General features: G+C 42.8%; 2 protein-coding genes, 2 long non-coding RNA genes and 5 other non-coding genes across 13 annotated transcripts; all 9 read right to left on the reverse strand.

Moving 5' to 3' along the window:
- Positions 1 to 4,835: 4,835 nt before the first annotated feature.
- LOC134612042 (cell cycle control protein 50B-like) lies at positions 4,836 to 45,417 on the reverse strand. Of its 2 annotated transcripts, none has more exons than XM_063456425.1 (8): positions 45,350 to 45,417; positions 33,346 to 33,580; positions 27,572 to 27,688; positions 26,383 to 26,490; positions 23,167 to 23,257; positions 19,539 to 19,682; positions 8,078 to 8,266; positions 4,836 to 5,536 (listed from the first exon to the last, which is right to left on the reverse strand). In XM_063456425.1, the coding sequence occupies exons 2-8, from the start codon at positions 33,550 to 33,552 to the stop codon at positions 5,352 to 5,354; spliced, it is 1,041 nt and encodes a 346-aa protein (XP_063312495.1). In that variant the 5' UTR covers positions 33,553 to 33,580; positions 45,350 to 45,417; the 3' UTR covers positions 4,836 to 5,351. The 2 variants fall into 2 exon arrangements, with proteins under 2 accessions (XP_063312495.1, XP_063312496.1); XM_063456426.1 differs by lacking the exon at positions 45,350 to 45,417 and adding an exon at positions 43,644 to 43,659.
- Positions 45,418 to 66,492: 21,075 nt separating this feature from the next.
- LOC134592963 (uncharacterized) lies at positions 66,493 to 69,258 on the reverse strand. Its single transcript, XR_010089519.1, has 5 exons — positions 69,154 to 69,258; positions 67,900 to 67,931; positions 67,327 to 67,433; positions 67,030 to 67,067; positions 66,493 to 66,605 (listed from the first exon to the last, which is right to left on the reverse strand). It is a non-coding gene; the product is annotated as an uncharacterized LOC134592963 (long non-coding RNA).
- LOC134576823 (small nucleolar RNA SNORD49) lies at positions 66,910 to 66,980 on the reverse strand. Its single transcript, XR_010085878.1, has one exon. It is a non-coding gene; the product is annotated as a small nucleolar RNA SNORD49 (small nucleolar RNA).
- LOC134577056 (small nucleolar RNA SNORD65) lies at positions 67,143 to 67,214 on the reverse strand. The gene has a single exon (XR_010085915.1). It is a non-coding gene; the product is annotated as a small nucleolar RNA SNORD65 (small nucleolar RNA).
- LOC134577063 (small nucleolar RNA SNORD99) lies at positions 67,772 to 67,845 on the reverse strand. The gene has a single exon (XR_010085918.1). It is a non-coding gene; the product is annotated as a small nucleolar RNA SNORD99 (small nucleolar RNA).
- A 40-nt stretch (positions 69,259 to 69,298) lies between the features above and the next one.
- LOC134592952 (uncharacterized) lies at positions 69,299 to 70,527 on the reverse strand. The gene is made up of 3 exons (XR_010089509.1): positions 70,403 to 70,527; positions 70,042 to 70,096; positions 69,299 to 69,402 (listed from the first exon to the last, which is right to left on the reverse strand). It is a non-coding gene; the product is annotated as an uncharacterized LOC134592952 (long non-coding RNA).
- On the reverse strand, positions 69,488 to 69,618 carry LOC134576783 (small nucleolar RNA SNORA16B/SNORA16A family). The gene has a single exon (XR_010085872.1). It is a non-coding gene; the product is annotated as a small nucleolar RNA SNORA16B/SNORA16A family (small nucleolar RNA).
- LOC134576790 (small nucleolar RNA SNORA16B/SNORA16A family) lies at positions 70,213 to 70,350 on the reverse strand. The gene has a single exon (XR_010085873.1). It is a non-coding gene; the product is annotated as a small nucleolar RNA SNORA16B/SNORA16A family (small nucleolar RNA).
- A 21,782-nt stretch (positions 70,528 to 92,309) lies between the features above and the next one.
- Positions 92,310 to 117,290, reverse strand: KDM1A (lysine demethylase 1A). 4 transcript variants are annotated; one of them, XM_063456449.1, is made up of 19 exons: positions 116,682 to 117,290; positions 107,878 to 108,043; positions 107,606 to 107,739; positions 106,436 to 106,514; positions 105,681 to 105,773; positions 105,469 to 105,575; positions 105,252 to 105,333; positions 103,689 to 103,783; positions 102,715 to 102,857; positions 100,078 to 100,168; positions 99,189 to 99,323; positions 99,024 to 99,097; positions 98,593 to 98,704; positions 98,064 to 98,196; positions 96,849 to 97,036; positions 96,646 to 96,760; positions 95,443 to 95,570; positions 94,068 to 94,214; positions 92,310 to 93,671 (listed from the first exon to the last, which is right to left on the reverse strand). In XM_063456449.1, exons 1-19 carry the CDS (start codon positions 117,276 to 117,278, stop codon positions 93,492 to 93,494), a joined length of 2,799 nt encoding a protein of 932 aa, XP_063312519.1. In that variant the 5' UTR covers positions 117,279 to 117,290; the 3' UTR covers positions 92,310 to 93,491. The 4 variants fall into 4 exon arrangements, with proteins under 4 accessions (XP_063312519.1, XP_063312517.1, XP_063312511.1 ...); XM_063456447.1 differs by having other exon boundaries at positions 102,715 to 102,863; XM_063456441.1 differs by having other exon boundaries at positions 107,878 to 108,058.
- Positions 117,291 to 144,179: the final 26,889 nt, after the last annotated feature.

The raw sequence follows: 144,179 nt of genomic DNA on the forward strand, positions 1-144,179 counted from the left end.
TGATTAGAAGATTCATGAGTGGCGTTGTTCCTGGCGAACTCAGCCATGGGTAAGAGTTCATACCAGTTAGATTGATTGGCATTTATAAAGCAACATAAATAGGCTTCTAAAGACTGATTCGCCCTCTCTGCTGCTCCATTTGTTTGAGGGTGATACGCTGATGAAAAGGAGAGTTCGATGCCCAATTGTTTACAGAAGGAACGCCAGAACCTAGAAACAAACTGGGTGCCTCTGTCAGATACTATGCTTTTGGGTACACCGTGCAACCGAAAGATTTCTCTCAAGAATATTTGAACTAGATCCTGAGCAGATGGTAATTTTTTAAGTGGGACAAAATGTGCCGTTTGAACTGGGTAGATCCACAATAAAATCCATGGCTAAGTGGGTCCATGGAGCACTAGGTATGGGCAGTGGTTGTAGCAGTCCAGGAGGCGATCTAGGAGGTACTTTAGAAACGGCACATATTAGACATGCCCCAACGTAATCTTTGATATCGTTCCTAAGAGCAGGCCACCAAAACCTCCTGGAGATGGCAGAGAGAGTTTTATGGACTCCAGGATGGCCCGCTGTGAGGTTGTCATGGAACATATCTAGTACCTTCTTTCGGAACTGAGGTGACACATACAGTTTGTCCGGAGGCTTTCCCACAGGTGCCTGAGTTTGATCTGCTATTATGGCACCGAGGAGTGGAGAAGACACTTCGGAAACTGTAGTGGCAATGAGGCATTCAGGAGGTATAATAGGATATACCTCTTGTTCCGGAACTTCCTCTGTCTCAAACTGCCTAGAAAGTGCATCTGCCTTGGTGTTTTTAGTACCAGGCCTATACGTAATTACGAAATTGAATCGGGAGAGGAACAATGACCATCTAGCCTGACGAGAGGATAGTCTCTTAGCGTCCCCAATATAAGCCAAATTCTTATGATCAGTAAAGATCAGAAGTGGCTCTTTGGAACCTTCCAAGAGATGCCTCCATTCTTTAAGGGCAAGTACAATGGCCAAAAGTTCCCTATTCCCTATGTCATAATTCTTCTCGGCAGGTGTGAGTTTGCGAGAGTAAAATCCACAGGGATGTAAAGGCGTATCAGGACTTTCTCTCCGAGACAGAATGGCTCCAACTCCTGTCTCTGACGCATCTACCTCTAGGATAAATGGTTTGGTTGGATCAGGATGGGTCAGGACAGGTGCTGAGGAAAATAAAGATTTTAACCGTTCAAATGCCTCTCTTGCTTCTTTGGGCCAAGATATACAATTTGCTCCTTTTTTGGTTAAATTGGTTATAGGGGAAATCACGGAGGAAAATCCCTTTATGAATTTGCGGTAGTAATTCGCAAAACCTATAAAGCGTTGAGTAGCTTTAAGGCCCTTGGGCAATGGCCACTGTAAGACTGCCTCCAGTTTGCGGGGATCCATCTGGAAACCAGACGGAGATATAACGTATCCAAGGAATTGTATCTCCGTTTGGTCAAACTGGCATTTCTCCAGTTTACAGTAAAGACCGTTCTGTAACAGGGTTTTCAGTACAATTCTCACATGTTCGTGATGTGTCTCTAGGTCTGGGGAATAGATGAGTATGTCGTCCAGATACACTAGAACGAACATGTGAAGGTACTCTCTTAGGACATCGTTAATAAAATCCTGGAATACCGCTGGAGCGTTACATAATCCAAACGGCATAACCAGGTATTCGTAATGTCCCATTCTGGTGTTAAATGCGGTCATCCATTCGGGACCGTCCTTAATTCTGACTAGATTGTATGCACTTCGGAGATCGAGCTTGGTAAAGACTCGAGCTCCTTTCAATCTGTCAAACAGCTCTGATATAAGGGGAATAGGGTAGGCATTTTTTATGGTAATCCTATTCAAACCCCTATAAATCGATACAGGGGCGTAGGTCTCCTTTTTTAGAGACAAAGAAGAACCCAGCCCCGGCTGGTGAGGAGGATCTACGGATATGACCCTTTCTGAGAGCATCCTTTATGTATTCTTCCAAACAAAGATTTTCCTGGGGGGACAAGGCATAAACTCCTCCCTTGGGAGGCATAGTCCCTGGTAATAAATTTATAGTACAGTCATAGGGTCTATGAGGAGGTAACCCTTCTGACTGGACCTTGTTAAATACCTCTTTTAAATCCATATACTGCGGCGGTATTTGTGTGGTCAAGGGAGGTGTAATAGGAACATTAATGGTGCCAATAGGTTGTGGGATTTGCTTCAAGCACACACCTTTGCATCTCATCTCTCCTTCAATCCAATCCAAACGAGGATTGTGTTTCAGGAGCCAAGGGAAACCGAGTATTATCGGACATGTAGGGGAAGATATGATTTGAAAGGTCATTTCTTCAGAGTGGAGAATACCCACTGAGACAGTGATTGGCAGAGTTTCGTGTGTGATGAAAGGCTGGGAAAGAGGCCTTCCATCAATGGCCTCGACTGCTATAGGTTTCTCTTTTTGTCTTAAGGGCAGGAGATGTTTAGCAGAGAACTCTTTGTCTAGGAAATTCTCCGCTGCCATCATAGCCTCACACTGGATAGTAGTCTTCTTAAAAGACAAGGTAACTTTGACAAGGAAACGGTTCTTAGTCAATTTAGGGGACATATACATCACACCTAAGGTCGGTCCCCGTACGTGCCTTAGGTGTGCAAGTTTTCCGGCCGAACCGGGCATGACGATCTTAGATGTCCCTTCTTGCCACAATACATACATAACCCCTCGTTACGTCTGTGTTGTCTCTCTGCCTCAGTGAGTTTAGCGCTACCCAATTGCATGGGTTCAGGTTCTGGAAGAGGCGCTTGGCTACTCACCACTGGGTTAGAGAAACGAGGGGCTATGGACAAATTAGAACGTCTGTTACGTTGTTTGTTTTTCTCTCTCTCTCTGAGCCGGTTATCAATATCTATCATGTAGGCAATAAACTCATTAAGATTAACCGGAAGGTCTCTAGCTGCGGTCTCATCTTGCATACTCTCAGCTAGACCTTCAGAGAAAGCAGCCACCAGACCACTATTAGTCCAATCAACCTCAGACGCCAATGTCCTGAACTCTATGGCATAATCGGCTACAGAACGACTGCCTTGCTTTATTCTCATAAGGGCTTTGGCAGCGTTCTTCTCCCTGCCTTTAGGTTCAAACGTAGCCTTAAAAGCTGTGAGAAAGGCACTGTAATCACGGGCTACTGCGTCACCACTTTCCCATAAGGGGTTAGCCCAGGTTAAGGCTTTTCCAGTTAATTGGTTCATCAGATAGCCTCTTTGATCTATCTGTTGGGAATGAACCTGGGGAGGCCTCAAAGTGGTATTCAATTTGGTTTAAAAAACCTCTGAATTCTTTAGAGTCACCTCCATAGCGAGGGGGAGGTGACAGGGTTATGGACGGTGGTTTATGTGGTACGGGAACCACTACAGGTGGCGGAATCACAGGTGGTACAGGAGGGACCTCTAAATAGGCAGTCCTCTGGAGCAAGGTCTGAAATGCCTGGGCAAATTGGTCTAACCTGTGGTCCATATCCTCCACCCTATTTTCACAGGCGATCATATGTTTGCATAGTTCTGCAGGATCCATGGCCCTGTCGTAATGTCACGGCTAACTATGTGGTCCAGCACGCAGAAACTATGTAAACATATACATAAGTCAGAAAAGGAAAAATAACAGGACAGAGCGTAAACCGGACCTTAGAATGGCCGGACTAATACGCTAGAGACAGAGAATGGTCGAAGGGAAAGCCGAGGTCAAGGAAGCCAGAAAATACTCAATACCGATAAAACAAGCCAAGTCAGGGAAACCAGAGATCAGAATAACCAGGGAAACGCCAAGGATCAGGATACCAGGAAATCAGAAACACGAAAATAGCACTTTCAGGAAACCAGGAAACTGAAGCCACGACAGGGCAAAGTTCTGGGAAAAGCTAGGGGTTTAAATACCCCTCTCTAGGCTATGATTGGTCAGAGGGCGACCTCTGACCCCAAAACGTGCGTGTGCGTTGACGTCGTGACGTCACGCACACGTTGGTATAACTCTTGGGGGCTATCCATAGACGCGACCACGTGATCGGCGCCATATTGGATTCGGGCGTCATGCCCGGAAGTAGTGAGTGCGCGGTTCCCGGCTCGCCGACGAGCAGGTAAGCTCGTGTAGTCGGTGCGGTCGTGCCGGTCGGGCACGGCCGTGAGGCTCGGCGGGCCGGTGACCGCAACAGACAGATGTTAGTTTTAAATTGTCGAATAGGTGGTATCTTACACCTAGGTACTCTCAAAGATCTCTCCAGATATTTCTATGAATTGCAGGAGATGTAATGGGGCTACTGGAAGCTTAAACATATGGTGGCAGTATGGAAGGATTGCCAATTGCAGGAAATAAATAATTAGATTAATCTACCAGGTTACAAAAATTAAACTCAAATGTGAACCAGAATCAATTCTTTAGAACTTGAATTGGCCAACATTAGAAAAGAAAGCCTTAAAGGACCACTATAGGCACCCACACCACTTCAGCTCAATGAAGTGGTCTTGGTGCCAGTTCCCTCTAGTTTTAACTATGCAGCTGAAAACTGCCCCCCTCCCCCCTCCCCTTCTTTTGGATCAACAGCAAAAAACAAATGTGAGGAAGGCTGAACTTGATGGACACATGTCTCTTTTCAGCCTATGTCACTATATGTAAAGACTTAGGGTACATGTCCTTGTTAAAATGTTTTTATCAAAATTCACTGCATTGTTGTTAAATGGCAAAAAGCTACTCTTAACATACAGACAAACTAATTATAGGCACATTACATGCAAAAATGTTAATGAATAATAAAGGTTAAATAAATGCCCCCACCCAATTGAAAATTAACACATTTTTTTCCTTTATTAAAGCATTCACAAAATACATAACAGAAAACATTTTTCATGAAACATTCAAAATGGTTAAAAAAACAAAAACACAAAACCGTACAATCTTGGTTTTAAAGTAAATGCCCGTCTACAAATTTCTTTCACTTGAAATGACATTTTATCCATTTACCCGTGGTCCTGTAAAGCTATTCTTAAAGAGAGTTCTAAATTTTTAGAAAACAGTAACAGGGCATGCATTGTGTTCAATTATTCATTTACAATCATATCTGCTGTATTTCATTATTGTTTTCAGCTAAGAATACACCAGTGGGAAAACTCCAAAATTCACCCTTCCCGGAGCAAGAAATGTAAAATTAGCCATGTCCATTACATATATTTTTCAGATTCTTAAAATGTGCCCTCGAATAATAAATTGAGATTGAAGCCCCAGAAATATAGTTTCCTCAAAATGCAAGTTTAAAAAAAACAAAACAAAAAAAACCACTCGTATTGTAAGTCACGTATTTGTCCCTTTCACGCTAAATATCATCATTAGTCTTATCCTGATACTTTATGCATACTATTAACATTAAAATTCCACAGAAGAAAGACAGTGAACCAAACACAATATAAGCAATTCCAAGAAAGGGGTTTTTCCCTCCCATCCAGGATACACTGCTAAACACAATTTTTTTTCGTCCTCCAAAACTTAAAACAGGATATTCTGTTGAGAACAAGTTAAGGGTTAAAATAGAAATACATTAATCTGTAACACATAATTACAGTATGTCACTAAAGCCTTTGTGTTGGCCTCTGATTTCCATGCACAGGGCTGTATGGATTACATGACATACATTCAACACTGATAACTGAATAGCAGTTTTGCATATGTTGGGAAATGGTTATTCTGTTACCAGATATATTCTTATAATGTAATATAGACAGTTGTTGGAGACACTAAAATATTACGTAAAAAGTAGAGATTATGCTTACAAGACATTTGTAAGGTATTTCAATTAAATAACAAATGTTTTTAGAAAATGTATTTGATAAAATTAAAAATTACCACAGGCACACCGACCATTTTATCTCAATCAAGTGGTCAAGGTGCAGTGTCCTTTAAATTTATAGGGACACTATAGTCACCAGAACAACTACAACGTATTGAATTTGTTCTGGTGAGTACAATCATTACCTTCAGGACTTTTGCTGTAAACACGGTCTTTTCAGAGAAAATACAGTGTTTACATTACAGCCTAGTGATAACTTCACTGGCCACTCCTCAGCTGTTGGAGATCCTTCCTGGGTCATGGCTGCATAAAATGCATCCAAACATCGTCTCCTCCCTCTGCATGCAGACACTGAATTTTCCTCAGAGATTCATTGATTCAATTCATCTCTATGAGGAGATGCTGATTGGCCAGGGCTGTGTTTGAATTGTGCTGGCTCTGCCCCCTGGTCTGCCTCTGTCATTCTCAGCCAATCCTATGGGGAAGCATTGTGATTGGATCAGGCTACAACTTCTGCTGATGTCAGCAGGCAGGTCTAAAGGAAACAGGGACAAAGTAAGCAGCTGCAGACTTGAATACAACTAAGATTTTACTATATTTAGGGAGGCATGAGGGGGCCAGGGTGGCTAGATGGTGGTTTTAACCCTATTGGGTCAGGAATACAGGTTTGTGTTCCTGACCCTATAGTGCTCCTTTAACCCAGCAATGTACAGTATCGCCATTTAGTAGATACAGTAATGCTTACATTGCAGGGTTAAATCTACCGACTGTCAGTAGAGTCAAACTTGGTTCTCACACCTAACCTCCAATATGAGCTCACTGCTGTGCATGTGCTTTTAGCCCTATGACAATCCTCTATAAGGAGCATTGACTTGGTCTTTTAGAAGAGTCAGCATGACTTCCCAAAAGGCAGATAGAACAACTGCAAAGAGTCAAACTCTGGCTGGCAAAAAATAAATAAGTAAAAACAAAGTAGTGAAACCTTTTTTTTGTACATTTTACTTTGATTTAGGGGCAGGGGGCTAAATCTAAATAAATGCATGCATGTTTGAACAGCTAATCTTATTTCTGCAGTACTGCAACAGCCAGATTGGCCCACGTGAGATCCTTCCCTTGGAAGCATATGTCCCAGATCATACCAACCAATCTATCAGACATTCCTCCCACTAGTGTAGATATATATTTTTTGGCTCATGATGGGCATGTTAGTTTAATCACCATCTTAAAATAGGCTATTTCCCTATGCCCTAAGATTAGTACCCAGATACCAAGCTCCAGAATTAACCATAGTTTAGCATGTTATATAAATCTCTTCTTTGACAACGTTAAGGTCAGCTACACAAGATGTCTCAATTATGCTTACTGCCTTACCATTATCGAACAGAACTTGTATTAGACTTTGTATTACTTGAAAAATGTGCAGTATTATGCCTCTTAAAGTGCCTATATTTGCGGTCGTGACAAAATAAGCCTGTCTGTCAAGCTTTTGCACAACAAAAATAAAGAATTTAAATAAATTTAAAAATAAATGCATTTTTGTCTTTCTAAAGGCTAAAGAGTTCCTTTAGAAGCAAGCGTATTAGATGGAAAAATAACCGACTATGGGGGAGATTTATTTAATAAAGCACTTATGTAATTTTTTCCAAGAGTGCCAATTTCATCTTAATGAAGTTGTGTTCGTGCAATAGCACTGTCGTTTTTTTTAATACGGATTCAATGTAAAATTTCTGATGCTGATTTTAATGTAAAAGAATTCTGATATAGAGATATGGCAATGTTTGCATTGTGAGGGTAAACACACCTCTAGTGGCCATCTTCTTGACAGCCACAACAGGGTGCTTTTGGGCTCACAGAGTCAGACTATTTTTTGATGTGTAACATCCTCACTTATTGAATGAAGAAATAGACTATCCTTTGAGGTTTCTCAGAGAAGCACTCGATTCAATGCTTCTCTATGAGCAGCATTGGAGTGGACAAAATTACATCAATCTGGATGACATCACAAAGTCAGATCAAGCTGCTCAGAAGAAGCTGTCTGGTTGCTGATTTTGAGATGAATAAAAGTTATGATGCTCAATTTAATAAATGCAATCTAAAAAATAAAATTAAAAAAAAAAAGCTTACCATGCTCCTGTTATTTCTGAATAAAATTATTATTATTTTTAACCAAGGGAACTATAGTGCTTTTTAATATACTAAAAGTGTGTCCTATAGGTTTTATAGAATTCAGTGCAATGCAATTTTATTAAGGATACTGTAATCAATCTGGAACATATAATGCCCAGGAGGAAGACCAGTTGTGTAATTCCCCTCCTCAATTCTGCTATACAACTTCCTGAAATTTGGCAAAGCAGCCGATCGCATCCAAACTATGAAATCTTCATTGGTAAAGCCATCACTTAAGCGGTAAACAGGCACGGCCCAGTTTGGAAGTTTTGCTGTACCTGTTCATGGAAGAACAATATAGAATATCTTGACAAAGTGAATAACACACTTGGAGAGGGAGAGAGCGAGAGCGAGAGCGGTTGGGAAAGCGCAGTGGGGGTAATCCTTTACTAAAATACTAAATTATATTTAAACACACAGATTACCCAACCCCAAAAATTATATGAACATAATAAACCTAACATTTATTGTATCAATTAAAACATATATATGAAATTCCATAATTACAGATCGTAACGCTTTCAAAGGAGCCGAGTGCACATGAAAGTAATAAGGATGTGCTAGAAGATATTAAATAAGGATATGTCTATAGTCTCTAAAGCCCAGTTTCATCTGGTTGACGCCTACTAAATGGGTGCCCATATACGATATTGTACCAACATACAGCTGAATTGCATTTTAACACCAGCTGTCATTTTTAAATAACATACTGCACTTTGACTAAAGCTAAAGGCAGGCGGGTGTACTGGTATGGAAGAGGTTTAGCAGCATGTAAACCAGGGTTCAAAACCCAGCAGAGTCATTTCCTCACAGTGATACTATTCTGCTTGCTGGATCAACTATAATCCTGACATTACCACATGGCCATAGATCCTGCAGATTTGTGTCAGCACATAGTAACTTACGAGAGAAAGTTAGAGGAAAATGATCACCATATGGATCAATTTGCCAAGGCTTTCAATATGCTCTTATTACGTACGGTTCATTTGCAGCCTGAAGTTACGGCCGGTGGGCGGGATCAGTCTCGCCCACCGGCTGACCCCAAACCACCGCCGAAGGACATCGGCGGGGTCTCAGGTAAGCGACTTGAAGGGGTTTTCACCCCTTCAGCTACCTGGGATGGGAGGGAGAGGGTACCTGCAGTGCCAGGAAAGTGGATTGTTTTCCTGGCACTGGAGGTTCCCTTTAATGATGTTCTCAGAGACTACATTTATACTTTCGTATTGGTATATCTGAATGATATACCAATTTATTCCCTCGATCTCCAGATTCATCATGGGCATGTTAAACAAGTTTTACAAACTTTGCTCAAAAACGAGCTATATTGTAAACTTGACAAATGCTTATTTGACCAGACAGAAGTACAGTTCTTGGGCTATAATATTTCGGCCTCTGGTTTTCAGATGGACCCTTGTAAACTAGATGCTTTTCTACACTGGCCATTACCCAATGGGTTAAAAGCCATTCAAAGGTTTCTCTACTGTAATAGCACCCATCACCACTATGACGCGAAAAGGGGTAGACTATGGTCTAAAGAAGCTTTTGAGCTACTTAAGAAATTATTTGCTTCTGCTGAGATATTGGTACACCCTGACTCTAGCAAGCCTTTCATACTAGAGGTTGATGCCTCTGAGTCATGAGTCGGGGCTGTCCTTTCTCAGAGGGAGAGTCAGGATACCCCTTTGCATCCTTGTGGGTTCTTTTCTAGAAAGTTGTCGCCAGCGGAATGCAGCTATGATATTGCTAACAGCCATTATCCTAGCTCTGAAAGAATGGCAAAATCTGTTAGAAGGTTCCAAGGACCCTTTCCTGATCAGAACTGATCACAAAAACTTTGCATACATTGGAGATGCTAAAAGGCTGTCTTCTAGACAAGCTAGATGGTCATTGTTCTTGTCACGCATTAACGTTATCATCACATACAGGCCTGGTCCTAAGACCCTTAAGGCGGACGCCCTATCTAGGCAATTTGACCTAGAGGTGGAACAAGAACAAGAAACCTCTCCCATCATATCACCTGAATGTATCATTGCCTCTACAGTTCTTTCCTTGTCTTCTCCTCTTGTTTGTGCTATAATGGCAATAATGCCATTTATGTTACCCCTATAACTTTTATGTTTAGGTCCGTGTCTTCATGGTAGCTAATACGTATTTTGGATCAGCCATGATTGGATTTTAACTTCTATACACTTATTAAAAGTTAAGTTTGAACTAATTTTGCTTTATTTTTTGGGTTGCTCCTCCTCTCCCTTCAGAGGGTAGACTAGTGTGGGCTTGATTGACTTATCCTCGGAGTCTCCCTCTGGTTCTTTAGATTTAATTTTCCAATTTTATAGGGGTTACCCCCCACAGTTATGAGCAACCAGCCATACTCTCCCTGCTCTCATTGTTTAAATTGGTAATGGGCCTGCCAATTGTTCTTGGGTTTCTGCCTCAGACATACATGCGGAATGCAAAATCCGTTCCTTCAATGCCCTCGAGCCTGGTTCTGCCCACCCGGTGGATGGTCTTCAAGTGGGGGGTTCTGTCATGGCTCCCCGCGATTCTGTCGGCGTAGCCGCACGGAAACAGTGGTTACGCAGACAGAAAAAAATCAAATACTTACCTTGGTTGCAGAAAATCACTGCCCAACCTATCCTGGTCCCCAGCGAGTACAGTGTTCCTAGAGATGCCGGCCGCTGCGGTTCCAGTTTTAATAGGAGACTTGCCTCCGACCACAAAGATGGCGCCAAGGTGCATGGTCACATCATAGCCGCACATACACGTTTTGGGATCAGGTCAGAAACAGCCAATTACAGCCTATGTAGGGTTATTTAAAACCAAATTACCTTTGTCAGGGCCCTGTCATGGTTTCCACTAGCTTATCTGAGAGTGTGTTTGTAATTGCGTTTTTCTGGTATTTGACTTCCCTGATTTCTGCTATCCTTCACTTCTGGCTTTCCTCATCGTTGTGTTTCTTTCTGTGTCCCTGACCTCAGCAAGTATTTTGACTATTCTCAGGTACATTAAGGCCAGCCATTCTAAGTTCCTGTTAGACATTATCCAAAGTCCTAGGTGTGATACTATTCTATTCTGCGTGCTGGATCAACTATAATCCTCCCCTTACATTGGTGGTGTAGTCAGAGCAGCCATGATTATGGCTTCTCTGACTCCTCCCTAGTGTGTTCTACCATCCTTGGAGATCAGTGTAGAAATATGGAAGATTGACATGGTGGTTTTTCCTGCCATTTTGACATGTCGTGATATGATTGAGATGCCTACTATAGGCAAACCACACGTTGGGATCCTCTCTCCGTGTGCCAGTTGCAAGATAGCTCTATTCAGAACTCTGTTCAAGATTGTGACAACATTTTCAACATTACGATAGTGGGTTTTCCTTTTTTAGCGGTTTAGTTACTTGATAACATTATACAGAGCACAGCTCTAAATGATATACGATTATATGCAAGTAGATGGTTTTGCACACTTTTTTTACATTTGTGTATCAGCTTTCATTTAGGTCCGTTTGAAGAGTGATTACATAGGCTACCTATTAGATATTATTGTTCTATATACACCGTATATACACTTGAGTATAAGCCGACCAGAATATAAGCCGAGGCCCCTAATTTTACCCCAAAAAACTGGGAAAACGTATTGACTCGAGTATACGACTAGGGTGAGAAATGCAGCAGCTACTGGTAAATCACTAAATAAAATTAGATCCTAAAAAAATTATATTAATTGAATATTTATTTACTGTGTATGTGCAAGAGTGCAGTGCGTGCGTGCGTATGTGCAAGAGTGCAGTGCGTGCGTGCGTATGTGCAAGAGTGCAGTGCGTGCGTGCGTATGTGCAAGAGTGCAGTGCGTGCGTGCGTATGTGCAAGAGTGCAGTGCGTGCGTGCGTATGTGCAAGAGTGCAGTGCGTGCGTGCGTATGTGCAAGAGTGCAGTGCGTGCGTGCGTATGTGCAAGAGTGCAGTGCGTGCGTGCGTATGTGCAAGAGTGCAGTGCGTGCGTGCGTATGTGCAAGAGTGCAGTGCGTGCGTGCGTATGTGCAAGAGTGCAGTGCGTGCGTGCGTGCGTATGTGCAAGAGTGCAGTGCGTGCGTGCGTGCGTATGTGCAAGAGTGCAGTGCGTGCGTATGTGCAAGAGTGCAGTGCGTGCGTATGTGCAAGAGTGCAGTGCGTGCGTGCGTGCGTATGTGCAAGAGTGCAGTGCGTGCGTGCGTGCGTATGTGCAAGAGTGCAGTGCGTGCGTGCGTATGTGCAAGAGTGCAGTGCGTGCGTGCGTATGTGCAAGAGTGCAGTGCGTGCGTGCGTATGTGCAAGAGTGCAGTGCGTGCGTGCGTATGTGCAAGAGTGCAGTGCGTGCGTGCGTATGTGCAAGAGTGCAGTGCGTGCGTGCGTATGTGCAAGAGTGCAGTGCGTGCGTGCGTATGTGCAAGAGTGCAGTGCGTGCGTGCGTATGTGCAAGAGTGCAGTGCGTGCGTGCGTATGTGCAAGAGTGCAGTGCGTGCGTGCGTATGTGCAAGAGTGCAGTGCGTGCGTGCGTATGTGCAAGAGTGCAGTGCGTGCGTGCGTATGTGCAAGAGTGCAGTGCGTGCGTGCGTATGTGCAAGAGTGCAGTGCGTGCGTATGTGCAAGAGTGCAGTGCGTGCGTATGTGCAAGAGTGCAGTGCGTGCGTATGTGCAAGAGTGCAGTGCGTGCGTATGTGCAAGAGTGCAGTGCGTGCGTATGTGCAAGAGTGCAGTGCGTGCGTATGTGCAAGAGTGCAGTGCGTGCGTATGTGCAAGAGTGCAGTGCGTGCGTATGTGCAAGAGTGCAGTGCGTGCGTATGTGCAAGAGTGCAGTGCGTGCGTATGTGCAAGAGTGCAGTGCGTGCGTATGTGCAAGAGTGCAGTGCGTGCGTATGTGCAAGAGTGCAGTGCGTGCGTATGTGCAAGAGTGCAGTGCGTGCGTATGTGCAAGAGTGCAGTGCGTGCGTATGTGCAAGAGTGCAGTGCGTGCGTATGTGCAAGAGTGCAGTGCGTGCGTGCGTATGTGCAAGAGTGCAGTGCAGTGCGTGCGTATGTGCAAGAGTGCAGTGCAGTGCGTGCGTATGTGCAAGAGTGCAGTGCAGTGCGTGCGTATGTGCAAGAGTGCAGTGCGTGCAAGAGTGCAGTGCAGTGCGTGCGTGCGTGCGTATGTGCAAGAGTGCAGTGCAGTGCGTATGTGCAAGAGTGCAGTGCGTGCGTGCGTATGTGCAAGAGTGCAGTGCAGTGCGTATGTGCAAGAGTGCAGTGCAGTGCGTGCGTGCGTATGTGCAAGAGTGCAGTGCAGTGCGTGCGTGCGTATGTGCAAGAGTGCAGTGCGTGCGTATGTGCAAGAGTGCAGTGCAGTGCGTGCGTATGTGCAAGAGTGCAGTGCAGTGCGTGCGTATGTGCAAGAGTGCAGTGCGTGCGTGCGTATGTGCAAGAGTGCAGTGCGTGCGTGCGTATGTGCAAGAGTGCAGTGCGTGCGTGCAAGAGTGCAGTGCGTGCGTGCGTATGTGCAAGAGTGCAGTGCGTGCGTGCAAGAGTGCAGTGCGTGCGTGCGTATGTGCAAGAGTGCAGTGCGTGCGTGCAAGAGTGCAGTGCGTGCGTGCGTATGTGCAAGAGTGCAGTGCGTGCGTGCGTGCAAGAGTGCAGTGCGTGCGTGCGTATGTGCAAGAGTGCAGTGCGTGCGTGCGTATGTGCAAGAGTGCAGTGCGTGCGTGCGTATGTGCAAGAGTGCAGTGCGTATGTGCAAGAGTGCAGTGCGTGCGTATGTGCAAGAGTGCAGTGCGTGCGTGCGTATGTGCAAGAGTGCAGTGCGTGCGTGCGTATGTGCAAGAGTGCAGTGCGTGCGTATGTGCAAGAGTGCAGTGCGTGCGTATGTGCAAGAGTGCAGTGCATGCGTATGTGCAAGAGTGCAGTGCATGCGTATGTGCAAGAGTGCAGTGCATGCGTATGTGCAAGAGTGCAGTGCGTGCGTATGTGCAAGAGTGCAGTGCAGTGCGTGCGTATGTGCAAGAGTGCAGTGCAGTGCGTGCGTGCGTATGTGCAAGAGTGCAGTGCAGTGCGTGCGTGCGTATGTGCAAGAGTGCAGTGCAGTGCGTGCGTGCGTATGTGCAAGAGTGCAGTGCAGTGCGTGCGTGCAAGAGTGCAGTGCAGTGCGTGCGTGCGTATGTGCAAGAGTGCAGTGCAGTGCGTGCGTATGTGCAAGAGTGCAGTGCAGTGCGTGCGTATGTGCAAGAGTGCAGTGCAGTGCGTGCGTGCGTATGTGCAAGAGTGCAGTGCAGTGCGTGCGTGCGTATGTGCAAGAGTGCAGTGCAGTGCGTGCGTGCGTATGTGCAAGAGTGCAGTGCAGTGCGTGCGTGCGTGCAAGAGTGCAGTGCAGTGCGTGCGTGCGTGCAAGAGTGCAGTGCAGTGCGTGCGTGCGTGCAAGAGTGCAGTGCAGTGCGTGCAAGAGTGCAGTGCGTGCATGCGTATGTGCAAGAGTGCCGTGCAGTGCGTGCGTGCAAGAGTGCAGTGCAGTGCGTGCGTATGTGCAAGAGTGCAGTGCAGTGCGTGCGTGCAAGAGTGCAGTGCAGTGCGTGCGTATGTGCAAGAGTGCAGTGCAGTGCGTGCGTGCGTATGTGCAAGAGTGCAGTGCGTGCGTATGTGCAAGAGTGCAGTGCGTGCGTATGTGCAAGAGTGCAGTGCGTGCGTATGTGCAAGAGTGCAGTGCGTGCGTATGTGCAAGAGTGCAGTGCAGTGCGTGCGTATGTGCAAGAGTGCAGTGCAGTGCGTGCGTATGTGCAAGAGTGCAGTGCAGTGCGTGCGTGCGTATGTGCAAGAGTGCGTATGTGCAAGAGTGCAGTGCAGTGCGTATGTGCAAGAGTGCAGTGCAGTGCGTGCGTATGTGCAAGAGTGCAGTGCAGTGCGTGCGTATGTGCAAGAGTGCAGTGCAGTGCGTGCGTGCGTATGTGCAAGAGTGCAGTGCAGTGCGTGCGTGCGTATGTGCAAGAGTGCAGTGCAGTGCGTGCGTGCGTATGTGCAAGAGTGCAGTGCAGTGCGTGCGTGCGTATGTGCAAGAGTGCAGTGCGTGCGTATGTGCAAGAGTGCAGTGCGTGCGTATGTGCAAGAGTGCAGTGCGTGCGTATGTGCAAGAGTGCAGTGCGTGCGTATGTATGTGCAAGAGTGCAGTGCAAGAGTGCAGTGCAGTGCGTATGTGCAAGAGTGCAGTGCAGTGCGTGCGTATGTGCAAGAGTGCAGTGCAGTGCGTGCGTGCGTATGTGCAAGAGTGCAGTGCGTGCGTATGTGCAAGAGTGCAGTGCGTGCGTATGTGCAAGAGTGCAGTGCGTGCGTATGTGCAAGAGTGCAGTGCGTGCGTATGTGCAAGAGTGCAGTGCGTGCGTATGTGCAAGAGTGCAGTGCGTGCGTATGTGCAAGAGTGCAGTGCAAGAGTGCAGTGCAGTGCGTATGTGCAAGAGTGCAGTGCGTGCGTATGTGCAAGAGTGCAGTGCAGTGCGTGCGTGCGTATGTGCAAGAGTGCAGTGCAGTGCGTGCGTGCAAGAGTGCAGTGCAGTGCGTGCGTATGTGCAAGAGTGCAGTGCAGTGCGTGCGTGCAAGAGTGCAGTGCAGTGCGTGCGTGCAAGAGTGCAGTGCGTGCGTATGTGCAAGAGTGCAGTGCAGTGCGTGCGTATGTGCAAGAGTGCAGTGCAGTGCGTGCGTGCATATGTGCAAGAGTGCAGTGCAGTGCGTGCGTATGTGCAAGAGTGCAGTGCAGTGCGTATGTGCAAGAGTGCAGTGCGTGCGTATGTGCAAGAGTGCAGTGCGTGCGTATGTGCAAGAGTGCAGTGCGTGCGTATGTGCAAGAGTGCAGTGCGTGCGTGCGTATGTGCAAGAGTGCAGTGCGTGCGTGCGTATGTGCAAGAGTGCAGTGCGTGCGTGCGTATGTGCAAGAGTGCAGTGCGTGCGTGCGTATGTGCAAGAGTGCAGTGCGTGCGTGCGTATGTGCAAGAGTGCAGTGCGTGCGTGCGTATGTGCAAGAGTGCAGTGCGTGCGTGCGTATGTGCAAGAGTGCAGTGCGTGCGTGCGTATGTGCAAGAGTGCAGTGCGTGCGTGCGTATGTGCAAGAGTGCAGTGCGTGCGTGCGTATGTGCAAGAGTGCAGTGCGTGCGTGCGTATGTGCAAGAGTGCAGTGCGTGCGTGCGTATGTGCAAGAGTGCAGTGCGTGCGTGCGTATGTGCAAGAGTGCAGTGCGTGCGTGCGTATGTGCAAGAGTGCAGTGCGTGCGTGCGTATGTGCAAGAGTGCAGTGCGTGCGTGCGTATGTGCAAGAGTGCAGTGCGTGCGTGCAAGAGTGCAGTGCGTGCGTGCGTATGTGCAAGAGTGCAGTGCGTGCGTGCGTATGTGCAAGAGTGCAGTGCGTGCGTGCGTATGTGCAAGAGTGCAGTGCGTGCGTGCGTATGTGCAAGAGTGCAGTGCGTGCGTGCGTATGTGCAAGAGTGCAGTGCGTGCGTGCGTATGTGCAAGAGTGCAGTGCGTGCGTGCGTATGTGCAAGAGTGCAGTGCGTGCGTGCGTATGTGCAAGAGTGCAGTGCGTGCGTGCGTATGTGCAAGAGTGCAGTGCGTATGTGCGTATGTGCAAGAGTGCAGTGCGTGCGTGCGTGCGTATGTGCAAGAGTGCAGTGCGTGCGTGCGTATGTGCAAGAGTGCAGTGCAGTGCGTGCGTGCGTATGTGCAAGAGTGCAGTGCAGTGCGTGCGTGCGTATGTGCAAGAGTGCAGTGCGTGCGTGCGTATGTGCAAGAGTGCAGTGCGTGCGTATGTGCAAGAGTGCAGTGCAGTGCGTGCGTATGTGCAAGAGTGCAGTGCAGTGCGTGCGTGCGTATGTGCAAGAGTGCAGTGCAGTGCGTGCGTGCGTATGTGCAAGAGTGCAGTGCAGTGCGTGCGTGCGTATGTGCAAGAGTGCAGTGCAGTGCGTGCGTGCGTATGTGCAAGAGTGCAGTGCAGTGCGTGCGTGCGTATGTGCAAGAGTGCAGTGCAAGAGTGCAGTGCAGTGCGTATGTGCAAGAGTGCAGTGCGTGCGTATGTGCAAGAGTGCAGTGCGTGCGTATGTGCAAGAGTGCAGTGCGTGCGTATGTGCAAGAGTGCAGTGCGTGCGTATGTGCAAGAGTGCAGTGCGTGCGTATGTGCAAGAGTGCAGTGCGTGTGTGTGCAAGAGTGCAGTGCGTGTGTGTGCAAGAGTGCAGTGCGTGTGTGTGCAAGAGTGCAGTGCGTGTGTGTGTAAGAGTGCAGTGTGTGTGTGTGTGTAAGAGTGCAGTGCGTGTGTGTGTATGTGTAAGAGTGCAGTGCGTGTGTGTGTATGTGTAAGAGTGCAGTGCGTGTGTGTATGAATGCAGTGCCTTGGTGGGGGTGGGCATTTTTATTTTAATAGTTTTTTTGTTATACAATTTTTTAAAATTATTATTATATTTGTATTTTTTATTATTATTATTGTTATTAATATTTATTTTTCGTCCCCCCTCCCTGATTGAAACATGGCAGGGAGGGGGGCTCTCACTCCCTGGTGGTCCAGTGGCATTGGCAGTTCAGTGGGAGGGAGGGGGGCTGGCAGAGAGCACTTACCTCTTCTGCAGCTCTCTTCTCCAACGCGCCGGTCCCTGCAGCTCCTCTGTCAGCTCACAGTGTAAGTCGCGCGAGAGCCGCACTATGACCCCACGGCTCTCGCGAGATTTACACTGGGAGCTGACAGAGGTGCTGAAAGGACCAGCGCAGAGGAGAAGGGAGCTGACAGGAGCTGCAGGATAGGTAAGCGCTTGCTGCCAGCCCCATTGTCTGCAATAATAAAAATTGCCATAATACAGACACTGACTCAAGTATAAGCCAAGTTGGGGTTTTCCCAGCACAAAAAATGTGCTGAAAAACTCTGCTTATACTCGAGTATATACGGTAGATGCCCTTGAAGGCACAGAGTCTGGGCTGTAGCTCTGATGCATCAGTAGGGATATTTATAATTGCCTTTTGTAACAGGTTTTTAGTACCCAGGGTAGCTTTATATACGGTGTTATAAACTATGTGGTGTTTACATTTTTTTGTTTTGCCTCCGGTTTTCTTTTTGACTTTGTTACATTCATTCAAATCTCTACATTAAATGTTATATAACATGCACTTCCAGCTGCTTAGAACCACAGCCAATCACCTCCTCATTCCCTTCACATGCTATCAGCTGCTGCAGTTATACTATTAACTCCCTCTGCCATCATAATACAAATCCCTCTGCTCTCATATCCACAGTTTAACCTTTAGATTGTAAGCTCACGGGAAGGGCTCTCTACCTGTTGTATCGGTCTGTTCCTATTGTGTGGTCTTTGCCAATTGTACAGCGCTGCGGAATATGTGGGCGCTCTATAAAGGCCAGTAATGAATAAATGTTACATTGGGCTATCAGTAGTTTCTCATTTAGACAGGAGTTGTGAATTCATGTGCTGAGTGCCCTATGCCTTACATATTGCAATGTCATATCTTGTCAATGCAGACAGTTGCCAACTTTCTAAGCAACGTTATCTATCCTTAGGACTAGAATAAATTGTATCTTAAATACATTTACTTAGTTCACAGCAGAGTCTCTTAAAATTATATTCATTGCTTTACATTCAATTTCTACCTTAAAGGGGTACCTACCTGTCTATTTAACATCTCTTGCCTGTGCGATTACTACTGCCTTGGCTTATAAGAATAATAATCTTTAACACATCAATATACTCACAGATTGTTTAGGGCAATATGGAGACTACAGCCATATCCCTATTTAAATTTCTTATAGCATCTCCTTATTACTTTGATGTGACTTGACTCCTTTGAAAGTTTTACAATTTTTTTTAGCAGTTTGTAATCCAGGAATTGCATGTATATATATTTTTAATTGACATAATAATAAAAAAGTTAAGTTTTTTCTTTGTTCTAATTTGGCATCTTAGTAAGTGGGGTGCAATAAATACATTATGCATGAATTAAATTCCATGCATTTTTATTGTTCCATTTTAATGGCATATTTAGATCCTCCATGTCCATTAATTGCTGTACGCATTGTAAGATAGATTGGGTTCATCATACAGTAAGTTATTTGAATAATACTTAAACAGTCTTCACCTAGTAATGCATTAATCATGACAAGAATTGTTGGCATATTTTCTGGTAAACTTGAGGTGAAGGAAAATAACTAGTGACACCTACTGGTTAGAGCAAAGTATGGCATCATGACACCTCTGAATTGCAGGATAACGTGATTAAACTAGATTACTTTGGTAATGGATTATGTAAAAGTAGGCAAAATAATGATATATAAAATACAGAAGTCAGCCTAAGTATATCTTTTTAGATTTGAGATTGAACACATTTATAACCTCCTGTTAATCTATAATTTTACAAGGTCTCTCATCCACATCCTGATTCAAAAAACAGTGTCAGAAGGGTGAGCCGTTATAGGGGTTTATAGTGCCTCTAAACTTTGTGTACTCACATGCATGTCAGTGTGTTCCGTTGATATCAGTGTACATGCAAATCATAATACCTATGTACATTACCATTGAAAATAGCACTTAAGCTTTCGTTCCCTTGTATTGGATTGCGAAACTTTATATTGTAATCTGTCCACCAGGCGATACCGGTTTTAGTTAATGGGACTTCACTGTAGCTTCCATTGTCATTGTAATACAGTTTGAAAACATCTGTGATTAAAGCAAAGAAAGAGAAGTTGGAGTAAAACAAGAATTACTTAAAATGATGTTCTTTAATATACACAATATATTTATACATACACTTGCAAGAAAAGGTATGTGAAACCTTTGGAATGATATGGATTTCTGCACCAATTGGTCATAAAATGTGATCTGATCCTCACCTAAGTCACAACAATAGACAATCACAGTCTGCTTGAACTAATAACACACAAAGAATGAAAGGTCGCCATGTTTTTATTGAACACACCATGTAAACATGTGATTGTCTATTGTTGTGACTTCGATGATGATCAGATCACATTTTATGACCAATTGGTGCAGAAATCCATATCATTCCAAAGGGTTCACATACTTTTTCTTGCAACTGTACATACATACATACATACACACACACACACACACACGCGTGGGTAATTTTTGTACTTACACAGTAAACCTGCAATGCTTCTTTAGGAGAAGCATTTGGTTGGACAGAGATCATTACAACTGATGATCTAACAGTAAGTGGATCAGGGTGCAGAGGGGAGTTTGTTTTGTCACTGGATTATAGTCAAAATATATATTTTTTTCCAAACTTTTGTACATTAGAGTATTTTTGAAGCACAAAAAAAAAAAAATATTCAGTCACCCCGTAAGTTATTCACTAAAGTGATAATTATCAGAAATTCTAAGTGAATTCAAATTTCAAAGCCCCTAACCCCCTAGTGATGTAAAAGATTAAATAAAACTCTTTAAAGCAGTTTTTCGGAAACTAGTCCTCAATACCCATCAACAGTCCAGGTTTTGTCACTATCCCCATTGGAATAAAAACAAGTAAATACATAAATTCTGGATTGTTGGTAGACCATGAGGACTGGTTTGGGAACCACTGCTTTAAACACTTGGCTCTGGGTCTGGCTCTCTTCTGCCAGCATCAGTAAATGGAGGAAACCTAATGCACATTAGGCGTTCCCCCATAGGTGTCAGGGTACCTTGTGTGTTGGCACAGGCTCTGCCACAAGCGGACACCATCCAGCAGGTGATTGGGGACATTCCCAGTAGCTCTCCTCTTGTTTCTAGCAGCTTTCGCACCAGACGTGAAAATCCCTCCACTTTTTATGACACGCCAACATCATGACATTAATGACATCATGTCCCGCCAAAACGTTAAAATTCGTACATTTGGGGGCATTGTTTGACTATTCTACCTTCTGTATTCCTTTGACTCGGCTCTTGTACTCTCGTTGTTCCTGATTTCTGGCATCCCTGACCTCGGCTTGATTCTGATTACTCTGACTTCGTGAAGTTAGCCCGGCCATTCTAAAATCCGGTATACGTTACTATTCCATTACACTCCGCGTGTTGGATCCCCATATATTCCTGACAATAGGAAGAATTGTCTAAATGTTTTTTTATCAACACGCTGGATGTCCTAATGCAAAGTGTGAGGACGTCCAGCATAGTTTAACGGAGTCAAACTCTGTAGAACTGTAGGAAGTGCCTCTAGTGGCTCTCTAGTAGTCAGCCACTAGAGGCAGTCTTAACGCTGCAATTTATCGTAAACTGCAATGTTTTACATTGCAGGGTTAAGGTAACACTGCACCCAGACCACTTTCATTGAGAATTGCTCTGGGTGCCTATAGTGTCCCATTAACTTTGAATCCCCATCAATTCTCACTCAAATGAATAACCCTGTATATGTCCAGAGACTAGCTGCGGAGATCCACTGTAGAAGTTGCTCTGTAAGAGTGGACCCATTCCAGGCAATAGGATGTCCTATAGTGGAAACTACACTGCTCAAAAAAATAAAGGGAACACGTACACAACACAATGTAGCTCCAAGTCAATCACACTTCTGTGAAATCAAACTGTCCACTTAGGAAACACTGAGTGACAAATCAATTTCACATGCTGTTGTGCAAATGGGATAGACAACAGGTGGAAATTATAGGCAATTAGCAAGACACCCCCAATAAAGGAGTGGTTCTGCAGGTGGTGACCACAGACCACTTCTCAGTTCCTATGCTTCCTGGCTGATGTTTTGTTCACTTTTGAATGCTGGCGGTGTTTTCACTCTAGTGGTAGCATGAGACGGAGTCTACAACCCACACAAGTGGCTCAGGTAGTGCAGCTCATCCAGGATGGCACATCAATGCGAGCTGTGGCAAGATGGTTTGCTGTGTCTGTCAGCGTAGTGTCCAGAGCATGGAGGCACTACCAGGAGACAGGCCAGTACATCAGGAGACGTGGAGGTGGCCGTAGGAGGGCAACAACACAGCAGCAGGACCGCTACCTCCACCTTTGTGCAAGGAGGAACAGGAGGAGCACTGCCAGAGCCCTGCAAAATGACCTCCAGCAGGCCACAAATGTCATCGTGTCTGCTCAAACGGAAACAAACTCCATGAGGGTGGTATGAGGGCCCGACGTCCACAGGTGGGGGTTGTGCTTACAGCCCAACACCATGCAGGATGTTTGGCAAATTCGCCACTGGCGCCCTGTACTCTTCACAGATGAAAGCAGGTTCACACTGAGCACATGTGACAGAGTCTGGAGACGCCGTGGAGAATGTTCTGCTGCCTGCAACATCCTCCAGCATGACCGGTTTGGCAGTGGGCGAATTTGCCAATCTTGGTGTTCTCTGGCAAATGCCAAAGGTCCTGCACGGTGTTGGGCTGTAAGCATAACCCCCACCTGTGGACGTCAGGCCCTCATAGAGTCTGTTTCTGACAGTTTGAGCAGACACATGCACATTTGTGGCCTGCTGGAGGTCATTTTGCAGGGCTCTGGCAGTGCTCCTCCTGTTCCTCCTTGCACAAAGGTGGAGGTAGCGGTCCTGCTGCTGGGTTGTTGCCCTCCTACGGCCTCCTCCACGTCTCCTGATGTACTGGCCTGTATCCTGGTAGTGCATCCATGCTCTGGACACTACGCTGACAGACACAGCAAACCATCTTGCCACAGCTTGCATTGATGTGCCATCCTGGATGAGCTGCACTACCTGAGCCACTTGTGTGGGTTGTAGACTCCGACTCATGCTACCACTAGAGTGAAAGCACTGCCAGCATTCAAAAGTGACCAAAACATCAGCCAGGAAGCATAGGAACTGAGAAGTGGTCTGTGGTCACCACCTGCAGAACCACTCCTTTATTGGGGGTGTCTTGCTAATTGCCTATAATTTCCACCTGTTGTCTATCCCATTTGCACAACAGCATGTGAAATTGATTGTCACTCAGTGTTGTTTCCTAAGTGGACAGTTTGATTTCACAGAAGTGTGATTGACTTGGAGTTACATTGTGTTGTTTAAGTGTTACCTTTACTTTTTGAGCATCTAACTCAGGTACAGTTTCTGCTTGATATTAAGCCTATTTTATAGAATTTGTGTGTCTTGATCTTGGGAGGAGAGTAGAGTAGAGGTGATGAAAGGGGAGACATTTTAAAAGGTCATTGGACTGATTAATTCTACCTTCGTTCAAAGTAAATACAGAAAGTTACTTACCATTAAACATGCTGTTAGCAATAGCACCGCATGGAGCATATGGTACATTACTTTTGTCATACTGATATGGATAACAGTCATTAGCAGGGCTCTAAAAAAAAAAAAATTATATTAGATTTTTACCATTTATTAAGGAAACTAATAAATAGAGCTTGGAAGCACATGTCTGCAGCTCTGCAAGCTAAATGGTCCTTTTGCCTACTGGCAGCTCCTGTTCTGGACTATGTGAGTGAAGTCTGCCTGGTTCTTGTCTGGGAGTTTCTAATGCATGACATTTGCCCACCAAGATCATATTATGGTCTGCTGTGAACATAATTAGTGATTAGGTCGTTTTACTGAATAAGACAACGGACAGAGGATAATGAACTGTGTGCACTTTCTTGACCATAGTTAGCAAAGAATGTTATGACTACGCAAGTAGATTGCTTATTGATGTCCTATATGACAACTTCAAGAGTCCTCTCCCAATGTGCAGACCTGCCTTGAGTTGCCCTTTGCTCACAACCAAACACAAGAAGATAGACTTGCGAGTGGAAAAAAAAAAAGTGTAAAACGGTGTGCAGACAATTGGGAATCACAAGTACCATAAGATCTTTCTCACCCGTCGTTCCTCCCATACCTCGCACCTCTGTCGATCCTTACACTGGCTTCCTGTGTCATATAGGTGTCAATTAAAAATACTAACCCTTACCTATAAAGCTCTAACCAACTCTAGCCCCCCTTACATTTCTTTCCAGATTCATAGATATGCCCCATCTTGGTCTCACCGCTCTGCCGGTGACCTTCTCCTATCCGCTGCTTGCACCCTTACTGCTAACTCGCCCTTGCAGGACTTCTCGCGGGTGGCTCCCTTCTTTTGGAACTGCCTGCCTACCCCCGTCAGACTCTCCCTTAGTCTTCAATTGTTTAAGAAGTCCCTCAAAACACATCTGTTCAGAAATGCTTATGGACTCCCAGAGTAACTTATCTATACTTACCCAAGTCTGTCTCTTGCTCTCCTAAAGAGTCATACTCCACTCTCTCTAATGCTACTTTTCCACTTTGTTTGGGCAGGGTCCTTATCTACCTATTGTTCCTGTGTCACTGTGTAATGCTCTCATGTATTGTCAATCCCCACCCCCTTTTATAATAATATTGTAAAATCCCATCCGCGCTGCGGAATTAGTTTGCGCTATATAAATACTAATAATAATAAATTATTTTTACTAGATCCTGCCTAGGATCTCAATCAGTTGTGGAGGACTTTGGATCTTTGCATTCTATTTATATCCTGCTTGATGTTGCTATTCAGCTGCCACCACCAGTCCCTGTAGACCTCTAGGTCATGTATAAGATTACCTACGCAATGAGGCAAGTGGTTTCTTGCTATAGAGATAGGATGTCCTGTGATGTCTTTTATTATTCCAAATAGATGTTTAGAAAAGCTAAAGATTGTTCTATAAAACCTTCCTAACCCTTTGATTGCCAACTCTGTAGAAATTGTTACCTTACACAATACGTGCTCTCCTAGGTGATCCAAGATAGTGGTGACAAACATGCATCTGATGTATCTAAACAGTGGTCTTTAAAGGAACACTTCAAGAGCAAAACACAAGAGGCTCTCTACCAGAGCTACAGCTCTGTCTGAGGCTGAAACACTGGATTAGAATGTAAGGTGAGGGATAACACCCAGCACAATAAGGGTAGTTTGGGGTACACTCATAATTAGGGGTCTGATATTTTGTATTCATGTCTGTGCTTTGCATTAAAGAAAGAGAAGAATCCTATGATTCAATAAATCTTCGGAAGAAAATTGGTTATTAGTTAAAGGAACACTATAGTCACCAAAACAACTTTGGCTTAATAAAGCAGTCTTGGTGTATAGATCCTGCTCCTGTAGTCCTACTGCTCAATTCTTTGCTATTTAGGAGTTAAAGCACTTTGTTTATGCAGCCCTAGCCACACCTCTTGCATGTGACTTACACAGCCTAACAAAACACTTCATGTAAAGAGTCATCTAATGTTTACACTTTTTTTTTATTGTAAATTCTGTTCAATTTAGAATTTCTTATCTCTTGCTCGGTTAATAGCTTGCTAGACCCTGCAGAAGCCTCGTGTGTGATTAAAGTTCAAAATACGGAGCATAAAAACTTTTGTAGTATATTACTATCTAACTGAAAATGAAACAATTTTAGTTTTCATGCAGGCTGGGTCAGTCACAGCCAGGGGAGGTGTTACAGAGGCTGCATAAGCAGAAATAGGTGATTAAACTCATAAATGGGAAATAATTGAGCAGTGTGACTCCAGAGTCATGATCTATACACCGAAACTGCTCCATTAAGCTAAACTTGTTTTAGTGACTATAGTGTTCCTTTAATCCAGAGTCAAAGTGTATCCTGGCAAAAGTGAGGAAGTGACTGTTTTAGTCCCTTCAAAGGTGGTGGCCTTATTGTGCAGTCATCCTCAGAGTGCTGCATGGATGAATTCTCACTTCCAAAAAAGTAGAAGCAGAATCTTTAAGGCCTGTGATAACTCCTACTGCCCTGGAGTGATTAAAACATGGCACTAGTCTAATACATAGTTGGACACAATTCTTCAAGGGGAGAGTACTGCCATATCGTTCTAGGGCTATTGCCTTCTAGCTAAGCACTCAAAAATGAAGACTTCGAAACAGCACTCAACCTGCAACTATACTACAGTTGTTCCTATTTGAATTGCATTGCATGAATAGGCTGTGTTTAAGTGGATTGATATGCAGCCTAGGCCAAAAGAGCTTCAGGTTCATACCTCGGCTCACCATGTGGGTCAGACCCTGCTGTCAACACATTTTTATTCCATCAACCTTTACCCACCGCATTCATGTTTTAGGTGCACATAATTGTGAAAATAACTCCTATTCCGAAGCTATCCACTCATTTTATAAATAAATATTAATATAAGAACTTTTCACCAAGATCAATGCCATGTTCCTCTTGGTGCTGCTCCATCTCTATTTATAATCCTTATTTATCCTACACATGAATATATGGTGTAACATTAGGTATATGGAATGGTATAATAAGGTAATGTAATGATGAAATAATAATGTAGTAGTATTGAGGGTCTGAGTAACAAATTGGAGAAAGAATTTCCAATGGTAAAAATAATAGAGTAGAAAAAAGTAGAGTAGCTGGTAGTTAAAATACATTAAAGAGAGAGTCGGTTAACTTAAAACAGTATTACCATAGAGTAGCATACCTGAATACTGTTAATGTATCCACTTAATTGCTTGTCATCCCTAGAGATCATATAACGGTAGTGATTTTGAAAGAAATTAGATAGCTCATAATACATGAAAACAGGCCCCTAAAAAAAAAAAAAAATTACAAAAAAATTAAAAACACAACCAAAGTATTCAAAATGTTGAGAACATTGCATGCTTACCAGAACATTTTGCATAGATGAAAGAGCATTAAAGTGTTTTTTTCATATCACACTAACTTCTTAACAAGAAAAACCTAGATGTCAGGGTTCACCCTTACCACATGGGCTAGTATCCCTAGTGAAATGACCACTAGCCAGCTAATTTTACACAACCAATTGTAATAAAGAACAATTGAACATCAGAGCTATGTGGGCAGAATCCCTGAATTATGCATGCAGGAATATCTGGAAGGTGCACAACTGTGATGGGGCTGTATTCATGCGAGGGAAGCTCTATATGTTTAATTACAGTGGTAGAAGTGTGATGGAGTAGTATATAGGTTTGGGGCTATAGTGTTTGATCGAAGAACATGGAAATGATGGGGATTCTGGAGTTAGGAGGGAAGAAAATGGGTCTGAAGTGATTCAGGTGACACTAGGGTGATTTATTGACGCAAATTGTAAGGTAATGGAACTAGAACTGCAAATGAACAATAAGTTTAAAGGGACACTATAGTCACCAGAACCACTGCAGCTCAATATACTGGTTCTGGTGCCTATAGCTTGTATAGAGAAAATTCAGTATTTACGTTGCTGTCTAGCAACACCTCTAGTGGCAATTACTCAGTCACTAGAGGTGCTTCCTAGTTCAGTGCATCTCTTTAAGGAGATACGGTTTAGCACAGCCAAGCATTTGATTCACAGAGATCATCAAGATTGCGATGGGGCTGGCTGCTGCGAGACTGGCACAGCAATGGAAAAATTGTAAGTTTAAAACCTTATTGCTATAGACCTTAATAGGTTGTTCGAAACTATGCTATAATAATCCTTTAACTATCCAGTTTGGATGAATTCCAAGGGGTTATCTAGTTTTGTTGAAGTCCATGGTATTTGTTCAGACTTGCAACCCCTATGTATATTAACTTAAATTGGTAATATACATCAAAAGTAACTAAAATCTTACCCCTTAAAAGGAGGTAATAGGACAGACATTTATGAAGTTAGATTAGTATCTGATAATTACCTGAAATGTGTCTGTTAGGTTAAAGGTGAAATTGCATGGGCACGGAACTGTTGCATTATACGTAACATTAAAACAGTCAGAACATCTGTCTCCAGGTTGCACTCCAGTGTAATCAAACTATAAAGAACATAAAGAAACTAATGAATATCTAAAACAGATACATCAGGTAGGTATTGTGCATCACCTGCATATCTCTAGTTGGACTTTGGAAACACATACTAACTAAGTCATTATTTCCACAACCATCCCAGAGTTCCCAGCTTAACACATAAATGAGCAGACAGACCATGTGTTTCAGACTCAATCTTACATTTCTGCATATCCCCATAGCAATGGATGTGGTTTGTGTTTTTTTTTTTTTTAAACCATATCATGGGTTATGATCAAAATGTGCCAGTGACCATCTGAAAGTATGACTATCATTTAGGGTGGCAAGCCAGATGATAAAACAGTGTTTTCACCACACCACCTAATAGTAAATTGTAAGCGAAACTGCAAAATCTGAGCAAAAATTGTTGAATCAGAAAGTAAAAGTAAAATATTTTTATTGTTTACGTGTTATAACAGAAACCAAAATAAATAGTATATTATGTAAAAATGAATGCCATCATGAGGTTCTGGAGAGGTCACCATAGCTCAAAATTGCAAAAATATCAAACTGCAAAATTGAGGCCAAAATAGTAGAGATAAAAAAATAGCTACATTTGAGAATTTTTTTAATGCAGATATTGTTGCCTAAAATTCTAATTTTCTTGGCACTACATGGAAATAAAATACAATTTCTCCAATTCAGCTATTTTGACCATACATTTGAAATTCAATTTTAATTCTTACGTTGATGAATAACCCTGTTGGACTGAAAATTTGGACATTGTTCATGCTATTTATCAATGTCCAGTTTTGCAACTCAGGCCTGGGTTTCAACCCGGACCATATGATGCCAGACAGCTGAAATCTGTATAGACTGCTTCAAATCCAGGTACCAATAATGGATCCAGGCCTGGTTGCATCACTATCAGCCAGCAGACGCATAGGTTAAAATCCTGGGTGGTACGAGGGTTGTGTGGCGGCTTTCCAGAGCTTTCTAGCCAGTTGCTACGTTAAAAAGTAAAAATAAATAGCATATAACTGTAATGGAGATTTTAAACCCTGTGGAAGGTGGAGGCATGTCTACGAATGTGTTAAAGGGACACTATAGTCACCTGAACAACTACAGCTTAATGTAGTTGTTCAGGTGAGATTTATAGCTCCCTGCAGGCAATCTAATGTAAACACTGTATTTTCATAGAAAATACAGTGTTTACATTGATTGATAGGAACACCTCCAGTGACCGTCACTTACATGGCCACCAGAGGGACTTTCTATCATGTATGGCCCTAAAAAGGCCATTTACACATCAGACGTATTAATAGAGGAGAGGGGGCGGCCAAAGACAGCAAGTTGAGCTGTCAGTCAGCTCAGCTCGCGGCCGCTTTATGAATTATGTGCACATGTGCGGCAAAGCCACGCATGCACACAAGGGAGCAATGACGCTTCCGAATGGAAGCGTCTGATTGCTCCCTACTCGCGCCCGCCTATTTTGTCATTTTGACAAAATAGGGGGCGCGGCTTCACGAGGCTCCCGGTGCTGGAACCAGGTGAGTAAAAAGGGCTGCCTGGAGTGACCCTTTTACGTTTACTGCCTGTCTATGCAGGCTTTTTAATGTAGACACAAGAAAAACTACATTAAGCTGTAGTTGTTCTGGTGACTATAGTGTCCTTTTAAATCTAGTAACTGGGCAGCCATTTCTGTCCAGTTGCTAGAAAAGGCCCCATCCTATGGAGGGTGACCTAACAAGCCACCCTACATTTGCAGCAGGTGGGGGCCCTAATAATTTTCAGGAGGTATAACCCAATGTCCTTTCCCCTGGCCCCACACATTGGCAGCAGGTGGGGGCTCCAAAAATAAATTTCTGTGGGGAGGGACCTAGTAGGTGGCAGCCCCAACTAGAATATCGAAGGGAGAGTACCTAGTGTCCAGCCCTTACCAGTTGGTGGTACGTGGAGGCTTTAAATAATTGATGGGAAGAGACATACCATTCTGTCTGGTTATTTTTCAATTAGTACAGATAATGGCAAAAATAAGATGGAAGGCAATTGTGGAGCAGTAAAGTAATAAAAAAAAAAAAAAACACCATTGTGAGTTTATCTAAATATAAGAGACTGCAAAAAAAAATCTTAACAGTAACTTTTCTGTTTTTGTGCAGCTGTACCCAGATTCTAATTTTGACACAATTACACTTTTCTAACAAATACACTGTAACGGACTACCCGGTCACTATGAACTGGTTCAGGATTCCCTGCCACCACCTTCCCCTAAAAGGGTACTATTTTCCATGGTACCAACCCCTTCCCTACTGTGCTTCCCAGCTAGAGAGCCAAATTAGTATCAGGGTGGCGGTCCGATGCCCGGGACCCAGACACTGTCCGGGCGGCAGTGCAGGACCGGGACCCAGTATGCCTGATGTTCAGAGTAGGAGTCACAGCATGGAGGTGGATTAGCAGGGTCTGCTGCAGGGTAACCGCACGCCCCCTGGTGTTGTGCACCAGCATTTGTGCAGCCACATACAAAGACCCTGAATCAGCTTCAGCGGATACCAGGAACATGGAAATTAAGCAGACCTCCCAGGAGCTTAATAGGGAGGCTCTGCAGCAAGATTGTATCCAGTACTAGAAACAAGGCAAGACTAGAGATAGACACCAAACATGAAAACAAGACAAAACTAGGAGAACCCAGAACCAGAGAAGGATAGTAAGCTAAACCCAGAACATATACACAAGACATGAGGAAAACATGAACATAACATGGGCATGACTGGACAGAACTGTACTTGGGCTGGGTATACAAACTAAAACAAAACAAGATAACATAGGTAAAACAAGAGGATTAACTAAGTACTACATATGGAAATCATGGGGATTTAGTCACACTATATGATCATACATTGCATAAGCCTGCCAACAACGCCAATGTACCCCATATCTGGCAGGTCCTACACTCCCTAATGTATACTAAAACAACCAAAAGACATATATAGCACTTACCTGCAAGAAAGGGCAGAAGCCTTGAGGAGCTGCCTGCAGGAACACTGAAACAGAGGGAATGATGGAAAACAAACGGGTGTGGCAACATAAAACAAACATTTAAATGAAACCTGGAGACTGGGAAATCCAGGGATGGATTACAGGAATGAACCCAGAAATCCCAGCATAAAGAAAACCAGACATAGAATAGAAAACCAAAAACCAAGAAAAACTAAACAAGAATTACTGGTAACAAGAGTACTGGATACTAGAAGCCAAGGCCAGGCATCTCCACAGAACAGAGCAGGACGTGACAATTAGTCTCTCTAGAACGCTCAGGGACTAACGAGAGGCTTTCTAAGGTACAGCGCGTCTGACCTTAAGCTACCTAGGAATGTCAAGGAACTGCGACCAAGGATCAAACTTGATTGAGGTCGCTCTCTGTCCCAGGATCACCAAACACCACATTATTTGGAAGGGGAATAGGGGAGGTGACAAGGCATCCAGAGATACCAAAGGGAGCTCAACACACTGAAGTCAGCAGAAGCCATCTTTTGTACATAATATAGATTAACCCCTTAACCCCTTAAGGACACATGACGTGTGTGACATGTCATGATTCCCTTTTATTCCAGAAGTTTGGTCCTTAAGGGGTTAAGGACACATGACATGTGTGACATGTCATGATTCCCTTTTATTCCAGAAGTTTGGTCCTTAAGGGGTTAAGGAACAGCGCGCCCATAAAAATAAATTTTTACATTTTATAAGGCTGCTTAAAATCACCTATCACAGCAAACAAGTATGGGGATTGAGTTCCACCATATGGCGGTATTGTGTTAAGACAACCATTACTTCACAGTACCCCCAATATCAATGGGTCCTACACTGATATTGGGGTGACAAATTAAATAGTGCTAAATAAGCTAAAATGTATTTTAATAGTCTGTTGTAAGAACATTGTGAATATCACTTTAATTTTACATATATACACACACACAATATATATATATATATATATATATACACACACAATACACAAGATCCAGCGCACTCTCCTGTCTACTAAACAGCAACTTCAATGTTGACAGATTTTATTAGTTTTTAAAAGGTTTTGTTTAAAAACACCTTATCTAGGCAAAAAATAATGGGGATTTAGTTACATTATATGATCATACATTGCATAAGCCTGCCACAACGTCAATGTACCCCATCTTTGGCAGGTCCTACTCTCAGTCTAATGTCTGCTCTTATGAGATTAACCCACTTACTTGGGGAACAAATTCCATCTGAGGCTCTCTGCAGTACAAGACTAAATAGGGACCTGAGATGAGGCACCTGTGACAGGGAGGGGTGCAAAACCAAGGAGTTGGCTAGACTCCCAAATATATATATAGGGAACATGGGGGGGTGGTTGCACTAACCTGAACATGCTTAAATGGGGTGCTGCTGGGGGACATATTATACAATACACAAGATCCAGCGCACTCTCCTGTCTACTAAACAGCAACTTCAATGTTGACAGATTTTATTAGTTTTTAAAAGGTTTTGTTTAAAAACACCTTATCTAGGCAAAAAATAATGGGGATTTAGTTACATTATATGATCATACATTGCATAAGCCTGCCACAACGTCAATGCTTATGCAATGTATGATCATATAATGTAACTAAATCCCCATTATTTTTTGCCTAGATAAGGTGTTTTTAAACAAAACCTTTTAAAAACTAATAAAATCTGTCAACATTGAAGTTGCTGTTTAGTAGACAGGAGAGTGCGCTGGATCTTGTGTATTGTATAATATGGCCCCCAGCAGCACCCCATTTAAGCATGTTCAGGTGAGTGCAACCACCCCCCCATGTTATATATATATATATATATATACACACACACAAACAATTGTAAAAATGCAGTGTCAAAACTAAATAATTAGTGGTGAGCTTAACACAATGTGGCTGTATGGTGGAACTAAATCCCCATATGTGTTTGCGGAGATAGGTGATTTTAAGTAGCCTTATAAAATGTAAAAAATGATTTTTAGGTGTGCTCTGTTCCTTAATCTGTATTAAGTCACTATTTGGTCACTATAGCAGCACCATTCCTGCAAAATGCATGTTCCAGGTGTGCCTCCAGTTCTTTTTTGTCTTTACGAAGCCATCTTTTGTGACCAGGACATTCCACCAAGCTGCCCGGAAGTGAACTCCGAATTGGAGGGTAGTCACATCCCGGCTAAAATGTTTGCTCCAAATAACTAGAGCTAGATACCTCCGAGCGCTTTTGAACTGGTTCCCCCATGGAGGAGAGCTACACGGATGTGGAAAGTTTGGTGATTCTTTTGTGGGAAAACTGTATATTGGGGTAATATTCTATTAAACGCCATGGTTGTGAGTAAAGATATCCCAGACAACAGGATTGTACAATACCTATTGTTCTGTAATGACCCCCTGTTGGGGACATTGTAGAAAAACCCCACTTGTCACCAATAAAGTGGGTCTGTTTTACCCTACATCAAGCCTTGGTTGATCATTGAGGGAAAGTTATATACACTCGTAGGATCTCAAAGGAGGGGGGAAAGGAATCCCCGATGGTGATACTCTGGCAAGCTAGGAGTGGGGAGACACACACACACACACACACACACTTACTTTTAGGCATAACCCTGTATTCCCCTGAAAATCCCTGTATAACAGCATGTGACCATTTATAGGCTTACCTCACGTTCTGTAATACTTTTGGAGGAATATAACAATCCACTGCCAATTGCTATGAAAGAAAGCCCTGCAAGTAAAAAGAAAGGAAGAACAATGCTTGCAGAGAGTAGTGGTTGCCAGGCTGGGAGTCTCTGCTGAGTGAATGCAGTGTTGTCAGGTCTCTGGGATGTGACAGGCTCCTTAATACTTCTGAAGTCCCCAGTAGCCATGGTTTAAAAATAAATAAATAAAAAAACACTAGAAAAAAAAAGTAAAGAAAATTATTAATACTTTTCAGAGGTAGGATCTGCCGCATCCCAGTCGAGGAATGTCATCATTATCTATCCAAAATTCGACTTGTCAATAATGGATGCAAATAAAAACCTAAACCTTCACATAATGCAGCAGTGGTTTTGGTGCTTGGAGTGTTCTTTTAGTAAAAACATATTTTAAAGGTTGTACAGAAAAAGGAAGAAAAGTAAGCACAGAATGGGAAAGCATGGATAGTGTGAATCATGGCTTAAGGGGTTGTAATTAATAATACCTGCTGTAGTAGTTTTGATAGTAGGAGTGCCCTGGCACTATTCTCCGCTAATATCCCCCTTACCCAAGTCCCTGCCGGGTGCAGAGGATAGTATGCTTTTGACTATGACAATATCTGGATGCCAATACCCTCAGCCATTGCTTGGCAGAGATGTCAGCTGATCGCTGGTAATATGCTCAGAATTGAAATAAACCAATTAGAGTCCTGGGCTGGCTAATGAAGCCACAGTGAGTATAGCAAAGGTTGCACCTAGGTAGTCCTGCCACTAATTGGAACATCAGATATTGAGCTGGGAAAGAGAAACTGTCAAAGGGAAGTAGGAGCTCAATTTTAGTACAAATCTCTCATTACCTATACAATAAGTATGGCTAATCCCATCAATTTTCTATTAATAATACACTAATGTCGATGATAGAATTACTGTTTCAGTTCAATTCAACTCGCAGGACACACATTTTTGCCTAGTTTAGGTGTTTGTTTTTTAAATACATTATGTGAGTTTTGAAATTGCAGTTGAGTGAATGAGTAAGTGCTCAGGATACAGGGCAGGCGTGACCACTAGGCAAATTAGGCATCTGCCTAGGACACATTGGCCAGTGCTCCATCTGCCTGTAACTCCATGTGGACAGGGGTAGAGGATCTTCTGTATCCTCTACTCAGTCTGACAGGAAGTGCTCACTAAGAGCAATGAACAGCTTCCTATCAGAACGGGTAGAGGAATCATGGATCAGCAGGGAAAGGAGGGAGAAGAGACCAAAAAGAGATGAGCAGACAGACAAAGAGGGACACACAAAAGGGGGTGGGGAAAAGAGATACACAGACAGAGGCACTGCGTGGGGGGGAGGGAAGAGACACACAGACAGAGGCACTGCGTGGGGGGGAGGGAAGAGACACACAGACAGAGGCACTGCGTGGGGGGGAGGGAAGAGACACACAGACAGAGGCACTGCGTGGGGGGGAGGGAAGAGACACAGAGGGATTGCAGGGGGGAAGAGACACAGACAGAGGGATTGCAGGGGGGAAGAGACACAGACAGAGGCACTGCGTGGGGGGGAGGGAAGAGACACACAGAGGCACTGCGTGGGGGGGAGGGAAGAGACACACAGAGGCACTGCGTGGGGGGAGGGAAGAGACACACAGAGGCACTGCGTGGGGGGGAGGGAAGAGACACACACAGAGGCACTGCGTGGGGGGGAGGGAAGAGACACACACAGAGGCACTGCGTGTGGGGGGGGAAGAGACACACAGAGGCACTGCGTGGGGGGGACCCACACAGAGGCACTGCGTGGGGGGGACCCACACAGAGGCACTGCGTGGGGGGGACCCACACAGAGGCACTGCGTGGGGGGGACCCACACAGAGGCACTGCGTGGGGGGGACCCACACAGAGGCACTGCGTGGGGGGGACCCACACAGAGGCACTGCGTGGGGGGGACCCACACAGAGGCACTGCGTGGGGGGGACCCACACAGAGGCACTGCGTGGGGGGGACCCACACAGAGGCACTGCGTGGGGGGGACCCACACAGAGGCACTGCGTGGGGGGGGAGAGACCCACACAGAGGCACTGCGTGGGGGGGGAGAGACCCACACAGAGGCACTGCGTGGGGGGGGAGAGACCCACACAGAGGCACTGCGTGGGGGGGGAGAGACCCACACAGAGGCACTGCGTGGGGGGGGAGAGACCCACACAGAGGCACTGCGTGGGGGGGGAGAGACCCACACAGAGGCACTGCGTGGGGGGGGGAGAGACCCACACAGAGGCACTGCGTGGGGGGGGAGAGACCCACACAGAGGCACTGCGTGGGGGGGGGGGGGAGACCCACACAGAGGCACTGCGTGGGGGGGGGAGAGACCCACACAGAGGCACTGCGTGGGGGGGGAGAGACCCACACAGAGGCACTGCGTGGGGGGGGAGAGACCCACACAGAGGCACTGCGTGGGGGGGAGAGACCCACACAGAGGCACTGCGTGGGGGGGAGAGACCCACACAGAGGCACTGCGTGGGGGGGAGAGACCCACACAGAGGCACTGCGTGGGGGGGGGGAGGGAAGAGACCCACACAGAGGCACTGCGTGGGGGGGGGGAGGGAAGAGACCCACACAGAGGCACTGCGTGGGGGGGGGAAGAGACCCACACAGAGGCACTGCGTGGGGGGGGGGAGGGAAGAGACCCACACAGAGGCACTGCGTGGGGGGGGGAGGGAAGAGACCCACACAGAGGCACTGCGTGGGGGGGAGGGAAGAAACCCACACAGAGGCACTGCGTGGGGGGGGAGGGAAGAAACCCACACAGAGGCACTGCGTGGGGGGGGAGGGAAGAAACCCACACAGAGGCACTGCGTGGGGGGGGGGGGAAGAGACCCACACAGAGGCACTGCGTGGGGGAGGGAAGAGACACAGACAGAGGCACTGCGGGGTGAGGGAAGAGACACAGACAGAGGCACTGCGGGGTGAGGGAAGAGACACAGACAGAGGCACTGCGGGGTGAGGGAAGAGACACAGACAGAGGCACTGCGGGGGGAGGGAAGAGACACAGACAGAGGCACTGCGGGGGGAGGGAAGAGACACAGACAGAGGCACTGCGGGGGAGGGAAGAGACACAGACAGAGGCACTGCGGGGTGAGGGAAGAGACACAGACAGAGGCACTGCGGGGTGAGGGAAGAGACACAGACAGAGGCACTGCGGGGGGAGGGAAGAGACAGACAGAGGCACTGCGGGGGGAGGGAAGAGACACAGACAGAGGCACTGCGGGGGGGAGGGAAGAGACACAGACAGAGGCACTGCGGGGGGGAGGGAAGAGACACAGACAGAGGCACTGCGGGGGAGGGAAGAGACACAGACAGAGGCACTGCGGGGGAGGGAAGAGACACAGACAGAGGCACTGCGGGGGAGGGAAGAGACACAGACAGAGGCACTGCGGGGGGGGAGGGAAGAGACACAGACAGAGGCACTGCGGGGGGGAGGGAAGAGACACAGACAGAGGCACTGTGGGGGGGAGGGAAGAGACACAGACAGAGGCACTGTGGGGGGGAGGGGGGAGAAAGAGACCCACACAGAGGTGCTGCTAAGAGACCCACATAGAGGTGTTTTAGATCAAACCAAGTGTTTGCTCTAGTATCTGCCCCCTATCCAGATTGTTTGAAACAAGATGCATGCATGCAGAAGTAAATTACACTGAGACAAGTTTCAGGTTAATGAAAAACTTCTGAATGTTTCATCGGGGGGGGGGGGGGGGGGGGCAAGCCCCTTATAAAGGCAGAAATACATCATATGCAAAACAAGAGATAACATGGAAAGTAAGTTTTTAATTGGTAAATGCCAAGTGTCATGTCATCAGCATTCTGGGTGCAGCTCTCCCTAGGAGACACCATCTTAATACATGATATTCTTTACATTCTTTAGTCGATGGGAGGGGGTGCTCTAGCAGCCATTTTAAGTAAATAGACATTTTACGAACACTAATTTCTATCCATAACAGAGGGACTTGCGAAGGAAAGTTGCGGGTAAAAAAGGCACAGAAAAGGGGCTGGGGGAGAATGATACATACAAAATTGGCAAATTTTTTTGGGTGGGTGGGTGTTTAAGTAGCGAGTCTTGTCTAGTGAGGAAATTAGTAAAGCACCGGCCCTGGCTGGATATATATTAGACTACTCTAAAACTATAGAGGTTTACTGGGGGAAAAAGAAGACATTCAGTTTTTGGTTTTTTTCTGTTTTGGTTTTTTTCCCCAATTTGACAATATTTATTTTGTCGTAGTAAGGTGCGGGTACAGAAAAGAAAAGGGAGAGGGGAGTTTAAGGATAACACATCTAGCACAGTACATCCATTCAACGATGACATATTGTGTTTGGTTGGTACAGTAAATGCAAAATGTACCTCGTATGCAATAAACATCATTCACCATTAGCAATGTAGTGTGGGGCCTAGTTACTTGCCTATTTAAAAGGCTTTGTCACCAGAGTAATTGCCCTTATATGGACACATTCTGCTGCTTGCGGTTTTCATCTGGATTTACCATCTGCAAATATTTCATTGGACTTTCCCCATGCAGTTAGGGGGGTACAGGAGGGAGAGGGATATCTTACACCATGCCACAAGTTGCACCTTAGGTGTTGTTTTAAGTCTCTTTGGATGCCCTGTATAGCAGATTCGCCTTATGGGTGCTATGATGCCTTAAGGGAAATAACACATTCCAGGCTTGGCCAACCGAGCCTCAGACCTGTGGGACTACAAGCTCTGCAGAAGATGGTTTGTGGCATTTTCAGTGCAAGTTGTCTCTTCTCTTGCGCTAGGGAGGGGATGAAAGATTTCTGCTGGTTTTTGGGTGTCCCACTGTTCCCACGCCACGTACCAGTGTTTGGCGTATGGACGGTAACATTTGTCCATGAGTTCGTATTGCTTGTTAATGTCTATTGTTGATATACACTGTTCTACGTTGGGGGAAGCGCTACCTTCCACTGTCTGCCTATTACCGTAAGGGCTGCAATGAAAATGTGGTAGATTAGATACCGTTGGCTTTTCTGAAGTTGTTTCTGAAACAACAGAAGGAGAAATGTTTCAGGGCGGAGAGGGAGATAGACTCCTGTGCAACATTTTATCAAGTTTGCTACTGCATACCAATATGTGCCAAGTCGTAAGCATAGCCACCATATGTGAAGCATGTCATCCTTATCCCCCTGACACCTCCAGCACTTGCCTGAGGTTGAAGGGAAGCTGTGCTTTAATAGTGTGGGGACTAGGTACCACCTGTATAGTATTTGGCGTGACAGTTCAATGTGAGTCGAACACAGTGTCAATGATTTGTGAGCAGTGAATATCTCCCTCCATCAGTCAAGGTTGCATTGAGGTCTCTGTCCCATGCCCTTTTAAAAAGGAGGAGTTTAGCATGATGTAGAATGCTCTGATGCATAAATTAAGGAGAAAAGTTTCTTGGAAGGTTTTAGTTTAAGGCTTATATTTTCAACTTTGGACAATTTTGGCCCTAGTGAGTCTTGTGTGTGGTAATAGTTGTGGTGTGATCCAGGATGTCAGTTGTAGATATGGAAACTGGGCTGTGTTAGGGAGGTTGAATTCAGATTGCAGGTCTGGGAACCCTTTGAGGGAGAAGCCTTGAAGTAGTTGGAAAAGCGTGTGGATGAACATTAACGCCTCAATCTTTAGGGCAAGTGATATTTTGTCCCCCATGCCCAATCTTTTGTGGCAGCTGTCCCAAATTTATAGGGTTAGTGTAGACATGGGTAGTGCATGTTGGTATATTGGTCGTTTTGCTGTGGGTATCCATGCCAATGTTGTTAGGGGGATCCCCCTGTGTAACCTTTTTCAATTTCTGTCCATGCTAGCAGGTTCGGGTGGTTGAATGCTAATAGAGTTAGAGTAGCTATGTGTGCAGCCCTAGTATCTCAACATATCTGGCAATCCCATTCCGCCATGGGCGAATATTTTATACATGGTCGATTTCGCCACCATAGGTTTTATATTCCCCCAGAGAAATACGTTCAGGATTTTCGGTAATTCCATGATGTATGTTCTATTGAGTTTGAGTGGGAGGGTTCTAAAGAGGTACTGGATTTTTGGAAAAAGGATCATTTTTGTTGCTGCAATTCTCCCTGACCAGGAAAGGAATTTTCCCTTCCATTCTTGTATTATGCTTTTAAGTTCGCAGAGCAATTTCAAACAGTTTGCTTCAGAGGCGGTTCTCTAATTAGGCCTAAAGCCTCGCGCTGGCTGAGGCGTCGTGGCCACCTAAACCACCTTAGGGCAGACTGTTAGGTCCTGTCAGGACCCGACACCAGGAGGGGACCTGGCGGCTTGCTCAGTATGGCCAATGATCTGCAGCTCCACAATGTACAGAGCTGCAGACCATGTGTCTCGTGAGATCTTGCCAATCAGAGCATTGCCGTGGGTTACCATGGCAATGCTCTGACTCGGTCACGCGAGATACATGGTATGCAGCTCCGCACAACACTGCGGAGCTGCAGACCGGATATCACCACCTGACCACCAGGGAGCCCACACTGGAAACCAAGGAATTTAATAAGGTATTTAGCCCCCCCTCTCTCACCCCATCACCCACACATTACCCCCCTCACATTATTTCTCCCCCCTCATACCAACACCCCACATTATTACCCCTTCCCTCTCATCATCACCCCACTCCAACATATTATTAGCTCCCCTCTCTCACACCAACACCCCTCTCCCTCACCATCTCCCCCTCCTCACACATCCTCCCACTGTCCCACACACAGTGTCACCCCCCTCCCCCCACACAGTGTCACCCCACTCACATGCAGGATGACCCCTTTCTCACACACACACACACAACTATGTCATGTCACTATACTCCCACACACTGTCACAATATCACCCTACATCACCCTCCTCCTATACAGTATCACCCCCCACCCATACAGAATCACACACGTCCCCCCTCCAACACACAGAATTACCCCCCATACACACTGTCATCACTTCACAACAATGTTGTGTTACCATACTCCCACACACTGCCAGCCTCCCCAGACACACTGTTAGCTTCCCCTCACACTGTCATCATGTCATATTCCCTCTCTCACAAACCCCCCGTCACATTCATCCGCTTTGCACAGTTACGCTCTCCCTGCCACTGGTATCCCTTAACTCACCTTGTCACAGTCACCAGCTGAAGACATTCATCATACACACACACAAACACACACAGAGTCAGGAAACAGCTTTGCCATAAACACAATGCACAAAGGCCACAGGCAGATCCCCATACACACAACACACTTCAAGCAACTACCCCATTCACATACGGTCCCAGACAAAAACGCAAACATGCTCACAGAGACATACATTCACACATACAAGGATACTCTGTCAGACACACTCAGGCACATGCACAGGTAGACAGTGCATCAATGTGTATAGGTGTGCATGTATTGCAACTCTATTGTTTTCACTTTGGTGTTCGTGGGGCTTCATGTTTGGGTTTCGCCTAAGGCCTCAAGGTCTAGAGCCGCCTCTGGTTTGCTTTGTGCAAAGCGTGAGCAGGGCTAGTAAAGAGTATCCCTAAGAATTTAATATGATCTCGCCTCCAATCATAAGTGAAGTTTTGTTTTAGAAGTGTCATGTTCTGTTTGGGAATATTTATGCCCAGCGCTAATGTTTTTGTTAAGTTGAATTTGTAATAGGAGCATTGGGCCAGAAGGGCGTGAAAATTGGGTAAAGAGATGCGTGGTTGTTCCAGAGACAATCGGATGTCGTCCACGAATAGCGTCATTTTGTATTCCTGGCTGTGGAGTCTGATGCAGTGTACGTTGGGGTCATCCCGTATTTTCTGTGTGAATGGTTCTAGTGCGAGTATGTATAGCAGTGGGGATAATGGGCATCTCTGTCTAGGCCCATTAGATATATCTAAGTGGCGGGAGATAAAACCTCCATTTACGGGGGCGGAGACGGACCGCCGAGCTGGAAGGCAGCATGGCAGCACAGCTCCTACAAATTACTAACTAAATAGCCATAAAACAATGATTTTTAACCATACCAAGGACCGCCAGCGCCTGTCCTCAGTGTACAGGGGACACTGGATCCAGGGTGAGGCTGGCTCCCCGAGCTACAGTCCCTAGGAGGAGAGAGACCCTTGATGCCCTAATTAGGGCCTACTCCGGCGGTGAGTGGGGCGGACGACCGCTGGGGATCTGGCCCTGTCCCGTCCCCCCCCTCTGGACCGGTGGGGGTGATCCCGGTCCGCACCCTGGGAACCAGACCGAGACAGCGCAACCTGGGGCCAGACACATTACCACCCAGCCTCGTGGCCCAAACGCCTCAACTAAAATGGCAGCTGACAGAAGCGTCGAGGCCAGAGGGAGGGCATGCCTTCTCCCCGAGCCTGAAGGGAGCCATGCGGGAACAAGCTGGTCCGACGTCTAATATGGCAAGCAACAAGCCACTACTATAGCGACCAAGCAAAGAAAGGCTAACCACTCACAGCCACCCCTGGTGAGAACGCACCGCCAACTAACGACCAACCTACATCTGGACTGCAATAAACTCACAGGGGGCACCGATAATGCAGAGACTCATATGACCTACATGCGACAATGCTACCTTACCCGCTTACCGGCACTGAGCCCCAAAGCAACAGTCTCTCCACCAAGCCGCAAAGCGGAACGGGCGGACAACATCCACAAGGCTACAAGCGAATGGGCACAACAATGCTCCACTACCCACTGGATAATCCAGCGTCCCCACTACTACTCCTGCCGGAGCAACCGGCAGAACATGAACATGACTGCAACCTTGAACACCAGCGGAAAGCATAACACACTGTCTAAATATAAAAGACTGCCATTATAAAGGGGGTGCTTAGCAACTCGTTTTTACCAGCTACTAGTCGGGAATATGGGGATCTGCACTTGACTAGCTAATACTGTTGTGTCTTTATCTCGGGAGGTGGGAGGCATAGCTAGTTAACCTGGGTCCAGGGAAGCGCATGTAACCAACTGCTTAACTACTGAAGCACCACATATGGCAAGGCACAATGTTGATGTATAGGCTCCATCTCATACTAATCGAGTTACTTGCTAAACCTAGCCTGATGCAATCAACGTTGACAGAACCCTCTTACTTCACCTCTGTTACGTTTTTATATGCCATAGCCTGGTCCTAGCCTGTATTAAATAATAAGCAACTGAGAAATCGTTCTATCCTATCCTAGCCTGCAATAACAGCCAGTACAGGGTATGCCGATCACACTGTCATTGACACTGCCTCAGCACTGCCCTGCTAATCCTGTTGTATCGTTTTAGGCAATCCTCTACCCTTTTTCACTCTACTCTACTTGATGTTTAAAAACAAAAATATGGCAGTCTTTCTTAGGAGTGTATTACATACCATCTTGTAATCATTAGCTTGTGTTACCCCAAAATGCCTCCTCTTTCTATTCTATACCCCATAACGCATATGCCATAAAAAAATAAAAATAAAAAAAAATAAAGCCCTCCATTTACATGGGTCTCAGGCTTTGACTCCTGTTTGGGGGCTTACCCGGTTTCGGGAGAGTGGCAACATGCGCCATTAGCATTTCTGGAGGTAAAGTGTTGAGAATTTAGTTGAAGATTTTCTCTAGATGGGATGCAAATCTTTTATAGTAGGAGTTAGTGATACCATCTGGTCCCGGGGACTTCCCTGGGTGGAGAGATTGGATTGTGTCTAAGATTTGTCTGGTTATTGGATGCCGTCTATATGTGCTTGTGTCAGCGTGGGTGAGTTCAGGAACTCTGATGTCTTGGTCAGTGCAAGGTGTGATCATCTTTAAGTTTGTGAAGTGAATGGTAATACGCCACCATTTCGTCATTTATATCTTGTGGATTGTGTAGTTTCTTGCCTGTTTCCATGCGTAGATAGGGGATTTTGGAGTTGGCTTGTTTGTGTGCTGTCTTAGATAAAGTAATTTCATTGATGCAGTTGGTTGTGTTGCGCTTGTTTATAATTTGGGTTGATTAGATGGGAATTGGGGACGTTCCTTAGTTTGCGGAGAAGGTCTAAGTGCTCTCGTTGAGATGTGCATTTGAGATAGAACACTCGGCTGACCAACAAACCTCAGATTACCGGTTTGTAGGCTTGCCAGGCAGAGAAAGGGCCTATGTCGTGTGTTTTGAAGTACGTTTGTAATTGTTCTGTGAGTTACTGTACAAAGGGGCAATCGTTTAGAATGGAGTCGATTTTAAAGATTCAGCCTATAAAAGGCAAATTCAACCATAGTTCTTTGCCCTGTTGTGGTTCTACTCACAGTTCCCGATAGTGCTTTGCAATTTCGTCCAGATGTTCCAAATTTTATGAAAATGACCAGAATTCTAAATTCATCTGAAATTTAAGTTGAATGAATGATACATTCAGTGTCTGGTTTAAAGTAAGTCATTTTCACAGGCATATCCTATTCAAAGTTGTGCCCCATTTTTTATTTATTCTTTGCCTACTACTGCTGCCAGCAGACAAATAGTTCAGATGTTTAAAATGGGGTCTGGATTTAAAAAAAAAAAAAAAAAAAAAAAATTAAAAATGCAACTATGCTAATATTGTATTTCTGCTATATGGTTGTATCCAGGCTGAAATCTGGACAAAATTCAGGCTCATTTAGGGCCAGTATTGCATACCTGTCAACATTCCCTGCCCACCTTCTAGGAGAGAGGTTGTTAGGGAAAAGAGCAGGCATGTAGGGGGAAGGCGGTCTGGCTAACAGAGAGCCTGCTCCCCTCAAGTAGCACATTCCCAGTCCCCCAATGCTTTTTGAAATCTACAGACAGATTTCGAAATACCGGACAGGTCTCTGAGACCTATATTTGCTGGGACATTACTGCAAAATTTAAATGTCGCTGCAAATCAAGTACTGTTGACAACCATGTATTTTTTTTTACCTGAAACCCTGGATTAGTAGTAAAAACCACAAACAATAATATTAAATATGGACAGCTCCACACCACTAATCATGGATATAAATAAATAAGAAAAAAAACAAACACAAAAATGCTTAACAAAATAAATATAACACTATAGAGTAAAGACAGAAAATGGTTATTAAACATTAAAAAGGAGTAAAATTGTGCAAATTACACACACACACACGCGCGCAGTATATAAGAAATAACCAATAGAAAATGCCATTACACTGCACCTAACAATTCTATCAAGTGACAGGCAGTAGCAGAAGAAGAGCTGCTGTCTACAACAAAATATCCACTGCAATTGGTTACAATCTAATAGTAGTAGATTAAGTGGCAAATGTAACATTTCATTCTCTTTAAATCATGACAGGGCTGGATTTCTTTCTCCCCAAGTCCAGTTTCCTAGATCTGTGTGCATGTGTATATGGAGGTGATTGTATGTATTTGTAAATGGAGGCGATTGTATGTATATGTGGATGATTGGCATTCAACATTCTGCTGGACTGAGCCTTAATGCCACCCACATTTTTTTTTCCAAACAAGCTTTTATTGTTAAATCAATGGAAGAAAGGGATTTAAGGGGAGAAGAATGTGTTTATGGGGTATAATATATATATATATATATATATATATATATATATATATTTATATTCAAAGAGATAGCAGCACGCACGGGGTTAAAAAGTCCAATCTTTATTTAGAAATGTTTAAGACACAATCAACGTTTCAGTCCTATCTATAGGACTTTCTTCAGGATCAATAATATATATTATATATTATATATATTATTGATCCTGAAGAAAGTCCTATAGATAGGACTGAAACGTTGATTGTGTTTTAAACATTTCTAAATAAAGATTGGACTTTTTAACCCTGTGCGTGCTGCTCTCTTTGAACACACATATACATACATATATATATATATATATATATATATATACACACACACACACACACACACACACTTTCTCAAAATTTAGAATCACAAAAGCTGTACTTGTATGTTAGAGAATAAATTTATTTGTAACTAAAATAGAGCTTGTTCCACACATACCTTTTTATTGCAGTCAGCATTAAGAAGGGGAGGACAATCCTTGTGCTGGCAACTGTGAGGAACCCCTCTTCACAAGTAATAGGTTTCTCCTCCCAATAAATATGCTTTTCCTAAATTAACTTTATTGAAAAACACAAAACAGGCTTGGAAGGCCAAATAGACTCTGTGACTCGGGAACAGGTGCAAGTAAGCTTCACATCAGTTTATTACTCAGCTGGCCCACTAATTATATAGTATTGTCCAGCGTTAAATTTCCCTGTGTCTTGCAATCTCGGCGATATGGCCGCCCTTCTATCACTTTCTGCTGAGGCCATGGCCTCAGTGGCTTTTATGGGAAATCCAGCCCAGAGCTATAATGTGCATGGGTGTCCAGGTCAACCTTTATTCCTGGACTCATATGATCTCAATAAATAATAGTTCACAGGTAAATCTCTAAAGGATGGATTAGTTCAGATGAAGATTAAAAGGAATTTGATTTATTCAAATCAGCTGAGATCCATATAGGCACAAGTCTAGTGTTTGGTGTATGTGAAGGTTGTAACACTGTAAGCACCCAGGCCACTTCAGATCATTGAAGTGGTCTGGGTGCAAACTCCCATCACCATTAACCCTAAGCGTGTAATTATTTGCAGTTTTTTAAAAACTGCAATAATTACCTGCTAGGGTTAACTCCTCCTCTAGTGGCTATCTACCAGACAGCCACTAGAGGGACTTCCACGTGGATAGGCAACTTTCGGTCGCCTAAACGACACTGGACGTCATCACGCTATGCATGAGGTCTTCCGGCATCACCGGAATTCCCATAGGAAAGCATTAAATAATGCTTTCCTATGGGGAAATCCTAGTACAAGCGTGGCCACTGGAGGGTGGGCGGAGCTGAGCCAGCACCGAGGGACATCGACGCTGGACCCAGGTAAGTGACAGAAGGGGTTATTAACCCTTTCTGCACCCCAGGGGGGGAGGGGACCTTGACAGAGGGGGGAAGCTATAGTGCCAGGGAAACTAGTTTGTTTTCCTGGCACTATAGTTTCCCTTTAGTGGGAAGTAGGCACAAAAACTACGATGGTTCAGCTTAACACAAGGGCATTTTTTTTTATTTATTTTTTTAGCATTTAGCTTGAATTTAACTTAAAAACTCAATGCCAGTTCAGAACTTTTGCGTTAGCGAGGTGGATTATGCATTGCCCTGTTCATTTGTACGTACGTTTGTTCACACACCTGCAATGATATTTTCCTGGAACGACATCTATTATAAATGTTGATGGGCAACACATGAAAAGTGCACCTGTAGCTCATAGGATGCAAATAGGAATTGAATGCTGGATCATTTAGGTATCCTGAAGCATATACATTCTAGGTGTGATATGTTCTATGTAAAGGAAACAGAAAATGACTTAACTTCCTGCTGCAGCTTGCCAAACCCTTTTTTTAAGCATAAGTAATGCTATATTTAACTTGGTTGCTAATGCATACCTAATTAAACAGCAGTAAACTACATAATGGGTTATGTAGAAAAAAAGAAGTGTTGGATTCCTTTGCACATTTGCATCAGTTTTATGCGCATGTGTCATTATCTTGGGTATAAAACGGTTACTACACCCTTTATACAAGAATTTTTCCCCACATTCTGTGAAATGCCAAAAATACACAAAAAACTCCTCTATTTTTAAATCCTCTTTCAGGTTTTGCTCCTTTTTCCTCACTGATGATTTCACCACTAAAAGAGGTACTCCAAGAACCATGACCACTTCACTGTTTCAAGATGGTTATGGTGTCTGTATGTCCAGCATTTTACTATGAAATGATTTTAAGTTTAACTTCTCTGCTGACGGAGGAGTAACTATCTCCAACCGCTTCATAAGAGTGTCATTAGCCAGACTACAAGAAAAGTGTGGTCAATTTAGTGTCTGACACAAGCACGCACAGCAAATGGCAGCATGTCCTCCCCTCAGACCAACTATTACCCACCAGCAAGGTGAAGTGACATCAACCAAGAAGGATCAGGCCGCAGGGATAACTTGGCCTTGGCACTGGAATGTATGTAATATTTGTTGGTGTTGGGAAGGGTTAGTCAGACCATAAGGGGTGATTTCTTAAAACACTGATTTTTGGCTGGAGTTCACCAAAAAAATTAAATATGTAATATTACTAAGTGGGGAGGAAAGATGCATTCACATTTGAAGCATTTTTATTCTTTCAACAAAATGGAAGATAATGAAGGCTGCTAACCTGTCTTGGAAAACCACCACTCTCTAACATGGGTTGATAAGTTTGTTGACATTTTTTTTTTTTTCTTTAAATGCAGTTTTGCACCTTTTTAATATACATTTATAAATAAAATAAAAGATCCAAAATGCAATATCAAAAAAATGACAATGATAAGATGTGATGTAATGAGTATTTTGGCACAAATAAGGGAATATATAGGAACAAAAAGCAGCAAATGCATAATAAAAAAAAAAAAAAAGAGTCCACCACACTTATTGTACATAACCCTAAAAGTCCCTGACTTGATAATAAAAATATTCTATATACAGTAGAGCTTTTCAGAATCTTACCTGACTCTGGTCTCAGCTAAATCTGTCCAAATTACTGACACACTAATTAACCTACTTGTGGTCGTGATGATAAAAAGCTGCAGAGCTCATAAACCCACCTGGAAGTATTTATCTCTTTGCGTGTTCTTGAACTGTCCAGAAAACCCCCTAAAATAGGTTATGACCTAAAGGTAAACTAGAGACCCCATAAAGCACTTTAACTTTTATTTTTTACAAAGTCTTGATTTCAACAGAAATTGGCACTTTAACCCCTTAAGGACACATGACATGTCTGACACGTCATGATTCCCTTTTATTCCAGAAGTTTGGTCCTTAAGGGGTTAATGAATTAAAGGAACACTATGGTATCAAGAATACAAATATGGAGTACTGACTCTATAGCTAAATAGGTGCTTAAACTCACCTTTTTATGCAGCACCGTGTCAGTCTCATAGTGTTTGGCTCGGTCTTGCTCCATGGCGGAGATCATCAAACTTGATCTCTGCCAATCCAATGGTTTCCCATAGGAAAGCATTGGGAGGCTATTTCGCATGCGATGCAAATGACAGCGCTGTGCCATTCAGCATCACATTATGGAGATGCGTTGAATCAATGCACCTCTATTAGAAATGTTCAGCGCCTCGATGCAAAACGTGGAGACGAACGTTAGTTTTAAACACTGTACAGAACTGACTCAGGAAACACCTCTAGTGGCCGTCTGAGTGACTGTCACTAGAGCTGTTCCTAGGCAGAAATGTCAACACTGCCTATTTTTCTCTGAAAAGGCAGTTTTACATTAAAAAGCCTGCAGAGACTGGCGGTAGACACCAAAACTACTACAATAAGCTGTAGTTGTTCTGCTGACTATAGAGTATCTTTAACTTTATAACAACTCCTGGTTGTCAGACAACCAATCCTGTTACTTCCTGGTTGTTTAGCTCAGTGGATATAAACTCAAGTAGCAGGTTATTGCTCAGAGCCTTGCAAATACTTGTCATTGAGCTACATTGGGAAGTCTGTGATTGGACAACCACAGAAAGTCTGGGTGGGGCTTGCAGAGGCTGCAGACAAACAATCTGCTACTTTTACAAGCTAGTTTTAGATCTATATAGTACCACCCAATGAAATAAGCATGAATATTTTCTTTAAGGGTATATATGCTAAACAGTGATTTTTAGTGGGTTTTTTTTTTATTTATTTTTTATTATTGTTATTTTGTAGAGTGTTCCTTTAATTGAATGTGACCATTCACCATTATATTGTAGTAAAAGTCTGGAAAATTGTAACAAATTGAAATCCGAAAACATAGGCAAAAATGACAGTTTATAAAAATATCTCTAGCTTGGCTCTAGTCATAGTTTGGGTATATTAGCCTGAATTTTGCCATTTGGATTACAATTTGCAACAATTCAATGTTTAGCAAAACCACTAAGGTATGTTTAGAAGGATTGAGCTGGCACCATCTATTTTAGAAATCCTAAAGGGTTACTTCAAGCATCATAACCAAACCATTTCATTGTAGACCTTAGTAACAGGGCAAACTGTTTTGCTCGCTTAAGGCTGTTTTGGAATCAGGGAATTTGCCTAGCAAACTCCACATAGAGTCTAAAAGAGTTGGACTACTTACAGGTGGGAGGGTGAGGACAGGAGGGTACCTCTTGCACTATTTCCACAATAGTGTGCTGTAGACTTTTTCCAGTTCCGTCATTTTGACCTACAATTTGGCCAAATGCAGACGATTCACTGCTTAGTGAATAACCATGATAGTGTCCTACATGGGTGGAAATGAGAGGGGTAATTTGATCCACACCCACATGGGTGCCCAAACAATCCTGCATGCAGGTGTTAGTGACCCTTGGCACAACTCTGGGTTGGCTATGGGCAAAATTTCATCATACACCTCCTCCTCCTACTCATAAATAGTTAAGCAAACATTGTAAACAGGAAGGTAATTCTAATGTAAATGTATTACACTGTGTGCACTATGCACACAGTTGAACCGGACATCTCACAAGCCATCTTCTGTAATCTGTCCTGGAATGCATGTTTTTGGGATTGGTTACAGAGGAACAAAACATTCCATGGGGCTTTTCTGCAGCCATCATCAAAGGTGGGATGGCTACTTTTGGTCTGGGGCACATCTACAGACAGTCCGTTATGACAACAAATCAGCACAATGTCCCATTACACGCCACTCCTTTTCTTAATTAATATTAAGTGTTACACACTAATAATGCCAGAAGAATACAGTACAATAATAAGTTAATGGAGTTTTATAATGTAATACGCATCAGCAGCCCAAAATCCTTTCTATACTAGTTTCTACGGGCAGTGATGGATTTCCTATTAGGCAGCTGCCTACAGGTGCCTGACCATTAGGGGCTCCTTTTTTCAACACTTATAATATGCCTTTGCGAGTTTAAATAGGCTGGTGGGGAAAGAGGAGTACATGCCAGTGTTTGTGACTACGTGGCTACTAAAAAAGACTGGACAAACCCCATTTGCAATACCTTGGGTTGTCTTCTACTGCAAATGATATGCCATCATGGGGGTAATTGTTATATAAGCCTTATATTTGACTAACTTTTGAAAACACCATAAAACCTGTACATGAGGGGTACTGTTATACACAGGAGACTTTGCTGAACACAAATAATTGTGTTCCAAAACAGTAAAAAGTATTACAGCAATAATATTGTCAGTGTAAGTGCTGTTTGTGTGTGAAAAATGCAAAAATCGTCACTTTCACTGACGATATCATCATTTTAATACATTTTACTGTTTTGAAACAGAAATATTTATGTTCAGTGACATCTCCCTAGTAAAACAGTAACCCCCATGTACAGGTTTTATGGTGTCTTGGAAAGTTACAGGGTTAAATATAGTGCTAGCAAATTAAATTCCCTATACTTTCGGCCTGGGTTGTCAGGCAGGTCCCGCAAATTGTAATTAATAAAATGACCTAATTATGTAGAATTATTACATAAAAAAAAAAAATATATATATATATATATATACACACACATACATACACACATACATACATACACATACACACAAACACAAATATCTACCTTTGCCACAACCAGCACCGGGCACTACAAAAGTGTGTGTGTGTGTGTGTATATGTATGTATATATATATATATATATATATATATATATATATATATATATATATATATACACACACCGTATATACTCGAGTATAAGCCGAGTTTTTCAGCACATTATTTGTGCTGAAAAACCCCAACTCGGCTTATACTCGAGTCAATTGTCTGTATTATGGCAATTTACATTGCATAATACAGACTGGGGGCTGTGGGGGCTGCAGAGTGTTTACTTACCTCTCCTGCAGCTCCTGTCAGCTCCCTTTTCCTCCGCGCCGGTCCTTTCAGCACCTCTGTCAGCTCCCAGTGTAAGTCTTGCGAGAGTCGCGGGGTCATAGTGTGGCTCTCGCGAGACTTACACTGGGAGCTGACAGAGAAGCTGCACGGACCGGCGCGGAGGAGGAGGGAGCTGACAGGAGCTGCAGGAGAGGTAAGTGCTCTCTGCCAAATAGGTAATAAGGAATAGTGAGTGCGCTTACAATAAATAAAATACAGTGTTAGTCACACCTAAAAAATCTGAAGGGCATATAACACATTTGATTACAATGCAATAATACCAAAGTGCTATAGTGCTTTAAGAAATTTACACAATATGTGGAGTGCCAAAGTGCATATATGTGCAGACAAGGGATATCCAATATAAATAAAAAAAGGACTGATATACTTGCAGAGCTTCTGGAACAAATAATACACGGCTCTGTAATACAAATAATACAACACCTAGTGCAATATGTTTATACAGTGCAAAATTAACAATAAATAAATAGGTATCTCACTCACAATCGTGGAGTGGTTGAAGTACCACCCCAAACTATCAGGCTCCAGGGAGGATCAGCCCCCAGTGATCGTGGGATCCACTCAGTGTAGAAAGAACGTGGGCCAGTCCGGATATGTGTAAACCAAGAATTTCTTTATTACCAATGCCTAAAAATATAAAACACCAGTCTCCTGCAACCTGCTACCGATAGTCCGAGAAAGAGAGAGAAGGTCTATAATCAGCGTGTCCTCCTCGCAGCTCAATCCTCATGGATACACGGATACACGGTGTAGGTGCAAAAACTTCCGGATTGTTCAGATGCAATGCATTTCGCCCCACCTACGGGGCTTTTTCAAGCACCGTGTATCCGTGTATCCATGAGGATTGAGCTGCGAGGAGGACACGCTGATAATAGACCTTCTCTCTCTTTCTCGGACTATCGGTAGCAGGTTGCAGGAGACTGGTGTTTTATATTTTTAGGCATTGGTAATAAAGAAATTCTTGGTTTACACATATCCGGACTGGCCCACGTTCTTTCTACACTGAGTGGATCCCACGATCACTGGGGGCTGATCCTCCCTGGAGCCTGATAGTTTGGGGTAGTACTTCAACCACTGCACCATTGTGATTGAGATACCTATTTATTTATTGTTAATTTTGCACTGTATAAACATATTGCACTAGGTGTTGTATTATTTGTATTACAGAGCCGTGTATTATTTGTTCCAGAAGCTCTGCAAGTATATCAGTCCTTTTTTTATTTATATTGGATATCCCTTGTCTGCACATATATGCACTTTGGCACTCCACATATTGTGTACATTTCTTAAAGCACTATAGCACTTTGGTATTATTGCATTGTAATCAAATGTGTTATATGCCCTTCAGATTTTTTAGGTGTGACTAACACTGTATTTTATTTATTGTAAGCGCACTCACTATTCCTTATTACCTATTTAGCACTTAGGAGATCTCATATTACCTATTTAGCACTTAGGAGATCCAGTGAGTTGCAGCTATTTGTTTCGATTAATATTGTGTATGCTCGCTATACATATATATTTTCCTCTTTTTGCGCCATTTAACCTTCCGTCGATTTAAAGTGCTCTCTGCCAGCCCACCTCTCCCCCACTGAACTGCCAATGCCACTGGACCACTAGGGAAGGAGAGCCCCCTCCCTGCCATGTATCAAGCAGGGAGGGGGGACGAACAAAAAATAATAATAAAATAATAAATAAAATAATATTAAGTAATAATAATAATAAAAAATAGTAATATTATAACAAAAAAATTTAAATAATAATTTTAAAAAAATAATAAAAATGCCCACCCCCCACCAAGGCTCTGCAACACAAACACACACTGCACTCATACACACACTCACACTGCACTCATACACACCCACACTGCACTCATACACACTCACACTGCACTCATACACACTCACACTGCATTCATACACACTGCATCATACACTGCACTCATACACACACACACTGCACTCATACACACACTCACACTGCACTCATACACACACAATTACACTGCCTCATACACACACTCACACTGCACTCTTACACACACACTGCATTCTTACACACACACTGCATTCATTATATACACACACACTGTAAATAAATATTCAATTAACATAATTTTTTTTAGGATCTAATTTTATTTAGAAATTTACCAGTAGCTGCTGCATTTCCCACCCTAGTCTTATACTCGAGTCAATACGTTTTCCCAGTTTTTGGGGGTAAAATTAGGGGCCTCGGCTTATATTTGGGTCGGCTTATACTCGAGTATATACGGTATATATATATATATTATATTATATAAATTTTTATATATATATACATATAGTGATATATACGTATATACATATATTTCGTTCTACGTGTATTTTGATATCTATATATATTATCAAAATTCAGTTAGAACGACATTACACATATATTTTTTACGTATTTACATATTTTTTTTCTATTCTATATAAATATATATATATATATATATAATCAATATCATTCTATGTGTATTTTGAGATAGAGAATACATACACACACACACACTTAGACAGTGTGTGTGTATATATATATATATATATATATGTATGATCTAAGTATATTTTATTTAATGTTTACCTGTTTTTAACATTAAGGGGTTAAGAGGGGAGGAGAGGGGCAGAGACAGTGTCAGCCAGTGATTTCAGATCATTGGCTGACACATAGGAACAGTGATCACAGTGACTGGCTGTCACTGTGATCACCTCCTGCAGATCGCGGTAATTGTCCACAGGGGGAGTCCCTGGGTGGTACAGGCATGCCCCCCACCATGATCTGCAGGGGGATCATGCCTGCAGTTACATGTGTCAGCCAATAGGCTGACACATAGTAACACTAATCGCAGTGACAGCCTGTCACTGCGTTTAGACTGTGCAGATCACGGTCACTGTCCCCCGACCACGATCTGCAGCGGGAGAATTCAGCGGCCACATGTGTCAGCCGATTTGAAAATCCGCTGACACATAGTAAATACTGCTCGCAGCCTCTGCCTCTATGTCTGCAGCCTCTGGCATCAGAGGCTGCAGACCACGGTCACTGGGCACAGGGGGGCTGCCTGGATGGCCAGACATGCCCCCCGACCATGATCTGCAGCGGGCTCATGGCGCTGGCCACGTGGGCGGCAAGAACGGCTAGGACGTTCGATGCCGCCTGCGTTTAGAGCTGCCCCTTAAGGACGGCATAGAACGCCTGCCGTCCTTAAGGGATTAACCCTTCTTAATAATCTAACTGACATTAACCTTTTTCTAACCTTAAGCACCCCTTCACCCTAACCAGTTCTAACATTATTTGTAACCCTGCATGCATTCACAGTACTCACAGAGTCAGACAATACATTGCAAGCAAACAGAAATATGCACACGCATATGTTTATACATATGCAGTTGTCAAATATGAATACAATTTTAGGCCTGCAATGTCCAGTTAATAAATTAACTTACTTTGTCTCCTTTATTTTGGTGTTGTGCTTACAATTTTGTGCCTTCGGGCCCCTGACATGTAAAACCTGCCCTGGCCAAAGGGTCAATTCACTCTTGGCCCCTGCCAACCCTCATCTGCCCATCGGTGGAGTTCTATTTAACCATACTTGCTAATCTATGCATTTGGTGGCCAACTTACATGATGCATAAACACAGTTATAAACAGACGGTCAGTAACACCATAGGGACAACATTATACCCAAATAACTCAACATAAAAGTGGTTATAAATTGTGCATTATACGGTTGCTTTATAAATATTATTCATTGAATCAATATATATATATATATATAGATAGATAGATAGATAGATAGATAGATATATATATATATTACATTTTAACCCTTGCTAGTGCTTCCAGTGGGCAAATATAGATATTTTTAAATTGGTATGCCTGCAAAAAGCAGTACAAATTTTACAAATTTACCTGCTCCCAGATTTGTTCATCGTGAATTCAGATAAAATTTTGTGTTTGATAAGTATCTGAATCCAATATGTTCTGTAGGATTTCCATGTCAGAATTTTATACTTTCAGCCAGGCAAAGCCAAAACCAAGGAAAAGTAGTTCACAGCACAGATCCCTTACCATAAACATAACTTTAACTTAAAACCTAATTTCTCCATTAATAACTTTACTATGACCGAAGGAGGCATATGATCCTGTGCTATCCTAAATGCAAAGAAAGTAATTTTGGCATGACATTTATTTGTTCCTAAACATTTTCAATTGAACATTTTGATAAACAGATACCCCTATGCAAATCCCAGACAACCCACATACATTCCCTGCTCATACTGGATCTGGTCAATGCTTATACACATTATCCAATAAACACTGGCTGAAAGCTTATTTTTCTCATCTCCCTGACACTGGGCTTTAACGTCTTAATGCTCTGATTCCAGCCCATAAACCATTACCCCCAAGCGAGACCTGCTAATTCTGGAGTGATTCACATTCTACTGGACCCTTCTAAATCATATGAAAATAATCACAAAAATCCAATTTTACCCCTGAAAAAGGAAATGTACTTACTAAAATTCACAATGGAGAGTAGTGGGTTTACACTTGTCTGAACACTGGAAAAATAGATCAACACTTCAAACATGTTAGCCACTCCTTATATACAGAGCTAGATGAACCTGTCTATCCAGTAGTCGTGAGTGTCACCTGTGTTATCTTATATTTAACAATGTATTTTTAGATTCCTTTGTTATGACCCATTCCTTAATGTGCTCAATGCTAAACCTTCCTACCTGCTAAATAATTGTGATTAATAAGCCAAGACTCATCTGGCACGTTACATGTGAATAGAAAGGTTAGCCTTTCTATTACTGCTTTCCAGAACTTTTTGCTTATATCCCACCTACATTGCTGTAAAAAAAATTCTACTTTCCACATCCCGCTGTTATCATTGGGAGACGTAAGCTGAGCCGTTGAGGAACTGGTGTAGGATTTTCACAAGGCCATACAAAGCTATGGGGGAGGCACCTTGAATCTGCTGTATTTGCCCTAAATCCTGTGAGTGCAATTCAATACTAAGAGGAGGCTTGACTACTAAATGGTTTTACACAATTTCTGATTTTTTTATTACTTTACAGAAAGTAGCCATATCCCCTGTTGTTTAGTGTGTATACATTTGTTCTAAGGGACCACAGGGAAAGATATCTTCGGAGGTAGCCACACATTTTATTTCCTCTTTAGACAAGGTAAGTATGTATGTTATCTAATAGCACAATATAAAGTGGGTGAATTTTGCATCTGAAACACACTGTGCTGCAAGATCTGATTTGAAAAGGAAATCTATTTTCATGTAGGCTGTGTAAGTCACAGATTGGGAAGATGCAGCTTGGGCTTTCTTAAATGGAACACTATTGTGTCAGAAATACAAACACGTATTCCTGACACTATAGCTCTAATAGCGTTGTTTAGCTGGCTCCGCTCTCGCTGCAGTGAAAATATGTTTTTACTCACCTTTTTCCAGCGCTGCACAGAGCTCCTCGTGGCTGGCTCAGTACCTTTGGCTGAGATCATCCAAATTGATCAACCCAATATTGAAAGGCTGTCACATATGCACTGCAAAATGAGCCAATCAGCATCTCTTCATAGAGATGCATTGAATCGATGCATGTCTATGAGGAATGTTTAGTGCCCCCATGCAGAGAGTGGAGATGCTGAATGTTAATGCTGTACATTGTGCAGCATTGACCCAGGAAGCATCTCTAGTGGCCATCTGAGTGACTGCCACTAAAGGTGTTCCTGGAATGTAATGTAAACACTGTTTTATTTCTGAAAAACTCTGTAGGTATAGCCAGTAGAGATGTCCCGAATAGTTCGCTGGCGAATAGTTCCTGGCGAACATAGCTTGTTCGCGTTCGCCACATCGGGCGAACATATGCGATGTTCGGTCCGCCCCCTATTCGTCATCATTGAGTAAACTTTGACCCTGTACTTCACAGTCAGCAGACACATTCCAGCCAATCAGCAGCAGACCCTCCCTCACAGACCCTCCCACCTCCTGGACAGCATCCATTTTACATTCATTGTGAAGCTGCATTCTTAGTGAGAGGAGGGACAGTGTAGCTGCTGCTGATTTAATAGGGAAATCGATAGCTAGGCTAGTGTATTCAGTGTCCACTACAGTCCTGAAGGACTCATCTGATCTCTGCTGTAAGGACAGCACCCCAAAAAGCCATTTTTAGGGCTAGAACATCAGTCTGCTTTTTTTTTCTTTTTTTCTGTGTAATCCAATTGCAGTCGCCTGCCTGCCAGTGTGTGTGTCAGGCTCACAGCGTATACTGTGCCCACTTGCCCAGTGCCACCACTCATATCAGGTGTCACAATAGCTTGCATTTAAAAAAAACTAAACTTTTTTGACTGTAATATAATAGCAGTCAGTTTCCTTCACACGTGTGCGTTTCAGGGCCTGCCAGGGTACAGTGTCACACCAGTGCAACTCATATCTGGTGTAACAGTAGTGTACATTAAAAAAAAACTAGAAATTTGACTGTGAAATAATAGCAGTCAGTTTCCTTCACACGTGTGCGTTTCAGGGCCTGCCAGGGCACAGTGTCACACCAGTGCAACTCATATCTGGTGTAACAGTAGTGTACATAAAAAAAAAAACTAGAAATTTGACTGTGAAATAATAGCAGTCAGTTTCCTTCACACCCTGAACTCGAAAAGTTCTAAGGACATAGTTGACTGGCTAACACAGGACACCCAATCTTCTACAGCTTCCGCTGGGAACCTTGACGCACCATCCTCCTCCAGCTTAGCTTCGGGCACCTCTCAAGTTACCACTCGCCCGCCTGCCGCCACCACCAACACTAGCACCACAGCCGCTTCACTTGATCTGTCAGAGGAGTTATTTACACATCAGTTGGAAGAAATGAGTGATGCGCAACCATTATTGCCAGAGGATGTAGATAACAGGGATATGTCTCAGTCAGGCAGCATTACACACATGGAGGTACGGTGTGATGATGATGATGTTGTACCCGCTGCTGCTTCCTTTGCTGAGTTGTCAGATACAAGTGAAGCCGTTGATGATGACGATGCGTCCATGGATGTCACGTGGGAGCCCACTCGGCAAGAAGAAGAACAGAACGAAAGTTCAGATGGGGAGACAGAGAGGAGGAGGAGACGAGTTGGAAACAGGGGGAGGTCGTCGCAAGGAGCTAGTGGCACAGTCAGACAGCATGCATCGGCACCCGGGGTCAGCCAGACAGCACGCCAATCAACGCATGCTGTTGCCACCACCAGAATGCTGTCATTGCAGAGCTCAGCAGTGGGGCATTTTTTTTGTGTGTCTGCGTCTGACAACAGCGATGCCATTTGCAACCTGTGCCAAAAGAAACTGAGTCGTGGGAAGTCCAACACCCACCTAGGTACAACTGCTTTGCGAAGGCAGATGATCGCAGATCACAAACACCTATGGGATCAACACATGAGTACAAGCAGCACACAAACTCAAAGCCGCCATCCTCCTCCTGGTCCAGCATCTTCAGCCACGTCAACCACTGCTGTCCTCCTTGCCCCCTCTCAACCATCCGCCACTCCGTCTCTCGCCTTGAGCAGTTCCTGCTCATCTGCCCACAGTCAGGTGTCTGTCAAGGACATGTTTGAGCGTAAGAAGCCAATGTCACAAAGTCACCCCCTTGCCCAGCATCTGACAGCTGGCTTGTCTGAACTCTTAGCCCGCCAGCTTTTACCATATAAGCTGGTGGAGTCTGAGGCGTTCCACAAATTTGTAGCTATTGGGACACCGCAGTGGAAGGTACCCGGACGAAATTTCTTTTCACAAAAGGCAATCCCCAACCTGTACTCGATTGTGCAAAAGGAAGTAATGGCATGTCTGGCACACAGTGTTGGGGCAAGGGTCCATCTGACCACTGATACCTGGTCTGCAAAGCATGGTCAGGGCAGGTATATCACCTACATTGCGCATTGGGTAAACCTGCTGACGGCTGCCAAGCATGGAATGCGTGGCTCTGCAGAGGAGTTGGTGACACCGCCACGACTTGCAGGCAGGCCTGCTGCCACCTCCTCTACTCCTCCTACTCCATCCTCTTCCATAACCTCCTCGGCTGAGTCCTCTTCTGCTGCTGCATCTTGCTCCACATCAACGGTACCCCCCCAGCTCCCCAGGTACTATTCCACATCCTGGATACGGCAGTGTCACGCCGTCTTGGGGTTGACTTGCCTGAAAGCAGAGAGTCACACCGCACCAGCACTCCTGTCTGCCCTGAACGCACAGGCGGATCAGTGGCTGACTCCGCACCAACTGGAGATCGGCAAAGTGGTTTGTGACAACGGAAGAAATTTTCTGGCGGCATTGAATTTGGGCAAGTTGACACATGTGCCGTGCATGGCACATGTGTGTAATCTGATCGTACAACGCTTTGTGCATAAGTACCCAGGCTTACAGGACGTCCTGAAGCAGGCCAGGAAGGTGTGTGGCCATTTCAGGCGTTCCTACATGGCCATGGCGCACTTTTCAGATATCAAGCGGCAAAACAACATGCCAGTGAGGCGCTTGATTTGCGACAGCCCGACACGTTGGAATTCAACACTCCTAATGTTCGACCGCCTGCTCCAACAAGAAAAAGCCTGAGCGGCAGGTGGGGGTCCTAAATAGTAATAGGGGGTGGACCTAATGTCCTCCCCCTGGCCCCCACCCCTGAGCAGTGGGTGGGGGCCCTACAGTAAAATAAGGGGGGGACCTAATGTCCTCCCCCTGGCCCCCACCCCTGAGCGGCGGGTGGGGCCCAAAATCCTAAAAAGGGGTGGGGGGACCTAAGGTCCACCCCCCTGGCCCCCACCCCTGAGCGGCGGGTGGGGGCCCTAAATACTAATAAAGGGGGAAGGACCTAATGTCCTCCCTCCTGGCCCCCACCCCTGAGCGGCGGGTGGGGGCCCTAAATACCAATAGGGGGGGACCTATTGTCCTCCCCCGGCCCCCACCCCTGAGCGGAGGGTGGGGGCCCTAAAAAAATGCCCCCCCAGATGACTATGGGTCCCCAAACCCTTAGTCACCCCCTCCCCCACCCCAAAAAAAAATATCCCCATACCTACCCCTCTCACCCTAAAAATAATGAGGGGGGGACATTTAACTAAGAACCTGTAAAAAAAAAAAAAACTTACCATTCGATGTTTTCTTTCTTCTAAAATCTTCTTTTTTCAGCCCCAAAAAAGGCCAAATAAAAAAACATAATAACCGACGCAATTAAAAAAAAATAAAAAAAATAATCCTTCTTCACCCATGGAGGGCTCCGCGCAGACTGAGCTCTGCAGGGCGGGGGAAGGCTTATAAAGCCTTGCCCCGCCCTGCAATTAGGCTCAGAGCACTCTGATTGGTGGGTTTAAGCCATCCAATCAGAGTGCTCTGACAGGTAAATGAAGAGACTGACAGGTAAGTCTCTACATTTACCTGTCACAGCACTCTGATTGGTTGGTTTGAAATCCACCAATCAGAGTGCTCTGAGCCTAATTGCAGGGCGGGGCAAGGCTTTTCCCACGCTGTGTAATTTGACTCATAACACTCTGATTGGTTACTTAATTAATATGGTTTTTTATTTGGCCTTTTTTGGGGCTGAAAAAAGAAGATTTTAGAAGAAAGAAAACATCGAATGGGAAGTTATTTTTTTTTTTACAGGTTCTTAGTTAAATGTCCACCCCTCATTATTTTTAGGGTGAGGGGAGTAGGTAGGGAGATAATTTTTTTTTTTGGGGGGGGGAGGGGGTGACTAGGGGTTTGGGGACCCCTAGTCACCTGGGGGGGGGTATTTTTTATAGGGCCCCCACCCTCCGCTCAGGGGTGGGGGCCAGGGGGGAGGACATTAGGTCCCCCCCCTTATTAGTATTTAGGGCCCCCACCCACCGCTCAGGGGTGGGGGCCAGGTGGGAGGACATTAGGTCCCCCCCTTATTAGTATTTAGGGCCCCCACCCACCGCTCAGGGGTGGGGGCCGGGGACAATAGGTCCCCCCCCATCGTTTTACTTTAGGGCCCCCACCCGCCGGGCTGCTCACTGTTTACTAGACATGCCCCTACTCGCGGTATAGCGAGTAGGGGCAAAATTTACTAATACTAAGTAATTTTTACTTAGTTTTAGTAAATTTGTCTGAAAGACCAATTTAGGTCTTTCAGCCTTTTGGTAGATAACTCCCTAATACCGTGGGAAAGCCAGATTGGCATATGCATTGAAATTAGGATTTAGAGAATGGAGTTTCAGGTCTAAAAAAGACCATGTTTTGTGATTTTCTTTCACTTTCCGCGTGGAATTAAAAACATTAAAAACTACCTATATCTTGTGTTTGTATACTTTTATGTTATGCTCTTTTCTTTTAAATGTATATTATAGATTTAGCAGTTGGTATCCCAATCCTGTTTGGTCCAGACAAAGCAACAGCATACGTTGTATTGGAGGAGGCGAAACAGAAATATTGTTTCATCATTATTATTATTATTATTATTATTATTGCCATTTATATAGCGCCAACAGATTCCGTAGCGCTTTACAATATTTTGAGAGGGGGGGATGCAACAATAAATAAGACAATTACAAGAAAACTTACAGGAATAATAGGTTGAAGAGGACCCTGCTCAAATGAGCTTACAGTCTATAGGAGGTGGGGTATTAGAAACATTAGGATAGGAAATATCAAGTAGGAGTGAAGCAGAGCTGGAGGAGAGAGCAAAGCACTATCCCATAGGAGAGCAAGAGACAGGTATGTAAGGGAGAGATTACTCTGGGAGGCCATACGCTTTCCTGAAGAGATGGGATTTAAGGCCCTTCTTAAATGATTGAAGACTAGGGGAGAGTCTGATGGCAGTAGGCAAGTTATTCCATAGGAGAGGAGCCGCCCGTGAGAAGTCCTGCAAGCGTGAGTTGGCCGTACGGGTGCGAGCAGCGGTCAGGAGGTGGTCGCGGGCAGAGCGGAGGGTACGAGGAGGGGCATACCTCTGGATCAGTGAAGAGATATAAGAGGGGTTGGAATTGTTCAGTGCTTTAAATGTATGGGTTAGCACTTTGAATTGACTCCTATAGGATACAGGGAGCCAATGTAAGGACTGGCAGAGGGGCGAGGTGTGAGAGGACCGACTGGATAGGAAAATCAGTCTAGCTGCAGCATTCATTACAGACTGTAGCGGGGCAGTACGGCTTTTGGGGAGACCAATCAGGAGAGGGTTACAGTAATCCATGCGGGAAATTACTAGAGCATGGACAAGCTCCTGGGTAGCATCTTGCGTAAGAAAGGGGCGGATGCGGGCTATGTTTTTGAGTTGGAACCTACAGGACTTGGCAACAAACTGGATGTGAGACTCAAAGGTGAGACCAGAGTCAAATATGACGCCAAGACAGCGCGCTTGTAGGGATGGACTTATGTGGATATCACTGACTTGAAGGGAGAGTGAGAGAGGAGGATCAGTATTAGGAGGAGGAAAGACAAGGAGTTCAGTTTTAGAGAGGTTAAGTTTGAGAAAGCGTGACGACATCCAGTCAGAGATGGAAGAGAGGCAAGCAGTGACACGTTGCAGGACGGCCGGGGAGAGGTCCGGTGAGGAGAGGTATATCTGAGTGTCATCAGCGTACAGGTGGTAGTTGAATCCAAAAGAGGCAATAAGTTTTCCAAGAGAGGCAGTATAAAGAGAAAATAGAAGGGGACCAAGGACAGAGCCTTGGGGAACTCCAACCGAGACAGGGCGAGGGGAGGAGGTATCCTTGGAAAAGGAGACACTAAATGAGCGTTGGGAGAGATAGGAGGAAAACCAAGAGAGGACAGAGTCACAGAGACCGAGTGATTGAAGAGTTTGAAGGAGGAGAGAATGATCAACTGTGTCAAAGGCAGCAGAGAGGTCAAGGAGAATTAATTAATAATCATTCTCTCACTATGCTCTCTTTGTACAGATGACAGGGGCAAAGATTATAACTAGGGATGCACCGAATTGAAAATTCTTGGCCGTAACTGAAAATTCCCTGTCTGTAAAACAGCTGTCACGGAAGCCTGACCTAACACCACCCAAGCCTGAGTTTCCCTGGGAGGCTGAAGTGCTGCAGGGAAATCCAACAGAGCTCTGGATCTACGGCTACCTGTAATTTTCTGGACAGGGAGGCCTGAAGTACCTTTCCAGGGTGCTGGACTGTGTTCTGCCACTTGAGGGCATAGGCTAAGCTGGGCCATATCATGGGACTCTTCTGGAGTTTAGGTTATTTTTAAGTTCTCCTGCAGGGGGGTTTATACAGTTGAATAATCAATGTAGTCTAGCAATTTAAGTGTTATAAAAAAGTGCAATACTCCTGACTTTTCATGTTATCATTACTATCTTTCATTGTGATATATAATCATCTGAATTGTCAATGCAAGCATGTCTGTTAAACTATGCACTACAAAAAAACCCCACAAATCTGCAGATTTGACCCTTTTTCGGTCAAAATTTCAGTGCATCCCCAATTATAACAATGACAGAGGCAAGATGGAGTCAGTTCCAGGACATAGCTAAATACAGCAGTGAGGATTTCTACATTTAAAAAAATGATATTGTAATATGTTAAATATAGTGATAAGGGAACATATTACTAATTCTGAGAAGTTTCCTTTTGATAGGCTTTAAAGATGTGTAGGTGCCTGGAGTGTCTTACAGGTGATATTTTTGATGACACACCCATGATATTACTGCAGCTGCCAGTTATACCAGTTTTTCCAGCACAGCCCTACATCTTGGGCTCCTGGCCAACAAAAAAAATGGAACCCAGGGCATTTCCTACATCCCTGGAAACTAGGTTTCCCCAGTGAGTCTGCTAGGATAGTGTTCCTGAACCCAGTCCTCATGGACCACCATCAGTCCAGGATTTATATATCCTGGTTTTATTCCAATTGAGGCACTGACAAAGCCTGGACTGTTGGTGGTCTATGAGGACTGGGTTGGGGGAGACTGCTAGTTGGATGTGATTAAACTTAACTTCCTCCTAGCACACAGATGTGCAGGGGAGCAGAGAGGAGGCAGAAATTGCGCTACCAGAGGATGGCAGTCAAGGCCTGCAGGTACATGAGATGAGGGTAAAAGGGTTGGACCAGCTAATTTGTCAGCTGCTAGGCAGATCATCCTTGAAACTACAGGACGGGTTAAATTTCAGCTCCGTGGGGGGGGGGGGGGTGTCGTCTTTATTTCCCCTACAGCTGCTTGAAGTTGTAACCGCAGCTGGTTCCCTTATTTACCACTATAATGTCTTAAAGCATAGAACTTAGTAGGGCTAACCATACAGATATCTTAGCCATAATTTTATACAGTTCGTGTAAGAATATATATAACATATATAAATAATTGAGAATACAATATAAAATAAGGATTGTCTTGTAAGCAATAGTTTGTCTTTAGATATATAAAAATATATAGACATAAAATCCATTATAGCAGAGTTTATAAGATGAAATTAAATGCTTGCAAATATCATTAATAGGTTAACATACCCTTCTGAACATGTCATCTGTCATTTTAAGATGGAGCAGAGTCTGTCTCCAAGTCTCCTCTGTTTAACATTTTAAAAGTAAACCTATTTATACCTTAGGTGTCATTCTAGGGTTACCGTAGTTCATATATGAAAAAGGAACACTTTTACTTTAATTTTAGTACCTCCCTTAACTTGGCAAAGATACAAGGCCATAACACGTCATAGGAAATTCCCAGATTTCAGGAACTTCCATTAAATTGAGACAAGATGGCATCTTAAACTCTGAATAGCTGATTACGGGTACCACAGTATATTGGGTACTGAAAGAGTCATAGGATAGCCTTGAAGCTTGTTTATGCATTATTATAGTAATTCGTCTGGGACAAAATGGCGCAAACATTATGCACTGAGGTTGTTTAAAGAAACATCTATAAAAACAATATGTTCCATTTCTAACACCTTGTCAGTTTGCAATATCTCTTAAAGACAAAGTACACTTTAATAAATACAACAATTCAATTCTAAAGCGTGTAATATTTGCCCATAACCAAAGTATTGCAGGGACACTAGACATGCGAGTGTATGTATATGTTTAAGTATCTGTTGCGATTGCCCCAGAAGTCTCCCTGGAAATTCAAGATTAAGCAGACAGTGCTTTTTAATAATTTATAGGTAATCTACTAAATGCATGTTAACCAGTGCTAAGGTTTAAACTGCCTTTAAGAAAAAAAAACTTGAGATTTTAACATTTGGGGTTATTCACTAAAGTGAGAATTGTCTAGAATTCAAAGGGTAAACTATAGTATTACAAAAACAGTTTTCCTAGCACTATATTGACCTACAATGCCCCCTCCCTTGCTTAGTCCTATGGTATTTTAAATGCTAGATATCCTCATGCAATTTGGTTGGGGCAGTGTGGCTGTGAGAGCAGGTGTGGAGGCCCATCCGGTCTTTGTGGGACGGTGAAGATTCTTAAATCAGAGGCCAGGTTGCCCTTTAATAGTGAGCAAGACCAGGGCCATGTCACATCACAAGCTTCTACTGAAGAAAGCTCGTCACTTTCCACTTGCTCAGACCCATGTGAAGGCTAGAACCATTTTAATTATTTGTGATCTGTACGTAACCAATTTTGTTTTCATATGTCCCAGAAAACACCAAGCCTGCACACAAATACACCACTGCGGTCAGATTACCCTGGCATTCACATACCAATACAAGGAACATCAAATGTAATAAAAAGTTCATGTATACTTTACATGTTAAGTGTACATGCTATATATAAAACTATGCATTATGCCTTCCATATATTTTTAGGAGATAATTTGACCCTTGAGAACCAACAAATGAGAACAATCTGATTTCAAGTGTTTTAATAAATGTAGCAGCCAAGTATTTATCTTTTGAGTGTAGTTCCAACAATTCCTCTGGAGTGTTGCTGTTGCCTAACCCCCACCATAGACTTAAAATGGCCCTCTGACTCAATACACAAGTCTTACTTGTCATATTATGCTCCTATGGTGCCCATCTTGACTACAAGTCATTAATACAGACACCCATGCACAGCTAGACATAGGAAAACTAAACCTAGACAGTCAAACCAAATGAACAGGCTGATCAATAAATGCAAAGACTGCAACTCAGACAACCATGAACAGGCTAACTTAATAGTGACACCTATATTAAGAGACTGATTTAATGTGATTAAACTGGTGAATTTCAAGTAAAAACTACTCAGTCACAGTGAATGACAGATTCAATAAGTTTATTGCAATGTAAAGCACAACAAGTTACACAGGGAGCACTTTGTTTCACGAATCCACCATCAGGGAGCCCAATCCGGTATAGATTCATGGATATCCTGGAAGACAAGTACTTGAGAGTCAGATCACGATTAGGCCAGCGTTAACATTTATTGTATTGTCCTACATGGGTTTGTGTAGCAGCTACAGATCAAAGTGTACTCCAAAGAAACTTAAGGTTGAATAGTCAGCTTTATACATTAACAGAACCAAGGTCTCTTTTACTCAAAGCTTTGGAAAAATCAGAGGTCGCTTATGTTTTACCAGCTTTGAAGATGATTGTACATTATATAATTAAGAGGTGATACTTTGGGGACCTGTTTAGGTGCTACTTTAGAGCCAAATAGCATGCAAGCGGCTATAGTTCAGAGTGGAAAAAAGTCGTCAGTTATCGCATCAGACGGCACTTCCTATTCCATAGTCTCATCACATTACAGCCCAAGATGATTACATGTCCTGAAACTCTCAGGATCAGCTACTTACTAGATGTATGGCTTCCATGTGAGCTTCAGGCTTTCAAGCTGAAAAAATATATAAAAGTTAGTTGTTGGCAAGCTTTTCCTTGTGGCAACACATTGCAGTTTTAGGATGAGGACAGTCAGAAAAATAATCTTCACCAAAAAATATTCTGCCGGTAATTCCAGCTATATTATTTAATTTCATCACAAGCATCCTCTGTTTTGATATATAAGTGTCAGTATATAAACATTGAATGTAATGTTTCAAACACTGTTTATATTACAACTAATACCAAAAGCAGCACTTAAAGATTGGACATACCTGAACTTGTCACGGTAGTGATGTCATCACTACATTTAAGCATTCCATGGTCTCAAATTTGTATCCAAGAACAGTCTTCCACAAAAGATGGGGGAATAAATATTGCCCTAGAAAAGAAAAACCACCACATTATAAAAGTAGCAAGACCCGAAATTTGTTTCAGTCATGTTACTATAGCTACAGCACCAGGAGTCCACTGGCAGTGACCACTAATAACTTCAAAACATTTGACTGGCTTGACTCTTAGCAAAGCTGAAGCAGTGCTTGGGGATTAGAGTGTCAAGCTAGTTAAATGAATATTCACCAATAGCACCGAGACTCCTCCATAGCAGGATTTAGTGTTATGGCGTACTATAAGAGTCTGATTAGCCAATTACAACAGCATGCAGTAAAGAAAGTTTAAGATAGGGCTAGTTTCTTGGCCAGGTTTCTCTTTAAGAGTGCTTTCTGTGCTCAGTCCCATATCCGCTAGATTCATCCAACAGTCTCCAAATAAAATGGTGTTCATCATCGCACAGGAAGCCTTGATATTAAAGTTTGGTAGGAAATATGTCACAAAAGAAAGGAACTTACCAATGAGACATTAAAACCGGAATGTCCACCACCTATTGAAAATACAAAACAGAAATTAAACACTAATCACATTAAGTTATTAAGCAAAGTATCAATATAATGAGTATGGGCCATATGGAGTGAGGCATCAACTTACTGTTTCCATGCTGCCCCTCTAAAAGCTAGATATATGGTTCATTATACATAATGCAACTACAGCTGCATCCAGCTACTTTATGTTACACCACAAGTGAAAATGGATGATACCAATAAGTGTATATGTACAATTAACTAGATTTTACCATCTACCATAGATGACTGATGTTACAGGTTCATCTGATAACTGTCAACCCATTGTACAGCGCTATGGAATTTGTTGGCGCTATATTAATAACCATGTCCCTTCAGTGCTTTTATTATTCATAAATTATTCAGATGTTTAATCTGATGAAGTTTTACTTTTTAAACTTAAAATGAGGAGTAATACACCATGACATCTTATAACTTGCAAATGCCAATTTTGCCCTGAATTCATGAACATACGAACCAAAATATTAATATATTGCAAAAGCAGTTACTGAGAGTTTGTATTAATTCCACAAATAGATTGAAAAGGAAAAAACATCCTGTTTGAGTAAATTAACAGCATGCAATATTTAAGCAGTTATATCAAGGCATCATTTTCTACAATACCTTAACCTAAGAGCACCCCAATATTAAAATATATATTAGTGTCCCTGCACACTTATATCAAAACATTCTATATCGAAATTCTGACTTACAGCAGCCATTGTGCGAGGGTAGAGTGACAGCATGTGGAACCATGTGACATACCTCAGCCATCAAAGCCCCTCCATTTTTTTCTTGCATGTTGTTGGAGAAACTGCTACTATGGAGACAGCTGCAGCCCTCGGTTAACATGCGAAGTGCAGGACAGGGTAATAGCCCTTTGAGAAACCGTTAAAATTAAGCTAGAATCTATAAGTTAATGTACTTTAATTCCCAATTCATTTATAAGGAAGTTATAGGAGAAATTAAAGGAACATGCTGTAGTTATGGTTCCAGAAAGGTCTGGTTATACAGCCACATGTTAGTTAAGCCATTGTAAGTTGGTTTCACAACTTACCCAGGGTCTACATTGCACTGGCCACATCCAGGCAAGCCAGAAATGTTAGTGTGAGATATGGCCAGAGTTTCAAATATGAGAGTTAAGCCATTGAGTAAACTGTTAAAATACACTGATGTATGACCAGCTAATCACACAAGAGGCAATACCTGAAGAATGGGCACTGTATGCATCCTCTAGATATGCTACCCCCTTCCAGCTAGTTTGTTGGCATCTTATGTTCCACTAGTGCTTTATGAGTAGAGATGTAGCAGCAACAGTTTACCTTTCTTTGTCCTGGTGCAGCAGGAGTTTCCAGAGGCATGGTTAGATTGAAAACCATGCAGTACGTTTGCCATTCTTGCATTAGGAGTACGGCACAACTGAGCCATGTTGTCTCAATGTTTCTAGACAGCCACCTGCAAAAGAACATAATTTATGTCTTGAGCAGTCTATGAAATTTGTCTTTATATAGGACTACAATGCAAGCACACACTACACAGCAATTATAATTTCTTTATATGTTGCGGTTAGATACAACAATCCAAACAGCGACCGTCAAAGAAATATTAATCTTGGCTCACTTCTATCCACAGCAGCTATAAGAAACCACCACGGCTTGGATCGGGGCCATTTGGGAAATGGAAAATAAAGTTTCAAATTTGAGTACATGGTAGCCTGCTACCTCTTCACTGCAACCTAGTACTTGGGACTAATTTTTTCATGAAGGAGGAGCAGGAACACCATGACCACATGGTCACTAAGATGTTAAAATGAGAACTGCATGCATAGTGCAATCTATGAGATTGTATAAAAAAGTATTTACTAGTTAAACCAATAGTTTGCAAGAGACAGCATGGACCATTCAAGCCTTAAGGAAAATTTGAAGGGTTCAATATAGAACACTCATGCAGCCATAAAATATACTGGCTACCTACTCTCTGAGGTGAAGTACTACCAGCATTATCAATAGGCTAAGAAATTAATGGCATTTTGTGAGTGCATCATAATATAGCATCTGTAGATGAATTAAGCATATATACACACATAGACCTTACCCCATAGGAAACAAGGGCTTGCATGATCACTTCCATTCAACACTCGAAAGGGAATCTGCAAAACACGAAGTGCAAGGGGTTAAAAGTAGAAGTTTTGACAAGGGGCACACCCAAGAAACGCACAGACTATACAGAACGTGGCAGCTTGTTATAGTTGACATTAATGACCATGGATGTATTTCCCCATAATGTTGCTGATCTCGGACACAGAGCCTGAGCAGCGACCGTCGGTGGAAAAACATTGCTCTCGGCCTCTGTTTGACCGCGTTAGTAACAGCAAGCACTAACCCGGCTTCGATCAGGGCCTGCAGTAATAGTTTTAAAAAAATAAAAAATTACAGCAACTTTGATAAATATTCACCTAATGAAGATGTTAAAGCAATGGAAACCCAGATACTAGTCTATCCGGGACCAGAAAAACGGCAGTCAGGGAGGATGGCGGCGGATTGGAACCGCTCCGTTCATCATACAACCGATCATGGCTGAGTCCAGTGTAGAAGAGAATGAAAGAGAGCGCCGCGGCTGCTTTTATACTGCACGCTCCAACGTTTCCTGTCAGCTGACAGCCTGTCCTGTGCAGTGATTCACGGGAGTTGTAGTCTTACTAGACATTCTAAAAACTGTAGCTTGTGTTTCTGGTTCACACGTGGTTGCAATCATCATTAGCGGTAATGCGTTTTAATCAATAAACCGGCACTTGTGGAAATCGACAAAGGAATGAAAAATCTCAAGGAATGAAAAATCCCAAGGAATAAAAAGCAATATAAAATTGTAGAAAAAAAATATTTGCAGATTTTTTTTGCCTTTTTAAACGTCCATTTTGGCCTTGTAATAGGGTCTCCAGCATGGTTCCACAATCTATGTGTCAATGTAGGGATGATTTTTTTCCCACAGCATCATAGATTGTGAACCTTGATGTATATCAGTGTGTATCATTGTATGCAATACTAGTAAGTGTAAATGCATTCCTGGGGTGACAAGCGCTGAATCTATCACGAGGCTAACAAGGCATTTACCTTGGGCGGTACTTTCTAGTGTGGATTGCAAAAATCACCTGCACCACTTTAACTGCCTATTGAGCTTGACCACGACACCCCACAAGACAACAACTCTAGCAGCCAATGGAGCCTGCCCATGCCTTTTTTGTGGGTGGCGTTGTAGTTGCCGTGCAAAATATATATATATATTCTAGTGTTTGTGGCATTGGCGGAACTACAGAGGTCACAAGTGTAACCAGGCCCTCTGTGTTCCCAAGAGCTGCCACCTTAGGGCCCTCTGAGGAGCGCGGCTGTGCATAATGTAGACAGGTGGCGAGGGAGCGCTGACTGCTCTTCTTGCTGTGCACCCTCGCTCACACTGCAGTAATGCCAGGAGCTGGAATATGACATCACTCCGGGCCTGGTATTAAATTGTGCGCGAGGGAGCAGACAGTTACAGCAGCCATACTGGACCCCAGGGAAAGGATCCACTCCTGACCCAGGTAGGGAGGCTGGGTGGACATAAAAAAAAAAACTTGTGAGCGTGAGAGAATGTGTATGTGTGTTTCAAATCAGCGTGTGGGTGTGTGTCACAGTGTCTGCCAATTACTAAGTGTGTGTGTCTGTCAGATTGTGTCAAATAAGTAAAAGTGTGTGTCAGTGAGTGTATGTGTACCTGTGAGTGTGTGGGTGTGTCAGTCTGTCTTTCAGTGAAAGTCTGTGTTGGGCAGTGGTGTATTTAGGATTTGTGCTGCCCTAGGCAGGACAGTGCTCGGGCACCCCCCCTAATTTTAATTTTCCCTACCCCTTCCTGTCAAGGCCACACTTTGACTGACAGACGCTCACTCACTGACATATGCACACACTCATTGACAGACACACACTCTCATATACACTGACAAGCAATGGCATACACACACTCACTGATTTGACACACTGATAGATAGACAGACATACACTTACTTGGACACACACTCACTAACAGACGCACACTCTCATTCACTGACAGACGCACACACTCACTGAAAGACGCACGCACTGACTGACCGACACACACACACTCACTCAAATTCACTGAAACACACACTCACTCACATTCACTGACACACACACACATTAGCTGAAACACACACACTGACAGACACACATACACATACATTCACGGACACACACTCACACACATTCACTGAAACATACACACTCACTGACAGACACACACACTCACACACATTCACTGAAACACACACTCACTCAGATTCACTGACAAACAACCACCTGTTACCCCAGGGGAGCCCAAAGGTGGCCAGCCGTTTAGCTCTTTGGTTCCCATAAAACGAGGTAAACAAGGTATTTGCCTGGGCATTTGGGGGCGGCGTTTTTTGCCGACACCTGGAAATTGCCGCCCATGGCAAATGCCTTGTTTGCCTCGCGGTAGACACATCCCTGGTGTTGGGTAAACAGTGTGTGTGTGTGTGTGTGTGTGTGCCAATTAGTGTATGTTTGGGTCAGTGAGAGTTTGTGCTTAAAAGGTTGAGGCAGAAAGAGGTTGAGCTCTAAGAGGAAAGGTTGGGTCTAAAGAGGATGGGTTTACAAAGGATGGGGTGTGTCCTAAATAGGAAGAGGTGCAGGTTTGACAGGAAGGTGTGGTACAAATTTAGATTAGGGGGTGGCCGAGTTTAGTCATGCCAGGGGCAGCACAAAAACAAAATACACCACTGTGTGTGACTGCAGGTGTACATTTGTACAGAGCAGTGGTAAGCAGCTTTTAGCACTCCATGTGTTGTGGACTACATCTCCCAATGATGCTTTGCCAGCGTTTTGGTTGTTAAGACCATTATGGGATATGTAGTTCACAACATCTGGAATGCTGAAGTTTGCCCATCCCACGTAAAGAGGGTTTGTGTGTAAATGCAGTGTGTATTTGTGCATCATCAATACGCTCCTGCATTCTCACACACAAATTGTCAGTGGATGTGTGTGTATTTCAGAACAGAAGACTGTATGAAAGTAGCTGTTCTTTCAAGCAGTGAGTCACAGTTTATATTTAAGGGGCTATGGGTGTAGTACCACTTGGTTTTATGTCATTTCTATACCAATATTGGGGTACTGTGACGTAGTGGTGGGCTTAACACAATATGGCCATATGGTATAACTAAATCCTCATATTTGTTTGCTAAGGTGGGTGATTATTTTTATTTTTTTAAAATTCTTTATTTTTGCAGTGCGCGTATATGATACAGGCAGGCCTGAGGTGCCCCGAAAGCAATCCTCTGGCTTTTCCCACGCGTAACATGCGGGGTAAATGATTAGCTGGCACAATTTTTATTTTTAAACATGCTTAAGTAGTACAACATTGGAGCTATGATTTTAAATGTAAATATAGCCTGTAAGCAGGCTTGGGTTGTGCGTCAGCTAGGTTCATAATGGAGGAATAACACAAGTGTTGCAGTTTGAAAATGCTAGATACAGCTCTCAGCTAGTGCATATGTGTCTAATAAATGCGTAGCAGATTGCTTGTTTAGAATAAAAGTAAGGTCGCCTCTAGCAATGCTGGTGGCGTTTAAAGTTAGAAATGTGTAATCTGCAAGCAATATAACTCAAAGGCCTCGAGAGCCTAACATTAGGATTGATAGTTGATATTCTAGGGGAGGTAACATTATATGACGATCAGTGTGTCGATAAGTAAAATACATGCCTATGTAGCAGTTAAAATGAAAGTAAACAAATAAATAAACCATTGCCCTGTCTTTCCAAAATGAGTGACTGAGTGGAGAGCTATTACAGATTAGGTGCAGCTTAAACCCAGTGGCTGACAAGGAAACATTAACACAGTACACTGACTATATTCTAGTCCAGATAAAGGTAAGGCACACCAGGTAGATATGTCTCCGCGATATTCTGATTTCTGTCTAAGAAATAATAAATACAAAATAACAAACGCCCTCCTAGATCTCAATACGCTCGGTCGGATTTTAAAACGGCAGGTATGCTAAACAAATTATCACAATTAAACCAGCTGCTACAGCCAGGATGTATACAACATACGTTGAATGTGTCATGGGGGCACGTTAGTGATATACTTTAGGCTCAGTCAGATGAGCAAGACCTCCGCTGGGTAGTAGCATCTGACTGGACTGTGTTACTATCCTCGGCTCATAGTTGATGAAGTCGAGTGGCCGGTTCTAAGGTGATGGATCTAGTGGGGTGATGTGTGGAGGCCGGTGTCAGGGATTAGTGATTTAGGTAAGGCCTGGGCTGTGTGGGTGATAACGTAGCTTAATGCGGTGTTGGCGTGCTGTTGTCGCCTGGGTAGTATTCTGGGCTTGGTTGGTTTTACGCCCCTGTGTACAAGTTAAATGGCATAAGGATCCACTAAGGGTTCAGAGGCAGGGGGGTGAACGAGCTTGCGTTTCGGGTCATATTGACCTTTGTCGGTGGCTAGAGGGCTTTGGTAGGTGTCAACTAAGTAGTAAACATAAACAGGTGTTAACAATTACAACAAGCAATTTAACTTAAATGATGTGTTCGCTCAGGTTGCGGCCGTGGCACGCCTGTCAGCCGGGACAAATGTGGTATCCTTCGCCAAGTCCCATGTATGTGGTGGTTTCGAGGTGCCTCGTGTGTCAGGCCTGGTCAGAGCGTCCGGCGGGAGGCCGAGGGTTGCCAGGAGTGCGTTCGCCTCCTCCAGGTCTCGCACCTCATGAGGAATATTGTCCTGCGTGACCAGTAGTTTCCAAGGTGAACGCCATCGATAGGGAATGTCCCCATTTCGGAGTGCTGATGTGAAAGGTTGCAGGGAGTTTCTCCATTTAAGTGTTTCCCTGGAGAAGTCGTTGTAAAATGTCAGCGCCATATTTTCAAATTGGTATGGCGACCTCCCTCTCAGTGCCGCCATTACTGTCGCCTTGTCCCTGGTGCAGGTAAGTCTTAACACTATGTCACCTGAGGCCGATTCTGGTGCTCTCCGGGGTTTCAGGATACGGAAAGTCCCCTCCACTTGGATGGCCTTGGCCTGTTTGGGGGTCACTATAGCGCAGAGCAGTCTCCGTGCCATGTAAGGGAGTTCTGCCTCTGCTAGGTCGTCGGGTACTCCCCGTACTTTGATATTATTACGGCGTTGTGCATCCTCCAGTAGGGCAAAGCGCTGCTCAAAAGATAGTTGTTGCTTCAGACATCTAACTTCTTCTTCCATGCGCATTAGGTCTCCTCAGCCGGTGGGCGGGATCAGTCTCGCCAACCGGGCGACGCAGGAGGAGCGTCGCGGAGGAGAGACAGCGGTAAGGGACATCGCCGCTGCCTCAGGTAAGTGACTGAAGGGGTTTTCACCCCTTCAGTAACCGGGGATTGGGGGGTGGGAGGGAGAAGGACCCTCCAGTGCCAGGAAAACGGATCGTTTTCCTGGCACTGGAGTTTCCCTTTAAGGTGGCCGTGGTCACAGGCTGGGTGTCAGCACTTTGAGGTACCGCCTGAGCATGATATGGAAGTGGTGAGAGGGGTGTTCTCTTGTCTAGGAGTGAGTCTCCTGAGGTGTCTGAGAAGTCATCATAGTCTGCGGCCATTTTAGGCCCGGTAGCGCCATGCGCTTGTCTCAAAAGATCTGCGATGTTCATGATGATAAGGGTTTTTCCGGCTTGAGCTTCTTGCTCTTTCGACCCATGGTGAGTGTGGGAGACTCTGCCACCGTTTTCGGGTCACAGTGAGGGTTTTATCGCAGGTATATTATTCCCTGGTTAGTACGGAGCCCATATGATGTGCGTCCGTCTAGCTCGGTTGCTCGGCTCCGCCCCCCAGGTGGGTGATTATAAGTAGCCTTGTAAGATTTTTTTAAAAATGCTGAGTGCCCTGTTTCCCTAATCTGTATTTTGTATGTGTTTTGTTTTTTACAGCAGTAACACTGCTGAGAAATATACGTTCTGGGTTTGCCCTCCAATCCCCTTTCTTTACACCCGTACACAGACACTCAAAAATATATGGACAAAAGTTCACACATCTACAGATAAATATAGATTCACACACACTTAGATTCAAGCACACGCTCACACAGATACACAGACACACAGTTTCTGGGAGACACAGACACACACATTCACGGATTCACACTCAAAGATTTACAGTGGACAAACACCTGTGCACTTCAAGTCAAATTGGTGAGCAGACTTTATTAAAGCAATGTTTGGGCTCTGCTATTGAGTCTTTATCAAGTAGACATGTGCACCAGTGAAATTTTCGTTTTTTTACAAATGATTTCGTACTAAATGAAAATTTTGTCAATCCCGAATTTCAATCCCGAACCATTAGTTTTCGAACGTAAATTGTTTTCGCCTCCCCCCCCCGCATTAAAACCTATGACACCCATATTAAGAAAAGTGAGGTTAAATCCTACCGCATGCCTCTACTCACGGCATGCTGCAAGTAGGGGCATGTTGCATAAATAGCGAGCAGCCAGTGGATGCTCGCTGTCATTTAAAACTAAATATAAACCAGTATGGGGGTCCCTATGACCACCATATTGACTACTCGCGATAGAGAGCTACGGTAAGAGTATGTGTAACCAAAAGTTATAGCAAAAACTATAACAATGTTGCAATATGAAAAAGTAGCTATTTATATATAAATAGCTACTTTTTACACATACTCTTACCATACTCATTACACTTCTATACAAGATACATTTATATCCAGTTTTAAATGACAGCGACACCATATTGATAAAAGGAAGGTTAAATCCTCCCGCATGCCCCTACTTGTGGCATGCAGGCTATTGCTGCCCAGTTGATAGTGCAATAAGGGGGCACAGGTCCCCTGTTCCCCGTGGTGGGGAACACAACTAAAATGGGGGAGACATAGTGCCCCCCACGCACCCGTGACCCGTGGGTGGGGGCTATTAATATAAACAGGGAGACCTAATGTCCCACCTGGTCCCCACCCATGAGCGGCGGGTGGGGACCTAAAATAAATAAATAATGGGGGGGACCTAATTATTATGTGTTCCTGCATGTGTGTCAGTGTGTGTATCTGTGCATCTGTATGTATGTTAGTGTATATCTGTGTGTGTGTGTAGTGGCAGTGTATATCTATATGTGCTTATATCTCAGTATTAAAACACTACACACAAATACACCCCTGCATTCAATTGCCAACACTACATACAGACACATGCACCTACATTCAAAGGTTAACACTACACACAAGTAAACCACTTCTTTCAAATGGCAATAGTACATTAAAACACACACTACAACTCTACTTTAAAATACTCCATATAAAAACATGCTTACCTTTGAACATACAAACACTGCTTAGTGCTAAATACAACCATAAAAGCATGGTGAAATGGTAGGTCCTTAGCTGACAAAGCATTGTGGGAGTTTTATGACAGATATGGATCTACCTTTGGGCCATGCTTGTGATAAATGTGGGGCCCAGTTCCAGATAATTTTATTTGCATGCCCTATATTTGACCCTGTAACTCGCCAAAACCCCATAAAACCTGTACATGTTACTGTTGTACTTGTGAGTCACCACTGAATAGAAATATGACTGTTTTAGAGCAGCAAACCATATGACGATGATATCATTCAAATTCAAAAACCAAATATGAACACTAACTTTGGCCAGGGTTTGTTACTAAGTGGCTACTAAGAAGGACTGGACATATGCCATTTTGAATACCCTGGATTGTCTACTTTTGCAAATGGTATGCCATGATGGGTGTAAATTCTATTCCTGAGCTGCCATATGGTCTCATAGGCAATGGAAAAAACGCATGTGCTGTGGTTGAAAGAAATGTGGTAAACAGAAATTTGTACCAAAAAAAACAGTTTTAAAATTTATCTTATAGTGATATATCTATCTATCTATCTATCTATTTATCTATCTATATATATATATACACACATATACATACACTTATTGGAGGTCAATAGTTGAGAGTTTCAACCTTTAGAGAACCTCGGAAACAGAGAAAAATAAAATAATAGTGCAATACGTTACATTTATTATAACAAACTCTTCCTAAACACTGACAAAACTGTTACAATGATCTTTGGAACTGTACCTAAATTACGTAAACTAGAAAAAACAAAAAAAACTGTGTATAAGAACAAATTTAAATAGCACACTGACAGCAGTCTGCTCTTTTAAATATCTAGGTATGTTGCTAGACCCCAATCTATCCTTTGGTCTTCATATTGAAAAAATCTCTTCAAAACTTTACCCAAAACTAGGTGCCCTGTACAGAAACAAATCCTGACTAAGCCCTACTGTAAGGAAACAGATAGTGCAACAAATGCTAATGCATCAATGTCATTGATTATGGGGATGTAGTGTATGCACCCGCACCGCAAACACACCTTAATAAACTTAATACGTTATATAATTCATTCTGCCGCTTTGTACTAGAATGTAATACTTTACCCACCACTGTGACATGTTAAAAGAGCTAAACTGGCTGTCGCTGGAATCCCAACACACTCTTCATCTTTCCAGCCTCGTGCATAAGAGTATTTCTGGGAATCTCCCACCCTACCTGAGTAGAATGCTCTCCCCAGCTGTTCCCACCTCCTATAACCTCCGATCCAGTACTAGCACGATATTTAGCATACCGCAATACAAAAATAAAGTGGCTCCATCCTCATTTTCCTACAGAGTACCGCAATTATGGAATAACCTCAGGGACACAGTCAAATTTCATTCAATCTAAAATCTTTTAAGAGATCTATGGCAATATACCTCAACACAGAATGCACCAGTCATGGTTGTATATAGTTATTACCTGTTATGTATTAAATTTATATATGTCTGTGTATATATAGTTTGTATATTGTATTTTTTGTAATATTGTATCCTATTGTAACAATGCAATGTTTTGTGGACAAAGACCCAGGACATACTTGAAAAATTAATCTCAATCTATCCATGCTGGTAAAATATTTGATAAAGAAATAAATAAAGTCTGGAGGATTTTTGGTAAGTTATATAAAAGACAAATTCATACTTTTTAGAGCTACTAAGAGCGCTGCTGTATGGCACTTGGACAGCACAATCTCCATCTTAGGATGTATGGAAATTCAATGCAGTGAGCATTTAGTAGTCCTTCAACATGCAGAAGAAATGGAACAAAGAAAAAAATCCAATGGTACAATGTATCAATTACATACCAATAGTGAAATAGAGGTATCTTCCTTACAATTTCCAGAGCAATGACTTGCGCTGTGGTTGCTATGGTAACTTCCTAACCGCCGCTGCTAACAGGTATGGAAATGGAATAAGTGACATCACTCCATTGAGACACTGGCATGCTGGCAACGAAGCCAGCATGTTGGCATCATGGATAAGGTTTACCCTGCTTCAGAAAACAGGGCAAATCAGTGAAGAGGACGGACCGAAGGTGGATATTACAGAAGTGTAACACCCACCCCTATAATGAGACCGCGGTAGGGGGTGGAGGCTGAGGTAAATTATCACATTAAGGTCTCATGGTGCTATAATTTCTATCTGCCTGGATCTCAGGTAGGAGATGCTCTAAATACATTTTCTGACAGTTGGTTCTTCTGCCAATGACTTACACCTTGATTTAATTAATTTTCTAAATTATTTATTAAGGTGATTAAACTTTCCAAATTATTTATTTAGAAAAATTCCCACGGTGAGTTCTGTAAATGAATAATTTGTTAAATTCCAATCATTTGGAAATGTTATTAAATCGACGCCTTATTCAAAATATAGCTGTGTTTGGATATACAATCCTTTAAGGTAACGGAATGGGAGAAAATGTATTCCATGCTTACCATAATTTTCTTCTCCTAGCTATCCTCCATAGCAGTATTACTTACTGTTTTTTTCCACCAAAGCTGTCAGCAAAAGAATAATTAAACAAAATTAGCAAATAAAAATGTGTATATATATATATACACAGACACAGACACACACGTCCCCCAAATGTGCAATAAAAATTCATAAAACACAAGTTATATATACCTTTTTTAGCACAGAGGCTACCCTGGCATTTCTCACCTCCCTGCCTCCATATGACCTCCTCCGGTGATGGTCCAATCCAATGTTCCTCATACAGGAGCATTTGGTGACCTGATGTGCATGTATGGCGAGAGTCATGCGCGCATCCATGTTTCCCCATAGGAAAGGATTGAAGTCAATGCTTTCCAAGGAGCTTCCGTGTCATATGGCCGAACTGTACTTGGTCAGTGCAGAGGAAACGCCTCTAGTGCTTATATAACCAGTATGACAACTACTAGAGGTGGCTTTTTACCCTGCAAATGCAATGTAAACACTGCAGTTTGGAAAATCTAAAAAAAAAAATACTTAAATTAAGTGGTTATTACACAGTGATTGCAAGACTACCACTCAAGCTTACATCAGGAACTTGCAAAAAGATGTACAGCTTTCAGATGTAGTAAAGGTACAAAGGGAATGCAAGAAGGAAGGAAGAACATGGCAGAAGTAAAATTGTTGAATTGTCAATGTAACTCAGTTTTAGGGGATCAGATGTCTACATTACAGAATTACAATTTGCATAATTTCAATATGGCTCTAAGTTTCCAGAGCCTCTACTTTTGGAAACTTGATAAACAATCACAAGTGGAGATTATCAAAGACAATCACAATACGGTCTTGGATGGAAGAATCTAATTATGTTGCAAATTGAAACTACTTAAATGATACACATAATTTCTTAAACTGGATAGTTTATAGTCAGCTTTACTTTCTCATACTTTTTTTTGTCAATCTTTCTTTTATTGAAGCATTTGTGATGGGGTACAGAAGAGAAGAGGGAAACGTATAGTTTGGTTACATTAGAGGGTGTAAACATTATCAGCGTTAAACTAGTACATTTCTGAATAACGATGCTTCGTTTTTTTTTTTTTAAATTATGAACTTGTCATTTGGGAACAACATATTGTAGTCAAGAGCACTGCATGACGTGTTAGAAAGTCAAAGGAATAGCAAAATACAATATAATTTCCTAGACATGCAGTCAGTAAATATAGCACGATTCAGGCTGGATTTACTCCAATTTACATTAGCTTAGGGGACATAAACACATGTGGATTGTCGGTAGATTAAGCTAGAAGTAGGTAAAGACATTAGTCTAGCGTAGCAAACGATAATATTAAATTTTTATGAGGGTCGCCATCTAAGTTTAGCATACAGTATATATTAACTCAGGAGGTATTAGTAAACATAAGTGGGTCACATAGGGTGTCCTGACATGCGCCAAGAGGCTAATGGAACATTAAGTGGACGCGTAGCGTGCATGGTACCGTTACAGTGTGTGCTGGTAAAATAACTGTTCGACTGTGTGGGTCAAGAATATAAACATATCCCCCACTCAGGGTGGGTAGTATTATGGAGAGATAAAACGAATGCACCCTCAGTCTACAGCCATATCACAACTGTAGTTGAAAGTACCCGCTATAGGTCTGAGATTTATATTGGTAACATGCTACTTGAAAATTTGAGATCTGGCTCAGCTAACGTTTCCACAAAATGTAAAAACAACAGGTAAAACTTAGGTGCATTGAATAACCTGTAAAAATGTTAAGAAACATAAGAGGTAGGGTAGTGTCCACTTTTTCATGCCTGTTTTGCTAAATCCCCCAGATTTAGGTGGGTAGGGTTGATGGCCGAAAAGTCCACGTGTTGAGGGGAGCTTACCCGATTCCTCTCCGCGGGCACACAGAGTCCCATAGGCCGACCGGGCTAGAAAAACGTAAGTGTAGCATTTGGTAACTCAAAACCTGGGGGCCATCATGTCCCTTAAGTATGTTGCTGGGGTAACATTGCGCCATGTTGAAAGTGTCCGTCAGCTTGTGGTCTGGCCTATTCTGTCTGAGTTCTTGGAAACATTCAGCCGATGCCGGTCAGGATCAAGGTTGGTGTTGGACGGAGGGATGGTCGGTCGGTCAGCAGTGTAGTGAGATAGACGTCAGTCAGTGGGGTAAACGTGCAGAAGGATTGAGTGCGGTGAGAAGCTTCTCCCCAGCTCCAGGCTTTACATTGGGCCCCCACCTCGTGTCCACAGACTCGGGTACCTCTCTGGGCCGGGTCTTTCCCTTTGTGGGCGCTGTGGAGGGATCTGATGGTTCTCCGCCGCCGGCGGCGGACGACCCTCCTGCGGTGTGTTCGGTGGTTTGGAGAGAATCTCCTGTTGGGCCTCTGCCTAGAAGGGCACTCCGCCATTGAGTAATTGGCGGCCATGTCCGGGATCTGCCCTCTCCGGTTCGCAGTCTCCTGCTTCCCCACTACTGCGGGTTGGTTGGGGGTTCGTTGTAATTGCCGCTGCTCCAGTTTCTCCCAAAAACTATTCAGCAGAGCATCCATGCGTTCATGGAGGGGTTGAGTTGCTGCAGGCTCCGTGTTAAGGGTTGTGGTCGCCATTTTGCGGTTTACGGCCTGCTGGTGCAGAGCCTGTTGTGGAGTGTCGTCGGTTTTTGCAACGTTTGTGGGCTGATGGTACATGTCGATGGGGACCGGGATAACCCCCGCCGGTCTTGGGGGGGGGAGGGAGGTCCGATACTGCGGGTGCTGTGAGGATCGGTGAGCTGGGAGAGCGGCCGCCTCTCTCCAGCTCTGCGAGATGTAGGCCTCGGCCCTCCGGTTCAGCATCACAGCGGGCATGTAGGCGATCAAGGTGTCTCCCGGTACCCCTGCTCCTGTGTGACAAGGCAGGGTGAACTGGGGTGCAGAAATTGTAGATTACCCCCTGATTTTTGCTTAAAACCGGGATCAGGCTCAGGAGCTCTCAGTAAACGTGTCTTCTCAGCTCCCCGGTCAGGCTCCGCCCCTCTCATACTTTTTTTTAATTTCTCAAAATCCTATTGCTGCTATTGTATACAGGGCCAGATTAAGCGCCCAGTGGGCCTGGTGTTGACAATTATGAGGGGCCTAATTACAGAATCTTATCGACCAAAAACACTAAAACAGTCATACCTATCAAGCGTTATGTATCTGGTGGAGATGGTGCCAGAGGGGAAACTCATAGGATGTAGCTATAAAAAAACGGAGATTCTCTTAAAATATGCTAATCTCTCTCTAATTTATGCTTTCATCTTTCAAGTAAATCCATTCCCCCTAACAGCAGTGTCCAGTGAAGCAGGAAGTCAATGGGCGGTGTAAAAGGGTGGGCCACTGACACGAATCACATGACCAGAACTGCCAAAAGGAGCGAACATGCTCAAAAAGGGGGCATGTCTGCCGAAAGAATTGGAATGCAAGTATGGCATCAGTGTCCCTATGTATCACAGTGTCAGTGTCCCCATGTCACCCAGTGTCTGTGTCCTCATTGCTCCCAGTGTCCCCATGTCTCAGTGTGTCCTGTGTCACTAGGATACTAGGGGACACAGAGACATGGGGACACAGTGAGACACAGACACTAGGGACACAGACATTTGGGGACACTAAGACACTAGGGACACAGAGACATGGGAACACAGACACTGGGAGACATGGAGACACTAGGGACACTGGCTGGGAGGCATGGGAACACAGACACTTGGGGACACTAAGAGACATGGGGACACTGGCTGCGAGACATGTGGACATTGGGAGCCATGGGGACACAGACATTTGGGGACACTGAGAGACATGGGGACACAGACACTGAGAGCCATGGGGACACTGAGACACTAGGGACACTGGCTGGGAGACATGGGGACATTGGAAGACATGGAGACACTGTGTCATTAGTGTCTCAGTGTCTCGGTGTCCCCATGTGTCCCCATGTGTCCCCTAGTTTCTCAGTGTTCCCAAGTGTCTCAGTGTCCCCAGGTCTCCCAGTGTCCCCTAGTCTCTCAGTGTCCCAATGTCTCCCTGCAGCTTTTTCCCTCATCCCTCACTTCCCTAAGCTGTAGGCTGTCTCTGCAGGCTGGGAGCTACTGTCTGAACTCTCTGTGCTGTGTAGGTGCTCACCCGCGGATCAGTGAGTAAAGAGAGGCAGGGAGGGATATGCTGTAACTTCCTATCCCTGCCTCTGTCCACACACACAGTGACCCCTACTGGCCGACGCTGATATTGCTGAGTAATCTCTGTTTTCTACTGAGAAAAATATCTGCATTTGTATTGAGGTATTACTCCAATACCGGCACGGTCAGGCAGCCTCAAATACCATCTGTGCCAGTAAAATACTAGTCAGGAGGAAAACCTAAGAGTAGGGTGTAAAAAAAAAAAATTAACATTAGTATTTTTTCTTTTTTTAATGGGCCTATTCCATGGGCCTGGAGCTGCAACTCCATCAGCTCCCATGTTAATCTGGCCCTGATTGTATATATATATATATATATATATATATATATATATATATATATATATATACATACCAGAGTTGTGGTGGGGGAAAAAGTGTGCCCGAAAACCTCTTCCACCTGAAGTAAGTTTATAGTTAATACATTGCTAAACACAAACACACACACCAGTCAAGCCATAAGACTTGCTTTTCCCACATAAATATTTCTTTAACAGTGCTCTCAATAATGCAAGGGGTTCTGAGTAAGCATATGCAAATGAGCACAACAAAGAATTAAATTTTTGCCTCATAATTCCACTTTATAACACCAAGCCTCCATAGCATGAACAGAAAAAAAGAAGGAAACCGTGCCCTAAATATAAAGAGGTATACAAATAATATACGTACACAATGGTAGTAGTGGTGGTCTCTATATAATTTGACCTCAAAAGATAAAACATACAAAATAATAGTGCAGTAAATCAAGTACAGTGTGTATGTGAATGGATACTTGAAATAATTCGCACTCATATTTCCCAGAGCTAACTAAGAGCTCAGCCGTTAGTACGCGTGGACGGAACAATCCCCGTCTAAGGATATGTGTAAAACAGTAGATATCTTGGCCGCCTCAGATGGATAATATGTAAAGAGACAGAGAAATCCAGATAGTGCAGTATTTACTGGTAAAATAAATAAATTAAATTATAAAATTCCGTACTCACATTTACTAGAGCAGAACTTGCTCTAGTTTCTATAGCATAGGTGGTATAGTCCCCACCAAGGAGCAGGATGGTAACCAGGAAGTAGAAAGTAAAATCCGAATATATATATAAACAAGGATAATTTATTTAACAAAAATAAATAAAAAAAGATAAAAATACTGTGTATAAAGTCTTTTAAAATCCACTTGACGCGTTTCACCTGTCAAAAAGCTTCTTCAGAAAGTGAGCATTAAAGTAGCTTTTTTGTGGATAAGTGAGTGAGCTGGATCTCGTGTATTGTATAAATTGGCCCCAGCAGCACCCCATTTATGCATGTTCAGGTGAGTGCAGCCCTCTTGATTTTATTTATAAATTTGGGAGTCCAGGCCAACTTCTTGGTTTTGCACCCTTCCCTGTCACAGGTGCTTCTTTCAAGGGCCCTATTTAACCTTGACCTGCAAAGAGCACCAGCAGAAAGAATTTCCAAAGTAAGTGGATTAATCTCATAAGAACAGACATTAGGCTGCTAGAGTAGGACCTGCCAAGAATGTACGATCATATACTGTAACTAAACCCCCATTATTTTTTGTCTAGGCGAGGTGTTTTTAAATAAAACTATTACAATCTGTGAGACTGAACGAGTGCGCTTGATTGTATATTTCATATGATATATATACAGCTGACTGGCTAGCGAAATGTGTCATCAAGGGGGGGGGGGCGCAAAACATTCATGTTTTGTTTGTACATAATAACCTATAACATGATACAGTAGAACATTTATACTTTTTTTAATTTTTTATTATATTTTATTATATTTTATTATGGTTTTTCATTTTCCCCCCAAAGATATAATAGAAAAGAGAAAGGGGTACACAGGCCCCGAAATATGGAGCAATGATAAATCAAACAATATAAGCATATGCTGAAACCATTGGTATAAACAATTCAGTTTGCAAACAAGTTACGAGAGATATCTTGTGGGTGGTAACTGGAAGGTGTCCAGGGGTGTAACACTCAAATAAATTTGATAGTATTTCAGTGTGGGCTTATTGGCCTATTCCACAGCAACCATATTTACAAATTATGTTGTGGGCATTCTCCGGACAGTATAGGAACAGCAGTGATTGCATCCTTTAAACTGATACGGACTATGCACCATCTCAACATTTATAGCTGTTCCATTCTGAGTTATGAACCTCCAACTGATGAGTGTTCTATCAGTAGCTTTGCCACGTCTCCTCTCACACACGCAGATGTGATCCAGGATTGCCCTAGTTTGTTACGATCTCCAGAAGAATGAACAGTGATACTTTCGGAGTAGATACCCCTCCAAGAGACAGTAAGGGTGTAAAAATAAATAAAATAAGGGGGAGATAGTTCTTCCCATCTGTAAATCATGCCTTCCACCCTCTAGGCAGCATGCGCCATGTTTGCAGCAGTTGCAGCGCAAGCCCTCAAACTATCGGCCATGTACATGAACCATGATCGCCAGTGTTCAGTAATGTCACCTGCACCACTTCTACAGCCTGTATATCTTAGACTCGCCCTAGCCACTACTCCCTGGTAGAGGTTTCTACTTGTTTCAAGAGGGCAGGTATCAGCGATTTCGCTGCATTGAGAAGGTGTCTAGTGATGGACTTTTTATATCGAGACTGGTGTAATAATGCTTGTTCTACGGGTCGTCGTCCGCTTACATTGGTTAACACTTCCTTTACCATCTCCCAGAATGGTACCATTTTGGGACAACTCCAGATATGTTCGATCATCCCTTCGCCTGTGCCACAGCTCCACCTTGAAATATCCGGTGGTGGAGGAGAGATGGAGTTCGATACCCTGATGATAGTAAGTTGTAGTTAGTTTGACATGATTTAAATTGGTCCCTTGCGGTTTTGGTACCTAGCATGGAAATCGAAATGCAGCCACCGGGATTCCTAGCCAGTGCAGATTTCCTTATTGAGCACAAGACCTGAAACAGCAATAAAAATGGACTAAAATCAAATATGTGTACTGGCACTCTTCCATCCAAATAGGTGCTGGATATCAAGGTAGCCCACTCCAACTACCTCAAAGCGTATATACAAATCAACTTATGATACCCCACTCAAAGTTGGCTTCAGAGAGATATATATAAATTTGTGGTCAGTTAATATCGTATATTGAAATACCTTTGGAATTAAGTCGGCGTGGTGTGCCGGAACCGACGTAGGGGGTAGGCCTGTGAAAGAGGGCCCCCCCCCCCGCATGGATTGTATAAAAGGGAGAGGTGGGTGGGGTGAACAGCGTGCGTACGGCAAGGTAGGAAGGGGGGGAGTAGCGTTTTTATAGGAACGCTAACTCCTCCCACAAATACAGGCCTTCGGCCTTAAACTAGTGGTCGGTTAATATCATATAGTGAAATATCTTGTGATTGGAATTAAGTCGGAGTGGTGTGCCGGAACCGACGTAGGAGGTAGGCCTGTAAAAGAGGGCAAAAGGAAAAGCCAGAAAACACACTTATTGCAATATAATTATCCCATAAGATTCGTTTGCCTTACCTCTTATCCGTTGTGGAATGTTTCTGTATAACGTAGCTGATTGCCAGTGACCCTAATTTATTATGTGTACCGGCGTACTGGATGCAGTACATTGAATGGATGTCCTAAATAGGAGGCAGTGGTCCCAACCTAATCTAATGCAAGGAGTATGAATGCAGAATCGCATTTAGAAGTAGTTAGGGGATTATTTAGTAGATCAAGTGTCTTGATTGTCTGGTTTGAATGTTTGCGTGACACGAGGTAGTGTCTGTACCTTCTTAAATCTTCCTTGAGGAGACGTGATCTGCCAGTCTGATTAGCTGTGATCACGAAGTTGTAGGGCTCCGGAATCCTTGGAAGGTTAAATGCACAGTGGTTTAAGACAGAGTTTGTGTGGTAAGGATGCTGTCTAGGGAGTCTGGCACTGCTCGGAATTCCCATCTATGGATGTATGTTGTTGTGGAGAGATGAACAAATTATTTATACCTTGATATTTTATGTTAAGCATTTAAGAAGACGGGGTATAGTTTAAAAGGCTTGTCAGAAACGTGTTGTTGTAGGTCTGATTGGTATAGTGCGATAGTTTTGTATGAAGGTTTGAATGAAAGGTGGCAAAAATGGTAGAATAGACTACAGTTTGAACGATATGCCTGTGGATGTTGTGTTCCACTGAGTCTTGGAAGAATGTCACATCTCTGTCATATGTATTCTTAGTGCAATCAAATGATGCTATAGGTGACAACTTGTTGTCGAGCCCCAATAGCCGGGCGACCAGTTGGGGATGCTGAAATGCGGATTATGATCGGGTGTTTGTCAGTTGGGTGCGAGGTATGAGACAGACTGTCTCTTGGTCAGTAATCCCTAGTAGTTATGTAAATGCTGCAAGCCAGGATGGTTTCATCGAAACCAGGCAGGATGAACACAGAAACCCTGCAATGATTGCATGTCTTCGATTTCAAGTTCCCTGTTCACGGGACTTGTTCATCTTCATGACTGCACATGCTCTTATCTTGGGGAGACTTAACTGTATGGTACCGTAATTGGTATGGCCCTATGATATTAAGACTGTGAGAGAATTAGGCGGATGATATGAGGGAGTTAAGCCTAGGTTGCGACTGAATGAGGAGCAGGCCGATCAATGAGATGTTGTTTATTAAAGTATTGCTGGTAGTTTACAGTATATGATGCGTGTCTAGCCGAGGAGAATGGAACATCCACATCTACTGGGAGTTACCCCACCCAATGTTGAACCCATGTGTAATGATTAAATCACCCAGTGCGGGGACGGATGTGACATGCATAATGTCAAAGTTTATTCCCTCTGTACTCCTAACCTTTGATAAAATTTATACGGGCAGATGGTTTTGACATGAGCCCTGAGGCATATGGCGCATACGTGAAGCAATTGCAGTTGGTAGAACTACATATGACGGTGTTGAAATTAACACAAATTCGTGGGTGATTACTCAGAATATCACAACAACGAACTGATTAACAACAATACGGTTAAGTAATATAGAACTGGCTGGCTAACTGGTGCCGAAGCGAAAAGCTCTCTACCCTGTGACAAGTGAGGCCCTGCTAGTTGCCAAGCGGCTGGTGAGAGGCTCTACCTATGATTTGGGCGTGGGGCTCGAGCCACTAGGCGGGGTGTCGGCCTCTCGGTGACATTAAAAGACCTAAAACGTGTGGCCGTGTCAGGTGAGGCCCCAACTATAAACCCTATCGGTGGGTGAATGCGAGGCTCTAACTATGATTTGGGCCGAGGGGCAAAATCTCTGTGTTGATATTGGGGGGTTGGCCTCGTGGGAACAGCTACATTGTACCACTAAGGCCAGCTCCTAACCCTAGATTCAGTTCTCTGACCCTAGACGGGGGCTTGGTTAAGGGAGTAATGTAACGTGTTTGGTGAAACCAAGTTGTGGTTTGTGATAGGTATCTGGAGATTCCCAGTCGGAGGAAGAGAAAAAGAAGGGAGGGAAAGGAGGAAGAAAGAAGAGGAAAGGAACTGTGGTCGAGGGAGAGGAGAGAAAGAAATTATATGCAGTATAGCACAGCTCTTGGAGATATGGCTGATAGTACAGTATACTTAGACCCTGAGGGTGCTGAAGATTCTCGTGATGGCTACTATATATTCCTGAAGGAAAATGTAGGAAGGCATGGTGCCAAGAAAGTGTGGTAGTAGCTGACGGAGAGAGGAGGATGAAATTAGCAAGGTAGTGAGTAACCAGACTATTGTTACGTATGACGAGTTGTCGAGTGTAGCCGTGGCCTGACGAGGCAAGGCAGGAATCAAGCCCCCGTATCCGTATACCCCATTGTGTAACAACATGGCCTTGTAGAGGCAGTTGTTTGAAATGTGAATGAAAACTTATTTGTACCTGACAGAAACAGGCGACAATAGCGAACCAGTAATTGTCTAATTGTAGCAGATGACAATATGCAACATCAATAGTAATTAGCAAAACTAATGTATAACGGTAATAGAGATTGACTAATGGGTGATTCATGTTAGGCTTAATAGTAGGGCATACTTGCACAAAGGGAAAGAATTAGAACTTAACAGATATGCAAACTTTTTCTTTATGGGTTTGTTCTCAGTTAATAATAGCAGATTATGATGTGTAGGTAGCAGAGTTTGCCATAAGTTAATGACAAGTCACAGATGGATGTTAGTTAAATTGATTAAAGTGTGTGGATTGTATGTATGTGCAGATCTATTCTTGCTAGTGTCAATAATTGATGTGTTTACTTAATGTATTTATTACAATAGCACGGAATAATATGAAGTCTATATGAGGGTTATGTAACCACACTGGATCTGTGCTTGGATTTTATACCAAGTTACCAGTGAACCTTCAGCTGTGATTTACAGCACCTACAAACTTCTTAATTGCTGATAATATATGAATAATAAGATGCTGTAGAGGTTGACGAACCTCAAGGTGCTAGTCATTTCAATGCGTCATTTTTAGAAGGAGGGAAAAAAAAAATACAGTGCCTGGTGAGGTTGTGAATATAATGAATGGACCTGGAATGACAGGTCTGAAAGATATTCGTTTGGATGACTAATTATACATGCTGTAAATTGTATATGCGAACTGGCGGGAATAGCCCGAACCACGCAGTGCCCCCCCTATGTTACCTCAGAACACTGATGGAACAAGCAGCACTCTGGGGACAGGGACATGCTTAAAGACAGGTCTAACACCGGTGGCAATCATCTTTACCTTTTAATCTCTAAAGATTCATGCTTGCTATTGCTCATTATCGTATCCAATAGGCAGCATATGGCAGTTTCCCTCCATAAGCGATGAATATAACCATTTCGTTACCATTTCTTGTCTTATATAAAAAAAAAAATGTGCAGCAATCTTAACATGTATAACGTTATTACTCATGATACTCTGTAACGCACTCTAATAACATGTTCATGCCAAGCTATGTACTGAATAATGCACTACCAAAATAATAAAAAAAAAAAAAAAGGAATAATATTTATAATCCTTGTGTGTGCACACCAAATATATATGTCCTGTATTAATATATGGGTAGATCTCACCAATATTCTCTGTTGGTTTCAGTCTTGCACAGGATAAAGAATTGTGGCTAATTCAAACCTCTGAGCACAAAAAGACTCCTATGTAGAGAGTTGGTTTTAAAGTGCTGGTGCTTCTTAGGTCCAGGATAGAGGGTCTCTCTGTTGACGTCGGGGGGGTGCTCAGGCTGCGCCCTCGGGATCCAATGCTCCCTTCGATGGATTCCGAGTGCCGCACGCACGCACACATTCCAAGTGTGCATAGGAAAGCATTTCCCAATGCTTTCCTATGAAAGCTCTGCGCGATGGAGGCATAACATGCCTCCAGCATCGCAGATGCGCCTCTAGTGGCTGTCCGGAAGACAGCCACTAGAGGCTGGCTTAACCCCAAATGTAAACTTAGCAGTTTCTCTGAAACTGCTATGTTTGCATCTGAAGGGTTAAAACCTGAGGGACCTGGCACCCAGACCACTTCATTGAGCTGAAGTGGTCTGGGTGACTATATAGTGTCCCTTTAATGATATATAAATAATTTAAATTGAGAAAAAAAAAATTTTTTTTTTTTTAAAGGAACACTATAGTGTCAGGAACACACATGTATACCTGACCCTATAGTGCAAAACCAACCATTTAGGTGGCTTGGCCCCCCTTAAAAATAAAACTCCTTATTTCCAGTGCCGCGCAGGTACGCCGGCGCTTGCCCCATTGGTGACAGACTTCCCGATTTTTTGAGAATCCCATGCTTTCCCATGGGGAATGCATTGGATTGGCTAAAATTGGGCAAGGGGGTGGGGCCAAACACTGGGGCCAAATCAATGCATCTCTATGAAGAAAATTCAGCGTCCCTATGCAGAGTGTGGAGACGCTGAATGGCAGAGCTGCCTTCTGTGCAGGACTGAGCCAGGAAGCCCCTCCTGTGGCCATCTTTGCCCTAGGGGCAATGTAAACTGCCATTTCTCCGAAAATACAGTGTTTACATGAAAATGCCTGAAGGGCGCTATTATACTCACCAGAACTACAATAAGCTGTAGTTTCTCTGGTGACTATAGTGTCCCTTTAAGTCCCAGGATACACTTTCATGTTAATAAAAGCTAAAATGGTCATAGCTAAAATTGTCACAACAACTTACCTGTTTAAAACATTTTGCAGTATAGAAAGTGTTCTCACAGACTTTGAAGTGCTAAAATGTTGTGAAAAAGTCTAAGTTATTTTTGTTTTAACGCATCAGATATTGGAAGGTCTGTGTTTAGAGCTACCAAAAGTTTACTCTGCAAAAACAAAACCACACTCACAACAATGCAGGATAGAATATAGCATTGTATAAAAATGAACACTTTATTAGCCCATAAAAAATAAGTCACAAAGAACCTCCACATCCATTAATCACAATATGATGACAGTTTGACAAGAAATGTCTGGGGCATCCACCAGAAAAGGGAAAAATGTAATTGGTCCATGTTATCCAAAGCATGCAGGCCAGAATGTGGTTCCTCTGGTGGTGTCCAGGTTTCACTGCCAATGCCAAAAACACTTCATTCCATCAACACCTACCACGTACCAGTACATTGCCTATTAAAAAATACTTTGGAATTGCTTGTAATGTGTTTTCTGCCAATCCGCTTTTCTGAAGCACCGTATACTTAACGGTATTACATCATGGTCTGGCCCTTTAAACAGAAGAATGTAAATTATCTACACCTCGCCCTATGAGGGAAGGAAAAAAAAAAAAAAAAAAAAAAAAAAAGGAGGAGATTGCACTGGACAGTCACTTTAACAGTGGTGAATTACTCCTGTACAGTTAAGACAATATTATACTTAGCATAGCTAAAGATACCTAGTTTAAAAAAAAAAAAAAAGAAAAAAAAAAAAAAAAGTATTTTAGCCAGATTAGGAAATGTAAAAAAGGAGAATACCAAAAAAAAAAACCAATGAAATAAAAAGTTCCTGCATTTAGGAGAAAGAAAATGCAATTATTTGGCAACGACATGTTAATATTGAGCATGGGATTATCCAGAATCTAACACTGGTTTATAGGGGAATTAAAAATCCAGCATTTTTACTAAAAAGGAAATAGTCTCCTATACCAAATAAACAAAATGCAAGAAAATAATAAATAAAAATGTATACTGCACAATACTCCAATATTTAATTACTGAGCTACTGAACTATATCAGTAATTAAAAAAGTGGGGGTGGGGGAATCAATTAATTCATGCCAAGATAAATGTTTATTTGAAACATTGGAGGCAAAATTCATGATGCAAAAAAATTGATGTTATTGCTAGAACAAATAATGTGAATAAACAATGTCCCACTGCATGAGGGTGCCATGGTCTGCTATAAAACAAAGTTAATGCTTCTTGATGGTAAGTCTGTCATGGGCTTTTTTGTAAGGATGTCCAGCAGCCAGAATATTTAATGCACAGCAAATATGGCATTTTCAAGTGAAAATTCATAAAATCGGATTTCCACAGTACAGAAACTACAAAGTAGCAGCAGGCGGCACCCCAGGGGTACCCTGGCGAGGTAGGTTATAGATTACACCAAGGAATTGGTCCGCAATACGACCAGCTTCTCTCAATCCACTCAGGAGTGCTCCATGAACAGTAGCTGGATAGTTTCGAATTGTGTGTTCGCCAGCAAAGAACAGTCGTGGAATTGGCTGAATGGAGGAAGTGGAAAAAAAAATGCATAAATAAAATCTATATAATTTTTTATTTTTTAGCTTTTAAATAAAAACCAAAAACTGCCCACTAATTCTGGGACAAAGTGCTAAACATCAAGCAATAAGCAAGAGCCCTGATAATTATATTTTTAAGAATTAAAAAACAAATTAGTAGCACTTTGCTTGATACACAAGATTAATTTTCAACATGCTTCAGCAACCAAATTATTTTCTAGTGCTTTGCATTAATACAACCAATGATTATCTTCAAATGTTTTGACCAAGTGATTAAGCTACTCTATTAAGAGTCCATAAAAAATAAAAAATAAATTATATATATTTTACATGTAACCCTGCCTATAGTATAAAGTTGCAACTCTTATTTGCCATTACCTGTGGTGCTCCAGGAATAGCAGGGCCTGGAGTGATTGGTTGAGCCATCAAGTCATAATCATTCCCAGAAGATCCAGCTGCTACATATGAATAAGATCCACGGGCCCATGGGTCAGCTCGCCAGCGACTAACAACAGTTTCTTTTGGCTACAGGAAAGAAATGAACCATGAAAACAGTGACCAAAGACAAACAGGGCAATCTGCATAACTATGAAAAAAACAAAACAAACAAAACACTGCTAAGTTGGCTGAACAAACCAGAATACAAACTTATTGAAAGGTTAAAAAAGTTAAAATTAATAAAGTTGTAGTCATTAATTTAAAACAATTTATTTTTGAGAATTACACTCCCATGTTTCCTTATCTTATTCCGTAACTTGGACTACAGCAGCTCTTCTGGAGCTTTTGATTTAGAACCTCAAAGCAGCTATCACAGTGCTCTAATGCACATATTCTTGTGCGCCCCCACCCCCTCCCCCCCCAAAAAATATAAAAAAAAAGTCAGACTGTGCAATGTAGCTTTATACGTAAAGGAACACTGTAGTTCTAAAAACACATTTTAGGTCCCTGACCTCCGTTGGCTCTAGTTAAAAAAGTTATTTTACTCACATTTTTACCACACCACACTGGTCTTGTGGTTAGGTCCACCTTCTTGGCTGGGATCAAATTTGATAATCTCAGCCAATCCAATGCTTTCCCACAGGAAAGCATTGGGAGACTATTGCCCAGAAAAATACTGCAATCAATCAGCATCGAATCGGTGGCAATAAGGACAACTGAAGCATATCTACTTTTCAATGCACCCTGATGCCGCTGGATCCCATGTGGAGAGGTAAACTTTGAAGGTCTTTTCAAAATATGCCAAGTCCCCCAAGAGAGAGCGATCCACTTTAATAGTTATAAATAGTGTTTCCTTTCATACATGTCCCAGTTCTGAGATTAAAAGAATAGGGAGCTATGTCTGATGTGGTCCATAAAAAGTCAACAGTCGACTGCTCAGGAGTGTTAACTCCCACTAATTCCAGGCAGACTGGGAGATGCATGTTCCAATTCTGCTGTAGAATAGTGTACCTAGATTGCATAAAAGTGATCCGTGCCTTATCACTTCATAAAGGGGAATAGTTGCAGGTAGTGAGGGATTTATAAAAAAAACACAAACACCATGATCTGTCTGTTAAAACGGGTTAGGTACATCTGGTTTCCATTTATGAATTTAGTAACATGTATTGTGCAACAGCATGCACAGTTCAATATGTAACATTGTATACAATTAAAGACTAATCTGCCATTAACCAATTGGCAACATGCCCCCTGAACACACAACCTTAGTTCTAAATAAATACAGGTAAGGTAAATTAGGTGACTGGTTAAATACCTGTGGAACAGCACCACTGCCAAATATCCCTTTTAGGATGGCCAAGCAGCGTCCAACTATAACGTCATCGCTGATATTTTCCATGATCCCTGCAGCTTCTCCAGCTACCAAGGCCAGAAGTATCGGAGCTATTAAGAAAATAATTGCAAGGACATAAAAGTGTCACATTGTTTCCATGTCATTTAGTACAATACAACATATAGGAACAATCAAAACACCATAACCAGTACAGCATATTGCAGTGGTTATGGTGCCAGGAGTGCCGCAGCATACTCCAACTGTAAATGGTAAAAACATTTTTACAAAAATCTAACCTCTTACCTGGGGTCTGCCAGTGCTACTCCCTGCCTCAATTAAATCAGAGAGAACAGGAAGCTTTCTAACCCAAGTCAGACAGTGCTCAGTAACTGAGAAGGAACAGCTAATGCTCTCAGGCACTGAGCTAGCTCTGTATTTGTTCAGGATGGCCAAAAGAAGCTCCTTTTTAGGAATTTCTTACTGTCGGTACTTGTGAAAGTAGGGAGTGGCACCAGTGAACCCCATTCTAAAATGGTTTGACTATTTACAGTAATGTGTCAGGGCACTCCTGGCTCCATAATTACTACAGTGTACTGTAATGGTTATGGCGCTTTGAGAGTGAGAGTTCATTTAAGCTCTTACAGATCCTTTTTTCAGGATTTCCTAAATACACACTAACATCATTTTAGCTTACAGGCAGCTGTACCAGACCATGCATGTGCCACAAGGAGGTACAAAGAATAAAAGAAACTCTCAAACAAAGTAAAACGAAATACAGATAATATCTCTTTTATTGAGCTTTTTTTTTAATTGTTTTCTTCTTTTTAATTCCACACATTCAATGTCTTCCTTATTTCAATAACAATTCCCATTGGTTTAAAATTGTTAAAGTAAAAAAGGCACATTATTGCATTAAACTGGTACTGTAACTCCCACAAAGAGGTTTCTCATTAATACAAATAAATACAGACTAGAGAACGTTTTCAACATTCCATTGCATTCAAAAGTTACAGGAACTTTGTCTTCTAGACAATACTAATTTTGGCAAAATGCATCACATCCTTACACTTGCCATTAAAGGCTGATGGGGAACAAGCATAAAAACTAGAAATCAAGTGAAATTCATACTCAGCAATACCACAGTAGCTTGAGGATGCAGACAGTAAAAATAAAAATCTTACACACCTTTATAGAGATTCCAAAAAAGGAAAAGCTCCCCTCGGCTAGCTGTGGTGCTACCAACATGCCCAAAGAGATTCACGGTTGGATCCCAAAATACTCTGTCAAAACAAAGTACCACCTAAGAAAGAAAAAGATGTTTGTTAGCATCTTAAAAGTAATTTTATAAAAATATATGTATCAACATGTAAGTCGGCAGCTACAATTACCTTGTTTAAGTTACCAAAGCCCATTCTTTGAACTGCAGAGGTCTTCCACTCTGGCAATGGAGGGACAAACTGTACAGCAGGTGGCTGTTGCTTTAGTACACCCAGAGGGAGAGTACAGAGAACAGCATCACATTTATAAATGAAAGTCTGACTGGTAGAGCGAGTATTCACAGCGATTACTTCACAACCTGCAGGAACAGAATTGGAATATAAAATTTCTACGGAGTAATAATGTGCAATGTGCGAGGCCATTAAAAAAGTTACTTCACCAACATAAAAAAAATCAATTTAAACTGGCACTCTAAGTGGTAGTGGTTATGGTTATAGCATGTCCCTGGTGCTGTCCTCTGTTCTGTGTCAGACCGATGACAAAAACTCAAGGTTCCCCAGCAGCCCATAACCAAGCCCCACATGCAACATATTTCCACTGCCAAAGTTACACTTCTGCATTAGCAATATTAAATCCAATCACATTCGGATGCATTAATTGGCTTAGTGCAGGGGTAGGCAAAGCTTTCACACTCCATATGTTGTGGCCTACATCTCATCTGATGCTTTGCCAGCATTATGGAAGATGTGGTCCCTCAACATTTTAAGTGCCAAAAGGTTGAATAACCCATGGCTTATTGCAGCAACTGCAAACAAAATTGGCATTACCAATGTGAAAATGGTATGTCTGTTTTAGTAAGCAATGGATTTGGACACGTGGGACCCTCTGTGGCAAACTACAGAAAATGGCTTGACAGAACTGATGACAAACACCAACAATATGCTAGCAACCATTACCACTACAGCAAGCTGATGATAGCATACCTTTTTAAGTAACTGTTAAATACTTACAGCTTTGTGTCAGTCACATACACAAAAGCATCTGCTCATTACAAAAATGTATAAAGTTTATCTGTACACAAGCTGGGTTGGTCATAATATGACTTGTTGGAAAGTCCAAGTCAGTGAATTTCAAACTTTAGGACCAATAAGTAGGGGGAACACAAGCAGTGAGCTGTAATTTTACTGCTCAATTTCAGCTGAACTTTTACTTTTCATTCTGCCATTTTAAACAAATCACATTTTAGCGAATAGTATGCGTCCCCTTCTGAACCTTGTTAGAGGTATTTCAAACTTATCCTGTTTTTAGATTAAAAAAGTCACCATGTTACAGCAGGAAGACCACGGAGATTCACTAAATCATATCTGCAAACAATATTAACATACCAGAAGCTGTGTAGCGCACTTGACGAACAGCAGTGTTCAGTTTGATGTCTAAACCTTCTGCAAGAGCAACAGGCACACAGGAGTAACCATTACGGACTGTTAAATGGCTACCAGTGAATTCAAAGTCATCATCCTGTAGGTGGGGGGAAATTGTTCACAACTCCATTTAAAAGTTATTCACAAAAGAAGCAGCATTTCATGTCAAACCATTCTTTCTCCCCCCCCCCCATCTGGTTCAATTCTAAACTTGAAGGGCAATTGCCCCACTATTTTCCCCAGAGTTGAAATTCTGGGCATATAGGGTCAGTATAAGCAACAAACCTACAAAAAACTAAGAGTTCAATAGGGGGTTTCTGTGATACATAGCTCAGTACTCTGATGCAATTATATCACTACAACTGGTCCCCTGATCTTGTAACCAGACTAAGCCTGTCAGGGAGGTACCCCGTGTGGCATTTGATTGCTGTTAAAAGTGCAGTGTCCTTTAAACATGGTTAAAAGGTCAATATTAGATGTAAATATAAATTACCTGGTCCCAGTGCTTTAAAGACAGAGTAGATAATGGTGTTGCATTAGCAAATTCCAAGTTTGCAAAATGCCAATCTAGAATCTGTCTGTCCCTCGAGGATAAGTACACATCACTGTATATTTAAATAAAAAAAATTATGAAGGCAACAGCATTACAAGTTTGTACATTTAATGTTTACATGAGTGTCAGTACTTAAATTGTAATTCTGGAGTTTTTTCCCCACAAATAAAAGAACACTCCTTTAACATAGGACTCCAGTGTAGCAGTCAGTGTAAAATTTACAATGGGCTCACACAAACATGCTCTTAAATATTTGCTTCGTAATATTAGTACACTATTATGAAACCAATATCAGGGGGCAGAGACAGGAACTACACATGTAAAATAACAAATCCTACATATGCCAGTATATATGCTAAATTACAAATTACCTTGGTGGGTTGGCTTCAAGTTCTTGCAATTTCTCCTCCAGCTTTACCTGAATCTCTGACAACTGATCATACTCCTAATGTACAAAAAAAAAAACCTGTAAATTACCAATACGCAGTACAGAAAGCCAAGATATAGCCGTGCTCCTTCACATGTTGTGCTCATACCTTACAAAGGGTAGTCAGGTCCCGGTGTTTGCTTTTAACCAAAAACTCAGCAGTTATGTCTCTTGGTGGCTTCACCTCAGACGCCTCCTTGTACTGCTGATGCAGTTCTTTGATCTTCTCCTTCAGGTTAACCATCTGTTAAGTGTAAAAATAGAAAGACTGCATTCACCAACATTAATTTTTATTTAAAAATGTATTTCAATAACCTAAGGAACAGTTAACAATTAATCCCTTAAAAATGTGAAACAATTCTCACAGAAACTAGCTTTTTAAGTATGGAGTCATTTTCTTGACAGTTTATAATAGTGGCAATTTTAATAGAAATATTTCCTTTTTTAATTGGGGGCAAAAACACCATGCCTGTCACTCAAATAGCCATGAAGGTTTTCTTCCACTTCCTTTAAGCTCCATAGAGCCAACAGAAGAGGCTTGCAGAAGGAAAAAAAAAAAAAAAAAAGAAAAAAAATTATATATATATATATATATATATATATATATATATATATATATATATATATATATTTATGGGGTATATCTACTTAATTGCAAAAAAAAAAATCACAGAAGGAATGTTTCCTTTTGGAGTTTAGTGAATAAACATTTGGCACAATGAAACTCATGAGGGGGCAGCACAATGGATCTGTGCCTATGGTGGCAGGCGTACCTGCTCTGGCTCTGCCTTAGGGGATGTTCTCAGCCTATCAGTGGCGATCCATTGCATGTAATAGTACACTTATTTACTAGTTGATACAAGGTTATGGAGTGAGAATGCTCCATTTAACAGCTTCCAAAGTAGGCTTATAAAATCATCAGGTATAAATGGTTATCAAGCCAAACCCTCCCCTCCCATTAAGTCCATGATCTGTGTAACCAACATGTAGGACCATACCTTATTTAACAACTCTTTCAATTCTTCCTGAGTCTTCACAATTTTTTTCCAGTGTTCAATTTGTTCGTCTTTCACATGTTTTTCTTGTAGCCTAAAAAAAAAATTTATATATTTTTTTATATTCTTTATTTTATCGTGCTCACGTAAAACTTGATGCTCGTCTGTGGAAGCCTATGTGAGTGTGCTGTCAGGGTTGGGTGGTATATGTGTGTCTTTCACCACTGCTTTGCCGTTTTGCGCTTATGCTTTTTTGAAAGGGCTTGTCTTGGAATCGGCAGGGAAGGGGGGGTGGGTTGGTATGGTTACTCGAGTGTGGTTGGGCTATAGCGTGTGGGGGCTCCTGCATGTGTGGGGGCTCCTGCATGTGGGGGCTCGTCTGTCTGTTTGGTTGTCCACCCATGTGTCACGAGTCCCATTATCTGTACTTGGGTTTTGCAAAAAGTAAGACGGAGACATTTTATGTCAGTGTAGGGAAGGATTTGCCAGGGTAATATTAAAGCTAACATCAGGTAAGTGTCAGGAGCGATCTGCAAAAACATCTAAACAAAACAGAACAGAAGTTTGCGGAAGTCTCAAACTGTGTAAAACATGGTTATCGTTGGTGGTGGGTCAGAGGTGTCCCCTTGGAGTATATAGTCCCGAGTGTCTAAAGTCGGCGGGCTGGCCGGTGTTGGTCCCAGAGGTTCCCTCGGGGTGAACTCCCGTATGGTAGCCGGGTTGATCCTGGACAGTCCCGATCTTTTTGTGAGTGCAGCTTGGAGTATACCCGCAGATGTCAGGAGTGATTCCAATTCTTGGTAGCTCTGTGCTTTATGTGAGGTCCCGTTATAAGTGAACAATACCGCTCTCGGGGTCCCCCATCGGTAGGCAGCTCTCTGGCGCGGAGGTGTTGTAATAGCGGCTGCAGTGATTTCCGACAGGTAAGCGTACTCTTGGTGATATCCTGGAAAAACGTTAGATTGCTGCCCTCAAACGACAAGGGAGTTTTGCCCCTCAGTGTAGTTAGGAGTGCTGCTTTGTCCGATATGCTCTGAAATCGTAAGATGAGGTCCGCGGATGTGGTTGCTGGAGCTCGGGTCGGCTTCGGTAGTCAGAACATCCCGTCGAGCCTCAGGGACTTTGCCTGTTTTGGCGGGAGCAGGGCACCCAGGAGGCGCCTGATGTAGTGGGGTAGCTCAGTGAGGCTCACCGAGTCGGGTATCCCTCGGATTTTTAGGTTGTGGCGCCTCCTTTGGTCCTCCAGTACATCCAGGCGGTCTGCTGTGGCATGTTGCTGCTTTGCAAGATCAGCTACTTGTTGTTCTACCGTTGTTAATCTGGAGTCCTGGGTGCTCGTACAGGCCTCCAGCTGGATGATTTTCGACCTGGCCCCTTCTATGGCCGCTTTATAGTAGGCCATGTCTGCAGATAGGTCTTTGCGTAACTCAGCCAGCATTTCTTTAAGTTGGCTTACAGTGACCGGGTCTCCGGGTGTTTTGGTGTCGGCCCGAAGGACGCTTCCTCCATCAGGTCTGTATCAAAGTCCCCTGAGAAGTACGAAGCAATATCGTCCTCCAGCGCCATCTTGGACCATGCGGCCTGTTGCGTGTTCCGCAGCATTTTGCCGATAGCCCGTTCGGGAGGGCTTTTGTCAGCCTTTGTTTTCTTGGACTTTCTGCTCATGTTCTACCTTTCTTCCGTGGTCGGGTTTATAGGTAGTTTCCACCGTTTCGTTTTTTTTTAAGTTAAGTTGGAGTCTGAGCTCACTGAGATGCGACCGCTCCGTTGCGCTGCTGGCTCCGCCCCCTCTCAACTTTTCTTTTTATTAATGGAGATCGTAAGAACAAAAAAATAAAATAAACTGCCATATACATATTCCCTGGTATATTCTTCTACAATTACCAGTTTAACAAATCACAGGCATTGTTTGCTTGAATGGGTGCATTTCTTGTACCCCTGGCAATGTCAAACATGTTTAGTGGTGTAGATGGAGGAGGAATATACAGTGGTAAGAAAGGTGATTGAGAATGAGAGTAGTGCAATGTCTTACAGTAGTGGATTGTGTGAGTTCAGGAGGAGTGGAATGGGCAGGAAAGGAAAATGAGAATGTGTTTTGGGAGGTTTGGTAGGATAAGTTTTGGCACTGGCAATATAGGGTATTGTGGGAGTGGAGCACTAGGAAGATAGCTCTCACCATCCTGCTCTATTCCAACAATATCTTTTTAATATAATAAACCTTTCATCAAGTTTTGTAAGGAAAGATTAATTGTTAAATGAAGTATATGTAAAGAAATGAGACATGATCCTTTAGCGATATGCATGAACCTTGGGTCAGACAGTGTTTGAAAACCTCTATATAGTCTCTGGTTTCATTCCCTCCACAGTTCGTGACATCAGACCAACTAACTGACCCAAGGTGTATGTATGTGGCTGTGGTCATATACTGAAAAGGTATGGATTATTTTTCTCAATTTACTTTCTTAAACATTCCTGATACAATGCTTTTTTTTTTAGATAAAGTATTGCATTAAAAAAAAACAACACTGCCATTTCCTTTCTTGCACACGCTTTATCAATATAGTAATGGAACGTTAAATTCCCACATTAATGCAACAAATTTCCAGAGAAATAATGACAAAATGCAAAAATAAGACTTACTGTATAACAACCTCCAAAGCCTGTCCAAGCGACACAGGTTTATTATTAAGGATATTGAAATCTAGTTGATGACTGAGGTAGGATGTAGCTTCCAAAAGTCTGTTGAACTCTTGTTCAACCATCTCGTCCTTCTCTTTCGGCACCTGAAACTCCAAATTGAACAGAAATATAAAATTTAAGCCCTCTGCCATCGTGAAAAAAAGTGGTAGCAATTGGGACACAAGAGACGGAAAGACCCACAAACATGGTTGTAAAATATAGGAACACATTAAATTGAGACTTTAGAGAACCTACCCAAGATGCAAGTAGACTGATTAAAAATTGAAAAGCAAGTGGGGGCTAAAATCCGCTAAATCAGCACAGCCTGATAAGAGTTGAAGGTAATGGTTACATCTCAGGATTTGTATTAAGTGCAATAGTGTGCCTTTTTCATTAGTTTCCCATTTGTTAAAAAATTACTTTCAGATTGGAAATGTGTATTTTTCCCGAGTAACTTTTTTTTATTTATGAATCAATCAATAGCACAGTTAACAAAAGGAGTCTGAAAAAGGAATAACCAAAAAAGTGGCAAAAATGTAAAAGCAAATGCAACCATTACACAACTTCCAGGTTTGTTTCTTTTCTTCACTTGTGTGTATGGACTACATCCGAACTAAACAGTTAGGTAATTTGTGAAATTCAATGAAAAATGTAAAAGAAAAGGTAAGGCATGGGTGATTCCTAGTGCTGTAATTAATGGATTTACCTTTAACTTAAAACTAAGTTTCAAATATTATGGGAAAAAAAAAAAGGATATGTAAAAATATATTTCTGTATTCGCTCTATTCCTTATTCTATCCACAGTATAATGATCTAAACACAAGATTTTGAATTTCGTGTTAAACACGGTGGGCTTTTTAGAAGCTCAAAGGTTTATTAGAAGTCCCAGTGAAGTGAAAACACTATCAGATAAGCTTGTCTTAATATAAACTTACAGCTTGTCCATTAGCTTCATAAAGTGGGCATTTTTGTTTAATTTTCGCAAGCTCCATATTCACTTGTTTACTTATTACAGCCATTGGATTGCCACCTAAATACAAAATTAGAAACATTTTATCAGTCAAATTTGGAATCATTCTTGATCTTTAAAGTGGATTGGTAACCTTAAACTTACTGGTCTACTATTGTTTACTCTCCTCTTGTTCTTTACTGATCTAGTTCTCTTTAAAACACAAGACAAAGTGGGAACTGTTTTATCTTATGGATTTTTCCTACACTTGGCAATCTTGGCAAAAGGTGGAGCTGCACCCTTTGTTAGACTGACAAAGAAAAGTAGAGCTTCCCAAAGCTGCATTTTTTGTCAAGATTGCCACATGTAGGAAAAATACATAAGACAAAGTAGCCCCTACTTTGTCTTTATTTTTAATAGAGAAATCGAACAGAAATGAAGAAAAGAAAAAAAAAAGTTTCTGAAAGAGGAAAGAACAGGAGAAAGGCAAGTTGGAGGTGTCCAAGCTACTTTAACACAACTCATTTTAAGGGGGGGGGGGGGGGGGCAGGGGAGGAAAGGCTAAACCAAACACATGCATTAAAACAAAAAGCAAAATTAAAGTTTTACCTATATTTTGCTTAATTGATCAAAAAGACTTTGGTTTTGTGGTATACCCAATGCAGGCTCACTGCTCAATTATGAGCCCCTTAAGAGTTAAAACACTTTGTGTATGCAGCTGTAGCCACACCTCCCCTGGCTGTGACTTGCACAGCCTCTGTACATACACTCTTTTGGCACAGTGTGTTTAGTCTTGTCTCTTGATCTGTTATTAGAGTACAGCAGTGTAGGAAACGGAAGGTATTCTGTATCTTGAACAGAGAACAAAATGGCCCCTTAGTTTTAACAAGGATTAGATTATAAATTCTATTTTTCGACATCAATAGAGATATTAGCACATTATTCTTAAGGCGATTTTAAATCAAGTGGAATTTTGTGCCAATGTTTTTTGGTCTTCATGGACTGACTATTGTGTTCCCAGCAGAGTGGTTGCTCCTATACAATGTAGAATATGTAGCCATTTTCTGTATCAATTTGGATGGATCTGTTTAGTTAACTTGTATTATAAAGTATTCTTTTGTACTAGCAAATGTTTTGCATCAAAGGGCAGCTATTCTCTACTTGCTTAGACTTTTATAAAATTGATATGTATATGCATTCAGGACTTGGTCTAAATTCCTTAAAACAAATAGCAAAATCAAAGTTTAGTTAACACTCGGTTTATCACAAAATTATATATATATATATATATATATATATATATATATATATATATATATATATATATATATATATATATATATATATATATATATATATATATATATATATATATATATATCACCACACAAAAAAAAGAAAAAAAAAAAAAAACACTTCCTGCTACAAGTTCAGAGTTACTGACAGCAACAAAAGAGGATCACTCACTATTTAAAAAGGCAATATCATACAATGCTGCAAAAGGCTTGGTTTCAAGAATATTAATTCAAAATATGTATATTGTACTTACCAAGTCCAGTAACCACCATAGCGCCTAAATCTGCCACATAATTTCCTTTACGGAAAGTAGCAACTCTTCCCCCCACACGATCCTATTTTAAACAAAAACAGACAGACCTTAAAAAGAGAAAAATATATATATATATATACACAGTCTGTGTGGGAGTACATTTGTACACTATCCTACTATATAGATTAAAAATACATTACATTTAACATTAACTTACTCTGGCCTCCAAGAGAGTAACATCCATGCCAAAACTTTGTAGCTGTCGGGCAGCAGCCAAACCAGACACCCCAGAACCAATAATTATCACTTTCCCAGTTTTCTTGGCTAAAAATAAATAATTGAAACAATTGCACATATTAGCTTTTTATTTTTTCAAACAATGCAGTCTTACCATGTTCATGTATGAATCTTACCAGATTCTAAACTTACTTGGTAAGGGTTTCAACCTTTTGTAGACTCCAAAGTTTATTAAACCATGCCGTTCAAGGTAGCAATGTATTCTGTGAACCAGCACAGAATCACCTACAAAAATGAAGGTTTACAAGTAAAAAAAAACCAAAAACACTTTCATTACACTCACAAACTGTTTTTTAAAGGACCACTATAGTGCCAATAGGTAGTCCCCACCACCCTCAGGGTCCCACTCCTGCTGGGCTCTAGGGGGAGGAAGGGGTTAAACACTAACCCAACAGAAATTAGAATTGTACAATTGTAATCTTTTTTTAACACATCCCAAGAAACTTTGAAAAAGCAAGTTAATACTTGGATGATCAACTAGCTATTAAATCCAGTAGCTGCGGAGTAGACATGCTCAACTCTCAGGAGGAATTTTGAAAAAGTCTTCCATACAGAACCGCTTTCTTATGGGGACTTGCAAGACGCTGTACGTCATCCTGCAAAGTGTGAGGACATCGTTTCATGATAGACAGCCATGATAGTTCCTCCAAGAATGCAATGTTTTACACTGCAGGGTTAAGGTACATGGGACACTGCACTCAGACCACTTCAATGACATGAAGTGGTGTGGGTGCCTATTGTGTGCCTTTAGCTGTTACTCTAGGTTTCTTTTTTACCTCAATTAGAAATGTGCAACAACATCTCAATGTATCCTTTCTAGTGAAATATTTTATAAATAAAATCCCATATGAGCTAGTGTGAAAGAAAATGCAAAATACATCACTTACTATTATAAGGAGCTTCTAACTGCTGAAGCGTTGCCTCAAATGTCAACTGAACTTTTGGGTTATCCAACCACAACTGCAACTATTAAGAAAAATATACATTTGTTAAAATAATCCATGTAACTAAAGACAGAGCACAGGCAAAAACTAAATCACTTGTCCTTCATTAAGTGCCAGCTCAGGTCTAAAATGAGGCATTTGTGCACATGTGCCATTACAGAGAGATCTTTAGCCTTTGGCATACAAGACAAATCCCACCAACAAGGGCAATCCATATCTGAAAGGCTGGTAGGCTTTCATTAGAGATCCAGCAACCCCATACAATTGTTTTGGCCTACTTTGAGCTTCATCCGTGGTGTAGATGATTGGCATCTAGGCACTATGAGCTCCAGACGCCACATTGTAGGTTGAAACGATTGCCAGCGGTTGCTGTGTCACTTCGGCAGAGCCGACTGGCCAGGATTTCAGATCTGGACTGACCATGTGGGTGGGATCAGTGTGATGTGGACTGGATATAATTCGCTCTCTGCGATGGCACAAGTTAGCCAAACCTTTTAGAAGGACCCCAAAGACACTTGAATGAATAATGAAGCTGCACTGGGGAACCCCTTTTTCTAGCAAAGCACTAGCACAATTTGACAAAATAGAGACAGATTACATCCATAGCCTCCTAGCACACAGAACTATTTAAAAAAAAAATAAAAAAAAAAAAAATTGTATTTATTAATTTTAATATAATGATTCATTTATCAAAATCTGAAATGGATTCTTAGTTAAATGAAATCTATGTGGGGACTCATCCCTACCTTTAGTAAATGACAGGATCTTTCAGCCATGTGCATATGCACCTTGGATCAAACAGTGTTTGAATCAACAGTTAGTTGATCTGATAATGTCAGTGCACTGTGAAGGGAGTGAAGCAGTGAGACAATAGAGACTATATAGAGGTTTTACTTTACTAAACTAGATACTAAAATACTATATACTAAAGTAGGGATGAGCATTTCTCATTTCCTTACATAAACTTAATTTAACGCAGAATCTGTTTCCTCAAAACTTGATGAAAGAATGATTAAAGTGTTGAGATGAGAGTTGTCCTTTAATAGGAGATACAATACAGATTGGGCAGCTAATGCATGTTGTACAGACAGAATGAAAAGCTATTGTACTTACAGTGCGGTTTCGGATGTAAAGGAAAACCTTCTGGGTTGGCTGGGGGCCACTGATAATGTCTGGAAAGCAAGCTGCTTCTTGGGAAGTCATTCTATCATGGGGAAGTCTGCTCTGGAAAGCGGCACCCTCAACACCTAGTAGAGGGGGGAATTAAAAAAAAAAAATAATAGACTACATAAGTTATATTAATAATTAAAAATGATATAATCATTAGTATGCAACAGTTACATTAAATTTTCAAAATAAATTCCGATTTAAGGCAAGTAACCCACCAGAGGGCTCTTCCGGCTCACTGTCAATCTCTTCCTCAGGGACTGCTTGTGGAGGAGGTGGTGGCACTTTTTTCTCTCGTTCTGCTTTTGCATTTCGCTCTTCTTCTGAGTAATATTCGTCTTCCGAAAGATTTGCAAGACTTTCATCCATTTCCCGATATTCCACCTGAAATTTGGAAACCTTTAGAATGAGAAAGTGAAAAAACAAACAAAAACAACATCACAAACACTCCATCCCCCCTTTAAAGATGCAACCTTTCTAAATATATTAATAGCATTGGCATTACACATTGCATTTCTAGTTTGCCTCACCCCAACAATTTATAGAGTGCTGTTCTGTAGATTGCTTGTAAGAATATATAATGAGAGATAACACTGTCAGTTACATGTAGTAAATGTAACCATCAGTACACTTTGTTGGCAGTCTCCACAGTCCAGGACACTATAAAGATGGCACACACAGTCTTCAGAGGATTAGGTTTTACTCTATGCATTTGTTTGTTTTTTTGCGGTTACAATATAGAATATTTTTTTCCAAAAGAGAATAGAGATGGCGCTTAAGGGTATGTACAGTCTTGGGTGCTGCTATACCCAAGTATATTGCCACCACATATACTTAGAAAAGATACAGCGAAAGAAATTCCAAAAAGGTAAAAGCGCACACCAAAGGGTAAAGAATTAGTTACCTGCGATTAGATGTGATAACTGGTAACTGTTAGTAGGTTTTCCTCCCTTATGTGTGAAGGATATGTTCAAAAGTACATGGTACAAATTTCCTATACAAAAAATATACAACAGAACATAGTGTAATCTGTATATAATCCACAATAATATGAAAATTTATGAGCTGAAACCACTCACTTTTTTGAGCCGTTTGAAGTTGGCTCAGAACTTAGATCACCTTTATGTCACTCTCAAGGACATTAAGAAACTCTTCCTCCTCTCAAATGGATCCAATTGTTGCAGTAACCATTTGGTGGAAAGTTGGAGTCAGGAGTCGAAGATGTATTAACAAAGATTTATTACATATAAAATAAAAAAGATGCACAACACGTTTCAACCATTTACATATGGTCTTCCTCAGGTGCTGTTCATTACAATGAGCCTAGTGCCATTTATATATGTTTTAACATGGATACTTAATTGTATTATTTGCTACACATGTAGCAAGAGATCACACCCATTTCCTTATATGGTCCGTGTAATGCCACCTCCAATATGGCTTTGTTTTTTATTTGTTTGCTCGATTTTACTGATTATTTCTCTTTACTGCAAATAGGTTGGAGGCATTAATATAGCACTAGAGATGTCCGGACCGGATGTGTGGCCATATTGGAGGTGGCATTACACATCCGATTCGGACCATATAAGGAAATGGGTGTGATCTCTTGCTACATGTGTAGCAAATAATACAATTAAGTATCCATGTTAAAACATATAAATTGCACTAGGCTCATTGTAATGAACAGCACCTGAGGAAGACCATATGTAAATGGTTGAAACGCGTTGTGCATCTTTTATTTTTTTGTATAGGAAATCTGTACCATGTACTTTTGAACATATCCTTCACACATAAGGGAGGAAAACCTACTAACAGTTACCAGTTATCACATCTAATCGCAGGTGTGCGCTTTTACCTTTTTGGAATTTCTTTCAAAATATAGAATTATGTTTTCACATACACAAAACTAAGTTTCACCTCAAAGATCTGTTAGATGCACTGTTTAAAGAGTGTGTCTGCAGCTACAGGCAGACCAATCCCACACCAGGAAGAGGCAATAGGAAGTATCATTACCATATAGACTATTGTTCCCTAAAATTGGGATGCAGTTACTCCAAAGGTTTGACAAAAATGCTCGTATGCACCACAGAGGAATGGCTACTTCTCTGGGAAGAGGCAGTTCCTTGTTCCCTCATACCAATAAGCACTAATGTCATATTTACTGCGCTGTAACAACCAAACACTAGTGAGATTTAACGTTAAAAATTGTCAGTTTTCTGAAAACACACACACACACACACACACACACACACACACACTTCACGTGTAGAATTACAGTCTCCCACCCAGATAAAGAGGACAGCTAAGATTGCCCCAAGCAGCATCTAATGTTCGGTTGTTGGACTCCATTGCACAACTTCAGCAAAATTAACATCAAATGTGTTGCAGGTTATTAACATGGTTCCAAACTAATGCCAGACAAAACCTTCAAATTATTATTAGAAAAATTATTATTAAAACAAATACATTTAAATGTAAGGTTTTGCTTTTTTGTGTGTGTTCCACTTTAGAGCAACGTTAATAACATGCACCACAGTGAATGCCAATTTTGGCTGTTTGGGTGAGATATTATTAAACAAATACAAGCAAAATTAACATTAAATATGTTGCAGATTATTATTATTGTTCCGAAACAAGGGAATACACAAAACCAAACCTTACATTAAATATATGTTTAATAATGTCTTAACCAAACAGCCTTATTAGAAAGTCAAAAAGTAGTAAATGGATTTGGGAGGGAGCGTTGGCTATATAACACATCATGAAAACGAAACTAGCCATGGGCAATGTAAAAGGCACCAATTATGCCAAGACAATTCTTAGATACATTTCAGAAATTACACTTTAAAAAGTGTTAGAGTTTAAGATCTGTAAGGATTCTAAAATGTATTCCCAAAGTGCATTATGCACATTTATTTAACAATGTCCATCAGTGCAGGGTAAAATCATGCAAGTATATAAATTTTTAAGTGTCGATATCACAACTGCAGGTCTCACAGCATTTATATAGTGCCAACATTATTTGCAGTGCTTAATTATAGAATAGGTATATTCGACAAGATATAACAAAGTGGTCCCTGCTCAGAACACATCAAAATAATGTGTTCCTTCTGAGCAGGAACCACTTTGTGTGATCTGAACTGGAGACTACTTTAGTTCCATTGTGCTTTATTTCAACAAAAGTTCCCACTGCCACATCTTGCCATTCCCACCACTATAGCTGAACTAGCTTTCACATGCAATGCAAAACCCAGTTGAAATTATTTTAAAAAAGGAATATTTCTCTTGAAATGAGCACTTTTACTTTTTCAAAAATAAGTCTGCAGGACATGCAGTTAACCATAAAGTTGAAAAGCTATGATCGACTGTAGTTTCAATTTAATGCGGGGGTCTCAAACTACCAACCTAACTGCCATGTGTGGACCACTAACAGCCTTCTTGTAACCCTTATCAGGAGAGGGATGCTGCTGGCTAAGTCGTTAACAGACTGTCTGGTGTCAAACCATACAGTCTAGGAAATGAGCTACTGTCCGCTTTCAAGCTAAGGTAGCACGGCCAAGAGCACTTTATCGTGACAAGACTCAGAGGGTCTAGCATGCACTAGCCAATATGCGTTTCTGAAAGTGTGTATGTCGGCACTTGGATCTCTGTGCGGGGTCATGCAGTAAGATGTTGTGGCCAATGGACCTCAGGTAAATAGTTTGAGATCCCATCTTTAAATAGACAGTTTGAGCACATGGTCACTTTATCTTAATAGAACCGGCCATGATTTTTTTTTTAAAGAAATGAGAATGAATATAAAAACCAAAAACAAAAAACCCACACAGAACACCAGTGCCGGCACACTTCTTATTGTAATCCCTAAGGGCACTCAGAACCCCAAAGCGTGTTCTGATTAAGACAGATTTAATTTAACATCTGTACGTCAGCATGCAAGGTATGGATTCAAGACTTTTTGGATATCCGCAATTGTCTCGCATGTCCAAAATGCTTTTCGGTGGGAAACATTTCCATGGCCAAAAGTCAACAAGGAGTACAGTCTTCCTATACTACACGAGGTTAACATTTTTATTACATAAATGCCTCCCCCCTTCTTTTAAGAATGTTCATTTAAAACATTATGCACAGATGCAGATATTAGATTAGACCATCTCAAAGTCTCCTAGAAGCCACTTCTGTTTCCTACCCCATTCACATTAGGCTTCATGAGAATCTAAGATATATAGGAAGCTGGACATGGTGAATAACTTTAGCATGTATGACAGATGTGGTTTTACTGTCACATAAAATGGGTAACTCCTAATTTTAGATCTTTAAAGGAACACTATAGTCACCTAAATTACTCACATACAGGAGGCTCTTGCAGGGTCTAGCAAGCTATTAACATAGCAGGGGATAAGAAAATCTTAATTAAACAGAACTTGCAATAAAGAAAGCCTAAATAGGGCTCTCTTTACAGGAAGTGTTTATGGAATGCTGTGCAAGTCACATGCAGGGAGGTGTGACTTGGGTTCATAAACAAAGGGATTTAACTCCTAAATGGCAGAGGATTGAGCAGTGAGGCTGCAGGGGCATGTTCTATACACCAAAACTGCTTCATTAAGCTAAAGTTGTTCAGGTGACTATAGTGTCCTTTTAATAAACAGAAGCAAATAACTATCAGTATACAGCCCACAATAATATCACTGTATTGACTACATGAATCATTCATGACAAGTGTGCTTTAGTTTCTAGTTATACAAATATGGTTTCCCATTCTCTGTTTGTTAGAAAATGTGGCTTTACATGGGATATTTTCCTGACATAGATAAATATATTGGGGTGTGCAAGTACGGTGTTAAGTACTACGGGTGTGGAGCCGGAGTGTGAAAGTGCCATGTATGATGAAGTCTGCAGGATATGTCAGTGAAAGAGCAGGAAACCAGGAAGTAATGGACAACCATACAAAACATTTAAGTAATTCTGCCAAAGCCTTTTCATACAAGAAAAAACAAAAAAAACACCCACTCCACCACCTTGCTAGTTTTGCTTCAAAGCTGCATTATCCAGTTAGATTACATGGTACACAAGCCTACAGCTAACCACGAAGAACAGAGATGGGCACCGAAAATTCACACGTATAGAGAAAGCATTGCCACATCTGACAAACTGTGGTCAATGATTCCTAATCTGTCATGTTTTCTTAGACACATTTCACATAACGAAATGGAACTCTAAGCATTTGTGTACAGTCTCCCTTTGTTTGTCCCAATAAATCAGGTATGTATCGAACGGTTACATGGTATAACAGTTTATTTTGGGATTGTTTCAGGGTTTGTTTTTTTCAATATTTATTATTAAAAAATACATTAAAAAAATGTAAATTGCTCAAAGTGTCCAGGCCTCAAAGGGATTCTATATTTTGAATGATGCCCTGGCACTGAAAGGGTAAGTAGTACAGCAAATTCAGAATGCAAAGGGGGAAAAAAATACACAATCATGCAGTGCAAGGACACATTAAAGCATTGTTGCCTGGGGTTATATCAGCTTCACTTGGTTGGTATTAGCTTTACTGATGGTCCCATTTGGTTTTGTGTCAGGACTTTTAAGATACCATCACACATTAATGCACATACAAGCAACTTTCATAAGTAGAAAGCAGATTGAAGCTGCACACAGAATTCTACAAAATCGGCCTATACAGAGTGCAGGCAGGCTATTTGGGATTTGTTGGCGAGAGAAAACCAGATACTACTTATCTCTGGGTGTAAGCTACTGACTGCCACATTCAAACTCTGCAAATAGTTACACAACAAAAGTTAATGGTGTGGGAAAAGGCAAGACTGTTTAAAGGCGGTGAATTTGCCACAACAGACTAACTGCAACAAGACTTGTCCAATAATATGCTTCTCACAGATAAGCATGGAAACCGTGCATGTACAGCAAATGCCACTATCTGCCAGTGTGGTTCATCTCTATGAGAAGTAATGAATGCACACTTAGCAGCAAGCTTTGCAGACCTACTAAAAGATTTACTTAACATATTCAGTTTGAAGCCCCTAGTAACTATTCCACAGCCGTAAGATGTGTGGAAATGGCAAAATCTGAAGGAGTTCCATACACAATGTTTTCATTTGCACCTCTGCAAGAGGGCAAGATCATTTTAACATTAGGTTATTTGGGGGTTTAGACTGTCCGTTTACAAGGCAAGTCAAAGCACCATAAGCACTATTACTGCATAGGACAAGCTGGTCAGAACCCAGTACATATTGTGCATAACACACAACACATAATAGAGAAGGTTTGCTTCTTCCAGGAGCATGCATGGTCCACAACAAACTAGGCTATATAAAAAGGGATAGCTGGCATCAATTTTTAATGCAGTTCCAATCATTTTATGTAACAAGTGGATAGAGCACCTGTCCCATAAACCAATGCTGGAGAGAATTCTAGAATCAAATCATTCCCCATTGATCAGAATGAGACACTCCTGACTGGAACATCATACCCAGGTGTGGGAGGGGTCTGCCAGCTACAGCATGATTTATTAAACCGCGCACAAGGGACACTAAATACGTTCGTTAAACAATTATTTGAAGGGGAAAAAAAAAAAATGTTACAAAACTCACACCCTTGTAAAAAAAGAAAAAAAAAAAGATTTTTAAATATACATCACATGTATACATAAGTCACATTTAAAGTAAAAAAACAAAAATAATTAATTAATTAAAACCATCACAATGTTATATTCTATTAAACATTTGAGAGAGCATAAGCCATGTTGCAGGGAATTTGTTATCTAAAATACTGGTTCCTATATCTTATTGTTGTAGGTATTCCAAATAGAGAACATTTTAGTATTGTTTAGCACTGCCATTTCCACCAGCAACACATCTTACATGAACATTCGAAGATCATGCCATGCCTAGTCCAATTCAGTCCGCACAGGCTTTTGTTAGAATTTGGCCTCAATGTAATAGTCTCTTTGTTTGCTGGAACAGCAGTAGCAGATGGTCCATAATATAAAAGAAAAAAAACACCAAACATTTCTGCTGTGCAAGGCCCAAGTTACCAGTGCTTATAAGACTGATCTTTAGAGAGAGTATGGGATCTTGTAGTATTATTATTATTATTATTATTATTATTATTATTATTATTATTATTATTATTATTATTATTATTATTATTATGGCGCCTGTGTCATGGGGGTTTGCAAGCATTGGTAGAATGGACAAAGAAAAAGGCAAAAAGATGAAAAAGAAGTTTACCAGAAGATTATGTTTGGGCAACAGATTGCAATGGACCTCATATTTGTTGACACATTAAGAGATAAATACTGATAATGCTGTGAGTAGATGGCATTACTTATAGTGCACACCAACTTCCAGTGTGTACTCAAAACACAATTCACCCCCGGAGGGAAAAGAGTTGTTTTGTAGACCAGTTCAGCTTGCCATACTGCTGGTATTTCACAAAAGTTAGTATAAAATAAGAATTATTTAGGGACAATGGACATGACACCAGATGTTTCATTGAGGAAATGTATCAAGACTAAGGTTGTTTCTGACACTAGATATAGGGTACAGGCAGTCAGCAGCCAATTATCCATGCTTCAATAATACCAGTGTTTCCATTTAACATATCAGGACTTAGTGCAACCAGTTCATTCAGTCACTATTAAAACAGGAAAAGAAAAGAAAAAAAACACAACCATAAGCACCACATTGTGGGATAACAGATCCCCATCAAGAATTTACAAAAAAAAAAAAAAAAAAAAAAAAAAAAAAAATCAACTAAAAGTTGACCACCGGAGATCAACTATGCAGGACATATATAGGAGAGGTTTAGTCTCAAATCCACAACATAGCACAGATACAAATTATAACAAGCAATATAAACTCTTGAATATAGAAGCAGTGCTTTAGAAGGAAACTACATGAAAACCAAAAAGCTCACACAGGTTGGTATGCAGTTAGAGTACCAAGCATGTTACTGAATCTATCCCTATACACAAAGGGTGGCACTACACACATGCAAGCAGTGCACTGGGCACAAGGGGGGAAAAAAATGTATATTCTAAAAATGAATGGTTAATCACCAATATGTTCAGTGCTGTCCACAGCCATACAATGAATGAAAAGGAAATAAAATGTGTATTACATACACACAAATATACTAAATATTTTTGATCAGTTTCCAGTTAGGATTGCATAGGAACACAACACAATGTTTAATCTTATACTGCAATCACAGTACTCTAAATGAACAATATACATATTGGGATAAACTATGCTGAATATACACGGCTGGGTATTGTACACGGCTCTCGGTATTCTGTAAGCAAGCAAACCTCTACATATAGTTGGCTGATCTGCACAGCCCTGGTTATACTTCAGGCAAAACGACATATACACTAATAAACAAGCTTGTAATCCTATGTATACTAGCCAACACAAATTGCATGGGGAATTTCATATTTCGTAATCCCCATGTTGGCACAGCACTGGTTATAGCACAGGCATTAAAAAGCCTTTTTTATTCGAGGTTCACATGCTGGGAATTAGGAATCCGCAGGCATGGAACACTCACTGTACACGTCTTTGTAGACGATCATGGACACAGCACTGTGTGTACACAGCATGTGAGTCTGTACTGGATTATCATGGGCACTGCACAGAGTATACAGCACCTACATACATACATCCTTTGTATATATAGAGGCTACGTGGTCAGCAATATGTACACAGCAGGCGTGTGGCCCCCTCTATAGCCAGGCTGTGTGCACTGCACAGAGTATACAGAAAGCAGTCATTTCTACAAAGAATCGTGTGCAGATTATAGGGAATTATAAAATAATGTGTATGAGTGGGTATAAGCACAGCACCGAGTATACAGCCATAATACAATTCTTAGTACACAGCACCGAGTATACAGCAAGAATACGATTCTTAGTACACAGGGTGGTGTGCACTGCACACAGTATACAGCAAGAATACGATTCTTCCTCCCCTCCCCGCCCCCCCGGGGTGCCCGTGCTAGTTACCTTGGCTCTCTTTCTCCTGCTGGTCCTCCGGCCCTCGGGGGTCTCCGGTTGCCCCCCATCCGCCCCCGCCATGATGCTCGGCCCTGTGGACGGCCCGTGCTCGGCCCCCGGGGAAGCCCTCTCTTTCTTCCGTGGGGTCCTCTCCAGAGCGGCCCCGGTGTCCGGCGAGGCCATGATCCCGGAGGATGAGGAGGAAGATGATGATGAGGAAGACGACGAGGAGGAGGAGGCCGGGGGTAGGGGCTCGGTGCCATTTTCACCCCCACCGCCGCTCTCTATCTTCTTCACGGTCAGCATGGAGGGATGTGGGAGCGGGGCACGGCCAGCGGGGAGTCCTCTGTTTGTGAAAGGCAAGCTGTCCTGCCCAACCTGCAGGTAGTGGTGGTGGTGGTGGTAGTAGTAGAGACGCGCTCCGCTCTCCGGCGGCGGCAGTGAGTGCGTGCGGTGAGCTAGAGCGAGGCCAGCACTGAGATCCGCCGTCACTCTGCGCGAGCCCTCTGCTCCGTGTACCTCCAGCCCGCGCGCGCCCCCCTGCCCTGTGAAACCTCCGCTGGGTGTACGGCCGGAGCGCGCACCAGCCTCAGACTCCGCCCACATCACGCGGCCCCTCCCCCGTGCACCGCTCTGCACTCTCCGATAGGCGGTGCTGCCATTTAAGGTGTCTGATTGGGGCCCAGGTGTGCGCTGTGTGTGTGCGCGTGCACGCTGCCCCAGGGCTTCATTTACTAAAATGTCTTTGTTTATTCGCGATACTCCACGGTTTACACCCTGGCCGTCATGGAGCTGGGCTGCAGAATGTCAGCTGTTGTGGCCAAGAGTTTATAATTTGTCTTCACTGTTACCACAGCCGACTCTTTATAAAATATTCCCACAATATCCATGTCCTGTGCAGATTTTAATGTCCTTTTTTTTTTTTTATATATAGTTTTTGTAAAGTAATGTTAGCTATTTTAATCTTCCTGTTAAATATGTGCTCTATATTGGTTTGTCTGATGGCATAACAGAGCAACACAGTAATAATACTCCCAGTAATGTGTCTTTAAACTACAATAAATGTGTTTAGAAATCAGTCTGTGTAAATAGGATCCAGTGTCCTTGCTTTAAATTACATATTCGGTTACATGAGTAGGTCACAAAGTCCCCTAATATGTCTCAGAATAGTCCCATGTTTGGCACAGGCCACGCATGCACGGGTAACATAACTAGAGCCCCAGTTTAGTTAATACAATTTGAAACACAAGGTAATATGCCAAGTGGGTCTCACATGCTCACGTGGGATCGGTATTCACCACAATTGCGGTGTTTTATCAATCCAGATTTTGGGTTACTAGGCAACTGGAGGGGTCTATGGAAGGATTTGTGGGAGGGTTTACCGCCATTTTTACTTGATTTGTGGGCTATACATGATGTTTACTGGAGCTAATGCAAACTTGACAAATGCTTTGCAGCTGAACCCTTGGGTTCTTGTTTTGTCTCTCGTCACTTCTTAAATGTAATATTGTATGTAGATGTATCTGCTCATGATTCCTTGGATTGTATATGTATAGTAATTGTGATTAAGTTACACACACTGCACTTTAAAGGGTTTCTCTAACCCTTTTTTTTTTGTATAAAATAGAATAATGCCTTATTGGCATTATTCTATATGTGCACCCCCATAATAAACTCTCAAAGAATGTTATAAAAGATTTACTTACCTCAGTGCAACATTGGGCGAAGATCCCTGGTGCTGCTCTGCAAATGCCCATGTGACGTCATGGTAGCCGCACTAAGGACCAATCAAAGGTTTGAGGATTAACGGGGTCAGAGCGTGTGTGCTTGCTCTGAATCCGCAAGGGAAGGGAAAAGGAGGAAGCAAATGGAGGAGGAGGAAGAGCCGTGTATTTAAAAAAAAGAAAAAAAAAAAACATCGGATGGGATTGAGAGGAGGGAGGGCTTCCCTCTGTGTGTGAGGAAGGGGAGACAAGAGCTTCTCCCTAGCATGTAAAATGTGCACAGAATTTACATTAGGCAGCCTAGAACACAATTTCAAAATAACTCCTACTACCATGACCATTTCAAAAAGCAGTAGTGGTAATTGGGGGTTGGAGTAACCCTTTATTTGAGGACATCACATAACTTTTATTTATTGAATGACGATATATTGTTTAACTGGCCTTACCCTATCGTAGACTTAGACACCAATGTAAACACATTGTAAAACAACTGAATGCACAGGGTTTTGTTTATTTAATTAATTATGGTTCAGCACAGAGCGATTGTACCATCCGTGTTTCTGGAATATATTATTACTTTTGTTCAAAATAATTGAGGAACTAACAATGTTAATGTAACAATGATTGATGCTCCTCTATTTTATTTATCTACCTATGCATTCCTTCTATATTTTGTATTGAATACGTAAAACACTTCAATAAAAACAAGATTGTCAAAATTAAGTGATTTGCTGTACAGTGGAAAATCCTTTTGTGAATTGCTACCTGGTCTTGTTCTAAAATACACTTTCAGTGACATGAGTAGGTCGCAAAGTCACATAAAATGCCTGAAAATAGTCCAAAAATTGCAGTGCAATGGTTGTATTTGTAACTGCTGTTACTCCTAACTTGCACCCATGCAGATTGTGCTTATCTTCATTTTAGCTGTGTACTCCTAACCCAATTAATTAGTGTTGCTGTAGGCCCTGACTAATGCAAACCAGCATACACAGTGACATGACATTGCCCAGCTTAACCAGCACACCTCTGCTTGTTATTCAGTTTGGATTTTAAGAATCAAGTTGTAAATGAATTAACATTTTGTTACAGTATGTTTCACGTTTAAAAATTGTTGCACTTGCTATCATGTTTCTGCTAGTTTTGTATCTCCACCTTTACATATTTTTGCATTTATTTCCACTGTTTCTGTAATGCTTCAAAATAATTTGTCTTTGTGACATGTGGCAGGCAGTGTGAGGGAACACTGCTATATTAGCCCCAGAATGGCACTTTCAGTGTTCCCTGACTAGAGGGGGTTAAAAATCAGATTGCTCTAGTACATCAATTAGGGAGCTACATAAACCCTATGCAAAAGGAAATCAGTTTCTCCTGTGAAGAGCTGGGGAGGAGACAGAGAGACTGTGTGGGAACAAAAAGGTATTTTGCACATTTTTATTTGGTAAACTATTGGGATCAGCTTAGTTGCACAGTAGCATAGAAAGGTTACTCTATGTTAGTTAGTCTCCAGTGTGGGGTAGGTGTTTATTTTGGTTTTAAAGTTTTGCTGTGGCTCAATTGGGGCCTGCTTGCTAAATAAAGCTTCCCTCATATTGGAAGAAAGAACTGTTTATGACCCAAGACCTGGCCAGCCTGCTACAAGTTGTGTCACACCAATTCTGGCTAGAATCTCCGCCTTTAGACAGTCCTAGGCAATTGCCCCCCAGGCCGCCCTAAATCCTTTCACGACCGGCCGCGGCGGGCCGGCCCTTTAAATGCTGCAGCTGCCTGAGCACTCTATAAAGAGCGCTCAGGCGGCTGCCGCACTGCCTCACCTCCCCTCCCCTGTAGCGTGGCCGAGCTGCTCTCCGGTCCGCGGTGCTGGCCGGAGTGATAGGAAGGTGCACGCTCAGTGTGCACTTCCTTTCAGTCCGGCCGGTTACAGGAAACAGAAACTCCTGTTCCGCGCGGAGTTTCTGTTTCCTGTAACCAGCCGGACTGACAGGAAGTGCACACTGAGCGTGCACCTTCCCATCACTCCGGCCGGCACCGCGGACCGGAGAGCAGCTCGGCCACGCTACAGGGGAGGGGGTAAGAAGAAGAGGGGAGGGGAGGGGAGGGGGGTAAGAAGAAGAGGGGAGGGGAGGGGAGGGGGGTAAGAAGAAGAGGGGAGGGGAGGGGGAGTAAGAAAAGAAGAGGGGAGGGGGAGTAAGAAAAGAAGAGGGGAGGGGGAGTAAGAAAAGAAGAGGGGAGGGGGAGTAAGAAAAGAAGAGGGGAGGGGGAGTAAGAAAAGAAGAGGGGAGGGGGAGTAAGAAAAGAAGAGGGGAGGGGGAGTAAGAAAAGAAGAGGGGAGGGGGAGTAAGAAAAGAAGAGGGGAGGGGGAGTAAGAAAAGAAAAGAAGAGGGGAGGGGGGGGAGTAGGAAGAGGGGAGGGGGAGTAAGAAAAGAAGAGGGGAGGGGGGGAGTAGGAAGAAGGGAGGGGGAGTAAGAAAAGAAGAGGGGAGGGGGTAGTAAGAAAAGAAGAGGGGAGGGGGAGTAAGAAAAGAAGAGGGGAGGGGGGGGGAGTAGGAAGAAGGGAGGGGGAGTAAGAAGAGGGGAGGGGGGAGTAAGAGGGGCGGATTAAGAAGAGGCGAGGGGGGAGAGTAAGAAGAGGGGAGGAAGGAAGGGAGGGAGTAAGAAGAGGGCAGGGGGGATAGTAAGGGGAGGGGGAGTAAGAAGAAGGGAGGGGGGAGTAAGAAGAGGGGGAGTGAGGGGAGGGGGGGTGTAAGAAGGAGGGGAGAAAAGAAAAAGAGGGGGGAAGAAGGGGGAGTAAGAAGAAGAAGGGGGAGTAAGAAGAAGAAGGGGGAGTAAGAAGAAGAAGGGGGAGTAAGAAGAAGAAGGGGGAGTAAGAAGAAGAAGGGGGAGTAAGAAGAAGAAGGGGGAGTAAGAAGAAGAAGGGGGAGGAAGAAGAAGAAGGGGGAGGAAGAAGAAGAAGGGGGAGGAAGAAGAAGAAGGGGGAGGAAGAAGAAGAAGGGGGAGGAAGAAGAAGAAGGGGGAGGAAGAAGAAGAAGGGGGAGGAAGAAGAAGAAGGGGGAGGGAGGAAGAAGAAGAAGAAGAAGAAGGGGGGGGAGGAAGAAGAAGAAGAAGAAGGGGGGGGAGGAAGAAGAAGAAGGGGGGGGAGGAAGAAGAAGAAGGGGGGGAGGAAGAAGAAGAAGAAGAAGGGGGGGAGGAAGAAGAAGAAGAAGAAGAAGAAGGGGGGGGAGAAAGAAGAAGAAGAAGAAGAAGAAGGGGGGGGAGAAAGAAGAAGAAGAAGAAGAAGAAGGGGGGGGAGAAAGAAGAAGAAGGAGGGGGGGGAGAAAGAAGAAGAAGAAGGGGGGGGAGAAAGAAGAAGAAGAAGGGGGGGGAGAAAGAAGAAGAAGAAGGGGGGGGAGAAAGAAGAAGAAGAAGGGGGGGGAGAAAGAAGAAGAAGAAGGGGGGGGAGAAAGAAGAAGAAGAAGGGGGGGGAGGAAAAGAAGAAGAAGAAGGGGGGGGAGGAAGAAGAAGAAGAAGAAGGGGGGGGAGGAGGAAGAAGAAGAAGAAGAAGGGGGGGGGGGAGGAAGAAGAAGAAGAAGAAGGGGGGGGGGGAGGAAGAAGAAGAAGAAGGGGGGGAGAAGAAGAAGAAGAAGAAGGGGGGGGAGGAAGAAGAAGAAGAAGAAGGGGGGGGAGGAAGAAGAAGAAGAAGAAGGGGGGGGAGGAAGAAGAAGAAGAAGAAGGGGGGGAGGAAGAAGAAGAAGAAGAAGGGGGGGGAGGAAGAAGAAGAAGAAGGGGGGAAGAAGAAGAAGAAGAAGAAGGGGGGGGAAGAAGAAGGGGGAAGAAGAAGAAGAAGAAGAAGGGGGGGGAGGAAGAAGAAGAAGAAGAAGAAGGGGGGGGAGGAAGAAGAAGAAGAAGGGGGGGAGGAAGAAGAAGAAGAAGAAGGGGGGGGAGGAAGAAGAAGAAGAAGAAGGGGGGGGAGGAAGAAGAAGAAGAAGAAGGGGGGGGAGGAAGAAGAAGAAGAAGAAGGGGGAAGAAGAAGAAGAAGAAGAAGGGGGGGGAAGAAGAAGGGGGAAGAAGAAGAAGAAGAAGAAGGGGGGGAGGAAGAAGAAGAAGAAGAAGGGGGAAGAAGAAGAAGAAGAAGGGGGGGGAGGAAGAAGAAGAAGAAGAAGGGGGGGGAGGAAGAAGAAGAAGAAGAAGGGGGGGGAGGAAGAAGAAGAAGAAGAAGGGGGGGGAGGAAGAAGAAGAAGAAGAAGGGGGAGGAAGAAGAACACGTGGAGGGTGGGTGGGTGAGTGTGAGAAGAGACCGCTAGGGGAGGGTGGGGGAGAGGAGAGACCACTAAGGGGCAGGGGAGAGCTCGAAGGGACAGCTCTATAGGACAGGGGGCAAGACAGGGAGCTCTTTCACAACACACACACACACACTGCATCCATATACATACACAGAAACACAACATGCTTCCCTTACACACAGAGAAACACACAATGCATCCATTACACACACACACACACACACACAATGCAACCCTTACACACACACACAATGCATCATTTGCACACATACACAGAAACATACAATGCAAACCCCTACACACACATGCAAACACACACACTGTTTTTCGTACATACACACAGAAAAACAATGCATCTCTTACACTCAATGCACACACATACAGACACACACCTTGCATCCCTTATGCATACAAACACAGATTCACACAATGCATCCCTTACACACAACCAGAAACACATAATACATCCCTTATACACAAATACACACTGCTTCGACTACACACAAACACACTGCATCACCTGCACAAACTGGTATCCCTATACACTACATACCATAAGCACATATATTAGATCCTCTACAATAACACATAACACATCCCCTACACACTCCACTCCCTGTGAGCGAACTCATGGGTGGGTGGAACATATAAGTGGACTTATGAGTGGGCCTTATGGGCATACCCACCGTCAGGCCCTGGGGCCCAGACCTTGAGCTGTGTAAGAGGCCCCCCAAAAATGGAGCTGCTTCCAATTCTCCCAGAACATTGAATTTTGTGACCACAGTTGCAAACAGCCTCCAGAGATCCTGTTCTACACCAGACCAGTGGAGCCAAACTGCAGCCCATCATCATCCTCATCTGGTTGTAAGTAGGCAATCTAGTATATTATTAGTGACACTAATCTATAATTTACCTCACATTAAAGGGACACTATAGCTTAATGAAGTGGTTCTGGTGTCTATAGCTGGTCCCTGCAGGCTTTTTAATGTAAACACACACTGTGTGCAGCACTGGCGTTAGTTCATATGGCAGATCATATGGGTGGGGCATTGTGATGTCACATGGGGGGGGGGCGGCAAATTTATATTTTGTCTAGGGCGGCAAAAATCCTTGCACCGGCTCTGATCCTGGGCAGGTGCACCAGTCTACTGGTGACCCACAGGAGGGGAGTGCACTGATTGCACTGCACTCTCCTCCTGCCCAGACCCGTCTTGACCGCAGTGCAAATGCCCTCTGCTCCTAATTTACAGTGGCTCACACTCACAACAAGCAGTGCCTGGAGCCCTTTGCAGAGACGGAAACAGAGGTTCTGCGGCAGCTGGCCGTCCTGCAAGCATTACATTAAACAGCTGTTTCCCATGCAGCCACAGGTGGCGTTGTGCTGGGAGACTGTGATTACTCTTCACTTTCTCCCAGCCTACAGAGCAGCGCATGGGGGAGAGAGAGGAGGAGGCATGATTTAATCTTAAAATAAATCCTCTAAGCAAACCTTTATAAATTTGGTGGGATCAGCTCTGTTTCCACAGTTTATTGGTGTTTACTCTGATGTCTGTATTAATATTGAGGGATGTCTAAGTAGTAACATCAGTGTGTGTCAGCAGGGCCAGCCATTGGGGTGGGCAAGCTGTGCGGTCACGCAGGGTGCCATGACAACAGAGGCACCCGGCGGCCAACACAGCTCACAAGTTGGGTACACCAGCATATTTAATTTAAACAATTCGCTGGTGGTCCACTGGTGCGCACCAGCAGTAGGTGCAGTCAGATCATATCCTCTCCCTCGTGGTTCCGGCGCTCAGTTAGTGAGTCAGAGCACAGGCTCAGAGATTCTCAGCCTGTGCTCTGACAACATTGAAAGTCAGAGCCGTGAAGGAGCGGGTATGGCAAAGAGCTACTGATTAGCATAACATCAATATCCGTTATAAAACCAGGAAAAGGTGGGCATGGATGGTGAACTGATTTGGTGGCGCAATGGGCCACTTGACTGGTTTTGCCCCCCAGGCCTAAGGCTGCCAGCCCTCCCCTGGTCCTAGTCTTCTGCAGCCTCTTCCCCCAGATCAGTATATGCTTTTTGTGCTTCTCCCAGAAGGAAGGGTGCAAGGACACCAGCCCATTTTCCCCTGGGCCATTTCCCTGGCTGCAGTCCTCTCAAAAGCAAGGAGGTAAGCTTCCACATCATGGGGAGTCATCTTTTGTATATACTGGCTTGCCTGGAGAGACTTTGAAACACCGCTGGGCTCTTCTTTGTCAGGTTTTAAGACGGTGTACTCTCTTTAGGTATACAATGGTCAGAATGTTGTCCCTCTAGCACTGCAGTAAGCTGTTGCTTTCTTGCAGGGCTTGATTTTCCTGCTGCACAGCAGTAGCTTGTAATAAGCCTTTTAATACGTCCTCCATTGCAGCAATAACACTTTCGCTAAATGTGTTTATATTTCCTCAGGGTCTGTACTGGTTAGGTTTTCAGTACACAAACATCCCACTTCTGACACCACTTATAGCAGGCTGGCCAGGTCTTGGGTAAATAGCAGAAACGGTTCTTTCTTCCAATATGAGGCAAGTGTTATTTGGCAAGCAGGCCCCAATTGAGCCACAGCAAAACATGAAAACCAAAATAAACACCTACTCCACACTGGAGATTAACATAGAGTACCCTTTCTATGCTACTGGTCAGCTAAGCTGACCCCAGAAGTTTAACAAATAAAAATAAAAGCTTGCAAAATACCTTTTTTGTTCCCACACAGTTTCAGCAGTCTTTTTGACAGTCTGTCTCCATTGCAGCTCTTCACAGGAGAGACTGATTCCCCTCTGCATAGGGTTTATGTAACTCCCTAACTGATCTACTAGACCAGGAGTAGGCAACCTACGGAACTTAAGGCTACAAGAGCCAAACAGGCTCTGGCCTGTCAGGAGTCCCAGTGAAACTTCAGATATCTGCTACTACGAAAAGGTGGTGAAGGCCAATCCTCCATTTATGCATGGCAGCACGTAGAGGAAGTCCCAGCACTTGTGAATGGGAATCCACACTGGAGTAGAGCAGCCCACAGATTCCTGTTGCAGCTTCTGTCCTTGAGCTGTGACTGGTCCCCACTAAAACCCAGGGAAGCCACCCACACTTCTAGATATACACAGAGCTGCAGAATAACCACACATACATGCACACAAACCCACATGCAGCCTCTCACATGCAATACCCCAAACCGCTACACACACTACCAAATACACAATGTGACATATCCATCCACACACCGTTCCACAAGCCGCCCCCATACACAGCCCAAATTCATAGGTATTATACATGATACCACAAACTATTAATGAACATATACCACATTGTGGCGGCAGCAGCCATTAGGAACCTGTATTTTGATTAAACCTGTACGTATCTCTTTAAGAACCAAGGGTACGCCAATGTAATGTACTGTATGCATAACAAGTTCGCCTGCTGGCGGTGTACAACCCGTCGGCAGGCAGGTAATCGTTCCACGAACAGAGATTTCCATCCCTGTTCGTGAAACAAACAAACTGCCGAATGGAGACCACCCTCAGGAGATCGTGTGGCTCTCATTAAAGGTTGCAACATTGTTGCAAACGGTAAATTAAGAGGATTCCGGGTGGCCGTCGTTCGGCTACCGACCACGCGGCGGTCGGCCATCTTGGATCCTTTGTTAGCCCAGCGGTGTTCGGTCGTCGAGTGTCTGGAACTAAAATCGGACACTCGGCGGCACGAATACCGCTGGACTTCCAAGCCGTTCGGGAGCCCCGGTCTTTCGGTATCGGGTTCTATGGGATCCTTCGGTAGTTTGGGGGAACTTAGAAAATAAATGTATTATATGCGGCGTTCGGTTATTTAAGCTGGGATCGGAGCGGCACTTTCAGGGAATGTGCGCCCCGACCCCAGCTATCTGCCGAACGCCTGTTCGCCCAAATCTGACGAACCATATTCCAAATATGTATTTTAATGTAAAAGCATGTTTCTGCTGCACGAGGGGATAATGCACTTAACGGTATATACTGGTGGGAGGGTCCCTCTCGTGCAGCAGTGTATTATGGGGGAAATGTCTCTCTGTTTCAGTCCCCCACGTAGTCCCCTGTTCCTTCACCCCTGAATTGTCTGTTGGGAAACCCCTTGCATGGGAATTCCCATAAATACTGCAAGTGTGTGAATAAAACCTCAGTTGACCTCCAAGCTATGTGTCGTCTAGTTCTTGGAGGGAAGGGATTGTAACTACGCTACCTGTCTTGTACCTGTCTTGGATTACCTTTCCTGTCTACCAGCGGAGATACCTTGGATCATACCTCTACTCCGCTACACATATAATAACTTGCGTAATAATACGCACAAAGCAACTGCAGTATAAATAACACAAGCGGAATATGCACACCTCAATTTAAAGAAAAAGGACGACACGCTACAGGACATCACAATCATATTTCGGCACAGTGCTGCTAAAAGATTGCCTACCCCTGTACTAGAGCAACCTGATTTTTAACCCCCTCTAGTCAAGGAACACTGAAAGTGCCATTCTGGGGCTAATATAACCGTGTTCCCTCACACTGCCACAGCTAATTTTAATTCCTCTTTCGAATGTTTTGCTCCTTTATTTTTCAGATTCATTTCATATTGATTACATCATTCAGCATGTTTGATTACATCATTAATGACAAATGAAGACAAATGATTGATCACAAATTAAGAAAAAAAATGGTTTCACAATTTGAACAATGATTTATTCATTAAACAAGGAGAATGTCATAGCTGATTACCTAAAAAAAAAAGTGCCAAATAGAGATATTTAACCCCTTAAGGACACATGACATGTCTGACACGTCATGATTCCCTTTTATTCCAGAAGTTTGGTCCTTAAGGGGTTAAAGGGACACTGTAGGCACCCAGACCACTTCTGCCCATTGGAGTGGTCTGGGTGCCAACTCTCACTACCCTTAACCCTGCAAGTGTAATTATTGCAGTTTTTTATGAACTGCAATAATTACCTTGCAGTCAGTGGCGTACACACAACCCATGGGGCCCTGGTGCGAAAACTGATCTGTGGGCCCCCCCGCGCTTACTCTGTGCGGGCCGCGGGCGCAACACATGGCGGTGGGCACCTGGTCGCCGGGGTCGCAGGGCTGTGACCCCTGCAACCGCGGTATGTACGCCAGTGCATGCAGATACACATACACTTAAAGGACCACTACAGACACCCAGATAACATCAGCTCAATGAAGTGGTCTGGGTGCCAGGTCTCTCTGGTTTTAACCCTGCAGCTGAAAACCTAGCAGTTTCAGAGAAACTGCTATGTTTCACTGAGGGTTAATCCAGCCTCTAGTGGCTGTCTCATTGACAGCCGCTAGAGGAGCTTCCGCGATTCTCACTGTGAAAATCACAGTGAGAAGACGCTGAACGTCCATAGGAAAGCATTGAGTAATGCTTTCCTATAGGCAGTTTGAATGCGCGCGTGGCTCTTGCCGCGCATGCACATTCGGAGCTGAGGGGCGGAGAGATCCCCAGCGCCAAGGGAGTCTGGCGCTGGAGAAAGGTAAGTGCTGAAGATATACACACACACACTCTCATGAACAGACGCATACACACTAGCTAACAGACACACACATTTACTGACAGACATCCATACACACTCACTGACAAAACACACACTCTAACACACACAGACACACACACTCGAACACTCTAATACTAACACACACACACACACACACACACACACTCTAACACACACTCCAACACTAACACAGACACACTCTAACACACACACACTCTAACATACTAACACACACACACTTTAACACTAACACACACACTAACACACACGTTTTTTTTAAATTTAATCCCCCCAGCCTCCCTATCTTTGGGAGTGCTAAGGGATTCCCTGGGGTCCAGTGGTGTCATCTGGCGGGCTAGCTGGCGGGCCCCTGTGTGCTCCCTCTTTAGCTCCCTCATCTTCCGGCTCTGGAATAAGTACGCGACGCGCGAGGGAGCTGAAGAGGGAGCACACAGGGGAGAGTGCTCCCTCGCGCGCCCGCCAGCCAGGTGACACCAGAGCTAGCCTCGGGGAGTGGGTACATACCGGGTCGCAGGGCGGCCGGGCCCCCTGGTGGGCCAGGCCCGGTCGCAGCCACGACCTCTGCAACCCCGGTATGTACACCACTGCTTGCAGGGTTAACTCCACCTCTAGTGGTTGTCTACAAGACAGCCACTAGAGGGCACTTCCTGGATTATAGCACAGAAAACCTGTGCTAGAGCGTTGCTGGACGCCCTCAAGCTGCGGGAGGACCTCCAGCGTCGCTCAATTCCCCATAGGAAATTTTCAATGCTTTCCTATGGAGAGCTCTAATGTGCGTGCGCAAGCAGAAACCACCACAGAGGGACATCGGCGGGGTCTCAGGTAAGTGACCTGAAGGGGTTTTCACCCCTTCAGCTACCGGGGGTGGGAGGGAGAGGGGACCTGCAGTGCCAGGAAAACTGATTGTTTTCCTGGCACTGGAGTTTCCCTTTAACCCCTTAAGGACACATGACATGTGTGGCATGTCGTGATTCCCTTTTATTCCAGAAGTTTGGTCCTTAAGGGGTTAAAGGAATCCATTAAAGGGACATTGTAGGCACCAAGACCACTTCATCTCATTGCACTGTCCCTTTTGCACTTAGTGCTACAATGTAAAACATTGCAAATCCAGAGAAATTGCAATATTTACATTGCAGCACTAAGTCTGTCTCCAGTGGCCCATACAATGATTTCCCCATAGTAAAGCAATGATTCAATGATTTCTTGCGTTGCGGTCACATTCGCACATGGCAGTTGCCAAGCATGTGCATTAGCTCTGGCTCGTCATGGGAAGTCTGAGGGGACAGGGGTTTGACACAGCGCTGAGGGACATTGGCGCTGGGATAAGGTAAGTAAATAAAGGATTTTTAACCCTTTATTTATTGTGGAGGGAGGAGCGTGAGGGGGGGGGGGGGGAGTGAAAGTGTCAGCAATACAGCTTTGTATTCTTGGAACTATAGTATCCCTTTAACCCCTTAAGGACCAAACTTCTGGAATAAAAGGGAATCATGACATGTGTGACATGTCATGATTCATGTGTCCTTAAGGGGTTAATGTACTGTATAGCAGCTGCTTACAACACTGTGTATTTACTCCTCAAAAAAACAGTTCAAAACAAACAGTGTAAGTGATAAGAATAAATGTTTTGTTTTGATCACCTAAAGCTGCTTACCTGTCAGAGAAAACCTGTTGAAAAGTAAAGGTGTGCACCTTTGTGAAATAAAAATAAAAATAAAGTTACTTTAGAAATTGTTTCCAAAATCTCTTGAAATACAGCTTATAAGTGAACACAACATTTTCTACATAAAGTTTTTTCTTGATTTATGCTCAAAGTTAGTCTGCACCCAGAACACTTTTTTTGAGAAAGTGGCCTGGGTGCCTTTAGTGGTCCTTTAATGAATTCATATATTGGAGGACTGTTATAGGGTTTCTCCAAGCATCACATTCGCTATAGTTGTTATGAAGCGAGGAGTACGCTGGCCAGACTGGCCCTATTCCCTTGTAATGGGGCAAACCAAATAGCAATAGTTTGCCCTCTTACCTGGATCTCTGCTTAGCTATGCGGCTCCTATTGGCACTGGTGATGTGCTCCAGTTGTCATTCATTGTCTGAGAGTGTAAGCTGACCGTTCTCAATGAATGAACGGTACACTGTGCATGAAAATGTGCACAGAATTAATATTAGCCAGCCCAGTGCTCTTTTCCTGGGCTGGCTAATGGCACCACGGAAGGTGGAATTACACCTCTGTCCACAAAGGGGTTAAACTGGTATGAACAGCGTTACATAACTGAAGTAGTCATGGTGCTTGGAGTAGCCTTAAAATTCATGAATTCATTAAAGGACTACTAAAGGCACGCAGGCCACTTCATCTCAATAAAGTGGTTTGGGTGAAGTGGCTCTTTAGTTCTAGAAGTTCGTAGAAGCCACACAATCACTGGCGCACATATAGCGATCGCAGCTGCGACCGGGCCCGTCACTCCAAGGGTCCCGGCCTCCCTGCAGACTACCGGGTGCCTGCCATCATAATTTGTGGCCCTGGCCCGCGCGGCAAACCGCCGGGGCCACATGTTAAGGTGCCCATCGGGTGGCTCATGCTGTCAGGGCCACCTGATGGGTATGGATTTTCATGGGGCCCGGTCAGCGCTGTGGCGCTTTAACAGCGCGACCGGACCCCCTGTGAGGAGATCATCACACACTGGGAGGAAGTGACTCCCCATCACTCCTCCCAGCTATTATTGAGAGCCCGCACGGAGGAAGCAGAGGGAGTTAGAGTGGGAACTCTGACTCCCATCAACCTGAGACACCACTGGACCCCAGGGAAAGTCACCCTCCCGCACCTAAAAGGTAGGAAAAAGGAGGGTGACTTAAATATTTGTGTGTGTGTTTGTGTGTTTGTATGTATGTATGTGTCTTGTCTGTATGTATGTATGTCTTGTCTGTCTGTTTGTATGTATGTGTTTGTGTCTGTATGTATGTTTGCCTGTCTGTTTGTATGTATGTGTGTGTGTATGTATGTATGTGTCTGTCAGTCTGTGTCTGTGTGTGTGTGTGTCTCTGTATGTCTGTGTGTGTGTCGGGGGGGGGGGGGGAATTAGAGGGGAGGGCCCCATGGATCAGTTTCGCACTGGGGTCCCATGGGTTGTGTGTACGCCACAGGCCACAATGTTTACATTGCATGGCTAACATATATCTAGCGGCTATCTTCCAGACAATGTCTAGAGATGTGTCCGTGTTGAGAATCACATCAAACACTGTTCTCAATCAAATGCAGCTCACAGAGCAGCATTTGTTTGGTGCAGTGCAGCAATGTTTCCCTACGGAGAAGGGAGTGCTGTTCCGCTGCAACCGAGTACCTTAACAACCAAAACTATTACAAAAATATGGTGTAACGCTATTATATATAAAATAGAGAAAGCAGATAAAAAAGTAATAAGTAGCATGAAATGGCCTTTGTAGCAAGGACATATTCCTTGAAAAAATATAATATGTAAAATAAAATGCAACATGTCAAGGGAACACGCTCGCCTGGGGGTGCCAAAAATATTCTGCACCCAGGCATCTGTGATCCAAGGCGTGGCCTGGTCTTGAGTGTCCCTTTAAGCTCCCCCTTTAAAGCTATTTTATTGCTGAAAGCAACATTTGTATTTCTTCATTTTGGATCACCAAGACAATTGACCAAGCCTATAGCTTGGAGCACAATTTGTATGTAAAAACGTAATTATTCTACTAAGCAGACACCTTTATTTTGCAACAATGTAGGGCATTTGTCTACTGTTCTGGGTTTGTTCAACTTACATGACTTTTATGACATAAGTGCTAGTCATATGAACGTTGTGTCCCTTATTCTTGCTGAAACTCTGTAGATATTAGGTATATCTAATGAGGGACATTATAGTCACCAGAGCAACTACAGCCTATTATATATGTTCTGGTGAGTATAGTCAATCCTTGCAGGATTTTTGCAGTAAACACTGTCTTTTCAGATAAAATGCAGTGTTTACATAACAGCCTAGGGATACCTTCAATGGCCACTCCTCAGATAGCTACTAGAAGTACGTCCTGGGGCAGTGCTACCATTCAGTGTCTCCACCATCTGCATGTAGACTCTGAACTCTCCTCATAGACAGGCCGTTTTTAAAGGGGGGGCAAATAGGGCCCCCTGCCGGCATCCAAACCCTTTAGGCTGCGGCACCTGATATAATCAGGAACCCACAGCCTTTTAAGAGTGCTCCGGCACAGACCCCTTTCATGTTGCCTGCTGGGAGGAAGTGAAGTGAGATCACTTCTACCAAGTAACAGAGGAAGGAGGAGGAATACACATGAGGAGGAGAGGGACTGAGGAAGTCAGACTCCCATCAGCCTTTGCCATCCAGCTCCCTCTGGACCCCAGTGAAGCCACCCTTCCGTACCCAAAAGGTAAGGAGACTGGAGGGTGGCTAAAATATTGTCAGGGTACCTTGTGGGATGGCTCAGGCTGTGCCACAAGCTGGCACCATCATGTAGGGGATTGGGGACATATTCTACAGTGCTCCACTTGTTCCCAGTGATTCTCATGCCGTCCGCGATAGCTCCACCCCTTTTTTTAATGCAGCGTCGGAACAAGTGCTTATGACGTCATGGCCCACCAAAATGTTTGAATTCGAATGTTTTGGGGGCGTGGCTACAAATCAAGGAACACAGTATTTAAGGGAAGCCCTGTTGTGGTTCTTCATAGTCCCAATAGCACGTTTTCTTTGTATTGTTCTCTCAGATTTTGACTTTTTGGCATTGTTTGACTATTCTACCTTCTGTGTTCCTTTGACCTTGGCTCTTGTGCTCTCATTGTTCATGATTTCTGGTATCCCTGACCTCGGCTTGTTTCTACTATTCTCTGTCCTTGTGACGTTAGAACGGCCATTCTAAGGTCCTATATACTGTGTTACTATTCTTTCACACTATGCTTGTAGGATCCCCATATATTCCTGACATCACAACAGGGCTTTATAGATCTGGCAGGTGTAAGTACCCAGGCAGGTCCAAACAATACTTGTTTAGAAGAAATGGATCATCGCATGGATCCGATAGCTATTGCTTTAAAAACCTTGATAAATCAGTTTAACCCCGTACAAGACGAAGGCCATACTCCCTCAGTTACCACCCAGCATGTGGGACTTTTGGGGCCTCGTCTTGTGTCAAACCACCTTTAGGTTATGATGGTGCACCGGGAACTTGCCGTGGTTTTTTAAAACCAAATCAGTATTCACTTTGAGCTTCAGCCACGTTCTTATTCTACAGATAGAGCCAAAGTGGGATTCATTAGAACTCTCTTGGGGTGGAGAGAGTATTGACATGGGCTAATCTCCTCTGGGAAAATGACAACACACTGGTGTACAACTATGCCGCATTTGTTAAAGCGTTTAGGCGTACTTTTGATCAACCTGGTAGGAAGGCCAATGCGGCCAGGTCTCTTCTTAGGCTTAAGCAAGGAACCAGAACTTTGGTAGAATATGCCTTTGAGTTCAGATCTCTAGCATCTGAGGTGGCTTGGAACAATCAAGCCTTCGTAGATGTGTTCCTTAACGGTCTATCAGATACTATTTTAGATGAAATAACTACTAGAGATCTTCCAGAGGACATAGAAGAATTTATATCACGTATTGATGAGAGAATGAGATGTCCAGAAGAACTCCTATTAGAATGGCTCCTGTATATAATAACCCTGACTCCATGGCACTTGCATTACCTGAACCTATGCAAGTGGGTATGACTAGATTAAGTGAGGCTGAATGACAATGCAGACGAAGGGAAGGGCTGTTTCTATATTGCGGACAAAGGGGACATCTCCACCTAAATTGCCCTAACAGGCTGGGGACAGTCCTTGGGTGTTTCTTCTTTGTCCTTGATAATGAAACATAAAGATCACAGCTTATAGTTAACATCTACTTAACCTGGGATAACAATAGGGTCAACACCATGGCTTTAAACTGCTGGAATAAAAGGGAATCATGACATGTCACACATGTCATGTGTCCTTAAGGGGTTAATAGACTCTGGTGCCACAGAGAACTTTATAGACCAGAATTTTGCCAAAGAAAATTCACTCCCTTCCAGGTTAAGAGAGACACCCTTGGCCATGAGGCCATAGATGGTAGACCATTTCAGGGACACATGATTACTCATGAGTCCATACCAGTTCTTCTGATGGTGGGAGTGTTATATAAGGAAATCTGTGTATTTCCACACATTACTTCCCCTACTTTCCCAGTAATGTTGGGGTTTCCTTGGTTAAGGAAACACAATACATCTATTGACTGGGAGGTTGGCAGTGTTGTACCTTGGAGCAACAATTGTCTTAAGGGATGCATTGCTAAAATACATCCTATTCACCTTATCAATGTTCCTACCATGTCTCCCTTGTCTTCGGAGATTCCGGAACAATATCTGTCGGTGAAAGAACTATTCGATAAGGGTAAAGCAGAATTGTTGCCACCTCGTATGATTGTGCCATTAACCTACTTCCTGGAACCTCTCTGCTAAAGAAAATAAGGTGTTAGAGGAGTATATCAAAGAACACCTAAAAAAAAAGGTTTTATTAGAAAATCTTCTTCACCAGCAAAGGCAGGGTTTTTCTTTGAGTAAAAAGGAGGATGATCTCAGACCTTGCATTGACTACAGAGGTTTACCCCTTATAACTGAATTATTTGACAGATTGAATGGTGCCAACATTTTTACCAAGCTAGAAATAAGAGGAATTTATAATCTTGTAAGTATTCGTAAAGGTGATGAGTGGAAGACAGCATTTGATACCAGATACGGGCATTAAAAGTACACTGTTATGCCTGTCAATTATGTAATGCCCCGGCTGTATCCAGGGTCTTATAAATTATGTGTTAAGAGATTTCCAACAAGAGTGTGTGATAGTGTATCTTGATAATATTTTGATATACTCTTAGGATGAAGAAACACTTCACACTCAACTTAAAAAGGTATTGACTCGACTTTTACAACATGGTTTATATTGTAAATTAGAGAAATGTCTTTTTGACCAGTCTGAAATTGGTTTCCTGGGTTACGTAATCGCTGAAAAGGGATCGCTATGGATCCCAAACAATTGGACTCTATATGCAAATGGCCACTACTTAATGGACTTAAAGCCAAGCAAAGGTTCATTGGCTTCATAACTACTATAGATGATTCATTAAGGGTTTTTCGTCTATTGTTGCTCACATCACAAATCTGACTAAAAAAGGTGTTCATCCCAAAATACGGTCTCCTGAAGCTCTTAATGCTTTTTAAAAACTAAAAACATCATTTTCATCTGCTCCTATACTAGTCCATCCTCATTTTAACCTAACCTTTTCTATTAGAGGTTGATGCATCAGAAACTGGCTTAGGGGCTGTATTGTCGCAGCGAAAAGACCATAATCAACCTCTTCATCCTTATGGGTTTTACTCCAAAAAATTATCTGACACAGAAAGGAGATACAATAAAACAGAAGAAAAAAGTGCACTCCCTTATCCACTAAACAGCAACCTCGGTGCTGGCAGATTTTGTTAGTTAGTTTGTTAATTCACAAAATATATTAGCACCGAAGTTGCTGTTTAGTGGATAAGGGAGTGTACTGGATTTTCTTTTTTATTGTATAAATTGGCTCAGAGCAGCACCCTATTTATGCATGTTCAGGTGAGTGTAGCCAGCACCCTGCTTTCTCAGAAAGGAGATATGACATAAGTGATAGTGAAATCCTTGTCATTATTTTGGCCTTGAAGGAATGGCGTCATCTCCTAGAAGGCACCTTACATCCAGTAACCATACTAACTGACCATAAGAATCTCTCCTATATCGGAGAGGCCAAACATTTGTCAGCTAGACAAGCTTGTTGGTCCCTTTTCTTGGCTAGGTTTAACTACGTTCTGACTTATGGACCCGGGTCTAAAAACTCTAAAGCGGACGCTTTATCCAGACAGTTCAAACCTCTTGCATGCCCTGAGACCAACATAGCTTCTGTGGATCCCTTGCAACGCATCATTGCTAATACTCGAATAAGTATACAGTCTCCTCTGGTTTCTAGCATCATTGGCAAGCAAAACTTAGCTCCTGAGAATATGCCTGAAGGTAGATTGTATGTTCCCCTTCAACACGAGGGAGATACTCCTTTTGTCTTTATGATAGTAAGTTCGCGGGTCACCCAGGTATACACCATCAGAATATTGGTGGCCATCCTTACGTAAAGATATCATCAAGGACTATGTCTTGGCATGCTGTGTCTGTATTAGAACTAAATTGTCTAATACTCTTCCTATGGGTTGCTTCAACCTCTCAACATAACTAATAAACCTTGGGTTAGCGTAGCTATGGATTTCATTGTTGATTTACCAATGTCTAAAAAAAAAAAAAAAAAAAAAGGCAATCTTGACTGTGGTAGATAGATTTACTAAAATTCCTTTACCCAAATTTCCCTCTTCTCCTGAGTTGGCTACTGTCTTTGCCAAAGAAGTGTTTTGTATACTTGATTTACCTCTAGAAATAATCTCCGACAGGGGTTCTCAATTCGTATCTCGGTTCTCGAGAGCCTTTTGTTCCCAAATGCGGATTAAACTCAAAGTCTCTTCGGTTTATCATCATTAATCTAACGGAGCAGCGGAAAGTCACACAAATACACTCAATACTTATGTTGCTTTGTGTCCGCTCATCAAGATGATTGGGTTGGTTTGCTTCCATGGGCTGAGTTCGCTCTTAACAGTACTATCTCTGATGCAACTTAACATAGCCCTTTCGTCTTAAACTATGGTTTTCATCCTGTAGTTCTTCCATCTGTATTTTCTTTACGGGGAATTCCGATGGTGGACGAACATGTGGAAGACCTAAAAAGGTCTGGGAGCAGTTTCAACTATTTCTTCTCCGCAAATCTGTTCTTGATAAGAAATATGCAGATAAGCATAGACTTGCTGCTCCTGTCTTTTTTCCGGATGATAGGTTCTGGCTGAGTATGAAACATATTTGTCTAAAGGTCCCATCCATGAGTTTTGCACCTAGATTCATAGGTCCTTGTAAGGTGGTTAGGTGTGTCAACCCTGTGGCCTATTGCCTCGACTCACCTCCTTCCTTTTGTATTCCATGTATCGTTGCTGAAACCCTTGACTTGTAATAGGTTCACCGGCCCTGTTGTGCCACCGCCCTCTGTTCAGGTTGAGGGCCAAGAAGAATATGAAATTTAATTCTCTTCTTGACTCCCGGATATCTCGGGGTAAACTCCGGTATCTGGTGGATTGGAAGGGATACGTTCTGGAAGACAAGTCTTGAGTTGTCGGTTCTGATATCCATGCTCCTCATCTTCTTTGTTCATTCCATTCTAGTTTTCCTGCCCTTCCTGGTCCTTTTTGCCCGGTGGACAGTTCTCAAAAAGGGGAGTCCAATCAGGGTACCTTGTGTGTTGCCTCAGGCTGTGCCACAAGCTGGCACCATCATGCAGGTAATTGGGGACATATCCTACAACTCTCCACTTGTTCCCAGCAATTTTCACCACGACTGCGATAGCCCTGCCCCTTGTTATGATGCGGCACATGTGTGCCAACGTCATGACATTAATGATGTCACGGCCCACCAGAACACTCAAATTTGAAAGTTTTGGGGCGTGGCTATAAATCAAGGAACACGGTATTTAAGGGAAGCCCAGGGATTGCCCTGTTGTGGTTCTTCATCATCCCAATAGCACATTTTCTTTGTATGGTTCTCTCAGATTTTGACTTTTTGGCATTGTTTGACTATACTACCTTCTGTATGTCACGTCCTGCTCTGTTCTGTGGAGATGTCTGGCAATGGCTTCTGGTATCCAGTACTTTAATTACAATTCTTGTTTAGTTTTTCTTGTTTTTTTGGTTTTCTATTCTATGTCTGGTTTTCTTTATGCTGGGATTTCTGGGTTCATTCCTATAGTCCGTCCCTGGATTTCCCAGTCTCTTGGATCCATTTAAATGTTTGTTTTATGTTGCCACACCCATTTGTTTTCCATCATTCCCTTTGTTTCAGTGTTCCTGCAGGCAGCTCCTCAAGGCATCTGCCCTTTCTTGCAGGTAAGTGCTATATATGTCTTCTTTGGTTGTTTTGGCATACATTAGGCAGTGTAGGACCTGCCAGAGATGGGGTACATTGGCGTTGTTGGCGCGCTTATGCAATGTATGATCATATAGTGTGACTAAATCCCCATGATTTTCATATGTAGTACTTAGTTATTTCTCCTCTTGTTTTGCTTATGTTATCTTGTATTGTTTTAGTTTGTATACCCAGTCCATGAACATTTCTGTCCAGTCATGCCCATGTTATGTTCATGTTTTCCTCATGTCTTGTGTATATGTTCTGGGTTTAGCTTACTATCCTTCTCTGGTTCTGGGTTCTATTAGTTCTGTCTTGTTTTCATGTTTGGTGTCTATCTCTAGTCTTGCCTTGTTTCTAGTACTGGATACAATCTTGCTGCAGAGCCCCCCTATTCAGCTCCTAGGAGGTCTGCTTAATTTCCAAGCTCCTAGTTCCTGGTATCCGCATAAGCTGATTCAGGGTTCTGGTATGTGGCTGCACAAACGCTGGTGCTCAACACCAGGGGGCGTGTGGTTACCCTGCTAATCCACCTCCACACTGTGACTCCTACTCTGAGCATCAGGCATACTGGGTCCCGGTCCTGCACCGCCGCCTGGATTGTGTCTGGGTCCCGGGCACCGGAACAACCACCCTGACACTGTATTTCTTTGACCTCGGCTCTTGCACTCTCGTTGTTCATGATTTCTGGCATTCTGACCTCGGCTCGTTTCTACTATTCTATGTCCTTGTGACATTAGTTCGGCCATTCTAAGGTCCAGTATACGTTACTATTCTTTCACACTCTGCGTGTAGGATCCCCATATATTCCTGAAAATATGATGTAAATTTATATATGCATGTGTGTGTGTGTGTGTTTGGCTGTGTTTATATCAATGTGTGTATCTGGCTGTGTATCTAGCTGTGTGTGTGTGTGTGTTTGTGTCAGTGTGTGTGTCTGGCTGTGTGTGTTTCACTGTGTGTATCTGGCTATATGTGTCGGTCTGTGTATGTACATCTGTTTGTATGTTTGTGCGAATGTGTACGTGTGTGTGTGTGTATATATATATATATATATATATATGTGTGTGTGTGTGTGTGTATCTATGCATGTGACAATGCGTTTATCACAGCATTCCAATGCCAGCATTGCACACAAATACATCCCTGCATTCCAACACTAACACTGCACACAAATACACCCCTGCATTCCAACACTAACACTGCACACAAATACTCATGCGTTCCAACAACATTGCACACAAATACGCCACTGCATGTGTGTCTGTGTTCCTGTATACAAATACACCCCTGTATGTGTACCTTTGTGTCTGTGTATATCAAAGTGTGTGTCAGTGTGTATCTGTGTGTCTGCACCAGTGTCTGTATCACAGTGTGTGTATCTGTGTGTCAAAGTGTGTATATGCCAGTGTTTGCGTTAGTGTGTGTCCAGGTGTGTACTTGTATCAGTGTGTTTATGTGTGTATCTGCGTGTCCATGTGTACGTATATCTGTTAGTGTGTATGTGCAAACATCAAAGCAATCAAACACACTGCTGCAAACACAATAATTATATTCAAACACACCCCTAAATTCAAACTTCAAAATTGTATACAAACACACCCTTCACTCAAAATACTGCACACAAATGTACATCTGCATTTAAAGGACAGCACTACATCCAAACACATCCCTGCATGCAATTAAAAACGTTGCATACAAACACACCTCTTTATTAAAACGCTAAAATTATGTACAAGCACCGACTCTACACACAAAAGCACACCTGCGTTTAAAAGCGAACACTAGATACAAACACACACCTCTGCATTCAAACGCAAATACTACACACAAGTACACCACTGCATTCCAATGGTAACAGTACATACAAATACATCCCTACATTAACACACATACTCTATACATGCTTACATTTCACATTCACAAACACTGCTTAAAAATGCAACCCTACAAGAATGGCCAAATGTTAGATCCTCAGCTGGCTTAGCATCGTGGGAGTTGTACAAAAGATGGATATCTATCTTTTCTCCACTCTTACGCTAGAGGGGAGACCCCCCCCCAAACAAATCTTCATTAGTTGCATTACTAGGTTGGGGTGGAGGCCGTGATTGTATGCCAGGGAGCTGGGGGTTGTGAGTGGGGTTGTGGTGGGCAGGGCCGCCATCAGGGGGTGACAACCATAACTGTTGTCACGGGCCCGGCGGCCCTGGGGGGCCCGGCGGCCCGGGCCCCATGTGTAGCGGCGGAATTGCCGCCGGTGCAGTTGCACCGGTGCCCGCACGCTGATGGGGCCCATCGGGTGGCCCATGCACTTAGGGCCACCCGATGGACCCCATATCTTCAGGGGCCCGGTCAGCGCTGTGGCCGTGGTATAGCGCGACCGGGCCCCTTTAAAAAAAAAAAAAAAAAAAAAGCAGCCGCAGCAAGTGCTGCTGGGAGGAAGTGGTCACTTCCTCCCAGCTCACTCCGCGCGGGAGGAGCGCGCGCGTGCGCGGCAGTGAGGGAGAACCGGCCGACTACTCCCATCAGCCCCAGCCACCCTCCTGCAAAGACAAGGTAAGAGACAGGAGGGTGGCTGGAAAATGAGCTGTGTGTGTGTCTGTATGTATGTCTGTATGTATGCATGCATTATGTCTATGTATGTCTGTATGTATTTATTAATTTTGCACGGGAAAAGGATCAGAGAAGTCTAGATATGAATACAGTAAAGTGCATGTTGGGTCTCTTACTAGGGAACACTTGGCCATTGTTTCCAGTGTTTCATCAATTTCTAGAGGTATGAAATCAATGTTTAGTAATCAAATAGTAATTATTTTCCAAAGTACATATTCAGGGGGTGACTAGTTTTTGTGTATTTAAATACCATAATTTATTGCAAACTTATCCTGGTAAACATGGGAGGAGGGAGGGAGATTTTATAAATGTAATCATAACCGAGAAGTGGAGCAAAGTTTTAAAAGAGAGCAATCAATCGCTGAGGACATTTATTGTTACCACTATGATTGCTCTTCTTTTAGAACTTTGCCCAAACCTCCTTTTATCAAAACATTTCTAAATTCTCTCCATGTGTCATTCTATGCATGTCAAGGTATTTGTGTGCATCAAAATAGATACGCAAAAAAGAAGATTGTCATAACTTGAATTATTTATTTATATATCTTTAAATAGAAAAACTGAATTTAGTGGAGCATAAAATTCATCTTCATGGATTTTCTTTTCTGTATTTGTATTTTCAGTATATACATGTATGCCATTAACATTGTGGGATGTCAAATTTGACATTTGGGTAGAAACTGATGCAGTGTCATCCACATATAGAAAGTGCCCTTACTCAGGCACTTCCTAAAAAGATTTCAGTTTGTGGTGGATGTGAATAATTTTGGGGCATGCATTATGTTTGTCAAAACAAATGGACTTTCATTTTTGTCAGCATGATATTGGCTGTCTGTAATAGCATGCTATTTGATGTTACCTAAAGATTATATTCAGTATGGGAGATTGATTATGGTCGTCTGAATTACATGAAAAACTATATGTAGACAACTGAGTAGAATTCAGGTACAAGCTGGGGAGATTTTGTTAAGCTTCCAGCACAAACATAAAGCTAAGCTGTTCTAAAGTTTGTTGATGTTGGAAAAAATGTTTTGATAGCACTTTGTCGGTAACACATCATCTACATATTGTACTAGGCAACCAGCTGGGACAAAACCACAAGGTACGTATATAACTTAGTATACATATTTATTTGATCTCACGAACACAAGGTGTAAATAGGGTTGTATTTAGAGATTCAAAATTTCCAGAAATTAGGAAGTCCCGTTCTTTTTCCGAAAAAAATTGACATTTTTAAAATATGCATAGTGTAGTAGTTTTACAAACTGAAAATAATTTTGTTACACTGGGAACATGAAATGCAGTGTATATCAAAGTATTATGCTTGAAATAAATGTACAGCATAATCAGTAAATAATAAACTAAATTTGCTTCTTTTTTTTTTAAACTTCATTTTTTTTGTTACAAACGGAACAAGGTCTGTAAATGTTAAGAACATTTCAACTATACATGAGAACAGGTAACTCATCCCTTTCCCTCAAAAGCTGCAAAAAAACAAACAAAAATAAAACCATCAACATAAAAAAAATCTTCTCTAATCCTCCTCAAAATCTTTCACTGGGTGAGTGATCACAAATACCCAATCAGATTTGCACGTTGGCACAAATTGCAAATAAAAAGGTAAGTAACTGGCATTATTTGTGCCGGTAGGATGTGGCCACATGGCATTGTGGAGGTGGAAAGACCACCTCAATATTTAATCTTCTTATTGAAGGTTTAACATTGGAGTTGTCCTTTAACTGGCCTAAGAACTTTGGAGGAAAAAGCTACTTGCACTTTCATTGCTATGGCCCTCATCGTTTAATTCCATAAAGTATTTCTTAATGTCTTTAGGACACTTCTGGCGTGCAAGGGTGTGTTTTGTCATCCTTGGAGCATTTGGGAAATAATATTTCTTGTCATAGTATTTGCAAATTACAGCATTGTTCTCAGCAGAAATGGCATTGTGGAAATGTTTACCAATACTGAATGTTGGTCTACCCATCTTACTGAGAGGAGGAAAAGAAAAGCCAATTTACTGGCCAGACAGACTCAGACTATAGGTAAACATTACACAGTTAAGGGGGAGAACATTAATAGGAATCTTATAGATAAAGGTTATAAAGATAACATATTTTTTCAGAGTAATTTAACTTGTTACCTGTCAACTATAGACTGTAAGCTAGTTTGAGCAGGGTCCTCTCCAACCTATCGTTCCTGTAAGATTTCCTGTAATTGTCCTATTTATGGTTAAATCCCCCCTCTCATAATATTGTAAAGCGCTACGGAATCTGTTTGCGCTATATAAATGGCGATAATAATAATAATAATGTATGTCTATGTATGTCTGTATGCATGTATGTCTGTCTGTCTATGTATGCATGTATGTCTGTCTGTATGTCTGTCAATATGTATGATATTATGTATGTCATTATGAATGTATGTCTGTATGTATGCATGTATCAATGTATGTCATTATGTATGTCTGTCAGTATATATGTATATATGTCTGTCAGTATGTATGTCTCTGTCTGTATGTATGTATGCCAGTATCAATGTATGTATGTATGTCTGTATGCATGTATGCATGTATGTCTGTCTGTATGTCTGTCAATATGTATGATATTATGTATGTCATTATGAATGTATGTCTGTATGTATGCATGTATCAATGTATGTCATTATGTATGTCTGTCAGTATATATGTATATATGTCTGTCAGTATGTATGTCTCTGTCTGTATGTATGTATGCCAGTATCAATGTATGTATGTATGTCTGTATGCATGTATGCATGTATGTCTGTCTGTATGTCTGTCAATATGTATGATATTATGTATGTCATTATGAATGTATGTCTGTATGTATGCATGTATCAATGTATGTCATTATGTATGTCTGTCAGTATATATGTATATATGTCTGTCAGTATGTATGTCTCTGTCTGTATGTATGTATGCCAGTATCAATGTATGTATGTATGTCTGTATGCATGTATGCATGTATGTCTGTCTGTATGTCTGTCAATATGTATGATATTATGTATGTCATTATGAATGTATGTCTGTATGTATGCATGTATCAATGTATGTCATTATGTATGTCTGTCAGTATATATGTATATATGTCTGTCAGTATGTATGTCTCTGTCTGTATGTATGTATGCCAGTATCAATGTATGTCTGTATGTCTGTATATACGTCTGTATGTATGTATATATGTCTGTATGTATGTATGCCAGTATCAATTTATGTTTGTCAGTATGTATCCGTGTCCTTTTGTATCAGTGTGTGTGTGTGTCTTTGGGCGG

This window comes from Pelobates fuscus, chromosome 1 (assembly GCF_036172605.1).
Source record: "Pelobates fuscus isolate aPelFus1 chromosome 1, aPelFus1.pri, whole genome shotgun sequence".
Taxonomy (NCBI): domain Eukaryota; kingdom Metazoa; phylum Chordata; class Amphibia; order Anura; family Pelobatidae; genus Pelobates; species Pelobates fuscus.

Excerpts from the sequence above, each read along its gene's own strand:
- LOC134612042 (XM_063456425.1), bottom strand. The coding sequence starts at position 33,552 with ATGGCTACTGGGGACTTCAGAAGTATTAAGGAGCCTGTCACATCCCAG. Across the intron at positions 23,258-26,382 it reads GATACATTAACAGTATTCAG|AGCCCTGCTAATGACTGTTA; the intron begins GTATGCTACTCT and ends TTTTTTTTTTAG. Across the intron at positions 5,537-8,077 it reads TATGTTCCAGATTGATTACA|AATATCCTGTTTTAAGTTTT; the intron begins GTATCCTTAATA and ends TGTTCTCAACAG.
- KDM1A (XM_063456434.1), bottom strand. The coding sequence starts at position 117,278 with ATGTGGGCGGAGTCTGAGGCTGGTGCGCGCTCCGGCCGTACACCCAGC. Across the intron at positions 103,784-105,251 it reads TATGGTGGTTACTGGACTTG|GTGGCAATCCAATGGCTGTA; the intron begins GTAAGTACAATA and ends TTTTGTATTTAG. Across the intron at positions 99,324-100,077 it reads TGAAAGAGTTGTTAAATAAG|ATGGTTAACCTGAAGGAGAA; the intron begins GTATGGTCCTAC and ends TACACTTAACAG.